At 39.0% G+C, this 144,179-nt stretch overlaps 3 protein-coding genes and 1 long non-coding RNA gene across 7 annotated transcripts; 1 reads left to right on the plus strand and 3 right to left on the minus strand.

The window, feature by feature from the left end:
* The first annotated feature begins 26,306 nt into the window (after window positions 1–26,306).
* LOC131235515 (large ribosomal subunit protein uL3) lies at window positions 26,307–42,461 on the plus strand. Its single transcript, XM_058232711.1, has 6 exons — window positions 26,307–26,426; window positions 28,789–28,893; window positions 34,462–34,572; window positions 35,238–35,542; window positions 40,126–40,535; window positions 41,889–42,461. Exons 2-6 carry the CDS (start codon window positions 28,809–28,811, stop codon window positions 42,145–42,147), a joined length of 1,170 nt encoding a protein of 389 aa, XP_058088694.1. The 5' UTR covers window positions 26,307–26,426; window positions 28,789–28,808; the 3' UTR covers window positions 42,148–42,461.
* A 20,909-nt stretch (window positions 42,462–63,370) lies between these two features.
* Window positions 63,371–81,026, minus strand: LOC131235019 (UDP-D-apiose/UDP-D-xylose synthase 2-like). Of its 2 annotated transcripts, none has more exons than XM_058232093.1 (9): window positions 80,630–81,026; window positions 80,397–80,489; window positions 80,198–80,305; window positions 65,344–65,458; window positions 65,117–65,250; window positions 64,922–65,023; window positions 64,724–64,816; window positions 64,504–64,639; window positions 63,371–63,766 (listed from the first exon to the last, which is right to left on the minus strand). In XM_058232093.1, exons 1-9 carry the CDS (start codon window positions 80,927–80,929, stop codon window positions 63,651–63,653), a joined length of 1,197 nt encoding a protein of 398 aa, XP_058088076.1. In that variant the 5' UTR covers window positions 80,930–81,026; the 3' UTR covers window positions 63,371–63,650. The 2 variants fall into 2 exon arrangements, with proteins under 2 accessions (XP_058088076.1, XP_058088078.1); XM_058232095.1 differs by having other exon boundaries at window positions 80,660–81,022.
* A 31,667-nt stretch (window positions 81,027–112,693) lies between these two features.
* LOC131235440 (uncharacterized) lies at window positions 112,694–114,918 on the minus strand. Of its 2 annotated transcripts, XR_009166128.1 has the most exons (6): window positions 114,425–114,918; window positions 113,854–114,334; window positions 113,625–113,729; window positions 113,333–113,536; window positions 113,055–113,196; window positions 112,694–112,915 (listed from the first exon to the last, which is right to left on the minus strand). It is a non-coding gene; the product is annotated as an uncharacterized LOC131235440 (long non-coding RNA). The 2 variants fall into 2 exon arrangements; XR_009166129.1 differs by lacking the exon at window positions 113,055–113,196 and having other exon boundaries at window positions 113,854–114,916.
* Window positions 114,919–115,442: 524 nt separating this feature from the next.
* Window positions 115,443–118,956, minus strand: LOC131234876 (probable starch synthase 4, chloroplastic/amyloplastic). 2 transcript variants are annotated; one of them, XM_058231864.1, is made up of 8 exons: window positions 118,836–118,956; window positions 118,536–118,635; window positions 117,700–117,778; window positions 117,138–117,203; window positions 116,873–117,057; window positions 116,706–116,777; window positions 115,930–115,973; window positions 115,443–115,834 (listed from the first exon to the last, which is right to left on the minus strand). In XM_058231864.1, exons 3-8 carry the CDS (start codon window positions 117,761–117,763, stop codon window positions 115,828–115,830), a joined length of 438 nt encoding a protein of 145 aa, XP_058087847.1. In that variant the 5' UTR covers window positions 117,764–117,778; window positions 118,536–118,635; window positions 118,836–118,956; the 3' UTR covers window positions 115,443–115,827. The 2 variants fall into 2 exon arrangements, 1 of the variants encoding a protein (XP_058087847.1); XR_009165817.1 differs by lacking the exons at window positions 115,443–115,834; window positions 115,930–115,973; window positions 118,536–118,635; window positions 118,836–118,956 and having other exon boundaries at window positions 116,752–116,777; window positions 117,138–117,265; window positions 117,700–118,104.
* Window positions 118,957–144,179: the final 25,223 nt, after the last annotated feature.

The raw sequence follows: 144,179 nt of genomic DNA on the forward strand, positions 1-144,179 counted from the left end.
GCAAATAAATGAACCAAGCCCTCATTTATCACCTAACCAATAGAAAAAGTCTAGAATTATACAGGAGGACCTTTTGTTTTAGCTCAAATGTTTTCTAAAGAATGTTCCAGTCATGGATCTTCTTCATCCTCTCCTTGTAAATTCTAGAACTCTCGTATGCATCGTTCTGAATCTCTTAAAGTTTACTGAGTTTTAATTTGCATAGCATGCAGGCGTTGTCCAAATTAAAATTGAAAATTTTTTATTACCCAGTAGGCATTATGCTCCAACTCTACAGGCAAGTGGCAAGCTTTCCCATAGACGACTTTAAAGGGAGACATTCTTATAGCGGTTTTATATGCGATACAGTATACCCATAATGCATCGATCAATCGAATTGACCAATCTTTACGAGCATGGTTTAATTTCAATGGGACAACTGTAAAACCCCGAACTTTTCAATATCCAAGTATTGAAAGTTCTCGAATGTTACTATGAAATTTAATTTAGTATATACATGTATTTGTCATCAATTTAGCCTATACTAACCTTATATCTATTCTCTAACCTGAATTTGACCATTGGGAATAATCTCCATCCATAGATCAAGTCATCTGACCGTTGATTTATAGGACAAGATCATCATATATCAAAGTATTTTCACTTGTTCATCATAACCAATCATTCAATCAACTATTTACTGCTAGGTAAAGATATCGGACTGTCCACTTTGAGTTTGGACCATACGATCATGGTAAACTAATTACATAATCTCTACATCCACTCGTACACGTATCGAATCGAGATGCTGATCCGTTCATCTTGTTTACCACCTATAAATATACTTAACCTACCATCAGGATTACAATTTGAGGAACTTACATATGTAAAGAAGTCACTTGAATCTAATGGTGTACATGTTCTAACTCTTGATCACTCCAAAAACTTACTTGTGTTCATCCGTTTACAAATCCGACCGTACAACCACCTACATACATGATCAGAGTACTAACCATCAAGTTTTCTTATTTTTTAACATGTCATTTGACCATCCATCATATTTAGATCCGCCAAATGGGCTGCCTAAATATCATAATGAACTGCTCGGTTTGAAGATCGTAAGGTATATGCCACAACTACTAGATGACTTCCCTATTATATATATGAAAGCATTGATTTAGACAATGGGGCGATATAACCCATTAAAAATGCATCTTGGTTATCTGTAAGCGATCAAGGCCCAAAATGGGGTGATGAAAAGAGAATGAAAAATAAAGAATGTCTGTCAAAATTTAATGCATTTGGATGGTGTAGTCCGAAATTACGGAGGGTGGAAGTTAGAGAAATGAAATATGGCAAAATTGTAAATACTTAATGCTATTAACCTGCATACCCTTGAATTCTATATCACATAGTTCGCATGATCCGTTTCATGTAAAATTTTATACCATGCCTACTTATCATAAATTAACCATAAACATCAAATTTCAGCCCTCATAAAAGTGGCCCAATTAACAAATCAGCCCCTTAATCGATGATTTTGGTGTCAATCGAGTGATGGAAGCTCGTAGGTAGTTGTAATATGATATTTCCCTCCATATGAACGACTTGGATTGCCCATCATATGGACCTAATGTAAAATGTGAGGATCCCACCTTGGTAGGCTTTTCCTTAGGAGTGAAGTAAGTCGTTTTAGGCTTACCAACTCTTCCTAAATCTAGAGCTTCTGATTGATACACGTTACACTATCAATTACAAATTAAATTTGGACCACACTTTGGCTTCATATGACTATAATATCATACAAAATTTGGACCTCGATCTATGATCCTACACCGTTGAATGATGACTGCCTTAACTCCAATTCCTTCATTTTAGTGCAAAAGGTAAAATTTCATATTTAGGCCTTTTCCACCCTTGATCAACCACCAAATTTTGTCTAATCGTTTATCTATCTTGACTATACTTTTTTTCTAAAATTAAACTTTGATCATTTTCGTTTTGGCGCTCGTTATGAGAACTTTCAAGATAAGCCTCCGATCAACCCCACATTCGCAACCATGGCCTAACACGACCCCTGCGAAATTGATGAAGGGAGTGGATTGTCTCAAAAATCGTCAAAGTGGACCCCACCTGCTTGGTACAACTGAACTGAGAGTTGGCAACTTTCGCACATGGTAACAGTGTCTGAAAAGCTCACGTTCGCAAGACACTCTTCCATCGAAACTCTCTTTATCTGCTTATGTAGCATATCTAAACTGTCCAAACCTCATCAGGAGGGATTCTGACTCCTAATAAGGGAATGAGTCGAGAAAAGCCAAGATAAACACGCTACCTCTGCCAAATTTCCTGGAACCGAGCTACGTTATGCGGAAGTTTCTTTTGTGAAACCCATCAACCAAAGCGTGTTGAAACTTTGATTTCTTGTGCCCACAAGTTCTAGTTAAATAATCTAAAATGTCCATTGAAATCAGTTAGAGGAATATATGGGCCGTAACAGAAGCTGTCATTAAAACAGCGATCGTCTTCCTTATTTGAACGTCGATCGTTGATCGCTGAGCTTCCACTCTTCCAAGATCTAATCCAATCACTGAGTGGCCCACTTAAACATGAAGTATCCCCTAGAATACTAGAGGAACAAGTCATCAACCTCGACCACTATTCGAATCAAACAACTACCGGTGTTGTCATGCGCAAACACACTGTGCACACACCTTTATTACAGCAAGTCATCAACCTTGACCACTATTCGAATTAAACAACTACTAGTGTTGTCATGAGCAAACACACTATGCGCACACCTTTGTTATAACAAGTCATGAGATAGGAACCTCACGTAGAATTGGCCGAAATCTCTAAAAAAGGCTACCCAGTCTAGAAAGAGTGATAGCTAGATAAAACGGGAGAAAAATCAAGGCAAAGTAGGAGAGAAAAAAAGGGAGGAGATTGTGAGAAAGAAAGGAGAGAAAGAAGGATCAAGTGTCGTGAACTACGCCTAGATCCGCTGAATCCATCAAAGGGTTGGGTTAGGTTGGAGTGATCCTAGCCAATCGTCCAACAACAAAGAGGGAGGGAGAGAGAAAGTGAGAGAGAGAGAGAGAGAAGTCGGGTCACAAGAACGCCTGAGTATGATCATTAATCCACCCAGCCATGAATTAGTAGCTAGAGTTGATCCTTTAAGCAACAAAGGTAACTCCCATATTTTAATCCTTATTTGCTGATGGGAATTTGTTATATGATTAATTTTTAATTTCACCTATAGATTTATGGTTCAAGTCGAACTGAGTTAACTCAGTAGGTGCATATGTTGGATCACGAGTTCGTTTGGATAGATAATAAACGTTGAAACAACAATTCAACCTTAAAGTACATACACAAAAAAATCCTAACAATACAAGAGGGTGATCCAACTTTAAGGTGATGATTTTTCCTTTAAATTTTGCGATGAGATTGATTTGATTGTCTTATTATTACATGTTTCAAGTTTATTGTTGGTCATATTTTCCTTATAAATTCTTATTACATAATTCTAATTACTACATTATTACCTCGCGCGCAAGTTTTATGTTGGAAATTCTACTTTTAGTGATTAATATAATATCATAGACGTAATGCATTTCGAATAGCAGCCCTCTTAGTCGGCACGTAATTCTGTGGGTTGGATAGTAGTGCATAATCGATGTAAGTAAATTGTCATGCATGTTACATCAGTTCTCAGGATTGGATATCGCAAATACTCGCTCCATGAACAAATCATGTCATGTAAATCTTTCAATTACATTGTTGTGTCCCCTTAAGATGTTCGCATAAATCCACGCTAATGTTGGACACGCCGACGAATCTCCATAGAACGAGAAAGCGGGGTGAGTCAGATATTTTGAACTCATTTTCACATTGTGACCATGATCGCTGAGTGTGATGGACCACACATACTTTGCTAGGCATGCATTTCATGTAGAATATTTGCGCATATCGATACCCCTTATATTTGTGGACTATGAGATGTATCGAGACCCTTCTGTTATTCTTATAAATCACTTGAATCATTATAAACTTTAAAGGACAACCACCACTATGAGTAAGGCATTGACCCTCTCCAACCATACAGATGTTGTAGGTGAATTACAGGTTAATGTAACGAATGATGACTGTTCTGTGGAAGATGGGTTCAAATAGAGAAAAGTAATAGTGCACGTTTAGTTTTATTTATTTTCCACTGCAAACTTTGATAATGTAATAAGCTCTCATTTAGAGGGCATTTGATGATTTGTTGAAGTCTTTTAATCTACTAGAATAATAAATAGAGTTGATTTTACTCTGGTAAATGGTCACATTCGTGAATGTAACTGGATGTGATATATATATATATATATATATATATATATATAACTAGGTGCAATTTTAAAGCATCTAATTTTTACATTATTAACACTCAGAGTTCTCGGCGCAAGTATGTACTCGGGCCACGAAAATTTAGGATGTTACAGTCCCTCCCAATTTTTTACAACTCTCACAAGCTTTGCAAAAATTGTTAGCATCCTTAAACAAAGTGAGCCAGTAAAAGTTACACTACATAGTTTTTTCTTCGATATTCTTAGCCGAAAAGTGGCCACCATAGGCATGTGAACGACAGAAGAAGATTACACTTTTATGTTCATTATCGGGAACACACTTCTTATGATCTGATATGGGCAATACTTGAATAAGTATGGATCATCCCAGATGTACTTGTGCACCTCATTGAAGAACTTCTATCTTTCTTTGTCCAATATGTCGGCGTGATACCTGTAGCAAGATAATTTGCAATGTCAGCAAACTAAGGAAGATGTCAGACTTTGAAAATTTGTTCATCAAGAAATATTCCATTAAAACAAGTTATCTCAATGGAATTGAATAGGACTAGCCTAGAAAGATGATCAACTACTACATTCTCCATTCCTTTCTTGTCACGAATTTCTATGTCAAATTTCCGAAGAAGGAGGATCCATCTCAACAAACGGGGTTTGACGTCCTTCTTAAAATAAAGTACTTTAACGCCAAGTAGTTTGTGAATACTATGATCTTGGATCTGATCAAGTAGGACTTAAACTTGTCCAATGCAAATACTAAGGCTAAGAATTCCTTCTCCATAGTGGAATAATTCATCTGGGCAGAGTTTAGAGTTATACTTGCGTGGTAGATCACATGAGGCCTTTTCTCTTTTCTTTGACCTTACACTGCCCCAATATCATAATCTCTGGCGCCGCGCATTATTTCAAAAGGCAAACTCCAGTCGAGTGGCTGCATAATCATAGTGTTAGTCAACATGCCCTTGAGCTTAGAGAAAGCTTTTTGACATTCTTCATACCACTTGAACGGAATATTCTTTTGAAGAAGATTGCACAAAGGACGAGATATATAACTGAAGTCCTTGATCAATAATCTATAAAAGCCGATGTGTCCTATAACGCTCTGAAAATTAGGGGTCGATCATAGACTCAACTCCTGAGTTCCAACGCATCAATGCAACATAAATAATGATGATTAAATGTTGTCCGTATTGGAGCCTTAAACATGAATGAGATTATACCAAAACAGCATATCATACTCCAGAGGTAATTAAAGTACGCTAGCAGAAGACTGTGATACGTATATAAACTATTCAAAAATAATAGCAAGCCCTCAGAGTATGAATGTCACTAGGTTAAATAATTACAAGTTCAGTTCCAAAATGTACAAAATAAGAAAGTGTAATGTTCTCTATCCCAAAACCTTGTAGTCCCATCAGCGCAACTCCAGGTCTACATGGACCTGCTAGAGAGTTGCATATAGGAGAACTCCTCCTCATCGTCATAATAGTCCGGCTCTGCTTCATAAGCATCGCCATCACCTGCAGCTAAGACAGAGTCTAGTTGGTGTGTAAACACCCTCCTAGAATGTGGGAGTGAGTGATCAACTCAGTAAAGCTATAGAGTAAAGGTTAACATGTTATCGATTCAATCAAACAGTAATAATAAAGCAATACAACCAAACATCCCTAAGTACTCTGGTTAATGCAAATATGATATGTATTAATGATGCATGCCCTCACCTGCACTCCATCTGCGAACTTCATCTAACGGTCGCGGCATACACCCCTTCCTCTGTGTTCAACACCAACGCCAAAGGCACATGCAGTGCGATGTTATGAGCGTGATTACCGAGTTCTTATTAGTCCTTTTCATCCAGCAAGATTAGGAAGATAAGGCACCTCTCTTTATATCATAACCCAAACATTGATCCATCTAGGGTCGTCAATCCTAGTAGCCACATACGATAGATGGTTTCACCGTCAGCGTAGGCCTGGTTTATACTCTAGTTTAGTACGAAAAGGCTCGTCACCTCAACGTAGTTTCTAGTGTATGCTTGAGGTCACTACGGGCTCGTCACCTAATCGTAGGCCAACAGCTCGAATTCAGTGTCCCATACGACCGTATTCGGCTCACGAGTTTGGGTTGCTGACTGGTCACTACGGGGAGGCTCGTCACCCCAGCGTAGGCCGACAGCATGACCACGGTGTCCTATATCACCATGCCCGGCTCATGAGTCTTAGTGGATCGAGGTACCAAGGTTAAACGGGTTTTGACACTGGTAAGTTGGTACCTTAAATTCGAATAGTGGCGTCCATACATGGTGAACATGCATCGGGTCAATCGGGTTGCTTGACAAGCTCGACTGGTACGAGCATACGTCGAGTCGATCGACATGGAGCGCGCAAGCACTCTGCATGGCCTAACCACTGTCGACTAGCAGCGTACGACTCGGATTCATCGGGCGTGTCTATCGTGGATAAGTAGTATGGCCACCTATCGTAAACCATTACCGATTGCCTGGACTACGTCGTAGCCCCAATCACATTCCAAAGATAGCATTCACGTATGGTATTCCAAAACAGTATGTGACAATAGAAATCAGGTATAAGTCGTACTTGAGTAATTTAATAAACACATACAACACAGTATCATGCATAGACATTTCATCCATACCACACATAGTAGTAAGATAGGTTTATATAAAGGATACTATAACCATAGTTAAAGCGATTGAGAATCCTATCCCAACACCCTCATTACATGCATTTAAACAAGTATTTTCACATTCAGGCATTTCATCAAACACTTAGACTACACATATAACATACATGTAATAACTTAGTTAAAACACATTATATCAAATCCTCTCACAAAGGAGATGCCACGTATACAACGATCATGCATTTACAATCAATAATCATGGTGAGCACGAATCATAATTCCATATTCATTCCAGCATATCAACAAACACATGGATTCACTATATTCAACATAATTCATATATATGTGTAAAGTGCGGGAAACATTGTTTCTAAGCATGTGATAGCAATCAAGTCAGGCATATACTATTAATTGATATTGAAAGCCTTGAAAACCATAACCTAAACACTTATAGTCCACACCTTTCACCGGTAAACTCGTAACGAATTCAGTTCGTTCTTTAATTTGTCGTCTACGGGACAACGGCAACCTAACATATGAAATAAGTTAGCTAATTCACCCTTCACTCTATTTGAAACCCTAAAACAGATTATGGTTAGGTTTTCTTACCTAAAAACGGGATCGAAATCGCCTGAATAGCGATATAAGAAGTGGTGGATAAGCACGTGGAGTAATGGGATCGAATCCCAGGAAGAAACAACGACTCTCTCTCTCACTTTCTCTCTCTTTCCTTCTCTTTTCTCTCTTCTCTCTCTTAGGGTTTTCCAAATTCGTATGGAATGAGAGAGAGAGAGGGTTTAAGACCCTTATATAGGCTCAAACGTGAGCTTAATGGCCCCATGGCCATGGTATACTTAGGTTATAGCCAAAACCCATCTGTTTCGGCTCAACGGAGCACTTTTGGAGGCCCTTTTTCTGCATGTGGTCGGACTTAAGCTCCCTGACATTGGATCTAGGTCGAGTTAAGTTTTTCGGTCCGATCGGGTTTATAGATTGACTGTGGTGGACCAATTTCAGTTCAACGATCACCGATACTCGATCAAGGCCACAAGTACACTGACATATGTTGAAAATTTTCCCTGATCCGAGGGTGTAATTAGGTCAGATTTTGATGGTCTGAATCCTTAAATTTGGCCTGCAAGCAAAACGATTCAATTCACTTAAGTCTCAGTTCATTTTCTAAAGATATTCACGTTTCTTACACACTTCGCTCCGGGCTCAAGTTGTGCGTTTTTGGATATTATTAGGACTTGATTTTCGACGTGGTTGTCAAGTCCAGGAATGCGGTCCTAACCGTATGGTTTCGTAGTAATCGGACTGTCGACGCGCGGTCCAGGCCCAATACGGAGTTTCAAGGTGCTCCCAAGAGCAAACGGGTTTAGAGATTGATTCTAGATTTCAGGGTAAAGTAGCGTTCATAATTCTACAAGTTTTGGGTCTTACTAATCGTATTTAACACGATTAGTGCTAATTTCACAAGAAATTTGGTTTAGCATTTAGCTATTTCTCGTCTAATTTCTAAAGGATTTGGTCCATAGTGATTTCTGCCTGAGGTGGTACTCGGGTCTTTGAACGGATTTTTCGAGACGTTACATGTCCCAAAAAGGAACATACGTCGCATATGCTTTTGGGTGGAGGTAGGTTAGAGATAAGGTCAATTTTTGCTTTGTCTACCTCGATTCCATTGGATGGTATGATATGCCTGAGCACTATTCCCTTGCGAACCATAAAGTGTATTCACAACCCCAAGTGCAAGACTGCGTTGTAGCAATAATCTTAGTGAGACCAAAGTCGAATCCACAGGGACTTACTACATGTATGCTTTTTGAAATAAACTAAAACTATAAACAGAATATAAACTAAACTATAATCTGGAATGAAAGACATCAATTATGAATAATTTATCAGATATAATGAGAAACTATAGCCCTAAGGATCTGCTTGTAGCTTTATTAATGCTACCTTACTTGATTCAATCATAATACAATTGGAATTGAAGTCCTATCCTATCCAGTTGGATGGTGGAGCAATTAACATAATGAAATTCTGAACTTTCATTGGATTGGTTCCCTCATATAGCACCAATGTAATGATCGCATTGAATTCAAAGCATCTACCATGCTCAGAGACGATGGTAGTCATGGGATTTTAAAGATCACATAATTGCAAAACATTTAAGAACATATCAAAAGCTTCATAAGTATCTACTGTGACTGGAGTCGACAATAAATCACAATAAACTGAAAATATTCCTTCATTCAAATCAAAAAATCAATGGAAGTTCAAAATAAACTTGAATCAAAGTAAAATAAGCATTAAAATAAACTACAAGCTTCACCTCTTAACTTTATCTAAGAGATTAGTTAACCATAGATATGATTAAACTAAAACTCTTAAAGAAAAACATAAAAAACTAACTAGAAAAGAAAGAAATAATTCATCGAAGAAACAACACCACTTGCTCTACTTTTCCTACCCTAATCCATGCTTAGAAGAACTTAGAGAACCACTTTATATATAGGCTTTATTCAAACCAACTTCAAAACCGGCTTCAATTTACGCATGTTACACAACTTCGATGGGAGCTTCGATGGGATCGAAGATCCATCTCCATGTTTGATTCAAATTCAAAGACTATCACAACTATCTGCATAAGTCCTTCGATGAGATTGTTTGACCTTTGATGACATCGAACTAGCTTCGATGTCATCAAACATGTGCTCGATAGGATCAAAAAGCGACCCAAACTGTCTAGCGATTTCACACCAAAATTTATGATAATTTCGATGTCATCGAATTGGCTTCAATGACATTGCACGTATCTTTGATGGGTTATTGGATTATGACCGAGGTTATCGGTCAACCGATAAAAAAAGTCAACTAAAGTCTCTTGCGGAAGCCTTCAAATGGAGTGTACGTCAGTAGATTCTTGTGTAGGTTCGAGGTTCGTGGTGAGCCTATGGAAAATCACATGAAGTCTCTTGCAATAGCCGGTCCTTATGTAAGATGATAAAGGTTAGAGGTGCACTTGATTTAAAACCTTCAATAGTGAAATTCAGTATACTCATGTGCTGAGTACATCCGCCAGTAGTAAAGTACAGAAACTGAACCACCATACATGCTTATGTTTAAGACTGTATTTGAGCACTTTTTTAATTATATTTATGTGGTGAATGTTTAATTATATGTGTCACGGTCCATACTCGGAGATCGGGCTCACAAAAATTTTCAATTGGCGAATCTGGTGCCGACAACCTCTATAGTACCCCATTCTCAGCTCCCAGCGTCCATACGCCAGATTCTGATCCTACGATCCTACAAGGAGGATTTTTTAATGTACATTTAACTCATAATAAGCATAACCACAAGTTTACCTAAATCACAAAGGCAACATCATCTTCACATATCCACTAATATAAACAGCTAAATACAGTGTTGAAAGGGAGATACATATATTGATAATCAAGCTCTAGAAATCCGCTGCATGCTCCAAGCTCCACGCTGCTGCTATCTAACACCACTTGCACACATCTATCGTGCATAAGCTTATAGAAAGCTTAGAGGGTGGTGAAAGTATGTGCAATGCACGTGCCAAGCATATAGATATCAGAGAAAGTAGAAATACTAGCAATACATAAATAGAGTAATGCGGAAACATACTGGTAAGTCCACGAGTCATATAGTATTAGAGTAGGCAATGTAGATCATAATGAGTCAAATATCATATACAGTGGATGCAATACAATGTGCAACTCCTGCTAAGTCCGTCTAGGCCATATAAGTACAGAAACGTAGCAGCCCAAAATGTCATATGCCGTGAATGTAATGCAATATGCGATGCGAATGAAATGACCAAGCTAAAGTGAAGTCGTTATGATAGTATGTAATATCGCAGGCTATGGGGTCCATCACAAGGGAATTATATCCAAAACAGCCCATACCTAAATTGGATAGTCAAACACAATGTGGTAAACTCCCGATCTAAGGTTAGTCACGCACCCCAACCAAAATCCTTGTCATTACGAAGGTACACAACAATTAGTTGCATACCATTAGCCCGAGTGGATAGTGAATGAATGAATGAGTAAAATGTTGAGTATATAACTCTTGCTCGATAAGTCCACATATCATACCATACATCTTTGGGATCATCACCGGAGTCTAATACACTCCAAACCAAATTGCCGCCACATCGCGCACAACAAGGTGAGTGAAAGAGACCTCACTATCTGCTTACCAATATCGGGCCCGGCTCGTCAATGGCGGACCCATTCCTCGAGCTGCTCAAACTCAGCCTAGCTTTGCCCCCTCTTCTCGGGCAGGTAAGGCCGCACTCCCTTCCAACCGACCATGACACAATGGGAGATGAGGCCTAATGGTATACGACCCTCATGCGCTCATGCATCCATTAGGACTAGACGTTGGAACAATCTCTGAAACCAAGAGGGTTTAGGGAATTTCACTCAGGGATATCTATAGCACCCCATGTAGAACAGATTTCTGGTGTCCCATCTGACCATCTACGATATGCCTGTAGAAGCTACGGCCCTGATGTCGCTAGGGCATATAGTGTTCATATCATAAAATGTGAGATGCATGAGTCACATAGTCTAATCATGCATCAATCACGCACATACCGTGCGCTCATGTAAGCCAACTTCGCCTACTATGGAGTCTCATGAACAACCTGCCATATGCAATGGCCAACCATATCTTATAATCGAACAAGCAGATGATGTGTATGGGCATGTATCATGATGCTATATTGTCAATTACTCATAAACGGTATCGATAATCAGCCTGCCTCGACAATAAGCCTCGATAATCGGCCTTGACAATCGGCCTACCTCGACAATCGGCCTCAACAATTGGCTTGCCTTGATATTCAGCCTCGATAATAGGCCTCGACAATCAGAATCGACAATCGGCCTCAATAATCGGAATCTGCCTCGATAATCAGAATCGGCCAAACAAATGGATTAAGGGTGAAAAGGCTAAGCTATATGTCCTAGAGGGGGGTGAATAGGACTATGCCAAATTAAAATGATAACAACGGAATTTAAACAATTAAAGCAAAGATAGCATTATGAACAATCCACAATACTAAAATTAAATAGAACCTCAAATGTATGAGTATTGAGAGATTGATACAGATGTTATTCTAAAGACAACCTTACACTAAAAACCAATGGTTTATGGTAGGACAACCTGATTCCTAGAATGGTCTATGTATCAAAAACTCAAACTTAATACAGAGAAATAAATAAATAGAAAGAAATGAAATCTACACTATTACAACATTCACCACAATGCTGAAAATGTAAAGATTACAACATTCACATCCACAAATACATCCCATAAACTTGAATAGTAAAAGATATAGAAAATAAACCACACATCCACAAAACACAAAAATATAGTGGTTCACCTATATGTACACCAACTGTTAAACAACAGCCACACAGCTACTCCACTCCTAATATCCTCACACAATGGATATTAACGTTCACTATGAAAATAGGTTTTTCCAGGTTCACCTAAAACCCTCACAATTGTATCTTTCAAGTGGGCTTACACAATTCAAAAAACCCTTCACACTCTGAGTTTTCTGAATCACCTCAGATAATAAAAATAATGAGATTTTCTGACTCAATCTCAAAAGAAACCAAAAACAGAAGATTTACACAAATGTAAAATACCTAGATATTCTCCTTTTGTTGCAGCCCGAAAGAACCAAGTCGGAGTAGAAGTTCAAATGTAGAAGTTCAATGTCCATACTCACTTATGAAATGGTTCTAGGTTCTAAATTGATTTTAGATTCAACGTAACTTGGGCTAACCCTATTTGATTTTGATTCCAAGAAGTGGGGATACCTCAATCCCTCCTTCAAATCAGAATGGAATGCAGAATATAAAATTAAATATAAAAAGCTAATAAAAGAGAATATTAAATATGCACAATATAGCTTAAGAAGTTTACAAACTTATCTCTCAGAGTGCTATCTTGACTATACTTGAATTGAATGAATTACTCTAAAAATCGTCGTCTATTTATAGTTGCAGAAGACATGATCACGACTGGTCCTGTGGACACTACGATTGGTCGTAGGACCAACGGATTTTTAAAATTTTAAGCGTGATCGGATAAGGTCGTTCCACGACTGGTCGTAGGCCATCCACGACTGGTCGTGGGACCTCCACGACTGGTCGTGTGGAGCCTGGAATAGTTGCTGGAGTTTGAGTCGTAGCTGCAGGACTGGTCGTGCACTGTTCGCACGACCCGTCGAGCAGTCTCCAGGACTAGTTGTGGCTTAACAAAAAATTCTGAAAATTTGCAACAAACTTAGGACTGGTCTTGAAATTTCTTGAACTAGTCGAGCCAGTGCTAGGACTAGTTAAACAGAGTCCAGGACTAGTCGAAGAACTGACCAAACACTTATAAAATGATTCAATTTGAATTATGTATTCAAAATGACCTACCCTAAGGTCAATCTAAGGTCTTTCATACCTTGGTCATAATGTATGAACATTGAACCTTCTTTTCTTCAGATGATAGACGATCTTTGAAGATCATGAAGCTTGAGATCTCAACACATAATGATGCTTGTACTTGAGATCTTTTGAATCTTGAATTTGTAGTACATGAGTTGTACTTCACCTTGAGTCTTGAGTATGAACAGTTGACTTGCCTTTCGATGTCGTTTTAAAACATTGAACTTTGAAGTTTAAAGTAGTGAACAATGTACTTGATCTTGCATTTCTTGAAGTAGATCTTTGTTCTTGACATGAAGCATTGTCCTTGTACATTTGATGCCTTGCCTTGAACAGATATATCAATGTGTTACACAAGACACAGATTGTGGTTTTGACGCTACAAAATTTGACAATCAAAGAAGCAAGAAACCATAGCACTTACAATCTCCCCCTTTGTCAAATTTGTGACAAAATACACTCCATTAAGAATGAGAGAAACATTACATACTCAATAAAGAATCATGCACCATATATACACAAGAAAGTATAACGCACCAGTTACAATAACTATAATGCACCAGTTACAATAACCAGAACATACTTACTCCCCCTGAGTAGCACACATAAAAAATAAATGCTACTACCCACAATCCATATCCATATCCATAAGTAAGCATAAATATTCTCCCCCCTTTTGTCACAATATGACAAAGGAAGCAACTAAGATACGGAAGATGAAAATAAATATAAGAGGAATAAGGGAGCAAACTAGGCAAGATAGAAATAAATAATGTTCACATATAAGTAACCAACATAAACCAAGTTCATCCAAAGTCAGTCTCACAAACTGAAAGAAATCAAAGTATCATAAGAGTTATTGCAGCCCATATGAGAAAATACTTAATCAGACCCAAAAGAGTGAGTAGGAATAGATGAATCAATTTGGTGTAAACCCTTATTAATGCGCCTCATATATTTGCGCATATAAGCAAATTGAGAATCCTGGGTTACACGTATTTGAGCCACCTGTTCCTCAAGAGAATGTAACCTCTCAACAAAATCTGAAGGCTGATAGTCAGGATCAACTTCAGAATCTGATTCAATCTTATTAAAGATATCATCCATGTTTATATCATCTGGAGCTAAATCGCCTTCTTCTTCATTCACTACTTCAGCTCCACCACCCACATCCACTTGGCCATCAGCCAACCTTAAATTCATCTTCTTAATATTGAAGTTGTTGAAAATAAGGTGACGAATAGGAGCCTCTCCAATAGGCATAGCTACTAACATATGAGTGGCTAACACAGTCATAAGATATGTAAAGGGGATATTACTGTATCCAGGATGGATATGGAATTGTATGATGGAGTGTCAAATTAAAGAAAGAAGACAGACATTTGTACCAAAGATGATGGAATGCAAAATTTGAACCATGAAGGAGGTGAGTTCGGTTTTATTCCCAGAATGTGGATATAGATTTAAAATGAATATCCTGTGAAGAACCCTGTATTTGGGTAACAAGTACTTTGAAGCGAACGCATTCCCATTTTGACTCCATTACGCATTTATGTTGTATAATGCTTGAGTAAGCATGCGTTTTTCTGATTCAGAAGGTTTTTCAACTAGAGAGCCAATAGGAATACCTTCATCATTGACAGGTATGTCCATTAAGCCAGAAATCAAATGACGATCAACTTCAAGGACCTTCTCTAGTTGCTATTATAAACATTAAATTTTCAGATGAAAAATCAGAAATGCAAGCAAACATAGCCTGCGCAATAGACCGGTATGCCGGACCACCCCAATGTAAGATGTTAGCCCAACCTACAGATTGGAGAAGAGGGAGGAGATCAAAAGGAGCAATATGATCAAGATGAACAAGTCGTTCAATTATCACACTACACAACCATAAATCCCGTACGTAGGAAGGATCATCTTTGGATGACCGAAGGTGGCGCCTTGTGATAGGTGATGATCTGGATGTTGAAGCACCACGGGATGTTTTCTTTTTACCTCTAGCATCCATTTGCAACTAAGAATATCAGAAATCAAGAGGTTGCAAAAGATGAAGAGTAGGTTTCTTCAAAAACAGATTATGGAAAAGAAAACTCCAAAAACTTCAAGGGAATAAGAAATAAACCACTCCAAGTAAGAAAATGGAGTAATATGCACTTGAATCTACAAGAGAAATGGAAATAACGAATTAACCTTAAAGAATCAAGAAGTTGGGTACGACCGGTCGAGGTTAGACTCGTTGGAGAGAGAGCAAATGAGGAAGAAAAGGTTTTTTCCCCAAATTAAAAAGCACCAGCGCGCTACACGATTGGTCGTGGGAAGTCCTCGACCGGTCGTGCTACGACTGGTCAATTACGTCCTCGACTGGTCGTGCACAGATAAAAATATGCATTTTTCACATAATTTTAAAATTTAAAATTATAATTTAATAATTATACATACTATGATACATACAAGCATGAATAATCAATTCAAATTGTACATACCAAGATCAAATTTTAATTTATTAAACCTACTTTTGTCGAGCGGTTTAGTGAAAATGTCAGCAAGTTGAGTCTCGGTCGGAATGTATTCCAATGAAATTATCTTTTCTTCCACTAATTCACGAATGTAGTAATATCTAATGTCAATGTGCTTGGTTCGTGAATGCTGGATTGGATTTTTAGATATATTTATTGCACTGAAATTATCACAATATAAAACCATTAAGTCCTGTATAATTCCATAATCGCTTAACATTGGTTTCATCCATACAAGCTGAGTACATGCATTTCGTGCTGTAATGTATTCGGCCTCAGCAATTGAGAGCGATACGGAACTTTGTTTCTTACTATGCCAAGAAACTAAACAATTCCCAACATAGAAACAACCACCACTGGTTGATTTCTTATCATCAACATTACCAGCCCAATCAGCATCAGTGTACCCAGCTAATTGAACATTAGTATCATGTGGATACCAAAGACCTAAATTAGCTGAACTTGCGACATATCGCATAATCCGCTTAACAGCAGTTAAATGAGATGCGTTAGGGTTATATTGATAACTAGCGCAAATCCCTACATTAAATGCAATATTACGTCGACTTGTAGTTAAATAAAGTAAACTGTCAATTATACTACGATATAATTTAGGATTCACACTTTTACCTGTAGAGTCTTTTGAGAGTCTTAATGTATTACTCATAGGAGTATCAAAATTTTTCTCATTCTCAAATCTGAACTTTTTAATTAAGCTCAGAGCATATTTGGTTTAAGAAATAAAGATACCATCAGGTTGTTGTTTCACTTACAACCCTAGGAAATAGTTCAATTCCCCAACCATGCTTATTTCAAATTTAGATTTCATAAGATCTGCAAACTCAACAGTCATATTAGCATAGGTAGATCTATAAATAATATCATTAACATAGATATGCACTAATAAGATATGATCGTTATGTTTATTAATAAAAAGAGTCTTATCAACACTTCCCATTAGAAAATTATGACTTAGTAGAAACTAAGTCAATTTTTCATATCATGCCCTGCGAGCTTTTTTTAAACCATAGAGAGCCTTTTTTAGGCGATAGACATGATCAACATTCTTAGGGTCTTCAAAACTCGTTGGTTGTTCAACACACACTTCTTCATGCAGATCGCCATTTAAGAAAGCACTTTTTACATCCATTTGATAAATTTTAAATTTTCTAAAGCAAGCAATGGATATAAATAGTCTGATTGATTCAAGATAAGCTACTGGGGCAAAGGTTTCTTCATAATCTATTCCTTCAATTTGAGTGTACCCTTGTACAACCAGTTCATCAGACTTATTTTTAAAAATCCACTTAGTTCCGATAATATGTTTGTCTTTAGGTCTCGGAACAAGATACCAAATATCATTTCTAATAAATTGATTAAGCTCTTCTTGCATCGCTACTATCCAGTTTTCGTCAGTAAGAGCTTCTTTTACGTTAGCCGGTTCAATCTGAGATGTAAAGCACACGTAATTACATATATCTTCTAGTTGTCTACGAGTGCGCACACCAGTGAGAGGGTTTCCAAGAATCTGAGTGGTTAGATGATCTTTAACAGTCCTTAGTTCAGAGTTATTTTGACTTGATGAAGTATCTAGTTTGTCAATAAGAAGAATTTCATCATTATCTAAACTTGAGGCAGGTGTATTCAAGTGATCGTCAATGACCACATTAATGGACTCTTGAATTACACCAATCTTCTTTTCAGTACTCGATACGCTCGACTGTTCAAAGCATATCCTAAAAAGATCCATTCATCACTTTTGGTGTCAAACTTACCCAGATTTTCACGGTCACGTAAAATATAGCACTTGCTGCTAAAAACTCGAAAGTATTTGATAGTAGGCTTCTTATCAAACCACATTTCATAAGTAGTTTTATTGTTTGACTTACTTGTATAAACCCGGTTGATTATATAGCAGGCAGTATTTACGGCTTCAGCCCAAAGATTTTTAGAGAGCTTCATACTATTCAATATTACATTTGCCATTTCTTAAAGTACTTTATTTTTTCTTTTAACAATTCCATTTTGTTGTGGTGTTTTGGGCGCAGAGAATTCATGTGATATTCCCTGATCGCTACAGAATTTCTCAAAACTGTTATTCTCAAATTCTGATCCATGATCACTACGTATCTTACAGACTTGAGAACCTTTTTCTGTTTGGATCCGTTTGAGAATCCTTTTTACTTCATTAAAGGTTTCTGATTTATCCCTTAAGAAGGCTACCCAAGTGAATCTGGTAAAATTATCCACGATTACCAGTATGTATTTTTTGCCACCTCGACTCTCCATCCTGGTTGGTCCTATAAGATCCATGTGGAGAAGTTCGAGTGGTTTGGATGTGACATTGAAGTCCACCCTTTTGTGAGCAATCCTAGTTTGCTTGCCAATCTGGCATTCGCCACATATTTTGTCTACTTTCTGTAATTTAAGTAGACCTCTTACCAGTTCTCTTTTGCTCAATCTATACAAATTGCGGTAGTGTACATGTCCAAGGCGTTTATGCCATAACGCAGTCTCATCAGTTTGGACCATGTAATACGATTGATTAAACGAGCTAGAGTCACTCATAATGTAGCAGTTTTCAGAAATTCTGCGACCAGTTAATATTACAGAACCATTTTTATTTAAAATTTCACACCCTAGGTTAGAAAATTTTACGCTATAATTTTTATCACATATTTGAGAAATGCTTAATAAGTTATGTTTTAAACCTTCTACATATTAGACATTCTCAAATAGAGGGAGGTTAGAAAGTTGAACCGTACCTTGGTCAAATATCCTGCAGTTGCTACCATCACCAAATGTGACTGATCCATCAGTCATGTCATTAAGAGTGGTGAACAGATCTTTGTCACCAGTCATGTGCCTGGAGCATCCACTGTCTAGGTACCACTTTGAATGGCTTAATGCTTTGAAAGTCATGTATGCAACCAAGAAAGTAACCTTAGGAACCCATTTCATTACAATTTTGGGTTTAGGAGTATAGTTGGTCTTCTTATGTTTGTAGTTATTGTAAGAATAACCTACCAAGTTAGATTTTAGGAGCTCCTTAAGTAAATCAACTATTTTCTCAACTAAAGGATTTCGGTTCTGATTTTTATAGTTGATATGGTTATATTTAGGTTTTAAAGATTGAAAAGTTTTAGCATTTTTAGAAAAAATTTGATTTGAACTATTCCCTTTTGAGTTTGAAGACTCCTTTCATAAACTTAGGAGAAGTATTCTTCTGTTTAGGAGGAATATTTCTGTCATAGCCTAAACCAGATCGGTTGGCACATTTTCTTAATCCAAATAAATGCTTTTCTAACTTTGGATCACCCTGGGCATACCTCCATGTATCCTTTAAACTCAAAAGTGAAGAGACTTCAAGTTTAAGTTTTTCATTTTCAGATTTAAGATTTTCAATAAGGGAGGTTTTGAAATCTAAATCGCATTTAGATTTTTCAAAACAATCTGAAATGTGAGATCTTTCTAAAATAAGAGAATCAAAATTTTCTTTAAGTTTCAAAAACTTTTCTTTTTAAAGTTTTAATTTAACAGCAATTTTACAACTTTCCGTGTAAAGGGCATTTATAAGCATCTTGAAGATCTTCTTCATTTTTATGATCACTATTCAAATTTTCTTCACTAGTTGAATCATCATGATCTGAAAAAGTGAACTTGGCTAGAGTCATAAGGGCTTTGACTTCATTACCCGACTCGGTTTCAGAATCTTCTGATTCAGAAGAAGCTTTGAGCCAAAAGATTCATCCTAAGTAGCCAACATTCATTTCTTTTTAGGTTTGTCCTTTTTAGGACACTTGTTTGCTAAATGCCCATATTCATGGCAGCTGTAACACTAACTGTCTTTTAAAGATTTTTGAGTTTTAGATTTAGATCTATTCTTATCATTTGATTTTTGAAAATCAACCCTCTTTTTACTTTTGAAAATTTTGTAAAACTTTTTAGCTAAATGGGCCATATCATCTTCGGAATTTTCTAAATCAGAATTACTACAGTTTTCTTGAGAAAAACATTTAGAAGATTTAAAGACAATTGATTTTCCTTTAAGAGCTGTAAAAGTTAACTCATAAGTCTGTAAAGAACCAACTAGTTCTTCTACCCTCATATTGTCCGTATCAGGAAGTTCCTGGATCGCGGTCACTTTTGAGTTGAACCGTTCAGGTAGTGAGCGTAGTATCTTTGTACACACTTTACTTTCTAGGATTTTATCACCAAGACCCCACATAGAGTTCACAATGTCATTTAAATTTTATATAGAAGTCCATGAACATTTCATTTTCTTCCATATGTATTTCCTTAAATTTGGTTGTGAGGATTTGGACTCTAGATTTCTTGATAATTAATGTTCCCTCGCGTGTCATTTCTAAATATCCCAGGCTTGCTTTGCAAAATCACGGGATATAATTCTTTTGAATTCATCCGGTGATAGTGCACAAGTGATTGCATTTAGTGCCTTTGCATTGGTACTACTCTCACTCTTATGAAGAGTGGTCCAAAAAAAATAAGGTGTTACTCTCATAGATTTGGATCCATCGATACCAGTTACTTCAGTGGTAGGAGGGGTCCATTCAGTTACTGTAACTTCCTACACACTCTCATCCATGGATTTTAGAAAAATCTTCATTCTGACTTTCCAATAGGCATAATTGGAGTCATCAAATGGTGGAGGCTTAGTGGCTGATAGACTATCAAAATTTGACATCTTATAAATAGCTTAGATCGATTAGCTCAGGAAATTAATTAAAAAGAAATAACAATTAAAATGAGCTATTAGGCTTTGATACCACTTAAAAAAGCTGAGCTATATGTCCTAGAGGGAGGGGGGGGGGGTGAATAGGATTATGCCAAATTAAAATGATAACAGCGAAATTTAAATAATTAAAGTAAAGATAGCATTATGAACAATCCACAATACTGAAATTAAATACAACCTCAAATGTATGAGTATTGAAAGATTGATACAAATGTTATTCTAAGGACAACCTTACACCAAAAATCAATGGTTTATGGTAAGACAACCTGATTCCTAGAATGGTCTGTGTATCAAAAACTCAAACTTGATACAGAAGAATAAATAAATAAATAAATAAATAAACAGCAAGAAATGAAATCTACACTATTACAACATTCACCACAATGCTGAAAATGTAAAGATTACAACATTCACATCCACAAATACATCTCACAAACTTGAATGATAAAAGACAAAATAAACCACACATCCACAAAACACAAAGAATTATAGTAGTTTGCCTGTGTGTACACCAACTGTTAAACAACAGCCACACAACTACTCCACTCCTAATATCCTCACACAGTGGATATTAGCATTCACTATGAAAATAGGTTTTTCCAGGTTCACCTAAAACCCTCACAACTATATCTTTCAAGTGGGTTTACACAATTCAAAAAACCCTTCACACTCTGAGTTTTTTGAATCACCTTAGATAACCAAAATAATGAGATTTTTATGTCTTAATCTCAAAAGAAACCAAAAACAGAAGATTTACACAAATATAAAATACCTAGATATTCTCCTTTTATTGCAGCCCGGAAGAACCAAGTCAGAGTAGAAGTTCGAATATAAAAGTTCAATGTCCACACTCACTTATGAAATGGTTGTAGGTTCTAAATTGATTTTAGATTCAACGTACCTTAGGCTAGCTTTATTTGATTTTGATTCCAAGAAGTAGAAATACCTCAATCCCTCTTTCAAATCAGAATGGAATGCAAAATACAAAATCAAATATAAAAAACTAATAAAAAAGAATATTAAATATGCACAATATAGCTTAAGAAGTTTACAAACTTATCTCTCAGAGTGATGTATTGATTATACTTGAATTGAATGAATTACTCTGAAAATCGTCGTCTATTTATAGTTGTAGAAGACACAATCACAACTGGTCCTGTGGACACTACAACTGGTCGTAGGACCAATGGATTATTGAAATTTTGAGCGCGATCGGATGAAGCTATTTCACGACTGGTCGTAGGCTATCCACGACTGGTCGTGGGACCTCCACGACTGGTCGTGACATATCCACAACTGGTCGTGTGGAGCTTGGAATAGTTGCTGGAGTTTGAGTCGTAGTTGCAAGACTAGTTATGAACGAGTCGTGTACTGTTCATACGACCGGTCGAGCAGTTTCCAGAATTGGTCGTGGCTTAACAAAAAATTCTGAAAATTTGCAACAAACTTAGGACTGGTCATGAAATTTCTTGGACTGGTCGAGCCAGTGCTAAGACTAGTTGAACAGAGTCCAGGACTAGTCGAAGAACTGACTAAACACTTATAAAATGATTCAATTTGAATTATGTATTCAAAATGACTTACCCTAAGGTCAATCTAAGGTCTTTCATACCTTGGACATGATGTATGAACATTGAACCTTCTTTTCTTTAGATGATAGACGATCTTTGAAGATCATGAAGCTTGAGATCTCGACACATAATGATGCTTGTACTTGAGATCTTTTGAAGCTTGAATTTATAGTACATGAGTTGTACTTCACATTTAGTCTTGAGTATGAACAGTTGACTTGTCTTTCGATGTCGCTTAAAAACATTGAACTTTGAAGTTTAAAGTAGTGAACAATGTACTTGATCTTGCATTTCTTAAAGTAGGTCTTTGTTCTTGACATGAAGCATTGTCCTTGTACATTTGATGCCTTGCCTTGAACAGATATATCAATGTGCAACACAAGATACAGATTATGGTTTTGGCACTATAAAATTTGACAATCAAAGGAGCAAGAAACCATAGCACTTACAAAGGGAAGGTCACAATATAGACAGTTAACCATCATTGCTCCTAAGGAGTGGCCCACATAGAGCCGAACATATCGTGGGCTTATAGCCTCACACAAGGGCCTAATATACATCGCCATGAACCTCACTTTTGGGCCTCATATATATCATAATGGGCCTCGGCATATGGGGTGCTATAAATACATCATATCGGGCCTCGCTCATGGGTCGCATATACATCACAATGGGCCTCCGCACATGGGCCATAAATATATCATATCGGGCCTCGTCATATGGGCCTCACATACATCACAATGGGCCACAATACATGAGTCTTATATACATCAAATGGGCCGCAGTATATGGGCCTCATATACATCAAATGGGCCGCATCACATGATCCCAACCAATGGGCCAATATACATTAAGTGGGCCGCATCATATGGGCCGCACCAATGGGCCAATATACATCAAGTAGGCCGCATCATATGGGCCGCACCAATGGTCAAATATTCATCAAGTGGGCCGCACAAATGGACGGCGTGAACATACATAACAGGGTGGGTCCCACTATGATGTGGGTCTAGGAGGTTTTGCATTTCACGGTGAGAGCTTGGATTACATCTAAAATTATTTCAATAGTTGCAGGTGTAACACGTGTATCATTGTACACTATCATTCTATGGGGCACATGGCTCATTAATGATGATCAACACTGTCAAACATTGTCTATGTAAATTAACATTGTCCAAACATTGGACAACACCATCTAAACACTGTCCATGTAAATCTGTACCATCCAAACATTGGACAGCACCGTCCAAACACTGTTCATGTAAATCTACACTATCCAAACATTATACATGTAAATCAGCACTGTCCAAATATTGGACATGTAAATCAGCACTGTCCAAACATTGTCGAGTACCGTCCAACACAATCTGGACGGTGTGGATGAAATAAATACATCATGGTGTGTATCCACGTCCCTCACCAGGGACGGTAATAAATAATACATAAATCAAGGTGGGTCCCACCTACTACACGTGTCACACATGTGGGGTGGGCCCAACCTCTTAAACAGATGGACGACATGGTGGGGATCCACCGTCCCAACCTGGGATGGTGTGGATGGAACCATACATCACGATGGTTACTCAAAGCTCCTGCTCATCCCAGTAAAATGGATGGACGGTGTAGATAAGATCATACATCACAGTGGGTATCCACCGTCCAAATAGTTGGACGGTGTGGATGAAATATGTATGCGGTGGAAAGATGGACGACAAGGATAAACGACATATGTATCAAGGTGGCCCACATCCGTGTAATGAACAGTGTGGATAAAACCCATACATCAGTGGGTCCCACATACACGTGGCCCCTAATGGACAACGTTGATAAAACACTTACATCAAGGTGCCCTAGAACTGTCCTCTGTTGGACGGTGTGGGAGCAACACGTCAACACAAGGTGGGCCCCACACGATGCCATGGTGGGGTCCATGTTCGATGGATGGATGGAGTTAATAAAACCCATACATCCGAGTCGGCCCTACCCAGCACATCCAGATGGACGGCTGGATGGCATGGATTTACTAATCAGGTGGGCCACATCATCACTAGAGAGAGAGAGAGAGAGAGAGAGAGAGAGAGAGAGACCTATGACCCTCCCTATACAATGCATACATCAAGATGGGTCCCACCACAAGTGGGCCCTCAAACCATCAAAACCAAATGCTATGAACACCCACCTTTGATCTCATCTTCCTTCTTCTGCCTATAACTTTTAGAGCTCCAAGGGAACGATTTCAACGGTCGAGATAATCTTTAGATGGTGGAGATGGGAGGTAGGAAGGTGGGTCACACTAACTTCTCTCATGGAAGCTTGGACGTGGGTTGTTTGGAAAATGAGGGAGAGAGATGAGAGAGAGAGAGAGAGAGAGAGAGAGAGAGAGAGAGAGATGGGCGAGTGATGGGTGTACTTGGTTGTAAGAGAGAGTGTTGACTTTGGGGAGGGTGATTGTACTTGGGGATGGGTGTTGTACTTTGACTAGTGATGTGATTGATTTGACATGTTTTCTTGGGTTTGCAAATGCACGGTGTTTTCTCGAACTGAACATGGGCCCACATCTCCTGGCCCGGGTATCGCCTCAGCGCGCGAGACGCGCGTCGAAACCGCGGCGACGGCATGGTCGCTAGGGTAAAAGTCACGAGTCGAGCCGACTCTGGAATACAGGATACAACTTAGGATCGCGCACAACTGCTATCCACGCATCGTGGGTCGCCAGAATTCGACCGAAAGGATCGCGGAAGCTTACGAAACAGTACTGGCTAGGATACGGGTCTCATAATATGCATGCATTATTAAATGAATGTTGAGAGTTGATAATTAGCACATTCCACACACACATGTACATTATCATGTTTATAAAGTAGTTGCATAATTGGCATATCATTTGTAATCTATATGACTGAACTATCTATTATTGGCTTGGAAGCCTTAGAATTAATTGACTTACTTAACTTAATATGCAGATTAGATTAAGTAGACAATTGTAGTTTAAAAGACCAAATTTTTATTTAGTCTTAATTACCCCCCTTCAAGACATAACCTTAATTCTTTAGCCTCGCATAGCTTCCATAGTGTAACTGTCATAATCCCATTACACCACGTGTGAATTTTCATGAGTTATCTACTCGATTCCATGAAGGACCCTTCGAGGTCCGTTTGATGGAATTGAGTAACATTCAAAATATGATGTTTTAGGCATATGATTTCATAGTAGCTTCGCACCTCTTATAGCCTTTCTGATCATGTTCTAATTAAATTTCTAAGGTTAATAGATGATCAACAAGTTTCATGTATTAAGTCAAGATCATTTAAAGGTTCAAAGGTTGTTTTGAGATAATGGTCAGACTCACCAAGATACCTTATTTACTCCTAAATATTCTTGTCCTCTTGTGTCTTCGTTCTTAAGCTTCTAAAGACTCAATCAACTACACGACACACAAAGTCGTGTGAATGGCAAAAAAAGATAGACAAATCAATTCAGCAATAAGTTCAAATGGACCACATTAATGAAAACAATGAGAATTAAATTCCTATAGTTGAAAACTTGGTAGGAGCTCCAAAACTTTTGAATTAATGTGATATTTGTATTTACCCTTCATCCATGTTTGGGTGACTTATATGCACAAATTTAATAACAAATAAACATCATGGGGTCATTCTCCTTACCTTTTTCTCAGGGTGTGGTCCACTTAAGTTTTAGATACCCTGATGCGTTAAAATAAGTTGATAAAATGGATGCACACGGGTGATAAGACACATACGGTTGGGCCCAATAGAGCTCAGGATGCAATCCGCGTCAAACACAGGTATGCCTTCCCGTTACTTAGCTCTTGAAGGAAAGTTCGAAATTGAAAATAGCCAATGGTCCATATTCACGAAATATGCATTGATGCCAGAGTCATCCAATCAATCCGATAATGAGAAAATGCTCCATCTACATTGGGTCCCGCGATATGGACGCTTCGGATTGTAGCGAATGTAGAGCCACGTGTCCAACGGCGGTGAGCAGGAGCATGAATGGTCTTACTCTGACAGCGCATCGAGTAACTCATCTCTATATAAACCCTAGGTAGGGTTTTTGGTCGAGGGGTGAGACGATAGGCAGGCAGACGGCGCAGGTGAGCTCCACTTTCCTCGTCCTAGGGTTATCATTTTCCTCATACACTCCTTCGCTGATTAGATATTAGCTTCTCGTAAATCATCTCTTTCCGTTTTCTGTCGTGAAAGCTAATACGAGATATAGGGTGTTTATGATGTTTTGTAGTTCTCGGTTCTTGGATGTGTTTGGATGCACCAATGAACCGAATCGCGAACCTTTCACTTTCTTCTTTATGCTTCCTATTATTCACCGTTCATAATGACGATATGTAAAGTGTATGCAAGGAAAATGCTTTTTTATTTTATTTAGTTTAGTTTTTTTTTTTTTTTTCTGTTTTCTTTCTCTCAATTTCATTACATTTCTAATAGAAATTCAACTTTACGGGCCATCTAAACGGGTCGCGAATTGCCTGTGCCCCAGCAACAGGAAGTTCCTGTAGGCATAAGATGTGGTGTCCACCGTGATGTCCGTGAGAAATCCACTCTGTTTGTCAGTTTCGCAAGCTCTGTATAGGACAGGAGTCCAAAATGAGGCAGATCCAAAACTGAGGTGGACCATGCGACACGAAACAGTTGGGATTGAAAGACATCATTGGAATATTCGTGAATCAGGATGATATTTGTGTTTTCAGTTCATCCAGAAGCAAGCAATAACTTTATGAATGATCTGGATGACATATAAACAACATGGTGGGTTCCAGGACCGTGGCCGTTTCCTGTCATGTGGCCCGCTTGAGTTTGTATCTACTCAATTTTTGACTCTTGTCCTATTTTGAGCTTGTGAAAGTGATGGATAGATTGGATTTTTCATAGGCATCACAGTGGGCCCCACAGCTTCTTCCTGCAGGAACTTCCTGTTGGCATGGGCAGGGGCAATTTGTGTCCAATACATCCGTAAAGGCTATTGCTCTTCTTTTTATTATTATTCATTTATTATGCAGTTGCTATGGATTTTCTTTAGATTCAGCTTGAGTTCTTGTACGTCTAAGTCTGATTTATTACAATCCTTGTATTGTCCGATATGTTTTATATCAATGTGTGGGCTTTATTGATATTGATATCAATTTCTGCATTGAAGAAATGTGTTCTTTGCTTCAATGCAAAATTGGTTTTTTAGTATATGTTGTTTCATAATGTTTATAAGCAATGTTGTTATGCTAAAGCACATGAAAATTGCAGAAAATTTCAGAATGTTGAAATTTGCAATGATGGGCCAAGTTGAAGGGCATTTTTTGTGGCCAGAAATGGTGTGGTGGTTCCAAGGCTTTCTTGTGATCCAGACTGCTTCTTTGGTGTGGGCCTGTTAAATGGTCTTGCTCCAAATGACTCCACCTTAAAATCCCCAGAATGGGAGATCCTAGCTGTGGAATGTTTGGCTTGTAATTGGTTGTGTGGGAGCCGTTGCTGTATTTATTGCTTAACATTTGCCTTGTTGCCACTGGTTGAAAGGTGTGGATTTTTCCATCAAAGAGATTTTAGTGTGTGGACCATTTACACTGGGTCCAATAATATCAATGGTTTGGATCATTGGGCAAAAGACACCACTTGTACAAACTGAAAAGTGGAACATACGGCACACAATCTCTTGGCCCGACCTTTGTGGAATACTTTTTGTTCTTGCTATGTAACTGATTTTGGAAGCAAAACAGATTCTTCAATACGGAATTGATTCTTTATTAACCGAACTGCAATTGATACTCTTGATGCCAAAGTATGCTCTTGTGAATTATTATCGTTGTCTTTATATCTTGATTTGTTTTTTCTGGAAGGTGCATTTCCTATGATTTCAATGTGTATTTTTTATTTTTTTTTACTATTTATTTACTGATAAGTGGGTCTGAATGACTGGGAAATTTGCCATGTTATGCTTGTAAACTTTGTTTGTTCATAGAGTTCTTTCTATGAGGAAATAATTTTACTTTTTTCCACATGCCTAATGATGTGCTATTTTGTTTAATCTTTTTTCTTATCTAGTTGTTGAAAATTTGTCCTACTTAATATATGGCCAGACAAGAATCTTTTTGGAATATTGATTATCAAGAATCAATATTTGGCAGGATGAATGCTTGCCACATCAACCAATACTCGCCCTGCTGTTTTGCAGGGAAACCTTGCAAAGCCCAAAAGTCTGAAATTTCCATGCAAAGCAAGAATCTTTGGCTAATGTGGTGAACCTTTGGTGCCAAATCTCTTGGAAATCAACTCCAAAATATTCTTAACCAAAGATAGAGACAGTCTTTCCATCGTTAGAGATTTATCCAAACTAGAAGTTTTTTCTTTTTAATTTCCATTTGAATGAATGGTGAAGGGTAATCTCCCATGTATTCGTTGCAAAAATGTATATGGACTCTTCTTTTTATTCCCTCATTTCTTATCATGCAGGACTGTGAGGAAGTGAAAGGATGTCTCACCGGAAGTTCGAGCACCCCAGGCATGGGTCTCTTGGCTTTCTCCCGAGAAAGCGAGCTTCTCGTCATAGAGGGAAAGGTAATTTGGATTTTATTTTAGCTTATTGTATTGGCATAGTGGTTTTGAGACCATCAAATTATTTGTTTTGTGATCTGTTGATGCTTTTGATGTCCTTTGTTAGTATCTTTTGTTTTGGTTGTAGGGTGGAACTTATGCAATCCATGGACCAACCTTGAGCTTAAATTCCTTATTATAATGACTGATCAGTGTATTTTTATTTTTATTTTCCTTGAGAGGGATGAGCACTCAAGGGTGGGGCCTACTTGGTCGATGTTATAGATCAATGATTAAAACAATTGTAGCATGGTCAATATCAATGTTTTGAATAGCATTCATATTGTAGTGTAGCTATTTGCTACATAGCGTTAGCAAATAGCGTAAATCCCTTGTGGTGTATGCTATAGGGTTGTTGCATACGTAGCACATGCGTAGCCTATGTAGCGTAAGCTACTTTAAAAAAAAATGATAGTTGTGTTTTGTATTTTGCACTTAATACTCTAATCCCATGTGATTTTAATTTCTTTTTATACTTGTGACTTGTGGTTTTGATTAGCGATTATTAATTAAAGCGGTTTGCTTAGAAAGTTGTTGATGTGATAATGATTTGATTTGGTTTATATGTGGATTGCCTTTTGATAAATGATAATTAAAAATTTGTTTGAACATGCTTGTACTTGAAAAGAATGAATCTTCTTTTAGGCATTTTTATATACTTATTTTTTGGTTTTTTCCTCTCACTACTTATCATTTTTTTCCTATTTTTAAATTAAGAACTAGAAGTATCATGTAGCTTATGTTGCACGCTATGCTACTTACACTACACGCTAGAGAGGGTTGAATGTTACGCAACATGCTACCGCTATTTAAAAACTAGTCAATATGGACTATCAATATTTCTAAGTATTGATAGGAAGATTAGGATCATTCAACCGAAGTGATCTTTTGAAAGAGGTGGTTAATCAAGGGTGGGATCCAAAATGATGGATGGTCTAGATCAATGATCGAACCTTTTTTAGTAGGATCAACACGGGCCATTCATTTTCCTAGGCATTGATTGGAGGTTTAGATTGTCCAACCAAAGTGATTTGTTGAGAAAGGTGGGTAATCAAGAGTGGGACCCACATGATGGATGCCATAGATCAATGAGTCAACTATTTGTGGCATGATCAATACGGACCATCAATATTCCTAGGCATGGAAGATTAGGATCATCCAATCAAAGTGAATTTTTAGAGGGATGGGCATTCGAGGGCGGGACCACATGATGGTTGTCATAAGGTCAATGATTGAAACATTTGTAACATGATCAATATGGATCGCCAATTTCCCTAGTCATTGATTGGAAGATTAGGATCATTCAAACAATGATTTTCTGAGAAGGGTTGACAATTGAGGGTGGGACCCAAATGATTGTTGGTCTAGACTCTAGATATGATTGGACCATTTTTTGTATTATCAACATGGACCATCCATTTCCTTAGGCATCCAGCGGAAGTGATTTTTTTTGGAAGGATGGGTGACTAAAGGTGAGACCCACATTGTGGATAATATAGGCCAACGATCAGACCATTTGTGATATGTTCAACATTGTTGACATTCCATTTCCATAATCCATCAAATGGACAGTTAAGATTATCAAACAAAATTGTTTTTTTTGATAGTGGTTGGCGATAAAGGGTGGGATCATATGGTGGATGTTGTTGATCAATTATTGGTCCATTTGTATTGTGGTAGATATAGGTGTACATTTCAGTAACCATTGAAAGGACGGTTAGGATTTTCCAATAGAAGTGATTTTTTATAGGATGTGCGATCAAGGGTGAGAACTCAAGGTGTGCCAAAACGGTTACGGTAACGGTGGGAACCGTTACGCGTTTCGGGGTCGTATCGGCCGATACCCGATTTTGTACCCGTATCGGCTGATACGGGCCCGTTACGGGGTGTAACGGGCCGTAACAGGCCCATAACGGGCCCGAAACGGTAACTTTTTTTTAAAGCTCTGTTTTTGCTGTTTTTTTGAAACCTCTTGCTTCCAAACTGTTTCTAACTCCTTCTATTACTAATTTCGACCAACCTTAGCTAGGTATTTGATAGAAAAACACATTATATTATAGATTTTTTTGAATCAAAGCACGGTGAGCCATTTTTCAGAAATTCGTCAAAAATAGGTATTTATACTTTTTTTAATATATTTTGATGTTTTAATCATGTCATATGATGTGTTAATCATAGTAGAATATGTTAATGTGCATTTTACAGATTTGGGGTGCCATTTAATAATTTTTTAATATTTTTTTCTATTTACGCATGAATTTTGGCCCCTTTTTTTAAAATTCGAAAAATCAGTTTTTAATGGTTGTTTTGCTGTTTTAATCATGCCATTTGATGTGTTAATCATAGTAGAACATGTTAATGTGCATTTTACAGATTTGGGGTGCCATTTTATATTTTTTTAATATTTTTTTCTATTTACACATTTATTTTGGCCCTTTTTTGAAAATTCGAAAAACCATTTTTAAATGATTCTTTTGCTGTTTTAATGATGTCATATGATGTGTTAATCATAGTAGAACATGTTAATGTGCATTTTACAGACTTGGGGTTCCATTTTATATATTTTTTATATTTTTTTCTATTTACGCATTTATTTTGGCCCTTTTTTTGAAAATTTGAAAAATCATTTTTTAATGATTCTTTTGCTGTTTTAATGATGCTATATGATGTGTTAATCATAGTAGAACATGTTAATATGCATTTTACAGATTTGGGGTGCCATTTTATATTTTTTTTATATTTTTTTCTATTTACGCATTTATTTCGGCCCTTTTTTTGAAAATTCGAAAAATCATTTTTTAATGATTCTTTTGCTGTTTTAATGATGCCATATGATGTGTTAATCATAGTAGAACATGTTAATGTGCATTTTACATATTTGGAGTGCCATTTTATATTTTTTTAATATTTTTTTCTATTTACCCATTTATTTCGGCCCTTTTTTTGAAAATTCAAAAAATCATTTTTTAATGATTCTTTTGCTGTTTTAATGATGCCATATGATGTGTTAATCATAGTAGAACATGTTAATGTGCATTTTACATATTTGGGGTGCCATTTTATATTTTTTTCTATTTACGCATGAATTTTGGCCCTCAAAAATAATTGCAAACACCTAAATGTAAGATATTTTCATATTACATTCATTCTAATATATCTATCATTGATAGTAGATAGTTAGAAAATTAAATATATGAATTTTGTAGTCAAATTCAGGTTATCTGGTTCATAAATTCATCAGACAGTCCGATACAACTTCTCACTAAAGAGTGGACCGTTACACCACCATAAACATGTTCCAATTTATAAATGAATGCATATTTGGAATGCTTAAAATATTCCGGATTTAATCCATATTTTTTCATATTTTTTTGGCAAAAAAAATTTTGCGCCGTTACGGGCCATTACGCCCCCGTATCACCATTACGCCCCCGTATCCGTATCGGTTTTGGAGGTCACCGTTACGCCAACCGATACCGATACAGGACACCCACATGATGGATAGTGTAGATCAACGACAGGAAGTGTGATCAATTTGGGGCATTCATTTCTTTAGCCATTGCGGAGCACACATGCAATTTTTGCTCTCATGAGCAACATCCAAACTACTGATTGATTTGATTGCATGATATACAATTGACATGGAGAGTTGTAGTTAATTATGTGATGCAGCAGGCTACACTTGTTCATTGAACTTGGCATTTCGTAAATAAATAATCAGTATAGCACGCATGATTCCTAACCAAACATGGGCATTATAATTTCTGGGAATTGCAATGCCTACAACAAGAAGTTGCCCAAACAAAGAAATTATAATTGACAACTGTTCCAATATCCAGGCATTGCAATACTTGGTAATTGAAATATCCATGGCATCCAAATGCCACCAGTTGAAATGTCCCCTCATTGGCAATTTTCGAGGGGCCGGTGTTCTTTGTTTCCAATATGGAAGTGTGTCTTCTACATGGACCATTACATGAATATTTTTTGCTCTACTGAGTGATATGTTGTAGCAGTTTTCTTATCCATATTTATATAGGCCCGCCTCTTAACTCACCACCATATGTGCTAAAATCCATCATGTTCATGGTGTGCATCTGGCCATATGGATGTTATGGCCCCAAAAAACAGGCATGTACTCATCAGTAGGGCTGTCAATGGGTACCCATACCTGCAGTACCTGATAGACCTGACCCAATTTTAACAGGTCCGGTTCCTTTTTTGTTTGGGACCCTGTAAAAGATTGGGTTGAGTTTGGGTCTCAGTTTTCCACCCATTTAAAAAGTTGTAGTTAGGTTTACGTCAGCAACATCTGATGGACCCTGTTAAAGTTGGGTCAGATCAGTTCTAGTCGGGTTTAACTTTGGGGTCCATGTCATGGACCTGGTTAAAGTTGGGTCGCATTGGGTCTAGTTGGTTTCAGGTCAGGTTCAGTTAGTTTTGGTACAGTTGTGTGTATTTAACGTGTTGATGATTTTGGCAACAAAATAAGGTTTGCTAAGCCACTTGCTTGAAAAAGAGCTTGTTTACTCACTGTGCTTGTGTCAAAGTGTCACACATTTGTGTGATTTAATCCATCCATTGAGTGTGCCAACCATGTAAATGCTCTTATTTGTCCCAAACCTGACTTGAAGCCTAGATCCAAAGACCTAATAGCTACCTGACAGGTGCCTTAACCCAATCAAATCCGGATCCAGGTGCCTGGGTCCGAATCTTCAGGGACTAGACCTGGACCCAAAGGGACTGAGCCTGGGTATAGTACTATAGAACCCGAACTGTCAACAGCCCTACTCATCAGGTTGTGCGGTGTACAAAATGAATGGATAGCTGAAAGACTTGGTTAGCTGTCTATTAGTTTAGTATGTCCTGGATCTGTGGTCTGGGACTTCAAGACCTAGACTTGGTCCCAAAGGGACCGGGCCTGGGTATGGTACTATAGAACCTGAACTGTCAACAGCCCTACTCATCAGGTTGTGCAGTGTACAAAATGAATGGATAGCTGGAAGACTTGGTTAGCTGTCCATTTGTTTAGAATGTCTTGGACCTGTGGTAACTGGACCGGCCTGATTCTTGGGACAACATTTAGATGTTGGGTTCCACCTGATGGGCAGCTCTGATGTTTGATGCATGTCCCATCATGGCAAGTTGATTGTGTTCTCAATGGGCTGGCCTATACATGCATATGGAATTAGCAAGCAAGCTTCGTTATTATAATTTTCTTTCCAAGCCATCTTATTTTGTTTTATTCTCATGACACCTTTTTCTCTCTGTCCTGTGTTGTGTAATCAGCCTTCACCAATGTTTTTGCCTTTTGTCTCTTCATCTTTTTGCAGTATAAGGGGGGGTTCTCTTTTTTATTTCTTATTGTTGTGTTCATGTTTTGTCAAAACATAAACATGATGGATTCTTTCTTTTCAGCTCAAGCTTACATTTGTTTTTTTAAATCTTAACCTCTCTTTGGTGGAGCATAGGTATATAATAAAATGTTGCCCTTTTATGCTTGGTCTTATGGAGCCTGGTTTGATGATGCAGTGAAGTCTTTCCCTAGGGATGACCCAAGCAAGCCCTGCAAGCTCACAGCCTTCCTTGGGTACAAGGCTGGAATGACGCACATTGTCAGAGAAGTTGAAAAGCCTGGATCGAGTAAGTTCCTTTTTTATTAGTTCTTCATTAGTTTTCTGCTGTGAAGTCATCGCTTCTGATTAGTTATTCATCTGTTGTTTGATTTCGTATGGATTCAGTGTAAAAGAAAATATTAACAGAAGCTTTAATGGTAACATGAACTTTTTACTAGAATAATAGGAATCCAAATGCAAATGCCAATTAAGGCCTGACTCACGAGGCAAGTGAGACATTATCATGAAAGCTACCATATCCCAACCTCCTACTAGTACTTATTGAAATGAAATGTTCAGGAAATTCTAATTTTTGTTGCATTATTCTCTGTTCAGAACTTTCAGGCAATAAAATTAGAAAGGCACTATTTATGAGTAGTGGTATAAGAAAAAAAAGAAAAAAAGAGATAGTGATACTCTTATATTCATAAAAGATAGTGGTACATATAACCCTTCATATCTGCTTTTCTTAATAGAAAGTACACCGCTACTATTTATTACCAAAAGGAAGAACAAAGTGTGCAGCTATGAATCAGGGGTGCAGATTAGTGTCGTGCATTTCAATTAAATGTCTTATGCTGTCTTCTATCTGTCCATGTCTAATGATGATGATAGGTTTGTATTCAATCTGGACTCTGGAGCATTTTATTGGAAAGTTTTTATATGCCGTCTTTTTTTTTTTTTTTGGTTCAGAGCTTCACAAGAAGGAGACATGTGAAGCTGTGACAATCGTAGAAACTCCACCGATGATTGTTGTTGGGGTGGTGGCTTATGTGAAAACGCCTCGTGGCCTTCGTTCTTTGAACACTGTTTGGGCTCAACATCTTAGTGAGGAGCTGAGGAGGAGATTCTATAAGAACTGGTGCAAATCCAAGAAGAAGGCCTTTACGAAGTATTCGAAGAAATATGAAAGTGAGGAAGGAAAGAAAGACATTCAGTCACAACTAGAGAAAATGAAGAAGTACGCATCTGTTATTCGTGTTTTGGCTCACACCCAGGTACTTCTACTTAAAGCTGGTACCCCTCATTTTATGTAAATCCAATCTCTTTCCTCATATAATCCTCAAACTTGTTTGCCAGAACATGGTGTTTTTTCCCTAAAAAAGTATTCTGTCACTCCATATATTTACCTTTAATATGCACCAACTTTACTAAATGATCATCGTTTCCATGTTGTAAATTTATTTGGTTGCTTTCCTTGTAGTTCTCTTAATATATTCGTCATTATGACAAAAGAAAAGGTTGTGCGTGACATCTTGAAAAAAATGGTGATATATTTGGACTCCATTGTTGAGAGTGCTATGAATACTGCTGCTTTCTTTACCATGAGATAGCAGCTCCCCCACAATATATCCGAATGTAGATTGGTCAATGCCCTTGTTGTGTCCGTATGTTGCATCAAGGAAATCATATTGTCCTTGAACTATGATCGATGCCTTGGTATGGCATTATGAAGTCTTTAGTCCCTGAAGTTAAGGGCGATCAATTCCACTCCCTGTGGATGCTGAGAACTTGGATTGGAAACAACTCAAAAGACCAACGTCACCATATATTGGGTCGAGTGCACAACGTCACATACATGAGAGTACCCAGGGCATTAGCATTAGCCTCTTCATCATTATGAAGACTGCCTAAATCCACACTATGGGCAAATTCATGACACCATAGGTGAGAGTGCAGTTGATACTGCTTCTTGCTTAACTAGAGCTCCTCTTCCTGGCCGCCTCTCCATTTGCAAATGTGTAATCACATCAATGCCTTGGTAATACAACGTTGGTGAGAGTGCAGTTGATACTGCTTGCTTGACCAGAACTCCTCTGCCTTGCAAGAAATATATTCAAATACAGATCTATTGCTATCTTCTTCCAGCCTCTATATTTGCAAATGTGTCACCACACCAATGCCTTGGTAATACAACATGAAGTCTCTGGTACCTGACAGGTTTTTAATGTCGGAAACTTGGGTTGGATACATATGACTCTAAAGATCAATGATGTAACATATTGGATCGAACACACATTAGTCGACCATTCATGACATTAGCATAAGGAACTTCATGCATCTTCTCTTTATCCTCATCATTCCGAAGACAAACTCCCACTCAACTGTAAACTCTTTCTATTGGTATATCCATGTGCGTGCAGCTAGACATTCTGCAATGGTCCTAAGATGCAATGTAGGCAATGATCAGTTGGATACTTCAGATTGTAGCTGTAGACATCGTTTAAACCTTTCAACTAATGGTCCTTGATTTAAGGTTAATCATTTGGTTCCCAACAGAGAACCACAATCGATGAATCATGTTGAGGGTGCAACAACCATTGTGAAATGTTGTTTCCAATGGAAAAACCCTGAAACCTATAGAAATGTATTGTATTATTTTGACTTCTAGAGTTGAAGCTTGCCTGTTTTTTTTTTTTTTTTTTTTTTTTTTTTTTTTTTTTCATTTTTTAGATCCTAAGATAAGTGATGGGTTGATGGTATTCATCTCTATACCTTTATAAGCTATTTGTATTCTCTGCCTGTAAAGAAAGACGTCTACTCTTTTTTTGCCAACTTTTTTAACCGTTAGTTTGGACAATGCTGATGCAACGGCTGGTATGGTTTTATTTTGAGAAATAACCCCATCATGTGGTAAGCCAGCAGGTGAACTATCTTAGTTGTTGCAATAGTGGCCTGCAAATGTACGGTGAGCAATGCAATTCCATTTTATTTTGTTTTGCCTTTTCTATGTATTTTATTTTCTCTTGAATAGAAGTTAACAATTATCCTTGCAAAAAGGGGTTACTGAGCAATGTTGTCAAAATCATTATCGTATCGCAAATCTGCAAATCGTAGAAGGGGTTGAATCGAATTGTAAATTGTAAGATTTAAAAAAAAATATAATATAAAAAACAAATGAAAATATAAGTAAATCAGAAAAGATTAAAAACTCATTAATCATCTATTTCCCATCAACATGTACCAAAAAAGTAATACATATCTTGATATTATCAATTGAGAAAATGTATATGGTATACATATCATGATATTAAAAGATTCTTGTCTTTTTCGTTTTTTTTCTTTGGTTGTCTTTCGAAAAATTTACCTTAAAAAACATACGAGAGTCCTTTAATAATTTTTTTTTTTTTCTTTTGTACCTTTCTTAAGTGTAGGAAAAAACATGATATTAAAGGATTCTTGTCTTTTTCGTTTTTTTCTTTGGTTGTCTTTCGAAAAATTTACCTTAAAAAACATACAAGAGTCCTTTAATAAATTTTTTTTTTTCTTTCTTTTGTACCTTTCTTAAGTGTAGAATCATGTTAGAAAAAATGGCATTCGAAACCATTGTGAATAGTATCTTGATTTTTTGTTTTGTTTTGGGTTTTTGAATATCAAAATCCCTAAATCTTCTCCTGCCTCTCCCTCTCAAAAGAAAAAAAGAGGATATATTTAATAGGGGAGGCATTTTTCATGATTTATGAGCAAAAGGGTGCATAGAAAGAAGAAAATTGAATAAAAAAATTTTAAAATCGATTTTAAGTAAATTTTGGCCCATTTATGTAAACTACGATTATCGTACGGTTTGATACCATTTTCGTATGGTTATTGTATGATTCATAAGATTATTTGGGATTTACGATTTGGGTGTATGATTGAAATTGTACACCCATACGATACGATATGAATCGGTGAATCGTACGATTCTGATAACACTGATACTGAGCTGTGAACCATGTTCCATGGGCGAAAGTGGCACCCATTCGACCAGGATTGTCAAATAACCAGTGATTTTGGGATGTCCTATCTGCATTTGATTTGATGAAATGTTCAGATTGCGGTAGAATTGTGCTGCTAGTACGGAGATGATGCTAGAGATGAGGGGGACTCCATCTCTAAAGAGGCTCCTGAGCTTTGAAGGGGTGGTCCCTGAAATGATTAATTGGGCTACAGGAGGGGAATAGCATCCCTCGGGGGTTTTTTTTTTTTTTGGTCAGTTACACCATGCTAAACAATTTGTTTACACTGGAGGATAGTGATGCTAACACCCATGTGGCTAATGTGTCTGTTGTGGGGAATGTGTCCTTTGTTTTCAGAACTCTTTTCCACTTTTAATTTAATGAATTTCTTTACCTTTTCAACAACCAAAAAAGAGAGAGAAATAAAGAAAAAAATAGAGAGGTACTGAGCCTCTCTAGCAAAACTTTTGTTACATATGCAATTTTTATTTATTTATGGTTTTCTTGAGGCAGGAATTTCTAACATTTTTTTTTATTTTCAATGCTTCTTCAATCATATCTTGATCTCCCCTTGTCCACTCATATATGTGCCTAACTTTAATGTGTTTGAGATTACTTTAACCATTACCAACTTGGCATTTTGAACATGCAATTAGTCTAGGAGCCATATCTAGGTGGTTTTTGTTTTCCAGCTGCCCACGAACATGTCAATTCCCCAATATCAACAACTCGGGGAAATAGTTGGTTGAATGTAAGTTGCTTGTTTTTTTTTTTTTTTTTTGATTGGCAGTTCACTAGGGTGTTGTTAGGTGACTTGAGTAACCTGGTTAGAACCTATTGATTTTTTTTTTGAAGACTAACACAGTAATTTATTAAGAGCGCCAAAAAAGCACCGAAAAACAGCCAAAGCAAAAAGAACTATAAATTTTCTTTCTTTGGTTAGAATCTATTGATAGCCAGCCCCATTAGACACTTTTTGGCTGGTTGATCGGATTCGATTGAAATATACTACTTCGGATATCATATGTTAAGTGAAGCATGCTTAGTACATTCTAAAAAATTTTGCATTTCAAATATATGCTGCCATGGCTGAACAGTGTTACATACCACTGACAGTTCGTGCATACTATATCTATTTTGATAAGTTGCATTACTAGGGTGTTGTAATTTTACATTTCATTTGATTTCTCATAGTTTGCTGCTGGGACCACTATAACAGGAAAGAAAAACATGGATACTCAGTTGTCAATATTGACTTTTAGGCTGCATTTGAATGTTGGAGTGAATTAAGAACATTCATGCATTTCAAAAAAAGAAAAAAGAAAAAAAAAGAACATTCAGTTTGATAAAAAAGTTAATGGGTTCTTCCAGGTCATTCCTGATGATGAAGTTGCATTGAAATTGCAGTGTGTTGCTTTTGAGTCCAACTTGGAAGTAACATAATTGCATTTCAGAGCAGAGGAACTGTAAATATGTGAATGCCATGGAAGGAAATCACAATTGGGCTTTTACTTGATTTTTAATGGTAATTCGATTTGATTTGTGCATAAAAATAAGTCATTCAATTTGATTTTCCACCCAAACTCACCTTGTATGGATTACTTTTTTCAAGGTGTACATATCTACAGTTTTGAAATTGAACTCATCGCAATTCTCACTATCATACATGACCGCTAGTTGCTTTTTCCCTTTTTCCTTTAATATGAATACCATAAAAGTGGTGATATTTCTTATTTTACATTTGAGAAGCGGTAACTTGTTATTTTTCCTCACAACATCTACCAAGGTCACTGTCATGCACCAGAACTAAATATGAGTGATGACCACAAACATCTGATTGATGATCTTTGCTTTTTTACCAGATAAAGAAGATGAAGGGTTTGAAACAGAAAAAGGCACACTTGATGGAGATTCAGGTAAATGGTGGGACGATTGCGCAGAAGGTGGACTTTGCTTATGGCTTCTTTGAGAAGCAAATCCCTATCGATGCTGTTTTCCAGAAAGATGAAATGATTGACATTATTGGGGTGACTAAGGGTAAAGGTTATGAAGGTGTGGTCACTCGTTGGGGTGTAACTCGCCTGCCTCGTAAGACCCACAGAGGTCTGAGGAAGGTGGCCTGTATTGGTGCCTGGCATCCTGCCAGGGTCTCCTTCACAGTTGCTAGGGCTGGCCAGAATGGGTATCACCATCGTACCGAAATGAACAAGAAGATCTACAAGCTTGGGAAGGCAGGGCAGGAGTCCCATACAGCTGTCACAGAATTTGACAGGTCAGCTTACAATCCTTTATTTACTTGTTCTAAATCTTCCTTTTTATTCTCTCTCTCTCTCTCTACACACACACACACACACACACACACACACACTGAATTTCATGTTTTCCTTCTATGGGCTTTATTTTATTTTTATTTGCAATTAAGTTTTTTGTGGTCTGTCCGGAAGGATGAGAAAATACAATTTTTTAGTAGTTTGCTCAGGCCAATGAATTGTACGTGTGGGCCCAATAAGTTTTTTTAGTAGTTTCCAAACCATACACATGGTGGGTCCTGTCACATATGAGAACCAGTCCGGCACTTTCAATCGGGTGACCCTGATTTGCTTGTTTGGCCCCTGTAAAATGCATTGTGCATCCAGGCAATATGATCATCCAGCCAAAGTCCAAAATCCAATGGTTGATTGAAGATCGGGGTCATCAATGCATCCTCTGATTATGTGTGGAGCAAACCAAGGGCTGTGATTGTTGATCTTGGTTAACCCCCCCCCCCCCCCCCCAAAAAAAAAAAGAAAAGAAAAGGATGCATTGGAATTCTCCTGTTTGTCAACTGGCACAATTTGGATCCACATGTCCTACCTAACAACACCTTTCAAAAATGAAAAAAAAAAGGTTAAATAGTTTGGATTTTATAATAACTTAGAGAATATCAAATCCACAATACTTAACTGCCTTTTGAAGGTCAAAAGTATGGCTTGAGGTTTTAGAGAATGAGCTGCTCTTTTTTCCCCACAACTTTTGTGGGAAAGAGAGCAAGTTGCTATCTTTGTGAAGATTCACCCAAACTCCAAATCTATGAAAGTTTGAATAACACTTTATGCTTTGTTCTCTGGCAGAAGACGGCCAATGCATTTTTATTTTTTTTGGGTTCAAAACATTGATTTTAAAAAACCGATATTTTTTAGTGGATTCAAGTGTTATTTTTCTCAAATAATAGGCAGGACTTGCTACCCTGAAATGTTCTCGTCTTTCCCCTAATGATAAGGAGGAAAAAAAAAGATTAGGTCAAGGGAAATTGCCATTTTGGAGTTATATCAACAATTTGCTTGTGTAGGCGGGATTCCGGTATCTTCTTAAGCCTTATGTAAGGAATTACAAAAGATATATTTTTTTTTCAACAAAGATGTGAATTAGGAAGAATTGGTCGACGAAATATGAACCGGGGACCCAAGTCGTCATATCCTTACCTGAAAAGGAATTACAAAAGAATTTCTTTCAACAAAGATGTGAACTAGGAAGAATTGGTTGACGAAATATGAACTGCAGACCAAGTCGTCATCTACTAGCCCTGAAATGTGTTTGTTTTCCTTGGTTGTATTGTTTTCTGATTTCAGTTCTTTTGATTGAATAGGACGGACAAGGATATAACTCCCATGGGAGGGTTCCCTCACTATGGTGTGGTGAAGGATGATTATCTTCTTATCAAGGGCTGCTGTGTGGGGCCCAAAAAGAGGGTGGTTACGCTTCGCCAGTCCCTGCTGAAGCAGACTTCCCGTGTTGCTCTTGAGGATATCAAGCTCAAATTCATTGACACATCCTCAAAATTCGGTCACGGCCGTTTCCAGACCACTCAGGAGAAGCAGAAGTTCTATGGACGCCTCAAGGCTTAGACTCTTTTCAAGAAATCTTCAATGCGTTTGGGAGGTAGGTAGTTATCTAATCTTGCGAGGAATTTTGGTGAATTGTTGCCCTTTTTTATGCTTTTTATTATTGAGACCAGTGCTTTAGTGGCACCAACAGTACCGTCGTATCGTTTTTTGAGAAACGTTATTATATGAGAAATCTGGAATGGAGGGTTGCGACTTTTGAATACCATTTTAGCCTCTGAAATGCCTACTTGGAGGCACAGTCTGTGATGGTTGTTTATTTGAGAAACCTACTTACTGGAATTTTGGAATGGACGGTTGAGAATGACTCCACCACTCTGAGAATCTAGTCTATCTGGATCATTGTTCTGTTTTGAGCTGATGACTGCAAAATTTCCAGACCACTGAAGCCCACAACAGCCCTATTGGTGGCCATGAAACCAATGGTCGTCATCAGAATGCTCAAGCACCACATACAAATAGGAATGTTTTGGTGCGCACATCATTGTAGTAGCATTCTTTTACATCTTTTCAGAATGTAACTATATTTTGTTGTTTCCATATATGCTAAATGCTGCAACATCCATTTACCACAATCTAATGGTGGAAGCTGCAGGCATTTGCAAACGATCTGGTTGTATGGATGCCAACCCGACCAAAGGTCCGACCAAAAGTCATAAACCCTTGGCAACATCGCGATATGCTTAGTTTTTCTGCAATGCAACTTTGCTTCTGCTAGTTTGCTCTTCTTCTTCTTCTTTCAAAATTAATCTGATTTTCTGCCCATCTTGATGTTTAGGCTGTTAGGATTGTCTATCCACCTTAAGAGGGTTCTTGCAGTCATGTTTCAGGCAAGGCATCATATGCTCATCATCAACATATGGTGCACGCCATAGTGCTGTCAGCATGAAAATAGTGCTATGCACGTTCACAATTAATTGTAGCCTAGCTAATAAAGGGATTTAGGCCAAAAACCCTCAACTTCGCAGACCTACTGTTCTTCCTTCAATTTTTGTTTCAGTCGTCCCTAGGTTCTTAGGGAGGGGGGCCCTTTTGTTTGAGAAAATGGATGTGGGATTTTTTCAATTATCTAAACAATTATTTTCTTATGAGCTATGGTGAACTTGGGGCGCCTGAAAAAAATATACAAGATTAGAAAGCCCAACATCCTCGTGTTGGTTCCGGACCTACTCCATAAGTCTACAAGAAGTTGCGCTAGTTTACAAACCATTTACCATGCAAGTAGAAGGGCCTGTTTGGAATTGAAAATAGGGCCTGAAATTCCTTTTCAAAATTGCAACATTTTCACCTTACTTTACTAGTCCTCTTGAGGAATTTGACCCGGGCCCTACTGTGTGACCAAGAAGGAATTGATATAATCATCACCATTCAGGCGTTTTTGATGATAATGTAAATGGATGAAAACTTGACCCTTAAAACATATGGTAGTCCACCATACGTACAATATAGATTTGGAGAGACTTTTGTCAACAACCTCGGTGTACAAAACAGCCAACTGTACCTTCACTTTGCGATTCCCTGATGGCACAGGAGATTACTGGGCCCCACTATAGTGTACGGTACTGATCACATGGTGGCTAGCATGATTGATTGGCTGTCTAGATTCTCAGGTGGACCAAACCATTAATAAAATCAGTAGTTGAAAGGTCAGATATAAAACAGCTGCACAGTGGTTCCACAAATTATTACTATTGAAGGGATTTTTGAATATTCAGGTTGCATGAAACGTGTTCAGAGACCTAATCATCAACTGATTGGATGATTACTTCCCCAACCAGTGATCATGACAAATTAATAGGTTAGATGGACTTTTATTCTTCACATAAAAACAACTAATGTAGATCAATAGAGATTAGAATCTACCTTACATCCAAGACTCATGCCCTAATCAATAATTGATAAAGAAACTATCATCCTATTACATGAATACATTGGTGAGAAAGTGCTTAATTACATCCGAGTATGTCATGAACACAACTATTACAAAACCATAATGTATAAGAAGAAAAAGTAACATAAAGGCCTGTCTGGTACACTTAATAAGTCCTTTATATATATATATATATATATATATATATATATATATATATATATATATATATATATATATATAAAAGGGGTTAACATATGGTTCCCAAAAAGCAGCAAGCAAATCCTTTGGCTCACCATCAAAGTATATGGGTAGTCTGCATCACCTGGGTAGTTGTGGTGGATAGACTGCTCGCAACGCATACCACCAGGGGGTGCTCATGAATGCAATCACTGACCTGAATGCTACTGTTGTTCGCCGAACAAATCAGGAATGGATTAGCAGCTATTTTGGGAGTGGCATTCGTTACAGTCAGTTTAGATGGAGTGGCATCCGTTAAGAGGCTAAATTGGTAATCGAAAGTCTCAACCCTCCACCTGAGCTCGACAGCCATACCAGCTGTGATATATACCAGGAATCCTCCCTATAATAAACAAGGTAGAAGCGTCCCATCACATCCTGCATAAGAGCAACGGCTTCATCATAACTCAAATATGAAGAGAGCCACAATGAAAACGGCCAATGATTGAACCAGAAATTTGGCATGGGCCTTAGCTAGGGCACATGCATTAAGGATGCTTCGTGACAAATAAATTTTGATATGCTAGGTGGACTTGCCTTTGATATATTTCTCTTTCATCCATTTGCACCAGAAGCTCTTATCCGGGTGAAATTTTCCAAAATTGTTTGACAAGGCATGAAAGGGTGGAATATTCTAAAGGGATGATACCCAAACCACGCTCACATTTCAGCTTACATATTTGGTCCCAGCTGATTGTGTGAACCTTGGATTTCTCACAAAGTAAACTCCTCATATGCCTTTCTAAAATGTGGAAGCAAGACTTGAGGAGGAAAGCATTGGACCAAGAGATTTTATCGTCTCTAGTCTCTTGGCAAAGGAAAATAGAACGAATTTTCACCCTCTATCCAAGCTTTCTATTAAGTTTATATATAAGGGCTTCACAGTCTCAGAGGTGGAGCCACATTAAGTATAGAGCACTATATAAATTAAGGGAAGCATTCCTACATTTATATTGAATATTGCAGTTATCTCTTCCTGACACTGGTAAGAACTAGAGAAGATAGTCGCATTTTATGCAAATCGATCTCTAGGCCCAGATGCAGGCTAAAGCTTGAGAATGAGCATAATGGGCATTTAAGGTTGTAGACCATTTCAGGGTCTGCCTTAGCTAAAACCATTAGATCATCGGCAAAAAAGAGGTGAGTGATAGTAAATGGAAACTCAATGAGGCAATTTTCACAGCACTTGGAAATTAGGGCTGAAAATATTTCATAACAATGGAGAAGAGGAAGCGGTACAAAGGATCTCCTTGACAAAGACCCACGTTAATTACTTCTAAAGAAACTGCATACCTTTCCATTGTTGATCATAGAGAAAGCTAGGCTAATCAACCAATTTTTTGGAATATTGAAGGCCTCGAGGGAATTAAGAATTCTCAATTAAATGAATCAAAAGCTTTTCGCTGGTCCACTTTCACACACATCTTTGCTAGCACTAAGTTATGATAGATGCTTCGAAGCAAGTCATGGCTGAGCAAAATGTTATTGGAAATGCCCCTCTAGGAATAAAAATAGATTGGGCATGACTAATAATCAATGACGTAATATTTCTCATCTTATTAACCATAATTCAAGTGATTATCTTACATATCTCATTGGTAAGGTAGAACGGCCTAAGATCATTAGGGATGGAGACTCTAACTTGGACACTTAGAGTGATAAATTTTATTAATTTGCTTCAAATAATTGGAAGAATTGAAAAAGTTAAGACTTGCTTTGCATACATCCGCAGTACTTTGGGCTGACGGACTTTCTAGAAATGAGTATTGATGATGCAAAAATCTGGTCTACCCTTTTTAAACCTTCGAGTACCTGCACAGGAAGAAGACAAATGAGACCTTAGCTCAAGGGACCCTCTGATGCCAAATTCAGGCTAGGAATTTGGATCTGGTAGTATCGAGGGGTTTTGTGTGAGAGATTTTGCATACCTTTCACTATTAGAAATGTTCATATTTATAGTTGAGGAGATGCAGTGATGTTGAGTGTGAAATATTACATATTTCTCCCTATTTATACCTTGGTTTTATAAACAGGATAGTGCTTAATTGATCTAATTATGCATGTTTTCATATGCGAGATGATTTTGAGAGCTTAAGATGAAATTGATGCCAAAAGGAAGATTTATTTTTAAAAGATTACTAAATGAAGATTTGGAGATTTAGAAGTCATTAATGAAAAATTTACATGCCAAAGATTTAAGGAAATCAAGTGAGGAATGAAGAGAATCGAAGATTTGAAGTGAAGAAAATGAATCCTGAAAATCGTCCAAAAAAAAATATTCATGAAAATTATCCTGAAAAATATATTATGAAACTCCGAGTCTCAAAAATGAAAGTTCTGAAAGTCTATTTTGAGAATTGCGCAGAGTGCGTAAATTTGAGGCGGTTTGTGGATTTTTTCAACTCGGTGTGAAAGTTGGAGTTCCCTAACTATAAATAGGAATCCCTAGGATGCTCCAAAGCATCTTCTAGGGTTTGGAAAGGAAGAGAAGGCCTAGGCGGATCGCTAACAATGTTCTTCCACTTTGATTTCTTCATAGATTCTAGTATATCTTTTGTTTTTCTTTTGTTTTTGAGTTAGCTATGACTAGCTAATCTCTTAGCTAGGGCTAACAGGTGAAGCTGTAGTTTATTTTGATGTTTCCTTTGCTTTGATTCTTGTTTATGTTGAACGTCATTGATTTCTAGTTTGAATTTAAGGAATATTTTCAATTTTGTATGATTTATTGTGACTCAAATTACAATAGATGCTGTAATAGCTTTGAATATCTTCTTTTCCTGTTTCGAGATTGTAAGATTTGTAAAACTCGTGATTCATCATCGTCTCTGGGCATGGTGGATGCATGAATTCCCTTCCAATCATCACAACACTCATTCATTGAGGACTATATCAATGAAAAGTGAAGAGATTTAATTTAATTGCTTCATCTTCCAATTGGATAGGATATGACTCTGATTCCAGTTTTGTTTATTGAATCAAGTAAGGTAACATCCTGATAGCTATAAGTAGATCCTTGGCGCTCTAGTTTTCTTTTGATTATTGATACTTTATTTACAATTCCTCTCAACTGTTACAGAATTCAATTTAGATAATTTTCTAGTTCTAGTTCTAGTTATTTCTAGATTACGTACAAGTTTAGTCCCTATGAGTTTGACCTCGGTCTCATCGAGTTATTACTACATCGCGACCCTACACTTTGGGTTGTGAACAGGTGACATAGAGGAGATCTTCCTATTTAGTAGGGATGTACTAAAGAGGGAATCGAGTCCTGAATATGTCGGGATGATCTCCTGAGATCCTCGGTAAAGATATGGGGAGATCTGTATTTCGAACGTGTCAGTGTTGTCCTTGAGACCTTCGGTGGAGATCTCGGGCTGGTCTTTCGGATAAGACCTGATTAATAGGAACCGAGGGCTGTAAGACCCGTATCCTAGACCGTACCGCTTCCCGCAATCTTCCCGGTCGAATTCCGGCAACCTTCGACCCTTAACTGGCATTTGCGCGTGACCCTGATTCACACACCGTTAACCCGAGACTTGTACCCTAGCGACTGCACCGTCGCTGCGGTTCTGATGCTGCGTCTCGCGCGCCGAGGCGATACCCAGGCTAGGAGATGTGGGGCCGCGTTCAGTTTGAGAAAAACGCCGTGCGTTGCAAAATCCAAGAGAATCTCTACAACATGTCACCTCAATCCATCAATCAATCCCATCAAGGGTCAAGTACACATCACCTCTCACCCTTCCCCAAGCAACCCCTAAAGTCAAAAGTTTCTTACAAGCCCATACCCCTTCTTACACAATCTACCCCAAAGTAAAAAAACAAAGGCTCTTACACCCATCACTCACCACACCCATCACTCACCACACCCATCACACCCATCTCTCTCTCTCTCACACCTCTCTCTCTTATCTCTCTCATTCTCCAAGCAAGCATCCCACGTCCAAGAAAGCTTCCATGGGAGAGCTTGTGTGGCCCACTTTCCTACCTCCCACCTCCACCATCCAAAGATCATCTCAACCGTTGAAGTTGAACCTTTGGAGCTCTATTATGCATTGACAGAAGAAGGAAGAAGAGATCTAAGGTGGGTGTTTATCCGTCGATTTTTTTTAGTTTGATGGCCCACTTATGGTGGGACCTATCTTGATGTATGCATTGTGATGAGGGGCCCATAGTGGTGGAGTCCCTCCACCATCCGATTTTTTTTTCTCTCTCTCTCTCTCTCTCTCTCTCTTGATGCGTGGCCCACCAATGATGCATGTGTTTCACCCATGCTATGGGGCCAATCGTGATGTTTCTGTTGATCCACACCATCCATTGGTAGGGACAGTGGGTCCCGCGCCAGCAGCACCTGACTGCAAAGATGCCAGCAAGTTCCGTGCCCACCCCAATGTATGTGGGATAACATCCACACCGTCTATCTCGTTGGAGAGGCCTCCTAGACATAGGCCTGATCGGCCAGGTGCACTAGACTTGCTGTCCAGCAGCAGGCGCTGGTGGAAGGAAAGACACAAATACCAGCTTGCTCTTTAGTTGGTGGGCCACACTCACGTGGCACCTTGATTTATGTGCTTTAAATCTGCACCGTTCATCCAGTTTTTTAGGTCATTTTTGGGCTAGACAGACCCAACGGCCAGCAACCCTCTATGCTGCATTGTTTTATCCACCTTGTCCAGCCGTTTTGGGTGGAAATAAGGGATTGGCCCACCTCTTAGGTGGCCCACATCCATGGGACCCACCTTGCATATGTGGTGTCCACGTTGTCCAGCATCTGGAACGTGGACCCTTCATGATTTATGTGTGCGTCCATACTGTCCGTCCATGGGACCGGATGTATTTGTCCACACCATCCACCGTCCAGTGCCTGGACGGTGGAACCCCTGGGTAAGAGGTGTTGTATTCACACCGTTCATCTGTTTTCCTTGACATGGGACCCACCTTGATATATGCATTTCATCTCTGCCATCCATCAGATTTCAGGACTGTGGGCCCACTACAGCGATGTCAGCGATTTATGTGTATGTGGCCCACATGATGTACGATGTATGTGTTTTAAATCTACACCGTTAGCAGCTGTGGGCTGGCCTTGATGGTATGCGTGGTCCACACATACGTGGGACCCACCTTAATGGCACGTGTGGCCAGCACATACGTGGGACCCACCTTGAATGTATGTGTCTTGCATCCACCGTCAGTCCAGCACATCCAGAAGATCTGGACGCGGGACTGGATGGTGTAATATTATATTAAAAATATTATATATATAATATATTATAAATATTATATATGCAATATATATATATATATATATATATATATAATATAATATATATTTATGTGGGCCACTTCCACGTGGACCCACCATGATTTATGTATTTCATCCACCGTCCATTCCAAGACGGTGGGACCTACCCTGATGTATCTGTTCTGTACTCGCCGTCCATACACCGTCCATTGTATGGACGTGGGACCCACCATTATGTAAGTGTTTTATTCATGCCATCCGGTCCACGTGTGTGGGCCCCACATCATTGTGGGATGCATCCACACCGCTCATCCAGTTTTCCAAATCATTTTAGGGCCGGGACCAACGGCCAGCGTGCGGGTCAGCAGACAACAGGCCCACCACTGATGTATGTTTCATCCACGACCATCTATTTGTGCATGCTGTTGGAGTGATGTCCAACAGCTGCAGGGCCACCTTACGTGTGCTTTGATCCACCACCGTTCAGTGGAAGGTCTGTGGGATCTACCATGATTTATGTATTTTATCTGGGTCATCCAGATTGTATGGGACCCACCTTGACGTACGTGTTTTATATCCAGCGTCCGTCCATCTACCCCAGAATGGCGGGACATCTCCCACTTTGACGTGTGTGTTGTATACACACCGTCCATCCTTTTTGTTGGTGGGTCACATCTGTGGGCCCCACCCTAATGTATCTGTTGTATCTGCACCGTCCAAAATGCTAGACGGTGAGATCCACCTTGGTTGAATACGTGAGATCCACACCGTCGATCTATCAGGTGGACCACACTGTAGAAAACCGCGGAGATTGAATGACTACCATTGGAATCCTTTTTGGGTCACAGGAGTTTTAGATCAATATAATATTTGTTTTCCTCTTGAATTTAGGTCTTTGTGACTGTATGAATAGATTGAATAGAAAATAAACATTATGGTGGGCCCTACCTTGATGTATTTCGGCCCATCCATGGGGCCCACCCGAATATATTTGAGGCCCTTTTGGTGCAGCCCGTGAGTGCGGCTCACTTGATGTATGAGGCCCTTTGGTGCGGCTCGTGAATGTAGCCCACTTGATATGTATGAGGCCCAGGTGTAGGGCCCATCTATTGTGTATTTGAAGCCCATGGGTTGTGGTCCATTGTGATGTATTCGAGGCCCATGGGCGATGCCCAATACGATGTATATGTGGCCCATTTAGTGAGGTCCATGTAATGTATTTGAGGCCCATGTGCAGGGTCCACCTATTGTGTGTTTATGGCCCATGAGCAGGGCCCACCTGTTGTGTATATGAGGCCCGTTAGTGCGACTCATTGATACGGCTCATGGTAGTTGTATGAGGCCCTTCTATGAGGCCTATTGCGATGTACATTAGGCCTTTGTGTGAGGCCATGGGCCCACTTTATGTTTGGCTCTATGTGAGCCACTCCTTGGGAGCGATGTTGGTTTAATGGCCACATTCATAGGCAATGATGGTTTAATGCCCACATTATGACTTTCCCTTAGGCCTTGTTCAGCTGATTCTGATTATCGTGGCCGATTGCCGATTCTGATTGTCATGGCCGATTGACCGATTAGCGATCGAGGCCGATTATCATGACCGAGTATCGATTCCGATTGACGTGACCGATTTGCCGAGACTGATTATCGATCGATTTCGATTGACGTGACCGATTTGTCGATTCTGACTATCGATCGATCTCGATTGTTGTGACCGATTGCTGATTCTGATTGACATGATCGATTTGCCGATTCTGATTATCGATCGATTTCGATTGACTGATTGCCGATCCCGATTGACGTGACCGATTTGCCGATTCCGATTATTGATCGATTCCGATTGTCATGATCGATTGCCGATTCCGATTGACAAGACCGATTTACCGATTTTGATTATCGATTGATTTCGATTGTCGTGACCGATTGCCAATTAATGTGACTGATTTGTCGATTCTGACTATCGATCGATCCCGATTGTCGTGACCGATTGCTGATTCTGATTGACATGACCGATTTGTCGATTCTGATTATCGATCGATTCCGATTGACCAATTGCCAATCCCGATTGACGTGACTGATTTGTCGATTCTGATTATCGATCGATTCCGATTATCGTGACCGATTGCCTATTCCGATTGATGAGATCGATTTGTCGATTCTAATTATCGATCGATTTCGATTGTCATGACCAATTGCCGATTAACGTGACTGATTTGTCGATTCTGACTATCGATCGATCCCGATTGTCGTGATCGATTGCTGATTCTGATTGACATGATCGATTTACCGATTCTGATTATCGATCGATTTCGATTGTCGTGACTAATTGCCGATTGACGTGACCGATTTGCCGATTCCGATTATCAATCGATTCCGATTGTCGAGGCCAAGTATTGAGGCCGATTCCGATTGTATAGGTCGATTCCGATTTATCGAGGCCGATTGTATAAGTCGATTCCGATTGTCGAGGCCTATGCGATGAGGCCCATTATGATGCATTTGAGGGCCAGGCGATGGAGCCCATTATGATCTATGTTAGGCCCACGTGAAAGGCCCATCGTGATGTGTATTAAACCCTTGAGTAAGGCCCATCATGTTGTATATTAGGCCTTTGTGTGAGGCCGTGGGCCCATTATATGTTTGGCTCTATGTGGTCATTCCTTGGGGGCAATGTTGTTGAATGTCTACATTGTCGAGGCCAATTGTTGATGCCGGTTATTGATACCGATTATGAGTATGTGCCAGCATAGCATCATAATACATGCCCATACGCATCATCTGCATGTTTATTATGACATGTGATTGACCACTACATATGTCATAGGGCAGGTTGTTCATAGGGCTCCCTGATAGGCGGAGTTGCCTCACATGAGAGCATGACATGCACAAAATTGATGCATGATTGGACTGTGTGACTCATGCATCTCGCATTTGTGTGACATGACCACCATATGCCCTAGCGACATCAGGGCCGTAGCCTCCACAAGTATTTCGTGGATGGCCAGATGGGACACTAAAAATCTGTTCTACATGGGGTGCTATAAATATCCTTGGGTGAAAGTCCCAGAACCCTCTTGGTTCCAGAGGTTGTTCCAACGTTTATACCGAGTGGATGCATGAGTGCATGAGGGCCGTATACTGTTAGGCCACGTCTCCCACTGTGTCGTGGTCAGTTGAAAGGGGGTACAGCCTTACCTGCCTGAGAGGAGAGGGCAATGCTAGGCTGAGTTTGACCAGCTCAATGAATGGGTCCGCTATCGATGAGCCGGGCCCGATATTGGCAGGTGGATAGTGAGGTCTCTTCCACTCACCTTGTTGCGCGTAATGGGGCGACAATCTGGTTTGAAGTGTAATAGACCTCGATGATTTCCCAGAGAGAGGAACCGTACTGATATGTGGACTTATTACGAGTAGGAGTTGCATGCTCATTCATTCATTCATTCACTATCCACTCGGGCTGGTGGTGCGCAACTAATTGTTGTGTACCTTCGTTATGGCAAGGATTTCGGTTGGGCGTGCGACTAACATGAGATTAGGAGTCTACTACATTGAGTCAGGCTATCCAAATTTAGGTATGAGACTGGTGTGGATAGAAGCCCCTTGTGATGGACCCCATAGCCTGCGATACTACGTACCATCATCCCGACTTCACTCCAACTTAGTCATTTCATTCGCATCGCATATTGCATTGCATCATCGGCATCTGATATTTGGCTTACTGTCTCCACATTTCATAACTGACCTACATTGCTTCATCAGTACATGATATTATTTTTATTATATTGTTACATCGCATCATTTGGATAAGGCTGGTGGTATTTATGGGCCTATCAGTATGTTTTCACATTTCTCTGATATTGTATGATTTATGGGCTTGTCGGTATTTTCGTTTACTCTGATCACTCTAATATTGCTTACTTGGCACTTACCTTGTACACACACTTTCACCACCCTATAAGCTTTCTATAAGCTTATGCACGATAGATGCGTGCAGGTGGCGTTAGGTTGCAACAACAGCGTTGAGCTTGGAGCGTGCAGCGGACTTCTGGAGCTTTGAATTTTTATATATGTATTTCCCTTTCAGCATTGTATTCAAATGATTATATTAGTGGATATGTGATGATGATGTTGCCTTTATGATTTGGGTAAACTTATGGTTATGCTTCTTACGAGATAAATGTACGTTGAAAAATCCTCCTTGTAAGATCCCAGGATCGAAATCTGGCGTATGGGCGCTGGGAGCAGAGAATGGGGTACTATGGAGGCTGTCGGCACCGGATTCGGCGATCGGGATTCTTGTTAGTCTAATCTCCGGATTTGGGGCGTGACAGGGGCAGCTTGCAATAGGAGGCCGAGGCCGACCTGACCAGGGAGGTATTATGCCGACCTAAAGTCTCTGGCAAGCCTTGACCATTTTCCTTGTGCCATGTAGATTGCTGACCTTTCGACCTGCCCTCATATATTGTGTTAAGCAGTGAGGCTGAGCTACTTTCCTTAGTAGAATTGGGATGAAATATGTTGTGCGGGGTCGAGCTCAAGAGTCTGAGGTGATCTTGGTCGACCTCGATACTTGGATGAGGTTTGAGCCTCCCCTTATCATTGGGTAGATGGCCGACCTACCGACCTGGCTTCATATGTAGTATGTGACAGATCTCTCTTCGGCGGGGGAGATCTTCTTTGGCCATTAAGGAGCTCATTGGTCATGACCGGCGTTGACCGGTTTCGTGTCCCACAGAGATGTCTGAGTTGACCTCTTCTCTTTAGCCAGCCATTTTTACCTATAACAGTAAGCCCCCTACTTTCAAGCTTGCGCAACAGGCTTGGGAAGTAAGTTGGTTTTGGTGAGGTCGGACATTTTAGTCGAGTATGAGTGTTGGGGTGAGCTCTTGATCTCTTCCTTTTATTAGGAGAATTCTGCTCTTGTCAAACAGATGGGTTAGCTGCAATGACCCTTTCATGAGGGGCCAGGCAGTTTACTTAGGAAGATTATTTTCCCTTTAACTAAGAGATCCTCATTATAGATCGTACGATCCAAGTGACGTTACCTATTAGTAGTCTGACATTTTCTTTAAGGGTCGGGCGACTTGTGAGGATTATTTTTTCCTTGCATTAAGGAAGTCCTCTGTAGGCCATGTAGTAGAATCGAATAATGGTTCGATGATTGGTGAGAGGATTGTTTTCCCTCGCACTAAGGGAAGTACTCAGTAGTGTGTGCAACTAAGATTGTAGAAAAGAGATTTTCTTTCCAATATGGGGAAGCTCTTCCATAGCAAAATTTATGGTAGATGACTTTTTTCCCTTTGCACTAAGGGAAGTCCTCATAGTCGATTTTATAGCTCAGATAGTCGAAATTTGAAAGAAGTTCTATTCCCTTGACCCGGGGAAGTTCTTTTATTGTATAAATCGTCAAACAGTAGAAAGCATGGCGGTAATGTCGCAAGCACCTTTTTTTCCTTTTAGAAAAGGAGGTCACCATTGGCTAGTAGGTCGGTCAGTCGACGCGCTCCTGGTCGGAGGACTTTTTGAGTCCTCAGGAGTAGTAGATCTTCAAGTGGTCAGCATTCCATGGGTGAGGTAAGAGCCCCTATGTCTTCTAGTCGATACGTCCTTCAGTATTTGATTTTGAGGTCGGAGTTGGCCAATGAGCCTTATTACCGAGCTTGGTTAATTGTTTCAGCTCGGTCATCGGGTTTCCTTGCTCAACTCATCTTCTTTCAGTACCTGCTCTAGCTTGGTGTTCAAGGGATTGTAACGATGGAAGTGACTTTCCGGATGATGATTGGTATGCTGGCCTTGGTCTTGGTCGTCCCCCATTTTTTTTGTTAACGACAGAGTGCTCCCCCTTTTTCCCTTTGTTTCATATTCTCAGTCGAGTTATTTCCTCTTCGAGCAACTCTTCGTGAACTAAAGAGCTCATCGGCATTGAAAATTTTTTGAGCTCGGTTAAGTAGGTCGACGATGGTAGTAGGGGGGTTCTTACCAATACAGAAGATGAACTTTCCTTGTTTGAGGCTGGCTATCATAGTGGTTAGAGCTATCTGGTGGGAATAATTGTCGACCTGGACAGCTTCGATGTTGAAACAGATGAGGTAGTCTCTTAACAGCTCGTCCTCCCTTTGCTTGATCGTGAGAAGATGAGCTGATGGCTTTCTTCTGTCTCTCCCACTGATAAACTGTGTGAGGAAGGCTTTGTTGAGTTGCGAGAAGGAACTGATGGACCTAGGTTTCAGCTACTTGAACCACTACCGAGCAGCTCTTGATAAGGTCAGGGAGAATGCTTGGCATATTATGAGCCTGAGGCACCTTGAAGCTCCATCCAGGCTTTGAAGGACTAGAGGTGCTCGACCAGATTGACGGTTCCAGAGTAGAGGGTCATTTGCAGTATCCGGAACCTGGGCAGAAGGGGAGATGCTATAATGTCGTCGGTGAATGGTGGTTCAGTTTCTCCTAACATGGCCTCTATTGAGGTCAGCACTTGGGCACGGTAAGCTTATCTGATGTCGCTCATCTGCCCTCAAATTTTCTTGAGCTCTGCTTCCCAAGGGCACTCGTTCTCGATGACTGCTTCAGGGATTTTTTCATAGCTCTTCCTCTCTAGCGTGGGGCGTAGGTCGGAGTCTGCGAGCGTGACTGCTCCCGAAGTGCGGGAAAGAGCTTGGGCTGACAATTCATGAGGTTGCTTGTTTCTCTGCTAGTTGAACGGTGCTTGAAGTGGTGCAATGTAACATCTTAGAAAAATCCGTACAAAGACCCGAGTACCACCTCAGGCAGAAATCATTAGGGATCAAATTCTTTAGAAATTAGATGAAAATTAATTAAGTACTAAACTGAATTGATCGGCAAATTAGCTCGAATCATTTTCTATACAAACTGCAAGACCCAAAACCATTAAAATCGCTAATCCAACATTACCTAAAAACTTAGGATCAATTTCAAAACCCAGTTGCTCTCGGAGTATTTTGAAACTCCGTATCGGACCTGGACCGCGCGTCGAAAATCCGATTACCACGAAACTATACGGTTACGATCGCCTTACTGGGCTTGACAACCATCTCGGTAATGAAGTTCAAATAGTATCCAAAAACGTACAACTTGAGCCCGGAGCGAAGTGTGTGAGAAACATGAATATCTTTAGAAAATAGACTCAAACTTAAGTGAATTGGGCCGTTCGCTTGCAGGCCAAATTTAAGGTTTCAGACCGTCAGATTCTGACCCAACTACACCTTTAGATTAGGAAAATTTCCCTACACATGTCAGTGTACTTGTGGCCCTGATCGAGTGACGATGACCGTTGAACTAAAACTGGTCCTCCGCGGTCGATCCACTAATCCGATCGGACCGAAACTTTAACCTAGCATATGTCTATTGTCAGAGAACTTTCTTCAGACCGTAGGCGAGCAACTAACCTCCAGATGAGCTCTATTGGACCGAAACAGACGTCTTTTGGCTATAACTTAAGTATACCATGGCCCTGGGGCCATTGACATCAGTTCTGGGCCTATATAAGGGCCTTAACCCACCCCTCTCTCATTCCATACGAATTTTCTAAACCCTATGAGAGAGAAGAGAGAAAAGAGAAGGAAAAAGTGAGGAGAAGTGGGAGAGAGTTGTGGTCTGTTGCTGGGATTCAATCCCGCCACTCTACGTGCTGAATCCCCTCTTCCGTGTCGTTATACCGGGGATTTCGACTCCACTTTTGGGTAAGGAATCCTAACCCTAATCTGCTTTAGGTATCCAAATAGGTAGATCGGTGAAATAGCTAACTTATTTCATTGATTCAGGTAGCCGTTGTGCCGTAGACAAAGGCATAGTGTTCGAACTGAGTTCGATACGAGTTTATCGAGGGAAGGTGCGGACTATAAACATTTAGGTTATAGTTTTCAAGGCTTTCAATGTCAATTAATAATTTATGACTGACTTGATTGCTGTCACATATGCCTATACACGATGTTTTCCGTACATTACACATATACATGAACTATGTTGAATATAATACATTCTATCTGTTTGTTGAAATGTTTGAATGAACATGAAATGATGATTTGTGCTTGGCATGATAATTTATTAAGAATACATGATTGTTGTATGTGTGACAATTCCCTTGTGAAAGGAATTGCTATAATATACGTTATAACTAATTTATTACATGTATTTCGGTATGTGTAGTCTAAGTGTTTGATAAAATGCCTAAATGAGAAAATGCTTGTTGAAATGTATTTAATGGGGGTGTTGAGATAGGATTCTCAATTACCTTATTTGTAGTTATAGTTTCCTTCATGTAACCTATCTTACGACTACGTGATTTATGGGTAAGATACTTATGTATGAAACATGTACACTATGTGTTTGTTAAAGTGCTCGAATGAGATTTATATTTGAATTGATTGTCACATACTGTTTTGACCATCATATATGAACACCTATTGTGTTTGATTGGGACTGATTCGTAGTTCAGGCAATCGGTAACTGTTTACGATCAGTGGCCGAACCAGTTTCGCCACGACAGATACGTTCGATGAATCCAAGTCGTACGGTGATTATCGACAATGGCTAGGCCACGAGGAGTGCGTATGCGCTCCATGACGATTAATGTAACGTGCGCTCATACTAGTCGAGCTTGTCAAGTAATCCGATTGGCCTAATGTATGTTCAACATGTATGGACGCTACTGTTTGAATCTAAGGTACCACTTACCAGTGAAAAACCCATTTAACCTTGGTACCACGATCCGCTAAGACTCATAAGCGGGGCATGGTGGTATGGGATACCGTGGTCGAGCTGTCGACCTACGTTGGGTGACGAGTCTCCCCGTAGTGTCCAGTGAGCAAACCAAACTCATGAGCCGAATATGGTGGTATGAGACACTGTATTCGAGTTGTCGGCTTACGCTAAGGTGACAAGCCTTTCCTGTAGTGACATCGGGTATAAACTAGGCTTACACCAAGGTGACGAGCCTCCCATAACGACCTGAACTTGCCTCTCCATTGTTTTTAAATTAGGGGTGATGTTGCCTTATAACTTGCCTATCGTATGTGATTTATTAGGATTGACGACCCTATATGGATCATTGTTTGGGTATTTGATATAAAGGGAGGTACCTTAGCTTTCCGAATCTGCTGTATGAATAAACCTAATTAAATATTGGCTAACATGATCATGCACCGCATTGCATGTGCTTTGGCGAGGAAGCGCACGTTTAGGGAGTTTACCATGCACGATCGTGAGATGATGTCGCTAAGAGAGTGTGGGCGAGGGCATGCATCATTACAACATATCATTCCTGCATTAACAAGAGTACTTAGGACATGATTGTTGTACTACTTTATCATTACTGCTTGACTGAATTGATAATATGTTAACCTTTGCCTTATAGCTCCACTAAGTTGATCACTCACTCTCACTCTAGGACGGTGTTTTAAAACACCCACTAGACTCTGTTGTAGCTTCAGGTGACGGCGATGCTTATGAGGTGGAGCCTGACTTCTATGATGATGAGGAGTTCTCCTTCATGCAACTCTCTGGCCGGTCTATGTAGACCTAGAGTTGCGTTGCAGGGATCACAGGGATACGGACTAGTTGAACATTACACCTTATCATTTCGTAAATTTTGGAGTTATACATATAATTATTTAACCTGGTGACGTTCATACTCTGTGGACTTACAATCACATATATGCTTTATATATTTATCACAGTCTTCCGCTTGCGTAATTTAACTGTCTCTGTAGTATGATATGCTGATTTGGTATAATACCACTCGTGTTAAATGTACTAATACGAACAATATTTAATCATCATTATTTATGTTGCATAAGTGATACGTTGGAACTTGGGAGTTGAGCTTCTGCTTGACTCCCGATTTTTGGGGCGTTACATGCAATGATACCACTCTCCTCTGCATCGCGACCGAGGGGTGGATTCTGTCTCTCTAAGAATTGCATGAGTCGATCCATGTTTTTATTCAGGGCTTTGACTCGGTTCTCCAAGGAGACTAATCGACTGCCCCGGGTGCGCGATCGAGGAGTGGGCGTTGCGGGAGTAGAGTCATCCTGCTCCTGGTAGGGTTGGGTACCTTGCTCGGTTGATGATTTAGGAAGAGTTAGGATGGTTGCAGCAATGGCAGCTAGGGTTTTTTTCTTTCCTTTTGCCATCATTATTTTTTGGTAAAGCAGGAATGACTTTATGTCGTTCTCACAGACGACGCGAAACTGTTGATATAAAAATCTAGTCCACCTTTTTTAGACCTTCGAGTACTTGCATAGGAAGAAGACAAAGGAGACCCTGGCTAGAGCAGGGGACCCTTCGATACCAAAGTCAGGCTAAGAATCTGAGTCTGGTAGTATCGAGGGATTTTGGTTGAGAGATTCTGCATACCTTTCACCATTAGAGATGCTCCTATTTATAGTTGAGTAGGCGGTGGCGTAGAGGAGATCTCCCTATTTAGTAGGGACGTATTGTAGAGGGAATTGAATCCCGAATATGTCAAGATGATCTCTCGAGATCCTCGGTGAAGATCTGGGGAGATCAGTATTCCAACGCATCAGTGTTGTCCTCGAGATCTTCGACGGAGATCTCGGGCTGGTGTTTCGGATAAGACCTAATTAATTAGAACCAGGGGCAGCACACAATAGGAGGCCGAGGCCAACTTGACCAAGGGGGTAATATGCTGACCTGGACTCTTTGGCAAACCCTAACCCTTCTCTCTGTGCTGTGTAGATTGCTGACCTGGGTTCATACTTTGTGTTAGGGTAGTGAGGCCGAGCTCCTTTCCTTAGTAGAATTCGGATGAAATATATTGTGGGGGGTCAAGCTCAAGAGGCCGAGGTGGTCTTGGCCGACTTGGATACTTGGATGAGCTTTGAACCTCCCCTTATCATTGGATAGATGGCCGACCTACCGACCTGCTTTCATACGTAGTAGGTGACTGACCTCTTTTTGGCAGGGGAGATCTTCTTTGGCCATTGCGGAGTTCATTGGTCATGACCGGTGTTGGCCAACCTCATGTCCCGCAGAGATGTCCGAGCTGACATATTCTCTTTAGACAAGCTATTTTTACCCATAACAAGTATTAAATCCATTGGGCACAGGGCCTGTTGGGATTTTCAATCTCCGAAATGGTAATTGGCTTGCAAAGCTCATCAACATGATCTTGGTTTAGCTTTCTCACATTGTTAATCAAGCTTAAATCAACTTGGGCCGAATCCGAGATAGAATATCACAACAATGGTTATAAGAATCTCTTCTTGATTATTGGAAAGATCACCATTTTGATGCGTGATTTCCCAAAATTCGTAGAAGGCTTGTTTAGTCTTAATTGAGACATACAAGAATTTAGAGTTAGAATGATCAATATTAAGACTAGCTTGCTAGTTTTTGCCTCAGCATGGCTATATCAAGGTTCTAGAGGCGATCTAGCTAAGATCTAACACTGTTTTTCCAATTCAATATTTTGGCCGGAGGGTTGGATTGGATAAATGACCGAACAATATCCAACTTTCTCTTGGCATCAGATATTTTAGTCGAAATTCTAGGTTTGTTGTTTATCTAGTTTCTTAGAGCCATTTTGACATTTTTTATAGTTAAGAGAATATATATGGACAATCCACTAATTGGATTATTCCACACTACCGCAACCATGTGAAAAAAACCCTACATTTTGCACCAATGGTTAAAAGTATCATAACGGGGTTTTACGTGGAAAAGACCCAACATCTAAAAAGAATGGTGCATGGTCTGATAGACCCGGATTCAGGTACGGGACTTTATAACTAGCAAAGTTCAAATTTGCTAACACTCTATCAAACTAGCACTCAATTCTTTTCAACTAGGAGCTTGAGTTAGACCATGGAAAGATGTTTTCCAAAACTGAAATGTCATCGAGAGCGTAGTGACGGGTAAGATTTTTGCTGAGATATTTAGTTTGCCTCCAAGTTGGGGTAGCTTACCGTTATTTTTGTTAAGGAAGCTTATAAAATTGAAGTCTCCCACAAGCAACATGGTTTGACCAGCAAAAGAGCTCGATTATATATTAAAGTTTATGAATTATTTAGATTGGCTAAGGACTCAACAAGAAGAGATCAATTCCAGGCTATGATTATCCTGCAATTAGCACAACAATCAACGTTAGAGATATGAGTCCTAGAATTAGGAAAGCATTGCAAATTGAGGGCAAGTTGGAGTTCCAAATACCGGATTCCAAAACACAAATGAAGGAGAGATAGAGATTAAGGAAGGAGAGACTTAAAAAAATAAAATAAAATTACATGGAGGATTTGTTTAGATCCCTCACATTCCAAATCAAAGCTTTCATCATGGCGGAGGAGATTTGCATAACCAAACTAATTTGATCACTAAGGATTGTTAAACGGCTACATGCTGCTAATCTTGAAGGGCTATAAGAAGTTACATTGAGAATAAGAAGAAAGATGGACCGGAGAAACAATGTGCGTGTGTCTCTGAGAGAGAGAGAGAGAGAGTGAGAGAGAGATGCTTCTTAGGGTGTATTGAAATCCTAGCCCTATGCTCTTATTTATGGTAAAAACACGAATGTACCCTATGAGCCTTATCACATGGACGTGTGAATGAGCCTTATTACATGGACTTGGGCTCCATGAGCTTTATTCAACTATCAACATTTGAACATTCTCCCTCAAGCTGAAACATTCTAATGAGGCCCAACTTGAAACAAGGGCTAAGATAACCAAACCTAAGAAATAAAATTTTTATTTTCTAACACCCCCCTCAAACTTAAGGTGTTATAAAAAGAACTTAGTTTGGAAATGCAAATAAATGGTTTTTTAAAAGTACAAAAAAAAAAAGAAAAAAAAGAAGGTTGTAGCATGGCTGCTAAGATGAATAGCGCTGGCTGTGACATGAGGCGAGCGAGCGGATGAGAAGTGGAGGCGATGAGACAACCAATAATATCAAGCGAACATGACTTTATGCAACTTTAGTGATGTGATCCACCGGAATAACCATCCAGTACAAACTACTTTGGATCAACTATACAACTAAACCAAAGTTGAGCTAACTGCCCAACACAATCATAAATCTCCACAACTATTTGGAACAAATAAGAATGGACCAATTGTCCAATATAAATAAATGAGTCTGGATTAACTATCCAACTCAACTCAGGTTGGGCCAACTACCTAACACAAAAGTTCAGAAAACTATCCGGAACAAATAAGAATGTACCAACTGTTCAATATTAAACAATAAGTCTGAGCCAACCACTCAAAGTAAACAAGCCTAGTACAATCATAAGTCTGAATCAAGGTTGGTGCAACCACCCAGTCCAAACAAGCCTGAACCAACTGCCTGATACATAAACAGGTCCAGGCCAACTGATTGCTATAAATATCGGTCATATGACACATCTTGGTAAGGACATCCTGCATTGAAGAACTTGCAAATCGTCGACGGATGCAGTGAAGAAGAGGCGAGCACATGTCCAAGGTGAGAGACAATCCAGTCGAATACCTCTAGGATTGTTCTTGGTTCCCTTGTAAGCTTGGACTTGCTGCTAGATTTGAGCTTAGATTTCTGCTGATCCAAGCAGTCCAAATAATTGGCTGCATCAACAACCATTTTTCTTCTATTGTCTTGTTCACTAGGACCCACCAGATGATTCGTGTGGATCATCAGATAATGGCATCACATAGCAACTGTTGTGATATCCAACAAACTATCAACTTCAAACATTAGGTCGTCTTCGAAGATATGTTAAAAAGAAAAGGTCAATTTTGTAGGATGATGACACACCATCGAGAACAGTAAACAGACTAGTACACTGGCTCACTCAAGATGTTTAAAAAAAAAAAAAAAAAAAAAAAAAAACCAAGTGCACAAAAGAGAGACTGGGAAAAAAGAAAGAAAAGGAAAACGCAAACCACCATGCAGCACGACGAGGGTTCTGTGTGATTCGCTCAGCATCACATGATGGAGTACGTAATATAGGATATTCATGATAAGGTCCTGCCTTGTCCATACATTTTCTATATAAAGAACACAATACAAAGAGATGACTCTGCTATAGCTACTGGCACCAGAAAGAAAAAATAAATAAAATAAATACATATATGTATTAATTGCTATGACATGTATGATTTCCTCAAAAGAATTAGGCCTCCGAATCTTAACATTGCCACATTTTTAGCTGGACGCCATGGGTTTCGCAATTGCCTGCTTGATAGCGTCAGCATAAGTCCTGTGCTGATAAGTCAATGTTGATTCCAACAAGTCCCACAAAGATGTCTTAGGATTCCAACCTGCATCCCACAGCATAATAACATTGGTTTTTGTTGTTTTTCATTCATGGTTCTGGAGATCAAAAGCTACTCAGCTATCGGAAGACTGATGTCCCTCAGACATTCCAGAAAGAAGAAGAAGAAGAAGAGAATGAAAAAGAAATCACTAAACTCAGTCACTCCAATTTGTTTGAAGTTGCACCCTCAACGAATGCCAAATTTTAGGTAAGGGGTGGTGCTCAGTGTTTGGGTGTGGTAGGGGACTTGACAAAAATATCAGGTTTTCACTTTTTTCATTAAAGAGGGAGGTGAGAAGTTTTGGGGGCAATGGCAAAACAAAGACTCCAGGAAAGCCCTAAAATCCAGAAAAGCGAAATGTAAAGAAGGAAAACTTGGTTTTCCACTTCTGCAAACTTAGCCAAGTTTGTGAAAAAATCAGCCCAAATAAGTACATGACTCATCTGGTATTCTCCATAGAGCAATAAGTATCAGCTGGTATGTACCGGTATATCCCATGAACGATCCGGCTGTATTGGCACAATACAGTGGTGATACAGGGTCATATCTGTCCTGAACAATACGATACACAATACACCAATTTAAAACCTTTCCATACAGCCCCTTTACATGAGCAATGGTACTCAGACATTGGCCAAAACAATCAACTTGGCCAAAGTTAAGATTTGAGGGTTGGTGACTTTGGCAGAATACATACAACTATGCTACAGGTGGTGGAGAATGCAGAGTTTGGAATTTACCAAGCTGTTTGTTAATAATGGTCATGTCAGGAATTCTTTTATCACTGTCATCATAACCTTCACCATAGAACTCCTTGGAGCTTACATCAATGGTTGGTACCTCCAAAGCAGGTTTGCCACTCACCTTTCTGTACACCTGCAAAGAAATGTATCACTAATCTGTAAAGAGTGGCGAGCAGAATATACACAAACAGACTCCACTGCTGCTTTGCGCATATACCTCTGTCATCATCTCTGCGAGTTGCTTCACTGTAACTTCATTATTAGGATTCCCAACGTTGAAAATATGACCATTGGCCCTGGCTGGATTTTCCTGAGGAATAGGTTCATTAGTCAATTAAACCGAAAGCTGTAGGCAACACAGAAATATAAGACAGTAAATAAACAAATAATAAGAAAGAAGAAAACTTTCACATACAATCATCAATAAAACAGCTTCAATGGCATCCTTGATGTAAACAAAGGTTCTTTGGGACTGGCCACCATCTACAAGCTTCAGTGGCTCACCACGTAGGAGATTCTACATAGCAAAAAGGTTAGAATGTTCAGGAAAAGAATGCCACTGTTATTTATTAATGTCTTTAAACTGTAAGATGCCAGAAATACAACTTACGTTACTGAAGCATGCCAGAACTCTCGGAACACCCTCACTTGGACCATCAATTCCAGGGATGAAGTCCATCCTTGGTCCAATCCAATTAAAAGGTCTCACAATGGTAAACTCAAGGCCATTTTCAGCACCCTCAGCTATGATCAGTTCCAAAATAACAAGAACCTGTCAGTAGCAGGACACGGCAGTTGCAAGTCTACAAACATAAGGAGGTTGGTGAATATGCCTACCGTATATTAGCCTTTCGATCAGTTGTTTTGCGCATGCATAGGACCACCGTTGTTTCTCAATGGGACCAAATATGCAGGGAGAGGCATCTTCTTTCAGAACGTAGAAAGCCGGGTCCTATAATCAGAAGACACCAACAACATGGAGCTCAACACAAACATCAAACAATACAGAAGTTCCGCGCGTGTGTGCACACAGAGGGAGGTATATAATGCAAGTTTAGCTGCTCAATTTACATGGAAAAACCAATCTGAATGACAAAGAAACAGTTTGCCCTTTTTCATTTTCTTTTTTCCTTTTATTTTTTGATACTAACCTCTTAAAGTTTCATAGCTAAAGCACGAGACTCTAAAATATTTAGAAGCTTGCATGTGACCGATTTTCATTATGAAATGGAAGTTGAGGACTGTTACAATGTTATATTTGATCAATTGATTGGCAATTGGAATTTCATCTTTCATTGCCAACCATTAGAAAGCCAAAGCCTTAGGAGTTTATAACAGATTGAGATTTCAGAATTTGGAGAAGGCTCTAGAGACCCCATCTTATATATAGAACTATCCAGTTGATTGAATAGAGATGCGCCTTCCTCTTCTTCTCGTATGGATAGCACCTCCCCTGTTAGTCCACCCGGGAGAACCGTACAAACGACTAACCTGCTGAATCAATAAATACTCCCCTGCCTCTGCTTAAGAAGCCGGCCGTCGAACCAGAGACTACTCTGAATGAGGGGTGTTCCTGATTGAGGAAGAGCTACCACTGGAAATCAGATCCATTAAATCCTTCTTCTGCTCCAGCATCATTTATGGATGAAGCTGAATCAGAGGAAGCTGCCACCCTTTTGGTTCTTGAGATTTCTTTCCATGCAATAGGAAAGATTTGTCAGATCCTCTACTTCGTTTGTCACGGATGAAGGACCTTCCCACTAAAGAAGCGGAGCATCTTGGCTTCCTCCACCTTTCGGAACCAGGCGACTGCAGTAGTATACTACGGAAGGAGCCCAGAAGGCATATTTGAGTATTTACATGCTTATGCACATGAAAAATAATTTAGATTCTTTGGATTGATTTGCAGGATGGCCAAACGGCTTTGAAAGCAAGAAATCAGCAGTTTTTGAAATGATGCTGCCAGACAGATGATTAGATGTGAACGAAAGCATGCGTTATGCAAGGAGAAACTTCATCTAGAAAGATGATTGGATGAATCCTTCTTAAGCTTTGGGAGTTCACTGCCTGACCATGAATCGATTGTTTGAAGTCCATCTGCTCAACTTTCATTGAAGCCGTTGGTCGCTTAGCTTGGACTCTCCATGGTCACTTAGGTCGATGCTTCCCACATGCTCCCATCCAGGAAGGAAACTCATCGTTTGTTGTAGGCGCGCTTTTGTTCGGCCTCCAATTAGCCAGATTTGTAATGTTTGGCATTGCTTTTTGCAGGCGGAAAATTGAAAGCGAATCTCATCTAACTACTAAAGTAGGCCCTTCAGTGACTCACCCCAAAGTTGGATGGGGATTTGGAGAGGACAGAAGTGAAACTGCTCAACTTATGAGGAGAGGCAGGCCATATCCCGTCGGTTGAACAAAATGATAGGCCTGGAAGGGACTTTTAGGGAAGGCAACAAGGACAATATGTATCAATAGGAGGAGGTGGAAGTTCACCAGCAAGGCCGAGGAAGCGCTCATGTGCAAAATCCACAGAGAAAACAAAGAAAAACTGAAGAGCGACAAAATGGCATATGACCAAAAATATAAACTCATAACCACCACCACCATCATCTAAGCCTTGTCCAATTAATTGGGGCTGGCTACATAAATCTGGTTCTACCATTCCACTCTATCAAGGGTCGTACCTTTAGTTAGACCATAGGTCATCATGTCTTTTCTTACTATCTCCATCCATGTCCTTTTGGGCTTTTCCCTTTCTATTTTAGAGCCTTCAAGCTATACAAACTCACTCCTACCCGTTGCAATTCGTGGTCTTGTTGCACATGATTGAACCATCAAAGTCTACTTTCCCTCATCTTATTACCTATTGGTGCTACCCCTAAGTTCCCCTGCATTCATTTCTAATTCTATCCTTCCTCGTCTTACCACTTATTCATCTCCGAAGCGGATTGCCTGGTGACACTATCACCAGGGATAACCCTGGTGACCCGCGTGGCCAGATTTGATTAGGCCACATGCCGTTGTCAAATATAAGAGCCCATGCAAAGCATGTTTGAAAGTTGTTTGGTCCAGTACATACTCGACCGGGTCCCATCTCTGACAATGTCACGTGGCCCAATCAAATCTTGCCATGTCGGGTCACTAGGGATATCCTGGTGATTCAATCACCAAGCAATCCGCTTCCATGCATCTCAACATCTTCATTCAGCGACACTCATCCTATGAACATGTTGTTCCTTAATTACCCAACATTTTGTCCCATAGAGAATGGTCAGTCATATATCTATCCTATAAAATCTCCCCTTTAGTTTGAGTGCTACAAGATGATCACATAAACATCTTGAGTCACATCCTTTTTTCATCCGACTTTTTCTATGGGCAACATCCTTCTCAATCTCTCCACTCATGAATTACTGAGCCAAGATACTGAAAGTAGTCATTTTGGGAAACTTCTTGGTAAGCAATCTTAACTAATTCCTCATTTTCACTCCTATTGTCACTAATGAATTACACTCCATATACTTTGTTTTAGTACGACTAATTTTAAATCTTTTAGATTCTAAAGCACCCCTCCATAAATCTAGCTTCACGTTTATGACCTCCCTTGTCTTGTCAGTCAAAACTATGTCATTTGCAAACAACATGCAACATAGGATCTCTTCCTGCAAATGCCTTGTTAACTCACCCATAAATGGGAACTCGTCTCTCCACTAGTGTCCTCACATTGTTACTACTCCATACACATCCTTAATCATACCATTATATCCACTTGAAACTCCTTTCTTTGCCAACACCACCAAATTAATTCTCCCTATCGTATAGTTAAATCCCACGATAGTTACTGCAGTTCTGCATGTCGCCTTTATTCGTATAAATAGGTTTATTCTTACCAAAAATAAAAACTATGAAGTTTAATGAATTCAGAATGATTGAGTTGTTTTATTTGAAATCCATCATTACTTTTAACCAGCAGGAACCATCACCTTTTATCATGGCCACATTACATTTCTGTTCTACTGACCTGGCAAAAAATATTACATTTCCATTCAAGCTGGAGCAGATTCTATTTTGCAAATTTTCTAATGTGATTATGGGGCACAAGAAATGACCATGGCAAGTGCATTTAATCTACAGTTTTGTTTTCTTCTGAGAAGGTCACAGTAAAATAATTAAGGAATTCCCAATACAAAAGGGGTGGGATGCACCCAACTTGGCCAACAAAGATACATCAGAACTACAACCATTCACAGAGCCAAGGCAAACAAAGTATTGAGCCCAAGCAGCAATGGTGTTTGTCTCTTGGAAAATTGAAAACAGAGACCAAGCTGTAATATATCTTCCTCTTTAGCCTGGATTATGTTATCTGGAGAGGAGCATCCTACTCCAATCTCCTTGTCACAATGATGGGGAAGGATGAGATGAACAGCCTCTCAGAGGCAATCCCTCTGTACTGCTGACTTGAACCATTTAATCTACAAACAGATGCCCAATATAACAACATATCAGTACCGCGGTGATCAAAACGCCTAGAATAGCCCACTGAACCAAACCCCCTAGAAGTCCAGGTGGTCATCCAAGGGACAACCAAACAATGCTATGCAATGACATCCACACTGCATAGTACTTCTACAACCATCATCATCATTATTTCCGTCCCAGTTACTTGGACTCAGCTCTAGAATCTTTTATTATAGTTTCACAAAGCTAAAAGCAAAGCCGCAACTGATTTGGGTGACAGAGTGGGAAGCACCTGTTTCAAAATTTTAGCAAGCACACACACCTAGGAAGCAGTAGAGGAAGCGCGAGTCTAAAGCATGATTTAAAAGTAGGAGCAACACCTTGGCAGAAGGATCCTGCAACTACGCTCTTGATTGCTGGCAAAAAACATTAAACAACCGGAGCCTACCTAACACTCTCGGGCTTGGGCATGGTTACTCAAGGTCAAAGAAAGAAATCGATCTGATTGCCTGCAAGGTACTGTAATTGATACAGATTACATCTGTTCATCTTGTACGAGGAAAGAAAACTTGAAACAAATTTTCCCTCCTACAAAGGGAGAACCAAGTTTCATATCGGTTAGGGGTGGTGATTCCTACCTCAAGTAATGGGCAATCACAGTGGCATTAGGCAAGACTAATCAATTGACTAAAACTCGAACCAATTTCTCCTTTCTACAAAGAGAGAACCAAGTTTCATAATGGTTATGGGTGGTGAGTCCGGCCTCAAGTAATGGGCAATCACTGGGGCCTTAGACTAATCAATTGCCTAAAACATTGGAAATAGCCTAGCATCAGAATCATGGACTACCATGGCCATTACATAGCTGTCATACTCCACTTTGAACAACCACTTGGCTGGATTGATTGATCTAATTGGAAGTCAAACAATCGAAGGTCATGTTTAAGATTAAAAAAGCACTAAGGGAATGTATGGAATGGGGCCACGGGGGTTTGGGGTAGGGATTTGTGAAATCCAAGGATTTTCAAATCTTTCTGTTTGTCTTTTGTTAGGATTTGCCAAATCTGTTGATTCTCCAAATCCATGCCTCCATAAAGCCATGGATTTGGGGCAAATCCAAATCCCACCAAAACTAAAGACTTGGCAAAACCTCAAAATGAGACTCTTTTAAAAGCAAAAGAAGTAATTCCGTTGTAACAAATCCTCCACCATTGCAATAAATGCTCCCCAAATCTGTGGATTTGTAGTTTGATTCCCAAACAGTGGACTCTAGAATTTGCCAAATCCAAGTCTAATGCAAATCCATTAATTTGACAACTTTTACCAAATTCACATTCTCATTTCCTTTATCTCAAACATGGCCTAAAGCAAAACCTCAATTTCCAACAAATTAGAGAGGATTTTGCAAAATTTCCCATCATGAGGAACCCAAAAAACAATAGAATCCTGCTAAAACCAACCATGATGTCTTGGGCCAAACCTAACCCACAAAAGCTTGGCCTAATCAATTTCCAAGCTATATACCCATAAATAAAAAACTAAGATCATGCACTTATCATTTGAACAACCCAATTACTTTCCTCGACAAAGCATGAAAACTATACAAGCTATCACTGTCTTTAAGCTATGAAACCAAAATTTCAAAGAAGAATAAAATAAATAAATAAAAAGAAGAAAGAAGAAACCATATCCTCCATTAGAGTAACACATCCACCACCAAACTATAGCATCTGTAAACTTAGATTCCAACTCCAATCCCTCATCTAAAACCTGCAACTAGATGTCATGAGTTCAACGTATTATTTAATGGTATCAGTCAGCTTGTTGACTGATAAGGCCCTTGATGTAAGACAATTAACCACTTGCTCTAAAAGCTCGAATTGTTAGAGCATGGCGAATCGATCCCTTTATCTCATAGCCCAGGCTCCACATTTCATGGGTTAGGAACTTGGCCGAACCCCCCTCGTGGGCCCCAAATCACATGGGTACCATCTCACACAAGCCACCCGAATCACACTGGTGGGGCCCACCTCTCATGAGCCAACCGCCTCACATAGGCCGCCCACCCTGATTGTGTCCCTGCATCCCACAAGTTGCCCCACTCGAGCCTGGTGTGAAAATGCCCCTGCATTAATCACTCCCGGTGACGAGTCTCAAACCCGAGACCTCCCGCTCTAATACCAATTTGATGCAAGACAATTAACCACTTGTTCTAAAAGCTCGAACCGTTAGAGCATGGCGAATCGATCCCTTTATCTCATAGCCTAGGCCCCACATCTGATGGGTTAGGGCCTCGGCCGAACCCCCCTCGTGGGCCCCAAATCACATGGGTACCGTCTCACACGAGCCACTCGAATCACACAGGCGGGGCTTGCCTCACACGAGCCGCCCGCCCTGAGTGTGTCCCTGCATCCCACGGGCTACCCCACTCGAGCCCGGTGTGAAAATGCCCATACATTATATATATATATATATATATATATATATATATATTTCTTCTTTTGTGGGGTGGGGGGAATTGGTCAAATACCAAAAATGTTTTTTGTTTTTTTTTGGGCATGTATTTGATAGTGTAATCGAGGTAAGAATTTTGTATGTTGGGCAATGTCAGCTTGACCTGCTGAAAAGTCGACCGAATATGCCCCAATCAAATACCAATCAAGCGTGATTTGGTGGCTTAGGGCCTGTTTCATACAAATGTAATAGAAAAGGTTGATTTTTTTTTATTTTTTTTCTTCTAGTGATGGTATACCGTATACCCCTTCTTCCAATATTTCCCAAAATGGTCCACTTTGCTTTGGTTTCCCACTCAAATTTTGTGTTTAATGCTCAAAATAGGCCTATTTCTAGTTTAAAATTAGTCTCTAGCTTGCTTCATGGTTGAAATGAATAAAGAAGTGGGAGAACGAGAAGAAATTTGAAAATAGAAACTTCTACAATAGACCCTTTATGGGTGCACCAACAAAGATGACTATTTCCTTTATATAAATATAATAGCCGATAAAGCCATAACGTAACCGCTTTTTTATACCATGCCTCAGTTCCAACTTCCAAGGGTTTTGACTTGTGGGCCTTAGTCCTTCACCTTTAAGCTCTCATTTCAAACCTCTCTCCAAATGCTTCGAAAGAGCAAAATGTTTCTAAAAATGAAAGAAAATATGAACGATGGGCATTGTGAGAGAAGGGAAAAGCTACCTTGAGAGCTCTACACATGCTAGGAGTGAGCCTATGTACAAGTCGGGCGTTGACGCATATGGTTATTAGTGCTCTACAGTTTGATTGTTGCAAGCAGCCACTAAAGGTTAAGACCCCTTACAATCATCAAGCGAATTCACAACATCCAGCAATGATCATGATACATTTACATTCTTCTCACCCCCTTCCTTAATTTCCTTCGGTTATGCATTAGTTAAAAGTCTTACCTTGAGAAACTTCCCTTTCCTTTTTTGCACATGCTACTAAAGAGCATAGGTCAAGCCCCATAGCATACAATGGGTTAATGATCTTAGCAGTTTCAGAAGAACAATATATTAGGAACCTATCCTTCTTTGCTAAAGAATCAATATCCACTATGTGATGAAACTCTATAGAACTTTTGATTGAGGATATTGCCTTGATTTGTTGAAATATATACTTCTATGGAAATAGAGACAACATTACAAAAGTGAGAATGGGGCCTAAGACTTCTTATTAGACAATTAATCAGTGTCCCCAAGTGTGGACTCATTATGGCGGAGTGTTCAAAATTCAATTTCAAGTTGTAAAGCTTGGAAGGCTCTCTTGAATATGGCTTTAGGACAGGGGATAAACAAAGCACATCTGACTTTTGATTCCCATAGGGCTACGAAAAACAGCTAATTACCCTAAATCTCCAAATACAATTGAATCCCCGTCAATGAATTACAGTGCCATGGATAACACCCCCTCGACTCTAGCTTTTGAACAATCCATCCAAAGAACATAGAGGAAATCAATTAAATTACAGAGCCACCCTATAAAGCCTTTCCCCAACGATTTTAGAATTCTTCTAAAAAAAAACCCTCACATTATACCATGGTCAAATAATTGAGTCTTGGGATTGGAAAGGATGCAATGTCCATCTAGCAATGACATGGAAAATAGACAAATTTAAGACTTCAAAACAGCTTACAACCCATGAAGGCAATCCCAACCCCATTTAAGACGCTCACCATGGATTTGGATTTGGCAAAAAATTCCCCACCACAAACTATGGAGTTTGTTTCTCCAAAGAAGGTATTATTTGGCAAATCAACCAAACTACTAAACTCTGGCTTTTGATCAATGAGGAAATCAATTGAATTACAGGGCCAATCTATAAAGTCTTTCCCTCAAGGATTCTAGAATTTCTCTCCATAGCCCCCACATTATACCATAAGGAAGCATTTGCCAAATAATTGAGACTTCGGATTGGAAAGGACTGCGCGTCCATACAACAAAATGACATGGAAAAAGAACCACTTTAAGATCCACAAACCCTTTACATGGACAACCCCAACCCCATTTAAGAACCTCTCCATGGATTTGGCAAATTCCCAACCCCACAAATCCATGGATTTGAAGCCAAAATTTTTCCTCCAGAAGAGGTATTATTTGGAAGAAAGAAGAAGAAGCTCATTACACTAATTCTCCATATGCAATTGAATCCCAAGCACTGAATGCCAACAAAATGGATAAACCCCTCAACTCTAGCTTTTGAACAACCCACCAAAAGATCATAGATTTTTAAAAAAAAAAGGTAAATGCACTTTTATTGAAGAAGTGCCAAAAGGCAAAACATTACCACAAAAGCCCAGCCACCTCAAAACCAAACACTATAGTTGGAAGTGACAATGCAATTGACCCAATTTAAGACATCTACCATCCCCTTCTTGAAGACATATGCTATCGACCTGCAACTACCAGGGAAGAACTAATTGTTCCTCTCCCCCCACACTGCCCATAAGATCATTAATAAAACTAACCTCCACACCACCTCTTCTTTCCTCCCACTCCCTCAGGCCATGCAAACAAAAGATCGTTGACAAACCTCAACATCACCCATGAGACATTGAAAAGCACAAGAAATCTCCCCCACAACATGTAAGCAAACATGCAATGAATGAACAAGTGGCTCACTGACTCTGCATCCTGCATTCACATAACACAACAATTGGGGATCACCTCACTCTTTTTTGCAAATTGTTGGTAGAACCCTATACTTCCCATAAGCCAAGCAAAAGTCGCGACCTTGGGAGGAGCCAAGTAATGGTAATCGTAGGAGGTATGATCACACTTCCCATTAGAAGAGCACCTAGTCAACATCCTGTAGCAAGACCGAACTGAGAATCACCCAAATTAGACCATGGACCAAAGCGTTGAATACCTTTTGCCAAACATCGGCCTAAGACAATGGAGCCTCACCAAAAGCTGAATGAGTTCCTCGCCTCCTTTGCTTCCTCATCCGATAAATCCTCTTACAAGGAACAACAAGGAATTTTTTACATTCCGATCCAAAGCAACACTAGCTAACCTTAGAAACTCCTCCTAAAGAGCTCTATCCCCAACCCAATGATTTACCCAAAACCTAATTCTTCGCCCATCACCACAAGAGAACCAAACCCCCTCCTTAAACAAATTTGCTCCCCTACACTCCGCCTTCCACAATTCTAAGGCTCTATTAAAGTGACAATTCTTTTCACCAACCAGCCCCCATCTTGCGTTCCATATTTGCAAGTGATCATCTCCCTCCACAACCTCTCTTCTTCCGCCTCCAAGCTCCACAACTGTTTGTCAAGCAATGTCAAATTCATTCGCTCCATTCTCCTAATCCCCACACCCCCTTCCTAGATCGGCTCGCACACTTCATCCCACTTTAAGAAGTGAAATTTCCACTTCTATTCCGCTCCTTGCCATAAAAAATCCCGCGCAATCTGTCTAACCTTTCAATCATTGCCGACAAGCACCTACAGAGGCACATGTAGTAGATCGGAAGATTAAAAAAGGCCACCTATGATCCTAACCCCCAACAAAAGGTGAAGACTCGTCCAATTAGACAATTTCCTCTTCACCCTTTCAATAATGCTATCTAATAATTTTTTAACAAGCTTGCCAATGCACAATGGTAGAACAAGGTACGTTGATGGAAGAGACCCCACCCGACAACCAAACATCTTAGCCAATCTCTCTACCTACTCTATGGGAGTGTGAATGCCTAACATCTCACTCTTGAGAATATTTATCGTTAAACCGGATACCACCTCGAAACATCTAAAAATCTTCCTTAAGTTGTCCATCATGCTAGCATCTACACCACAAAAGAGAAGCGTATTGTCGATGAACCGAAGGTGCAAAGTATGAAGAATGACGTTCCACATTGAAACCACTTTTCAACCAGGCAACTTGACCTTTGTCCATCATCTTACTCAAAGCTTCTACGACAACAACAAAAAGTAATGGAGAAAGCGTGTCGCCCTGCCTAAGACCCCTTAATGCCTAAAAGAATCCTTTGGGAGATAGCTCGTTTTTACAGTTCCAGAGTGAAAATACAGAGATTCTGAATGGGTGACTTAGTCCTCCGCAAGACCTTCCAGAATACCAAGGAACTCGGGTCAGGAACTCTAAGCCTGAACTAGGAAGGCCCTTACACGGTGATGAGCACGAGCCGTCCCGGAACCTATCGACTCGAGGACATGGAGGGATGACCCCTACCGCACCCTTGGCACGTCGAGCACCTGAAAATCTACCACGCGTGACCAACTGAGCTCAAAATTAGAGTTTATTGTTTTATACTTCGTTGAATCTACAATGTTGAAATTGACTTCTTTGAGAAATTGCGATAAAAATCCCAAGTCAAGGGAATGTTTTTCTACTTTCCAATCTACTAAATGCTTGGCCTACAGACATCTACTGAAGGCTTTCCCTTGAATAGGGAAAAATGCCTTCACCCATGAACCGCCCCTCAAAAAGGTTGGGCATTCAACTCTCAACATAACTTGGGCAAGCAGCCCATAAATGGTAGTCCAAACCAACGAGCATACTTAGAAAAATCACGCGGCCAACCATCGTAACAAAAAGTTCACTTTTCATTAATTAAAAAAAAAAAAAAAAACAACTATTACAAGTATATATATATATATATATAGAGAGAGAGAGAGAGAGAGAGAGAGAGAGAGAGAGAGAGAGAGAAGGGAAGAGATAAGTTGGGCTCAAAGAGTATCCCCAGTTCTAAGCTTTGTGGGAGCAAGAACTTCAGCGGGAGCAGGAGCAACGACATGCGCAGGAGCCTCAGCAGGATCAGGGACTTCGGCAGGAGCCATGGGAGCAGCCTCGGCCAAGCCGTCCAAATCTATGCTCGGATGCCTCAGCCTGACTAACTCCTTGCACCGAGCGAAGCCCAGACTAAAGTAGTCTTCGAGCTCATTAGTGCACTCTTCAAAAGCCTTAAAGGTTTCCATTGCCTCTGACTTGATGCCGAGGATAGAGGCTTCGACTTGGCCAGTCGAGCAGAGGCCTCCACTGATTTAGAGATCTCCTCTGCAAGGGCAGCCTCCAACTTCAACCTCTCGGCCTCCCGAGCTGCGTCCGATAGCAGCTTCTCAGCCTTAAATCCTCCAAAGCAGACTACCTCGAGGTGCTCTCCAGAAGGGCATCGTCAAGCTCCTCAAGACCCGTCGGTCATCCCCAAGCACGCGAAGGGCCCCCTGCAGGACCTCCACTTGGGCCAGGGTAGCATCCCTATCACCTGCCACAGTCTGTAGCTCGGCGGTCTTCGCCCGAAGATCGACCTCCAACTTCTCATAATCAAAGCCGACCTCTTTAAAGATCAGTTGAGCCCTTAAGAGAGTTGGAGTAATTTGAAAATAGAGACGAAGTCAGAAAAGAGAGAAAAATGCATAGATAGAGCTTGGCTAGCAGTCCTGAAACATACCTTTAGGAGGGAGACCACCGCCTCCCATAGAATGTCCATCGGGTGAAGAGCAGAAGCTGCGAGGATCTCTTGCTCGTTAACATGGCGAGAAGCCCACCCGGCCAACTTCGCCAAGGGACCTAGCTCGGAGGTCGAGCCACTGCCCTTCGCCTCGTGGGCTGGAACCCCTGCACCAGTGGCAGACCGGGCCCCCTCCTCTGCCTCGAGGGTTGGAGCTCCAACAGCGGGAGCAGATCGAGCTCCTTCCCAAGAGGCAATCGGGATCGCCCCCTCAGGCCCCTCCCCTGAGTAGGGGCTTCCTCCACAGGCATGCGCTCCAACGCTGGAGCAGTAGGGGCAACTTCTTCCTCGGGCCGGTCAGCAAGCACTGAACTACCGCTTGAGCGGGCCCCTTGGTCTTACGAGAGACTAAGCCCTCCTTCATCCTCTTCTTGAGGCGATTTACCTTGACGGGAGGAGGAAACTTCATCTTCTTGGCAGGGCGAGGATTGGCCGACATGCCTGCAAAGATGAAAGCGTCAACAAACAAGTAAACAAGAGCTCGACACAAAAAAAGGAGGGGTGAAGACGTAACAACATACTTTGTGGCTTGGGAGCGACTTAGGCAATCCTAGCTCGAAACAAAGTTAGAGGGGTGATCAACACCTTCCAACTCCGTTTAGTAGCCTTCACAAGCCGTGCCCGAGCAACGTGTTGAAGCTGAGAAGGGAGCTTGGGTTGAACATGAGAAGAACCCACTGCACAAAGGAGAAAAATTAGTAACAAATCCGAACTCCACTCAAACTTAAGTACAAGTCGACAGCCCCCCGACCTGGAGTCATGAACTCGACAAGAACCCCGATCGCCGAGTCTGCCCATTCCCCGAACACAAATAACCACTTGTCATTCCACCTCTTGTTAGACGAAGGGTTGCCGGTGATGAGCCCCTTTCCTTGATTGGCCTAGGCGGAAAAGTAATACCACCCTAGGTTGACATGATTGACCTTAACTTTATACAAATACAAAAACTCGGCTACAAACAACTTAGGAAAGCCGAGCTATTGCCAAAGAATGCAGGTCCCGACGAAGGCCCTCCAGGCATTCGGGATCAACTGGCCAGGAGCCCACCTCACATGAGCAAGAAGCCTCTGGATCGTGGGATGCAGGGGCAAGCAAAGGCCACATTGCAGAGCCACGACGTAAACGGCCAACTCGCCCGCGTGAGGCTGACCAGGCACCTCTCCCAACTCCGGAGCTCGAAGTGCGATCGACTGAGGGATCTGATAATCCCCCCGGACCCGAATCAGGTCAGCCTCAGTCATAGTGGAGCCAAAAGTGCCGACCTCCACTACTTTGGCATCAGGTCCCCCTGGTCCCGGCCAGACTCCCTCATCGCACAGACCTTTGAAACCCAACTTCTTCATCCCCCATGTCTTAAGAAGATGGGACGACTCTATTTGGACGAGTATCCTCGGGAGAGTAGTACGAACTGTTGTGGAAGGCAACCGACAACGACCTAACTCTATGCCAGTCTGACATCCCGGAAGGAAAAGCTAGTTGGAAAGAGAAAAATAGAAGCCGGAGAAGGGAAAACTGATGAAAAGAGGGAAATAAGGAGGATTTCCGACTTATCGGAAATCGCCTGGTTCAGTGAAGAGCAAAGAAAAAAGAAAAACACGAAGGAGAAGTGAAAGGCCCTGGGCATCTTACCTCCTCTTATACACATCCAACCCAACGCATTAATGGGACTTAAATCAATGCCTGAGCACGGGGAACTGTAACGTCATATGGAAATGCCCTCCCTGCAAGGCACGTGGTGCATAGCCACCTAGGGCGCTGAGCCGCAAACAGCTGGCGCTCGACTACACACCCGAAGACCAAACGACACCGTCATCTTGAGATACAACATCATCATTACCCTCACCTCGGGCTCCACAACCACCGCCCCTTATTATCCATGGCAGTATAGCTCGATCCAATTTCAATATTGTCTGACCGGGCTAAATTCATACTTATCTAGTCCACTACGCGAACTAGTAAGTAGGGGGGACTTATTGTTATGGAGAAAATAGACCGACTTGCCATCGACAGACCAAGTCAACAATTTAAACAACAACTGGTGAGATCCAGTGACCAGAACCCCGTCTACTTGACCAAGTATGGAGAGAGGTCGAGCTCGACCCCCTTAACTAAATACGAGGAAAGGCCGAGCTCGATCTCCTCGGTCAAGCGTGGAAGGAGGTCGAGCTCGACCTCTAAGCGCAAGATCGAGACATTTACTAATCAAATGCAATACAAGGTGAGCTCATCTCTGGACGGTGAGACCCATCCTTAGGCGAACACAGCATCGACTTTGGCGGTGACCTAGCCCGGACTACTTCAGGGCAGCTGAACCCGTTGTCTGTGAGATCTGACCTGATCTCAATTAGGTCGGTCTGCATTCTCGGCTGAAGATCATGGAAACCAACTTCCACACGGACCACCCCGAGATTCCAGCCAAGTATCTAGAAAGATCCGCCACTCAAGGAGTCCGAATCCGACTATAATCGGTTCCTACCAAACAGGGATATGTGCCCTTTACGACACCACCTCTCCTCGCTTATAAATAAGAAGGCCCCCAATGATGAAAGGTACGCACAATCTATAGCCCTAAACCCTCGACACTCAACTAGACCCAAATTCCTGACTTTGGCATCGGAGGGTCCCCGGCACGAGCCAGTGTCTTCCTTGTTTGTTCTTTGTGCAGGTTCACGAGCCTAGGGGGGGCTAACCAGATTTCTGCATCAACCAAGTCCATGACTGGAAGTGATCCAAGCAAACAAGCTCAAAATTTACTCATTCTAGACAACTAAAAAAAGAAAAAGAAAGAAAGAAAGAAAAACACATTCGCAGACAACGGGTTGAATCGAATGCTTGATGAATCCAAACAACACAATAGGCAACAACGGTAAAGCAAGTTTCTACAAGAACAAAATCTAAGGCATGTAAAAACAAAATCATGCATAGAGATGCACAATCAAGCGGCCCACAAAATGTGAGTACTAACAATTTATAGCAAAAGTTCACCAACAAGAGAACAAGTATTTCGGTAAGCAACGGAGGATCAAGGTATACCACATTCCAATTCAAGATCCCTTGGCAGACAGGCATATGGACAGGTTTACATGAATCATACAGAAAGAGGTCCCAATGATCCATAACCAAGAGTATATAGATCAAGAATCACAAATCCAGAAACTTATTTGGAATATCCATAAGAAGATGAAAAACAAGTAGGAGAAGAAGAAGAAGAAGAGCATTGGAGAGATGAGAAAAGACTAGCGCTACCTGGCGTAGAGGGTGATCCTTGGGAAGAAAGCTTCCGATTGTCTTCCCATAAATTTCACAAGTGGAGAAGTGAATGAGACGCTTGTTGTTTTCCGAGCAATACTTGACCTGGATTACCACATCCGCCCATCAGAACATCCAATTGAAAGAAAACAGGGCAAAAAGGGCAAAGAGTAAGCACAAATAAAAGAATGCTCACCACTGGAATGGCGTCAATGAAATTGCTATAAATGGTGTCGAGGGGACGGGTGTTGTAATCGGCAGGAGTGCAGATCGCCGCAAGGTTGATGGTCTGTCATAGCCAATAAAAACGAGTGAGAAATGAGAATGAGAGGTACTATGTCCAGACCTGCATTATGGATGAAAGATGCAAGGGGAGGGATCGAGAAATACTGATCATGCCAATGAAAAAAAAAAAGATAAAAGAATTACAGAGAGAAATTTTAATAGAGAGGATGAAACCAGATCGGCCATCTTGATGAGGCCCTCGAGGCGGGAATCGTGCTTGATGTTGATGCGATGGAAGTGGATACGGCCGGTCCAGGGGAGGGTCGATGGCTCAAGGAGGTGCTGGATCTTGTCGTTGTAGACATCGACGGCCAGGACTGTGTGTGGCGTCTCGGCCATCAGCTTCTCGCACAAATGCGACCCTATGAAGCCTCCCGCTCCTATCATGCATATTGTTATTGCCTTTATAGGACGTCCGTCCAGATCTACCCTCCCTGATGCCATTCGTTTCTTCCTCTTTTCTTCTCTCTCTCTCTCTCTCTCAACAACTGAGAATAGATGTTGTTTGGCTGGTTGCAGATATATAAATGTAGATAGAAGAATCAAGAAAGAGATCTTTGAGGCGGATGTCGACGGGGGTTATTTAAAAAAGAGAGCCACTTTAAGAATGCCTGTGCGTGATTAACGATAAACAGGAAGCGGTTTGGCTAGTGACTCCAACACGAGCCAGCTATCCGGTGTCAAGGCTTCGTCGGCCCCACCATGATGTATATGTTTTATCCGCACCATTTATCCATTTTTTTCGGATCATTTTATTAAATATGAGAAAAAAATTAGGTCGATCCAAAGGCTCAAGTGGACCACACTACATGAAACAGCAAAATTAAATGCCTGTCATTGAAAACTTCTTAAAAGAAGTTTTGAATCAATATAATATTTGCTTTTTCCTCAAAGGTTACCTAAATTTATAAACAGGGTGGATGGCAAATAAATATTACCATACCATTCCATCCCCATTATTTCTTTTGGTGTGATCTGCATAATTTTTAACTCATGCCTAGGGGTGTACACGAGGACCGAGCTAGCTCGGTTAGCTCACTCGACTCAACTCGAAAAAGCTCAATTTGACTCGGTTCGAAGCGGAGTTCGAGCCGAGTTGAGCTGATTTTTTTAGCTCGAAAATAAGTTCGAGCCGAGTTCGAGTTGGCCTTAGCTCGACTTGACTCGGATCAATCCCAACTCAAATCGAACTCGGATCGAACCAGTTCGGTGACTCGGTTACTTTGATATTGATGTTGCTCACCAAGTGTTTGATGAAATGACTCAAAGAAGTGTGGATAGTGGCAAAGAAGGTATGTATATGAAACCTACACCATTTTTTTCTTGATTTTTATGTTGCTTAGAAGGTGTTTGATAAAATACTTGTAAAACCATTGCTTCTGTCTCAATACAGTGAGATTTTGAAGGTGCAGTCTAGGTGTTTGTGAAAATGCTGCAATGGCGAACTTGGCTTGATCTCGGCTCAAACTGGCCCGAGCTGCTGACCGAACCGAGCTGAGCTAGCTAGTCAGGCTCGAGGATCAAGCCGAGCCGAGTTCGAGCTGAGGTCAGCTAGTGTTCCAGCCAAGTTGAGCTGAGGCGCCAGCTCGACTCGGTTCGACTTGATGTACACCCCTGCTCATGCCTTAAAATAAGGTAGCAAAATAGATGGACAGTGACTCCAACTAACTGGAAGCCACGTCCAATGAACAATGCTCAGAAATCATACATGTAGTATGTATAAATTAAATTCAATTGTCCAAATTGTGAGTCCTACCTTAGATGGTTTAAAACTGTATATATACAGCGCAAGGATCCTTGAATGGGTTGAGCCACTGGTATGAGATGGATATATATATATATATATATATATATATATAATCTTTTTTAAAGGCCGATAGTTAATATAATCAACTCAACAATCTGTTTGTCATAAATTGGATATTACAACTATACAATTGATATGTCGTAGACACTCTACTCAAAACAAGGCTAATCTACTCTTCAAACTTAGACTATGCTTCAATAAAATCATTCCTAGATAACTGGAGAACATTTGAAAATCTAATCAATCAAAATGGCAGGATCCTCAGCACACCTCGAGAACAATGTAATATTTTATACGGAATAGCCAAAGGATCTTCTGTGCGTGGATATGGAGATCTAGAAATATGAATACATGGCGTACCTGATTGAGACGCCATCGCTGTAGATAGGATACCGAAGTCTTCCTCTCCTTACACCCTTAGAGAAGGTATGATGGGGCTGAAACTTCTATCGGTGATGTTGGATTGGGGACCCAGCTCTGATTTATACACGTGAGGGTAGAGGAGTTTGAAACCCATTAAAACTCCTCTCCCTGAAAGGCTCCACATGAATTAGGAATCCCAGTTCTTCTAAGATAATGTGCGCGTATCACAATAGTAGCACACCGCCCCTTACACGAATTTCTGGATGTATCACAACTTCGTGGGGCCCATTGGTATACCCGATCACATTATCTAACCCTTAAGACAATCTAGACCGTTGATCAATAAGGCCCACCTTATACAATTCTTATATTCTCCCACTTGGGCAACATTTGATCAATGTCAATGATTAATCTTTTGAAAATATTTTGAAAAACATGCTTTTGATTTGAAGAAACATCCAAATAGTTAACCAATTACATTGTTGGATAATACGGGTAGTGCTATGACAATCTGGTCCATCAAGACTATCAACATCGAATTGCGGTAGTCATCACAACATTTAATCTAGGCGAAGTGAGGCTAAGTGCGGTCACAAATATTAAGAGTCTTGATGACATAGATCTAGAACTGGGAAGTGTGGTATAAGGATTACACATATAATGTGATGATGTGTGTCTATTCAGCTTTCAAATGTCTCCAATGAAACATGACTATAGTTCTACTTACTCAAATTATGTTGCACATACTTAGAGAGAAGCAGAAGTTAACTTTATATCAGAATCATCAAATAACTTTATTAAATGAGATCTCTTTAATGTTTGTAAAAATAAAACACACTCAACTCTCACTGACGGAAAACATCTGTGGGATCAATGACTCCTAAGGATGTAACATGCTCCTGAAATGGTGTGATAGGGAGCCTTTTAGTGAGCAGATCTGCAATCATCTGCTTAGTGTCGATGAATTCCATAGACACTTGATGATTCTGAACTATTTCCTTTACAACAAGATACTTGATGTCGCTATACCTCAACCTTGATAAGTGCTTGTTGTTAGCAGATAAGGAAATCGTAACTGAATTATCACAAAATATTCTTAATGGTTTCGGGATATGCTTTAGTACCCGCAAACCAGAGAAGAAATGTTGTAATCTCAATACTTGATTAGATGCCTCATGACATGTAATTATTTTAGCATCTATGGTGGATGAGGTTGGTTGATCGTTTCACGCTTTTATAAGATGCAACCCCACAACCATCATGAAGATGTAGCCTGAAGTGGACTTCTTAATATCAACGCAGCTAGCATAATCTGCGTTTGAGTATCTAACCAACTCTAAATGGTTAGATCTCATATAGGTAAGTCCGAAGTCCTTTGTTCTATGTAAGTAGTGTAATACTATCTTTGCATATATGCAATGCTGCATTCCTGGATTAGATAGATACATGCCCAACATTCCAACAACAAAGGCAATATCCGGCCACGTGCAGACTTGAGCATGCATGATGCTCCCTACTACTGACGCGTATGAAAATTCTTTCATTTAATTCTTTTCTAAATCATTCTTGGGACACTGGAATTGACTGAACTGAATTTATCACCCTTTACAGTGAGTGACTGTCTAGGAGCACAATTTTGCATGCCATACCTTTTGAGCATCCTAGTTATGTAGGCCCTCTGTGACAAGCTGAGCAGTCCATGAGATCTGTCACGACAAATCTCAATGCCAATGATATTAGAAGCTTCACCAAGGTCATTCATTTCAAATATTTAAGATAAGAATTTCTTAGTGTCACTCAACATCCTGATGTCATCAACATACAAAATCATCAACATACAAAATCATCATAACAGAATGTCATCAACATGCAAAATCATCATAATGAACTTACTCCCACTGATTTTAATGTAGATACATTCATTTGCAGTATTTTCTACAAAGTCATATGAGAAAATTAGTTCATGAAACTTTAGGTACCACTATCGTGATGCCTGTTTCAACCCATAGATGGATTTCTTTAGTTTACAAACTAAATATTCTGAGTCATGAGCTACAAAACCTTTGAGTTGTAACATATATACATTCTCATTCAGATTCCTATTGAGAAATATTGTCTTTACATCCATCTGATGTAACTCTAAATCCATATGAGCTACAAGGGCCATTATGATCCTGAATAAGTTTTTCTTAAATACTGGTGAGAAAGTCTCTTTAAAGTTAATGTCCTTACACTGGTTAAAACCCTTGGCAACAACAAGTCTGGCTTTGTATCTTTCGACATTACCCTTGGAGTCCCGCTTGGTTTTAAATATCCATTAACAACAATCGACCTAATTCCAGTGGGTAACTCTACTAGATCTCATACTTTATTGTCCCTCATGGATTTCAACTCATCTTTCATGGCATCAAACCAACGAAAAAGATCAGCACTTTGTTTGACTTATGTAAAGGATTCAGGATCCTTTTCCACCCTTATGTCAAAGTCGTGCTCCTGTATGTATCCGATGTAATCATCTTGATTTACAGATCTTCTCTCTCTTTCAAATTTTCTTAATGGTTCAGCTTGTTGGGTGTGATTTTGGTTTTTCTCATCAATGGGTTGTATGCTGCAGTGACTGCAGGGTCGACTGCAACATTTATATCTACGTGATCTTGAGTGACTATAACCAGAGTCACGGTCCTTTCTTCCTCAAATACAAGGTTTCTAATGTTCGTGCTCCCACTGTTTTCAGTGTCCTCAATAAGTTTGGTATTCTCAGTCTCAATAATTCTGATAGAGTGGGAATGACAGTATAATCGATAGCCCTTTTGACCTTTCTGGATATGTAATAAAGAAACAGCTTATGGTTCTAAGATCGAGCTTCCTTTCATGTGGGTTATAAATTTTGGCCACAGTAGGACATCCCCAAACATGTAGATATCGGAGATTTGATTTTCTCCCATTCCACAACTAAAAGGGGTTTTACTTACAGCCTTGCTCGGAACCTTGTTAAGGATATGAACTGCGGTTTTAATCACATCACCTCATAGAGATTATGACAATGTCAAATTGCTAACTATGCTTTACACCATATCCATAAGGGTACGATTACGCCTTTCAGCCACACCATTCTATTATGGAGTACCAGACATAGTGTACTAGGCGACAATGTTACAATCTTATAGGTATCTAGCGAATAGTCTTGGATTGCGACTTAATTCGTAGTATTCGCTACCATGGTCAAATCTGACAACTTTAATCCTTTTATCGAGTTGATTTTCAACTTCGGCCTTATAGATTTTAAAAGTATCCTGGGTATTTGATTTCTCACTGATAAGGTAGAGGTACCCGAAACGAGAGTAGTAATCTATGAAGGTAATAAAATATCTGTGTCCACTCTAGGATGCTGTAGGGAATGGTCCACAAATGTCCGTATATATCACCTTTAAGAGTCCTACACTCCTTGTTACACCTTTCTTTCTGGTTCTAGTTTGTTTTCCTTTTATGAAATCAATGGACACTTTATAGTCGAAGAAGTCTAGAGAATGAAGAATTCCTTCTCGCATAAGCCTGTCCAATCTCTCAGGAGATATATGAAATAATTGCCTGTGCCACAACATGAAGGAATTCTCATAGTCTAGTTTACGTTTAGATTTTGTTTTATTTCCATACAAGTCATTAATAATATAGACGTGTGAGGCAATCAAGTCTAGTGGTATAGGTTGTTCACTATAGAGCCAGTGCCAACTTTAATCAAATTAAGGTAAATACTGAATCATTTATTCTCAAATTGGAATAAATATCCCAATTTATCCAAATGAGAATTAAAGACTAGGTTGTGCCTTATAAAAGGCACACAAAATGTAGTTACCAAATCCAATGAATAACCAAACTTTAACCCAATCCTATAGACTCCAATTGCCTCCACGTCGACTTTAACACCATTGCCTACCTATACTGAGCATTCTGCATCAGTTGGTGGCCTGGTCTGTAGTAAGTCCTGCATAGAAGTACATATGTGAATAGTGGTTCCCGAATCTATCCACCAAGAATTCACTGACACATCAGTTAGATTAGATTCAAAACAGACTAGAACAGAATTATTACCCTTCTTTATGAGTCATTTCTTATACTTTACGCAGTCTTTCTTTCAATTTCCTCGTTTGTTGCAAAAAAAGCAATTATTACCTTTAGCCCGCTTGCGGCTCGATCCATTCCTAGGTCAATTTTCAACTGGTGAACTTGGAGGACCGTGAGGTCCTGAGGATTGTTTCCTTTTCTATTTACATTATGTCCAGGTATATGTCCTGAGGTTACAAGATCAATATTTTGATGGTTTTTAAAGGATTTTAATGGTTCAGAATTTTCTGAAGTGATCTCTAAATGTAAGCATCCTAGGACTGTCTCTAAGGCCTCTATCCATTGAACATAATCAGACTCGTTTAGGATGAGAACTTAATGCGTTTGAGTTGAAATTTTAACTGGTTACAAAATATACTCTTATTAGCAGATTGTTTTACATAGAACAATTTATAAATAAAACTAATATCAGGCAAACTTATCAATTCAATTGATTGGGGCTTTCAACTGAATTGTCTAGGATGAAGATGTGCCCAAAAATTCGATCTTAGCGAGAATCGGTTATATCATCATCACTCCTCCTGTGGAAGGTAATGATAATATGTAAGTGGCTCTCTTGAGCATGAAGCTAAACGATGCCAATTATGTAAATCTAAGACATTCAACACCTGCGGGTAGGATGAGTCTTTCAACTTTACATCATAAGCATCATTTACTTCACCCGTTCATGTCCCTGCCAGAAGGTGATCGTTTGTGTTTTCGTCACCATTTACATGGTATGTGAATGCAAATTCATGCAATCCTCCATATCCCAAAGCCTGTACTTATAAAATTTTCACCGATCGAGTTCCCTATTGTGGCTAACACAATCGGATCTAATCTCATGAATACATACTTAAGATTGCAATTATAATCCTTCCCTCAATGGATTAACAATATACAAATTAGTCTGATTTAGCCCACAAGGCGGTTGATATTGATCGTTGGGAAAATGAGGAGCCTTAAAGAGAAACGGATGAGTAGGTTTCACCTTACTCATTCCTACGGTCTATATCAATTTCCAAAGGATGGGTAATGGGCTCACAATAGGGCTGAATCATGACTCTGTATAATTTAATCATCATCAATGAGCATTACAAGTCTAGCCTTTAACATTCACATGATAGACAGTTGGCATGTAACAATTCAAATTGATGGTTAGATCGTTACATTAGTGTCCGTAATAAGGACATATTAGATTGAATTCATATGTCCACATGAAAAAAGGTCCATATTCTTTATTGCCCATCAAGTGAATGATGTAGATTACACACTCATTTTAAGCTAAATAGATGGCTCAGATCTAAGCAACAGATCCCAAAATTAGCCCCAAAGGGAAGGCTCAAACATTAAACGTGCATTCAACATTCCCTGAGTTGGGCTGAATTAAAATGGTATGGGCTTAGAATAGTAGTTTCACCTGGTCAACCACTAGGCCTTAACCGGGCCCATAATTAACTAGAGTGGGCCCATGATGTGGTCTCTAAGATGAGTTGCTAGATAAACCCAATTTAAGTCCAAGTCTAAATTAAGGATCAGCCCAAGAGGCCAAAATGGACCCAAAATGAATCTTAAGTGGGTATAGACGTAAACAGGAGACCACATATATAGAGCCCACAAGACTTCATGGCCCATGGATTTGGCCCAACTCTTAAACCAAAGTGAGACCAAGCACACTCGATGGGTCAAGATAATTGTACATAGTTGTGAGCGCAGGCTGATGGCCCATACAAGGCCTATCGGATCACCTGATCCATAATTATGGTCCACCTACAGGATCGAAAGAATCTACAGTTGTGGGGCCCGGTGTAATCGGATACAAGCGTAAGGCAAGTGAGCCCAACGGGCCCATGTAATGTAAAGGGAGTTGCCCTATTCATGAACGTGGCCCACTACAGGGGCGAGGGGTGATCCTAATTGGCCCAAACCCATCTATAATGGGCCCCACTGACTGGTTAGACCTAATATCACAAGGTCATGATATATATGGGTCTCGGTCCAGTCGCAAGTCTAGAAGGTGGACTCAAATCGGGTCCACGGACCTGTCAAAATCTTCCAATAGGCTTATGCCTATGTCTCTGGAACTGACATCAAGAGAGAGAGAGAGAGAGCATGAGAGAGATGAGCGAGAGAGAGATCCTCTCTCTGTCTGCCCGACGAGCCGAGAAGAGTCCTTGAATCTCCCTTCTATCTAGTTTTTCGGTAGTCCCGATGATACGGGGTTGTCCGTGACAATGTTGAAGCCACGAAAATGGCAGTGGCGGTTGCCAGCAATGAAGGCGTTAAAAAATAATGATTCTGCAAGTCATCTCCATTGATGCAAGGCTGAAGGTTGGTGATGGCCACTGCCCTAGATGATGGCAAGTAAGGGTTCGACGAGATCTATGCTAAGACCCTATGATCCTCAATGTCTGTCGGATTAGGGGATACAAAATCCCTAATTGTGCAATTTAAATCCCTAATCCATGTACGAATATTGTGGATTAATATCTGAAATCCTCAATTGCTTAATGGATTTGGGGATTTAGGATATGAAATCCTAACTATAACCGGATTAGGGATCTGGGTTCCGAAATCCCTAATCAGAATCTGGAACTGGGGATGGGGATATGAAATTCCCCAATTTTGGGATTCGAGATTCGAATTCTCAAATCAGGTAAATAGGGATTTCAAAAACCCTAGCATATTATGAGAATTAAAATCCTAGATTCTTGAATTGAGAATAAGAATTCCTAATGATATAATCGATCCTCCATACCTGATGCACAGTGGCTTTGATACCAACTATAATATTTTATACGGAATAGCCAAAGGATCTTCTGTGCATGGATATGGAGATCTAGAAATATGAATACATGGCATACTTGATTGAGACGCCATCACTATAGATAGGATCCTGAAGTCTTCCTCTCCTTACACCCTTAGAGAAGCTGTGATGGGGCTGAAACTTCTATCGGTCGTGTTGGATTGGGGACCCAGCTCTGATTTATACACGAGAGGGTAGAGGAGTTTGAAACCCATCAAAACTCCTCTCCCTAAAAGGCTTCACACGAATTAGGAATCCCAGTTCTTCTAAGACATTGTGCGCGTATCACAGTAGTATATAGCACACCACCCCTTACACGAATTTCTGGATGTACACAACTTAGTAGGGCCCACTGGTATACCTGATCACATTATCCAACCCTTAGGACAATCCATACCATTGATCAATAAGGCCCACCTTATAGAATTCTTACAAACAACTGATGGACTTGATCCATGGATCTAAAACTTGACAAATCAAATCCTGACCGAGCATCTAAACCATTCAGAAATCCTATTTTACATCGTAAAGTTGTCTTTATTCGTCTTGTAAAGTATCAATACTTCACACTCTTCATCTCTATATTTTTTGGGCTTTAAAACTCTATAAATAGCTTGAATTCTCTTGAGCTTCCAAAATTCTTTTGCCAGTTTACCATTCAAATGTAAGGAAAATTGATGTAAAATTGAGGATAAATATACAATATTAAGCAATTACCATCTAACCCTAAGATCTGACCTTAAACGACGAGAGACCAACGATTTGACTCACTGAGTTGACTCAGGGGATCGATCGTCCTTCCTTTTTCCTTTCTCTCTCTTTTCCTTCTTTCTTTTTCATTCTCTCTTTATGGAAAGTCCAACAGAGATTATCGATTAACCAGAACTCAACTCGACCTAGTTGACTTGGTACAACTAATATCGACTCTCTCTCTTTCACTCATTCTTTCTTTCTTTTTCATCTCTCTCTCTCTCTCTCTCTCTCTCTCTCTCTCTGTCTTCCCCATAATGTGTTCGCAACTCTTAAGGACAAAGAGGTTATATAAGCCGTTCAGACAGAATTTACATAAGGAGAGAATAAAACTCAACATATGCGTTATATGGCAAGTCGCGCATGACTCGTGTGGCCACTATTTGATGTGAATTGATGGCCAAATCATTGACCAAATGAGATTGGATGGTGTTAGTTTTTTGGCGATGAAGAAGCTTGGCTTTAATGGGAAATTCTCTTAGGGGTAGATTTCTTAGATCTAAAGCTGATGAACAGTCCAGATACGTCCACGTGAGGTTGTGAGGCCCATAAATCAAATGTTAGGGGTGTTTGGTTGGTGGGTTCTAAAGAAAACTTAATCGGGCGATATGTAATGTCCTAAAATTCAGAGATTAAATATATCTGCAATCTCTGAATTTCAGGTGTCACTTTTAATGCAAAAGCTTAATTTAATGATGAGAATTAAAAGATATCAAATCAATAGCAAAGAAACTCAACCTCAATGGGGTGTGTGTGTGTTGAAAGAAAACTATATAGAACATACAACCAACTATATATAACAACAGAGTCTACTCAACCCGGGGACTCAATATATACATGTCAAACAATCTGAACTCTAAATCTAACATCTATTATCTTCTCTCAAAAGACAAAACAAAAGCGATGGAATAACGACCTATAACTGCTCATCTGCAAACTGAAAGTATGACCCGCTGGAAATAAGGTTCACAAACCTATCATTACTCACTATTGCCTCATCGATACCTATGCCACAATCATCTGATTGGTGTTTTAAAACACCCTCCTATAAGGGAATAAGTGATCAACTCAGTGTTATCATTCCTTAAGTTAAACATAATATCAATATAATCAAATTTAGGTAATGAAACATAGCATCACAAGTAGTTCCTAAACTTATTAATGCATTTATGCAATGATATGTATGCATGTTCTATAACTTTTAACGTGGGGCTTGCTTACCTTCCACACTATGTTAGGGGTCGAGTAATATCCTGGGGTTCTTAGCGAAAACCTAGGTTCTCAATAACACCCGTAAGTACCCATGCAGATGGATGCATGTTTGTCAAGCCTTTATTAATCCATATTCAATCACTAGCATTGGTAAAGCCATATAACCATAAATTTAGTATGAGTCAAGTACACATTAACTACGTTTGTAGCTCGTCACCAGGGTCCTTAATCCATTCAGGGTCATCGCCTAGTGTCTGTAATCATCACTTACATAGGTTTTGGCAAATTTCCCAAGACATAAATCAATAAGGTAATGGGTCGTCACCTAAAATCAAGGTTGGCAGGCTCATCACCTCCATCGGTGCTTAAGACTCACTGTAGGCTCACCCACCTACATAGGTCAAAGAGAGCACATACAATGTCCCATACCACCGTGCTTGCCCCATGAGCTGTAACAAGTAGCTCGCTAAAACACGGATACAATAGCTATCAATGGTGACTATATATCAATGGTAATCGTGGTATTATGGATTCTATAAGATATTTGGCAACATTCACAGAATAATAATTGTCTCTGAATTGGACTAATTCGATGGATTGAGTGAACATCGTCTAGATTGACCTTAGGTGCAAAACAACTCATGAGTAGCCCATGCTAGAGTCGATCAACCGTGTTCCACCTCAATCAATCAAACAAGTCTGTGACAATCAAACCTAAAGAAGAGAGTTCATATTTTCAACTATTTCCAGAGACTAATCCAAAGCAATGCAAATTCACAACATCCTAAACATGATTACAAATTTAAATACATAATTTCCTAAAAAATCACACCTAAACATATAACCAAACACTTGGTATGCCAAATGGACAATTTCTTATTTTCACAAAATCAAGCCTAGAAGCACACCGAATTCATACAACCTATCAAGCATATTATTAATTTAACACATATAGCATGTGAATCATAACCATGAAATGATTCTTTTATTCTAATATGAATAATCTTGTCAAAAACTAAAAAATTCATTAACCGAAACTCTCAAGGGTTGATAAATGCTAACTTAGGAGAATAGTCCTTGCCTGCAAACTTGATTCCACGTTCTAACTACAAGTAGGTTCTAAAATCAGGAAAAAAGCCTTAAAACCATACACGAAATTCAAACAAATTTTGATTAGGATGAGAAATACATGGTTTCAAGTCTTAATTCAAAGTACAAGGAGTAGACTTACCTTCAATTACTACTAGGCTATAGGCAGACATAAGAAACAACTGCTAAATTTGAGTTTTCTAGTAAAATCCCAAAGAAAAACCTTAAAACTCCAAAATTCTGATTTTTCCAACCCTAATTACAATTGAATCTCATTTATATAGTTGTTCTTAAAAAACTAAGGTGAGTCGCATAACTCACACTCCAATGTTCTGATCTAAATTGTGCAATCTAGGGCATTATTTCGAATATCTGATCCATGTCGATGGTCAAGCCCACCAAGGCGATCGTATTCCTATAATTTTATGATTAATATCCTATGAATGAATGATCGAGAGCTCTTCAAAACATTTTGGCTAATATTACGACATTTATGAAATAAAATTTCGTTGATCACATTACTAGATTTGTAGTAGACATTTCAGGCATAAGATACAACTTACTAGGTGTATTTATTTGCTATCTAACGTCGTCTAATCGTACTCATATGGTTCTACTACAATAATACTCGCATATTTATTCATGTCAAATATGGTTAAAGATGCAAGTCGTTATAAGCTTCTCCCCAAAAATTAATTTCATCCTCAAAATTTTATTTGTTTGTAGTCCTCAAACAACTGAGGGTAGTTTTTACAAACCTTTGCTTTTGTTTCCTATGTAGCTTCTTCTTTCGTATAGTGTCTATAATATTTTTACTAGTGGAATAACATTATTGCAAAGAACTTGCTCCTTTCTATCGAGTATTCCAGTAGGTTGTAGAATGTATGTAGTATCATCACAGAGTTGTACATATTCCCATTTAATGATATGTGACAAATCAGGAACATAAACCTTCAACATTGAAACATGAAAAGCATGATGCACACCTGAGATGGATGTAGGTAGTGCAAGACGATAAGCGACTACACCAACACATTTCAATATCTGAAAAGGACCTATATAACGTGGATTTAACGTCTTTTTCTTGCCAAATCATAACATTTCTTTTATGGGAGAAACCTTTAAAAAACATGATTTCCTACCTTAAATTCCAAATGTCTTCTTTTGGCATCTGTATAGCTTTTCTGTCTACTTTGGGTTACTAATAATCATCGCTTAATTATATTAATCTTATTAGTGTACTTATTTATACACCTTGTTTGTTAATCACATATGTTAGTGTGTTAGGGAGTCAGCTAAGCCCTTGGAAGATGAAGATCGAAAACATATGAAGACTAAAGCATTAATGAAGTGAAAAACATATATATAAGGTACCTTAATGATCCTAACCCTAAACCCAAAACAATCCTTAGCTTCTAGATGATCTTAACCCTTATAAGTAAACCTTATTTGATCATCTACACTGTGAAAACATACTGTCCAAAACAATAGTTTTCAAGTAGTTCTCGATCCCATCGAGCAGTCTTTAAGGGGACTTTGATGGCATCAAAGACTACTCGATGGCATCGAGTAGTCATCTCAGATCTGTCCAATAAGTTGTGATCATTTTATCTGAGTTTCTCAATGGCATCAAGTGGAAGAGTGCAAACTATCTAACAACTTCTCTATTAGAATCTTTATTTTCTCAATGGCATCAATAGAGTCATTTTTTGCGCCCCCCCCCCCTTTTACTGTTAGAGCTTAAGCTTTTTAAAAAGGGCATTCGATTCTTCGACATTTGCATTTTTTTTTTTTTGCAATATAAGCTTAAGAGATTTGATGTTCATATCCCTCATTCCTAGTCTCAATCCCATGAGTTTCAAGTCATCTTCATAAGCTTTAACACTCTAATGACGATTCCAACCTCTAATGAGAAGATGAACTTGAACTCCACCATATTTTAGAGATTAGACTTGAACCAATAGTCAAATCCTTTATCTAAACCCCCTATAATACCTATCTAGGTGAATTACCCAGGATTACAACCTTCCTAAGTGTTTTCAGAGATTCCACCACCCTCCTATCACCTTTATCACCTGAAATGGAGCATTGTATGTAAGGTGTTTGTTCATGGATCTGAACCATCATCATTAATGAACATGGGAGCATTTGAGGAGCGAATTCAAGGAGGGGAGAGCTTTGAAGAAGCAACTCAAGAACGACACCACAAAGGGGCTCAATTCGGAAAGTAAGTTATCAAGTATGAGTCAATACTCTCTTTCCTTAGATATAATTGAGGGTAAGAGTTTGTGACCTAAACTTTATAGGTCCTTGTGTAAGGTTGAATTCACTAGACATGGGTATGTACATGTTATTTTCAGTGGGAGCCTCTAATAGAAGTAAACATAGGTCCTTGAACTAGGACCGAGGCTATTGGTTAACCAATAGAAAAAGGACCAAGATAGTTGGTTAGCCAATAGAAAACTATGTCTCCGAGGGAGCCTCCGGTTGGAGTGCACATTAGGTTTTTGTGTAGGACCTAGGTCCTTGTGTAGGGCTGTAAAGGTTAGAGGTGAACCTGTTGAAAACCTCCGATAGTGAATACCAGTACACTCAAGGAGAGTGCATTCGCAGAGAGTGGAGTAGGAAAACTAAACCACTATATCTCTTTGTGTTTGCGATTGTGAATTACGTACATTTCTAATTAAGCTTATGTGATTGATTAGTTGAATTATTTGAATGCATGAGTTAGATTGCATGTTAGGCACTTAACTTGTTAAGCACATACAAGTTCACTATCGATTATATACTAGTTGCTTGAATTGGAATATCTATTGTAGTTTTTATGATTGGACTTACTATTGGCTTATAAGCTTTAGTGTTAATTTTCTTAATTAGTTTAATTGGTAAGTTGATATAATTAGGTAATTAGTTTTAATTAGAAAAATTTTAGGTGGTCCTATTCATCCCCCTCTGAGACTCGGCCATTTATTCCTTAGCTCCACCAAGCTTTCGTACGCGTAGCCCGCACGCTCACCGTAATAAGCAATTTCAAATATTCCCATATGTAATTTGAATCATATCAGGTCCGATCAAGCTCTTTGCTCTAACTTTGGTCCAACAATGTGGAGCTCGACATGGACCCTCATATAAAGCTTCATAAGGTGCCATACTGATACTAACTTGAAAACTATTGTTATATGCAAATTCTGCATAAGGGAGACAATCATCCAAACTATCCTTGAAATCAAGCGTACATGCTCGAAGCATATCTTCCAAAATTTGATTGACTCGTTCCATCTGTCCATCCATTTGTGGATGGAAAGCAGTGTTATACTTAAAAGATGCACCCATATATAGCTTCTTGAATATGAGTCCAGAACATTAATGCGAACATGAAATCTCTATCCGATACTATTTTTAACGGTACTCGTGCAAGTATATAATTTCTTTAATGTACAACTTAGCTAAATCATCCGTTGTGTTTGTCATGCGAATAGGCAGGAAATGAGCCGTCTTAGTTAGTATATCCAAATCACCCATATTGAATCGTGGCCCTTTCTCATCGTCGATAGCCTAGAAATAAAGTCCATAGAAATAAAATCCCATTTCCATTCAGCTATCGGAATAGGTTGCAGGAGTCCTCGTGGCCTACGATGTTCGACCTTAACCTACTAACAAGTAAGGCACCTCGAGCCGTATTTTGCTATTTCATTTTTCATGTTATCTCACCAATATGTACATTTTATGTCCTGATACATCTTGGTGCTTCCATGATGGATTGCTAGTTTAGATCGATGAGCTGCATCGAGAACTTCCTATTTTAACTTATGGTTACTCAGAACACACAATGGATCATAGTAACACAAACCACCATTGGTACCAATTTTTCATTCTGAATCTTCTCCTTGAGTTGCCTTTGCTTTCAACTTAATCAAAAGTCCATCTTGATCCTGTGCAATGATAATTTGGCTATCGATTGTAGGCTGAAGGTGAATATGATCTATGCTCACATAAGGTTCTTCTATTTGCATTTTAATTCAAAATATTTCCACAAACTCTAACATATTTCACTCTGCTAACATAAGTGGCGTTGTGAACTTGTGTACATTATTTCGACTTAAAGCGTCAACCACCAAATTTGCTTTTCCTAGGTGATAAGACACCTTAAAATTAAAATCTTTTAACGTCTCCATACAATGACATTGATGTATGTTCAAGTCTTATTAAGTGAAAATATATTTAAGGCTTTTATGATCACAGAAAAGCTCAAAATTTTCTCCATACAAATAATGCCTTCATAGCTTAAGTGTAAAAATTACTGCTGCTAATTCGAGATCATAAGTGGGCTAGTTTTCTTTGTGCTTTCTCAATTATCGGGAGGCATATGTAATCACTTTGTCTTTCTACGTAAGAGCACAACCCAAGCCAACATGTGATGCATTAGTATAAATTGCGTATCTAAATTCCTGTTCTAGTAACACAAGCACAAGCGTAGTTATCAACATTGTCTTTAATTTATGAAATGCTTCCTTAGCTTCTTCGCTCCATACAAACTTAATGTATTTACAGGTTAACTAAGAGAGCAATCAGGCTAGCATTGAAATTTTTTTAATGAATCACCAATAATAACAGCCAATCTAAGAAAACTTCTAACTTCAATAATTGAAGTGGGCTGTTCCTAATTTAGTACAATGGTGACCTTGGCAAGATCTATTGAAATGCCCTGTTGAGTAACTACATGTCCAAGGGACTTCACTTCCTTTTTCCAGAATTCACATCTTTGAAATTTAGCATAAAGTTGGTGATATTTGAGTGTATCAAGAATTGAAAAGGGTGAGCTCTCAGTCCTAGAGGTGAATATGACTATGCTGAAATAAAAAACGCTGAATAAAAATATTAAATATAACTGAATCAATCAGAGATCTCAATTGTAATAGTATTGAGAAATTGTTTCAAACCTTGTTCAAAGGACAACCTTACACCAAAAACAAATATTTATGGTAGGACAACCTGATTTCTTGAATGCAGTAAGGATCAAGATCACAAACTAAAATAAGAGGAAAATAAAAGAAGCTATCTATTACAAGCATTCACCACATGTACATGAATGAAAAGATTACAAATATTCAACACACATCTATCACATACATCATCATCCACCACAAACACCAGGAGTTATAGTGGTTCGGTGTGTACACCAACTATTCTCAAACAGCCATACCTACTCCACTCCTAATAATCACAACCCACGTGATATTAGCATTTACTATAAAACAAGGTTTTCTCAGGTTCACCTTAAAACCTATACAGTTGTGTTTTCAATTGGGCTATCACAATCAAAACCCCGTGCTGAGATTTTCTAGCTGATCTCAATCAAAACAATACAAAGATTTTCTGGCCAATCTCAAAAACTAAAAAGTAAATAAATAAAAGTACTTATCTTCTTCTCGAAGACACAGCTTGATGTAGTCCATAGAACTGCTTCGCTTGATGTGTAGATGTTCAATGCCTAACAAACATAATCAAGGGTTCTAGGTTCTAAATAGATTTTAAATTATCTCAAACCTTGAGCTACTTGTTTGAATTCCTTGGATCTTAAAGGGTAGAGTAAAAACTCCTTTTAAAAGAAAATCAAATTCACAATACAGAGATCAAGGAATTACAAAAATAAATAAGCTATTAAAGGATCTAAAATTACCGGACTATAACTTGATAATGATGAGAAATTTTCTCTCAAAGTGGAGGCTTTCTGTGGCTTTTCTGAATGATTTGGAATGAGAAAAGACCTCTATTTATAGGTTGAAAAATGGTTCCTTCGACTGGTCTAAGATTCAACCAAATTTCAAATTTTTCGGCGTCAACGGATAAAACTAACCTTCGACTGCTCGAGTGGCTTGCTCGACTGGTCTAGTGGCCTGCTCGACTGGTCGTGGGAGCCACAAATATGTTGCTAGATATTGAGTCAAGCTCCCCATGATTGGTCAAGCAGATCTTTATGACTAGTCGAGCAGGGTGCTCGACTGGTCGAGGATCTACCAGAAAATTTTCGAATTTAAGTTTGAAATTTGGGCTAGTCGAAGCAATTCTTGGACTGGTCAAACCAGGGCCTGGACTAGTTGAATATAAGCTAGGACTAGTCAAATTTTAGCATATACAAAGTATAAATACCTGTAGATAATAAGCATAAGAAAGGACCTAAACCTAGGGTCTTTCTAGGGTCACTTATACCTGAAACATTAGACATTGAAATCAAATATTCAATAGCTTCAGATCTTTTACGTGAAGTAGATTTGCATTAGTAGCTAGATCTTTGAACTTGAAGTAGATCTCAACCTTGTAGAACTATCTTCATGTCTTACACTTTCAATCTTCATATGATGATGATCTTGAAGGTGAACTTTCCATCTTGCTTCACTTGAAGGTAAACTTTCCATCATATGAACAAGTCATAGTCTAAATTGTTTTGTTTCATTGAAATTTGACAACAAAGGGTGCTTTATATACATCACAACACTTACAATCTCCCCCTTTGTCAAATTTGTGACAAAACAAACTTAGAAGATTATTGTACACAAACTTCACAACTTCACATTCATTCACAACACACTTTCACAATATCCACTCCCCCTCAGTCTGAGCTTTGACTTGTGTAGATTACTTGTATTAAGAAATATACATATATCTAAAATATATAGTCCACACAATCTAATTCACTTGCGCATATGTTACCATAATCATAACAAGCAAATGAGCCAAATAAACTCCAAAAACTCATAACCATAATAAAAGTCTCTCCCCCTTTTTGTCACAACTTGACAAAGGAAGAAAAAAATCTAAATAAAGCACAAATATGATTATGAGAAAATAATGAGAGTAGAATCAAGAGAGTGTCATAAAGATATTAATCATAAAGAGAGTGTCATCCATGATAAATCCATACAAACCAAGTGAAGGTGAAAGTAAAGTTATACAGTTCCAATATAGATAAACTCAAATGCTAATCAGAACCTGAGGAAGAAGGAGGTGGAATGGACCGGTCAATCTGATGAAGTCCCCTAGTAATGCGATGGAAGTATTTGTGCATATATTTCATTGACGATTTATGACTTTCAGTCAGATTGTCCTGAGACATTTTTAACTCACCCACCTCCTCTGGAGAGAGAAGACACTCATCAAAGTGAAATGGTTGAAAATCAGATTTGCCTCATCATCGGTTTCCAAATCATCAAAAATATCATCCATTGTAATGTCAGTAGGTAGAGTGTCTTCTTCTTCAACTTCTACGTCCTCCTCATCATGTTGGCCAGGCAAATACTCTAAGTTCATCTTGTTGCTGTTGGAGTTATTGAATGGTAGAACCACTATCAGTGCCTCAGCAGGCGGCATGACCACATTACAATGAAGTGCTAATGTAGTCATCAGATAGGCAAAAGGTACGTAACCATGGCCAGGATAGAGATGAAATTGAATGATAATATAACAGATCAAGGAAGGAAGACAAATGGGTATGCTAGAAACGATAGAATGGAGAATGCGACACATGAAAGAGGTCAGTTTGGCCTTGTTCCCAAATATAGGATACACATTGGCAATAAAGATGCGGTGAAGAACCCTGTATTTGGGCAACATCTGATTCGCATAGAGGGCATTTCCAGAGCTCCATTCGGCATCAAACTGACATAATTTGCAGGTACATTTACACCATTCAGATTCAGACATTCTCTCAGCAAGTGTTGGTATAGGAATATTGTCATCATTAACATTGATGTCTAATAAACCTAAAATGAGATGTTTATCTACTTGAAACGTCCCTTCTCTAAAATTGATAGAGAAAGTATTATCAAGGGACGCTTCACTAATAGATGCATATATCCCTTGCGCAATACAGCGGTATGCCGGTTCGCCCCAATTGAGGATGATTTCCTAACCTACAACGTTAAGAATGGGAAGAAGATGAAAAAGAGCCAAATGATCAACATTTATGGTACGTTCGACAAAGATTTCCTTATTGCGGAGATCCCGCACATATTCCGGGTCTTCCTTGGGTGGCCTTAGAGTTCGCACCCTAAGAGAAGTTGCCCTTGAAGAAGAAGCACGAGTTGCTTTCTTCTTAGATCGAATGTTCATTGGATGATAGCAATAGAGAAAATCAACAAATGAAGGATGGGTTTCAAGGAGGTCATATTTTTTAGTCAAAACCCTAAAAAATAGAATGGAAAACCCAAATCGACTACAAAATGTTGCAAAATAAGCATACAATAACCCAAATCTACAAGAAAAATGAAAATGGAGCACTTACAATGATCCTAAGATGATGGGTTCGACGAGTCGAGAAGAGGGTTGGATGTGGAAGATGAAAAAATGAAGAAAAATAAGGTGTTTCCCCCTTTTTAAGACACCCACATGCACTCCACGATTGGTCGAGTACGTGCTCGACCGGTTGTGATACACTGAAAAATTAAATTTTATTTAAAAATTTTTAAAAATATTTGCATAAAAAAATATAAAATTAATGCATGTAAACATAATATAATCCAATAAATTTGAATTACACATACCAATATCAAGTTTCAATTTGAAAAATCTATTCCTGTCAAGCGGTTTAATTAAAATGTTAGCAAGCTAATTTTTCGTCTGAATATATTCTAACGAAATGCTTTTATCCTCAACTAATTCCCAAACGTAGTGATAACGAATGTCAATATGCTTTGTACGAGAATACTAGATGAGATGTTTTGAGATATTAATTGCGCTAGAGTTATCGCAATACAAGATCATTGTATCTTGCACAATTCCATAATCGTTTAGCATTCTTTTCATCTAAATAAGCTGGGTATAAGCATTACCAGCTGCAATGTATTCAGCCTCAGCTGTGGATAATGATACCGAACTCTGTTTCTTACTGTGCTAGGAAATTAAACAATTCCCAACATAGAAACATCCACCACTGGTAGACTTTTCTATCATTAATGTTTCCTGCCCAGTTAACATCTGTATATTCAGCTAATTGAACATTTGTATCATGTAGATACCAGAGGCCTAAATTAGTAGTACTTGTGACAAATCTAATAATGCATTTGATAGCAATGAGATGTGATTCTTTTGGATCTGATTGATATCTAGCACATATACCTACACTAAAAGCAATATCTGGTCTACTTGCAGTTGAGTATAAGAAACTACGACTCATGCTGCGATATAACTGAGAGTCTATACTTTTACCTGTTTCATCCTTTGATAGCTTGAGAGTTATACTCATAGGGTATCAAATTTCTTACCATTTTCGAATCCAAATTTCTTAACCAGATTTAAAGTGTACTTGGTTTGAGAAATGAAGATACCATCTTCTAGCTGTTTAACCTATAAACCTAGAAAGTAGTTCAATTCTCCCACCATACTCATCTCGAACTTGGATTTCATAAGCTCTTCAAACTCAATAGACAGGTTAGTGCATGTAGAACCATAGATAATATCATCAATATATATCTGTACAATTAGTATGTGTTCATTATATTTTTTAACAAATAGAATTTTGTCAACACTTCCCATAACAAAATTGTGACTGAGTAAGAACTTAGTCAGTTTCTCATACCATGCCCTGGGAGCTTGCTTCAGATTGTAAAGTACTTTTTTAAGGCGATATACATGATTAGAGTGTTTAGGGGCCTCAAAGTCCTTAGGTTGTTCAACATAGACTTCTTCATATAGATCACCATTTAAGAAAACATTTTTAACATCCATTTGATATATCTTGAATTTTTTAAAGCAAGCAAGGGATATAAATAATCTAATGGATTCAACACGAGCTACTGGAGTAAAGGTGTCATCATAATCAACTCCTTTTATTTGAGTGTACCCTTGTATAACCAGTCTAACCTTGTTTCTGATTATATTTCCCAATTCATCAGACTTGTTTTTGAAAATCCATTTGGTTCCAATTACGTGTTTATCAAATGGTCTTGGAACCAAATACCAAGCATCATTTCTTACAAACTAATTTAATTCATCTTGCATGACAACAATCCAATTTTCATCAATAAGTGCTTCTTTTATGTTGGCTGGTTCAACTTGAGAAGTAAAGCAAATGTTGTTGCAAATATTCTCTAATTGTCTTTTAGTATGCACACCAATGAGAGGATTGCCTAGTATTAGATTAGTAGGATGGTCTTTGATTGATCTTAGTTCAGTATTGACTGGACTAGATGAGGAGTTAGTTTTCTCAATTATATTGACTTCATCATCTTCTGAACTAGATGAGGGTGTGTTCAGGTGATCGTCAATTACAACATTTATAGATTCCTGAATTACACTTGTTCTCTTTTTAAGAACACGATATGCTCTACTATTCAGAGCATAACCTAAGAATATCCCTTTATCACTTTTGGCTTCAAACTTCCCTAAAATTTCACGGTCACATAAGATGAAGCACTTACTTCCAAAAATTTGAAAGTACTTAATAGTAGATTTCTTATTAAACTATAATTCATAAGATTTTTATCTTTAGATTTTCTAATGTACACATGGTTTATAATATAACATGCAGTATTTATAGTTTCAGCCCACAAATTTTTGGGTAACTTAATACTATTTAACATAACATTGGCCATCTCTTGTAGCACTCTATTTTTTCTTTCAACAACCCCATTTTGTTGAGGTGTTTTAGGAGCTGAAAACTCATGCCATATGCCATGATCGTTACAGAACTTCTCAAAATTACTATTTTCGAATTCCATCCCATGACCACTTCTGATCTTGATAATATTAATTTCTTTTTCAGTTTGAATTCATTTTAGTATCTTTTTAACTTCATCGAGAGTCTTAGATTTTTCTCTCATAAATGCTACCCAAGTAAATCTGGTAAAGTCATCAACAATCACCAGAAAGTACTTCTTACCACCTCTACTCTCCATTCTGGTTGGTCTAACAAGATCCATATGGAGAAGTTCAAGGGGTTTAGATGTGGCAGAGGAGTTCACTTTCTTGTGACTACTCCTTATTTATTTGTCAATTCGGCATGTGCCACATATTTTATCCACTTTCTTTAGTTTGGGTAGACCTCTAATAAGATTGATTTTGCTTAGTTTATAGAGATTTCGGCAGTTAACATGTCCAAGGCGTTTATGCCATAATTCAGTTTGGACCATGTAACATGAGAATGTAGACAAACAAGACTCATTAATGATATAGAAATTTTCAGATGTTTTACGACCATTTAATATCACACAACCTTTCTCATTTGGAAATCTCGCATCCTTGATTAGTAAATTTAACACTATGTTTGTTATTGCAGATTTGAGATATACTTAGAAGATTGTGCTTAAGACCTTCAACATATAAGACGTTTTCAAAAGGAGTAAGGTTAGAAATTTATACAGTACCTTGACCAATAATCTTATAGTTGCTTCCATCACCAAAAGTAACTGAGCCATCAATCATTTCTTTGTAGTTGGTGAACATATCTTTGTTACCTGTCATGTGTCTTGAACAACCACTATCTAGACACCACTTTGAATGGCTAGAAGCCTTGAAGGCGGTGTGGGCAACAAGACAAGTAACTTTAGGAACCCATTTCATTGTTGTTCTGGGTTTTGGAGTACTATTGGCTTTCCTTGCCTTAGTAGAATTGAAATTTCTCTGTTTATCAACTCTGATATTAGACTTAGATTTGAGAAGCTCTTTGAGTAAGTCCACTATCTTTTTAGCTAGGGGGTTATAACTTTGTTTTCTAAAGCTGATGTTATTTGGATTGACTTTAGAAGCTTGAAAAGGTTTTGCATTTTTAAAGTTGTTTTGGTTATTATTTTTCAAGCTCTTAGCTTTTGAGTTCGAGGATTCTCCTTTAACAAATGTAGGAGATGCATTCTTATTTTTTAGAGGTGTGTCTTTGATATAGCCTAAACCCGTTTTATCGCCACATTTTCTGGATATGGTCAATAGTTTTTCAAGCTTAAGGTCTCCATGGGCATACCTCCAAGTATCCTTAGAACTTAATAGAGAAGAAACTTTAAGTTTTAGTTTCTCATTTTCTGTTCGGAGTTTTTCAAGTTCAGAAGTTTTGAAACTTAAATCACATTTAGCTTTTTCATAATAATAAAAAAGATGAGATTTTTCCAAAATAGTATTTTCAAGTTCTTTTAATTTAAGAAAATTTTCTTTTTGAAGCTTTAGTTTGACAACAATTTTGCAACTTTCCCTGCATAAGGCATTATAGGCATCCTGAAGATCATCTTCATTTTCATTTTTAGGGTCACTCCTGAGATTCTCATAATCAAGTGAATTACAACTATTTGAGGAAGTGACTCTAGCTATAGTTATTAGAGCCTTTACTTCATTTGAAGTTTCTTGTTCTGATTCATCCAACTCAGAAAAAACTTTAGAGCTGGATGATTCATTCCAAGTAGCTAGCATGCCTTTTCTTTTTTGCTTTGCCCCTTTTTGGATACTTATTTGCCAAATGCCTATATTCATGGCAGTTGAAACACTAACAGTCTTTTAGAGATTTCTAATTTTTAGATTTTTCATTTCTCTTCTTAGAGGGTTTTTGAAAATCTACTCTTTTCTTACTTTTAAAAATCCTATAAAACTTTTTAACAAGTAAAGCCATATCATCCTCTGAGTTTTCAAAATCTGAATTAACATCACTATCTTTCGAAATAGATTTGGATGATTTAAGAGCTATGGACTTATCTTTGGGAGCTTTAAAATTTAACTCATAGGTTTGAAGGGAACCAACTAACTCCTCAACCTTCATTTGATCTGCGTCTCTTAGTTCCTAAATGGCAGTAACTTTGGAATTAAACCTCTCAGGAAGATATCGCAGTTTTTTAGCACAGAATTTGCTTTCTAGGATACCATCTCCTAGACCCCACATAGAATTGACTATGTCATTTAGTTTCGTATAGAAGTCCATGAAAGACTCATTTTCTTCCATATGAATTTTCTCAAACTTAGTAGTGAGGATTTGAACTTTAGACCTTTTGACAATAGTCGTTCCTTCGTGTGTCATTTAAAGAATGTCCCAGGCTTGTTTAGCTATATCACAAGAAATGATTCTTTTGAATTCATCAGGTGATAGAGCACATGTAATTGCATTTAAAGCCTTAGCATTAGCAATGCTTTCATTTTTCTGAGGTATAGTCCATAAATAAAAAAGGTGTTTATTTAACGGACTTGGTTCCATCACTACCTAGAACCTCAGACATTGGTGGTTTCCATTTGGTTACAGTGGCTTGTTACACGCTTTCATCAATGAATTTCAAGAAAATCCTTATTCTGGCTTTCTAATAAGTATAATTTGAGCCATCAAAAGATGGAGGCCTAGTAATAGACAAGTTATCGAAATTTGACATAATGAAAGAGCTAGATCGATAAGCTTAAGAAAATTAATCCAAGTAAATGAACAATTTAGATCTGATACCACTTGAAAAAGGTGAGCCCTCAGTCCTAGAGAAGGGGGAGGGGTGTGGGATAGGACTATGCTGAAATAAAAAATGCTAAATAGAAATATTAAATATAACTGAATCAATCAAAGATATCAATTGTACTAGTATTGAAAAATTGATTTAAACTTTATTCAAAGGATAACCTTACACAAAAAATAAATATTTATGGTAGGACAACCTGATTTCTTGAACGCAGTAAGGATCAAGATCGCAAACTAAAACAAGAGGCACATAAAGGACGCTATCTATTACATGCATTCACCACATGTACATGAATGAAAAGATTATAAACATTCAACACACATCCATCACATACATCATTATCCACCAAAATACCAAGAGTAATAATGGTTCGGTGTGTACACTAACTATTCTCAAATAGCCACACCTACTCCACTCCCAATAATCACAACCCACGTGATGTAAGACTTGTATCCTACTCCGTACTGTTCCATAGACTCCCGCGATTCTCCTTGAATTCCAGCAACCCTCGACCTATAATCGACGTTTGCACGCGACCCGAAGTTGCATCCTGTTGGTCTATGTGACTCGACTCAAAACTTGTACCCTAAAGGCCGCGTCGTCGCCATGGTTCCAATGCTGCATCTCACGTGCCGATGCGATACCCAGGCTAGGAGTTGTAGGCCTGCATATTTTCTAAAGAAACGTTGTGTATTAAGGATTTCAAGAGAATTTCTACAACCTATCACATCAATCAATCAATCACAAGTCAAGTACACAAGCCATCCCTCTCTCACCAACAAGGCATGACCCCCATCTCTCTCCCATCCCCAAAGTCAACCCTTTCTTATAACACCCATCCCTCTTTCTCATACATCACTCCATCCCATCCCATTCTCTACCAAATCCCAAGCAACTATGAGAGAAAAATTCTAAGGAGAGGAGTAGCTAGGTGTGGCCCATTCCCTACTACCCAATCCCTCATCTCAACCCTTCAAGCATCATCTACTATCAAAGAAGGAGCCAAGGAGCTTAACTTGCCATAGATCCAAGAAGAAGAGTAAACGGTGGGTGATTTAGAAGATCTAACCATTGATTTTCATTGAGGGCCCACTTGTGATGAGACCCATCTTGATATATGAACATGGAGGAGCTCATAGTGGCGGAGCTCCTCCCATATCTGCCGTTTCCTTCTCTCTCTCTCTCTTTTCCTTTTTGTATGGTGTTGATTATGAGGTGTGGCCCACTTGATGTGTGTGTGTGTGGGCCCCACCTATGAAGTATGTATCATGTCCATGCCGTCCATGCATTGGGCCCACCTTGCTGGACTGTCCAGCGGACGGGATTGCTGCCCATCCATCTAGATAGGCCCAGATGAAAGAAAACACAAATATCAGCTGTCCATGTGTGGGACCCACCTCAATATATATGTGCATCCAGCCGTCCATCTACTGGATGCTGGGCTGCTGGTCCAGTAGTCCAGCGGCTGGAAACTGCCGTGAGGCTCCACCGTGATGTTTCTGTTGATCCAAGCCATCCATCTGGTTGGACGGTGGTGGATGAAGCCACCATGATTTATGTATTTTATCCCTGCCATCCAGATGGGCTGGACGGTGGGGCCCGCTGGAATGTATGTGTGGCACCCACACGTGGGGCCAGCAACGATCTAGACCATCCATCTATGTAGACCCCACCGTGGTATATGTGTTTCATCAATGCCGTTTACCTGTTTTCCTGGTGGGTAGGACCCACCCACACGTGCTGCACGTGTGGGATGGGCCCACCTTGATGAATGTATTCGCTATCCCCACCATCCATTTGATTGAGACCGTGGGATGGCACCATGATGTATCTGCTTTAATCCAAGCCGTTCATCTGTCTTGGACATGGGACCCACCCACACGTGTCACACGTGTGGGGTGGGGCCCACCTTGCTGATGCATGTGTCCTACATCCAGTCGTCCATCAGGTTGGATGTGTGGTCCACCTCGATATATGTGTTATATAGCTACGCCGTCCATCTGCTATGGACAGTGGGCCCCTTGCTGCATGTGTTGTATATGCCATGCCGTCCATCCATTCGTTGGACTGGTGGGCCACACGTGTGGACCCACGTGATGTATGTGTTGCTCCCACGTCGTTTAACGGCTGTGGGGCCCATGTGATATATGTGTTGTACATCCACACTAATCAGTTGTTTGGGATGATGCTGGACGCACCCTGATGCATGTTTTAATCCACGCCATCCATTGCATAGATGGTGGGCCCCACATTGACGTATTTGTGGCCTTTGACGATGCCCGATGTGATGTATGAGAGGCTCATATGCGTGGCCTAATGTGATATATTTGTGACCCATTTGGCGAGGCCCATTATGATGTATATGTGGCCCATGAGTGAGGCCCGATGTATTGTATATGAAGCTCATGTGATGCGGCCCATGATGATACATAAGCGCCTAGGTGTCGAATACCAGTAGGCGGCGTCTCCCATTGTGTCGTGGTCGGTTGGAAAGGGGTGTGGCCTTATCCGCCCGAGTGAGGGGGCTGCAAGCTAGGCTGAGTTTGACCAACTCCCAAATGGGTCCGCTTTGACGAGCCAGGTAGGCATTAGTATACTGCTAGTAAGTGGATAGTGTGGTCTCTTCCACTTGTTGGGCTGTGTAGCTAGGGAGGGGATAGTCAGTGTGGAGTATACTAGACCGTGGTGATGATCCCAGAGATGTACAGTGCTGATATGTGGACTTATTGAGCAAGAGTTGCATACTCAACATTTTTCTCATTCATTCATTCATTCACCATCCACTTGGGCTGGTGGTGCGCAACTAATTCTTGTGTACCTTTGTAATGACCAGGATTTCGGTTGGGGCGTGCAACTAACCTGAGATCAGGAGTTTACCACATTGAGTCTGACTATCCAAATTTAGGTATGAGACTGGTTTGGATAGAAGTCTCTTGTGATGGACCCTATAGCTTGTGATATCATGTACTATCATCCCGACTTCACACTCTAGCTTGGTCATTTCATTCGTACCACATAGTGCATTGCATCCTTAGCACATAGTATTTGGTTTACTATGCTTCTGTATTGTATAGCCTAGATGAGGTTGATGGTATTCGTGGATTCGTCAGGATTTATATAGTGCATTGCTTCCTCATTATATGATATTGGCTTATTATATTTTTACATCGCATAGCCTGGATAAGGCTGATGGTATTACGGATTTGCTACGATCTGTATTGCATACTCTGATATTGTATGACTTATGAATTTTTCAGTATTTCTTTTTACTCTGATATTGCTTACTTAACGCTTACCTTGTGCACACACTTACACCACCCTCCAAGCTTTCTATAAGCTTATACACGATAGATGCGTGCAGGTGGCATTAAGTCGCAGCAACGTTGAGCTTGGAGCATGCAGCTATTTTCTAGAGCTTTGATTTTCAATATATGTATTTTCCTTTTAGTACTGTATTCAATTATTTATATTAGTGGATATGTGATGATGATATTACCTTTGTGATTTGTGTAAACTTGTGGTTATGCTTCTTACGAGGTAAATGTACATTGAAAAATCTTCCTTGTAGGATCCCAAGATTGGAATCTGGCGTATGAGCGCTGAGAGTTGAGAATGGGGTACTACGGAGGCAGTCGGCACCGGATTGGTTGATCGAGAATTTTGTGAACCCGGTTTCTGAATTTGGGGCGTGACACGTGATATTGGCGTTCACTATAAAATAAGGTTTTCTCAAGTTCACCTTAAAACTTATACAGTTATGTTTTTAATTGGGCTATCACAATCAAAACCCCGCGCTGAGATTTTTTGGCTGATCTCAGTCAAAACCAATACAGAGATTTTCTGGCTAATCTCAAAAACCAAAATGCTAATAAACAAAAGTACTTATCTTCTTCTTGAAGACGCAACTTGATGTAGCTCGTAGAACCGCTTCGATTGATGTGTAGATGTTCAATGTCCAACAAACATAATCAAGGGTTCTAATATCTAAATAGATTTTAAATTATCTCAAACATTGGGCTACTTGTTTAAATTCCTTAGATCTCAAAGGGTAGAATAAAACCTCTCTTTAAAAGAAAATCAAATTCACAATATAGAGATCAAGGAATTACAAAAACAAATAAGCTATTAAAGGATCTAAAATTACCGGACTATAACTTGATAATGACGGGGACTTTTCTCTTAAAGTGGAGGCTTTCTGTGGCTTTTCTGAATGATTTGGAATAAGAAAAGAACTCTATTTATAGGTTGAAAAACGGTTCCTTCGACTGGTCGAGTGGCTTGCTTGACTAGTCGAGTGGCCTGCTTGACTGGTCGTGGGAGCCACAAATATGTTACTGGAGATCGAGTTGAGCTCCCCATGACTGGTTGAGCAGATCTCTACGATTGGTCGAGCAGGGTGCTCAACTGGTCGAGGATCTACCAGAAAATTTTCAAATTTGAGTTTGAAACTTGGACTGATCGAAGCAATTTTTGGACTAGTCGAACTAGAGCCTGGAGTAGTCGAACATAGGCTAGGACTAGTTGAATTTTAGGCTATACAAAGTATAAATATCTGTAAATAATAAGCATAAGAAAGGACCTAAACGTAGGGTCTTTCTAGGGTCACTTATACCTGGAACATTGGACATTGAACTCAAATCTTCAGTAGCTTCATATCTTCTACATGAAGTAGATTTGCATTAGTAGCTTGATCTTGAAGTAGACTTATTAGTAGCTAGATCTTTGAACTTGAAGTAGATCTCAACCTTGTAGAAGTATCTTCATGTCTTGCACTTTCAATCTTCATATGATGATGATGATCTTGAAGGTGAACTTGCCATCTTGCTTCACTTGAAGGTGAACTTTCCATCATATGAACGAGTCACAGTCTAAATTGTTTTGTCTCATCGAAATTTGACAACAAAGGGTGCTTTATATACATCACAGCACTTACAAGAATGGCTTGCAAATGTTCTTTATGATCCTCACAACTCATGGAGTATATCAAAATGTCATCAATGAATACGATGACAAATCTATATAAAATGGGTCTAAACACTTTGTTAATAAGATCTATAAACATGGCAGGAACATTGGTAAGTCTAAAGGGCATTATCAGAAATTCATAGTACCCAAAAATTGTTTTGAATGCTATTTTTTTATATATCTTCTTTCCTAACCCGCAATTAATGGTACCTTAATTGTACATCTATCTTAGAAAAGCACTAGGCATCTTATAATTGGTCAAACAAATTATCGATCCTAGGAAGAGGGTATTTTTTTTTTATTATCGTAAGCTAGTTTAATTTACGATGATCAATATAAAGTCGCGTCATTCCATCCTTCTTTCTAACAAACAAAACTAGAGCACCCCATGGTGATACACTTGGCTAAATAAAACCATTACGTACAAGTTCGTCTAGCTAGTGCCTCAACTCCTTCATGTCAAATGGAGGCATATGATAAGGCACAAGTGCAATTGGTGATACACCAGCCATAAGATCGATAATGAAATCAATCTCATGCTGCGGGGTTAGTCTAGTTAATGACTTAATTAACACATCATAGTTTTCACACACTAATGGAGTTCCTAATATTACTGGTTCATCATAACCTTGTCAACAACACATAACTGGACACAGTATAAATAACTAACTTTTATATGAAAAAAAAGAAATCCCATCAGATTCTTGAAACATAATAGTCCTGGTCTCACAGTCTATCGGGGTCAGCTAGTCCATGCCGACAATAAAGTCGTGATGATATATACTTGCTACTAATAGATTGAGTTGTACTTCTTTACTTCCCAAATCAACACGACATTAGGGACAGAGTTTAGTAGATTCAGAGTAATCTCCTATGGCGGTTACTACGGATACATTAGGTATAGGCAAAGTATTTATCTTCAATTGATTTACGATGGCACAAGAAATAAATGACGTCATATATCTAGTATTAATAAGGATAAATATAGGAGTGTTGTGTATATAAGCAGTACCTTTACAAGTTTGAGGTACATAATGGTTTGTTTCTTCTACCTTGGTCGATAAGGCGTGAACTTGGGCTTGCTACAACAGATTAGGAATATGAGCAGTTTGCATCAAAGGAGGACGACCTATTCGTACTGGAGGAGTAGCGTTTGTCACTACAAGAAAAGGGGGTTTTAGCCTCGGTTCAAAACTGTGGCTAAAAAGGTTAAAAACTGAGGCTAAAGCCTTTAGCCTCAGTTTTGCCTCAGTTATCCAAACCAAGGTTGAAACCCCTGTGGCTAAAGGCTTTAGCCTCAGTTTTAACAATCGAGGCTAAAATGACTTTTATAGCCTCGGTTCTTCAAGTGAGGTTAAAAACCTTTTTAGCTTCAATTTTCTCGAAATGAGGCTAAATCAAAATTTTAGCCTCCATTGTTTTCAACTGAGACTAAATCCAAATTTTAGCCTCAATTGCCTCCAACCGAAGCTAAATCTATTTTTAACCTCGGTTCTCAACAACCGAGAGTAAAGTCTTTAGCCACGGGAATTTCAGCCTTGGTTATCAACAACCGAGGCTAAATTCAAGCTTCAGTTACAAATTGAGGCTAAAAATGTTTTTTTTTTTTTAAATATTTATTCAATCCACTCATGAAACAATCAATCATGAAAGCCACAATACCAAGAAAACAATTAACAACCGTCTATTTAAAGTTTAACTACTTTAAATCAATCAAAATGTTACATAACATTAGGTTCCACAAATAATACAAAGTCATGGTCGCGCCCGTCATCACCAGTGCCGTCGTGCTTGGCAGACCCTGAGATAACACTGCCCGTCCATCTTTTGCTGCTTTCAGGCCAATGTCATCATTGCATTTACCAGCATTCTCCATTTGAATTATGCGTAGCAGGCCCCTGCAACCTCAACAGGTAGCTCTGGCCTGCTGGCTGCAAGACATGAAATGAAACTCTCAAACAAGAAAGGAAATGCAGATGGATGTGTATGGATGCATAGCAGGCCCTGCAACCTAGCTCATTCATTTGTCAAGGACTGAGCAAGACAACAAATGATTGACCAACCACTTACCTACAAGATGGGACTAATCCAATTTTGTATTAGTTTCAGTTTGGAGTTTCTTCATGATAAGAGGATTGAAGTCAGGTTTGAGATGATTAGAGAGCGATGCCCCCAAGAAAGCTGTGTCCTTAACCATTGCATTCGATTTCACCTGCAAATTGATGTAGTAGTCATAACAAGAAATAGAAAGTGTAGCTATATTAATAATGCAATTGAAAAAAGTAAAGAACTATTTATAAAACATATCTTGGTTAGTCACATTTTGACCTAGGTATGATTCACAATACCTTTCTCCCAGATTTCTTCTGCTCCTGAATAAAAGACTCTGCCGACTTAGCTGGAATGACCTTGTCAGCTGTGCTGTACAGATACAGCTGAGGGTAGGGAGGCTGGTTGCTTGAGAGGATGGAGATGATCTTCCTCAACCTCCTATTTACATCAGGCAAGTTCAGAAACTTAGAGAAGAACTTCTCTAAAATTGATAGGAGCACCTTCTCAATCAACAGGGGTTTGTTATTAGTATCGAGTTTAGGAGTTGGTAAATATTGAAAGATATTTACAAACAGGGCCATCATATACCTTCCATCTGGTGATCGATGAACATTGAGAAATTGAAACAGATGCTTGCACTGAGGTTAGGAAGGATTTTGATTATACGTGGCCCATATTAGGATGCAAGTCACACTACACAAAGTAGACAATGCAAACACAGCAACATACTGTTCGAAAAACTATACACAAAAGCTTTAATTCGTGATTGAGTAAGCTGCATTAACTGAGATCATCAAAAGATACAATGGTTGCTCACCTGAAGCTTTGTTAATATGTGTGCAATTGTATTGTCTCTGGCTCAACCAATCAGGACTAGGCATGCTAGAGCGCGTAGGCAGTCGAGAGAAGCTGGAGGTGTAAATATCTTAGGATGGAGAAGATGCAAAAGAACCTTTATACCATTGTTGGCACACACAACATCCCTTGCTTGGCGATATCCTAGTTCTAGCTGTGCAGCAAGGCCGGCACAACCTGCTCCAGGACCTAAAAATATCCTCCGATCTCCAACTACTGCAGGAGTAATAGTAGGCACAACAGTCTGTGAACTATTGCAAGTGTCCTAAATAAACAAATCAACATCAAAACCACACAACCATGGGATTTAAATGATTATGGAGGATCTTTTGTTCACTTGGTAAAATACCTTGAAAAGCATATACGGTGTTCCAGTTTCTATCTGTGATTTCAGAATTTCAAACCATAGGGTCTGTGCCTGAACAACTTTTTTTTGCCTTGCCCTGAGTCCAACAAATACAAAGACAATTTGTAACATTTTCATTGAATGAAAGTACCAAAATTTTCAAACTTCAAGCTCCAGTCAAGCTTACCTCTCTTTCATATCTAGTGTACAGTTCTTCAAATTCCTCACCCCAACAATCAGATAAACTTGGAGCCTCATTTGGGCAAAACAATGACCACTCCCCATTGCTGTTCACCCTTTTCATGAAAAGGTCAGGAACCCAAATGGCATAAAATAGATCCCTAGCTCTGTGTTCTTCTTGTAAGAATGCAGCAAAACAAACATTGATAAGGCAGCTCAGACCACCATAATAAGCCTCCCAACAGTTAAAAAAAGAAAACTCCAAAAAACATTCATCAAAGCCTAGAGCAGCATGTGTAAAAGAGAGGGCTCTACCACAGCAGACTATCCAACTATGCAGCCATACAGATCAACATAAATTAGGTAGACAAAAATGCAGAATAAGTATTTCAAAATGAATAAATGTACTTCTTGTTGAAACACAAAATCAGGCATTCTAATGAAGCACTTTGAACTGATATATCCATGCTTGTGCCATACACATTACAGGTGTCATCCAAAGTCAAAAAAACAACCCAGGCCACATGCAATTTAAGTGCTGAAGTATTAAGGGCCCGACACCTACAAATTGAGTTTTCACAACAAACATACAATAAATTCATTATATTTGACTAACTAAATCATACAAACATTCAGCTCAAAAAATGTCCATCAAAGTAAATGGATTACATAACCAATATCTATATATATATTGCACTACAGAACAAAAATGAGAACAATGTAGGAACAAGGTGAGTTCGACAAAGAACTGAGATGTCAATGATTGATAAATTTCTACATACAATAACATGAGCTGACTCCTCGTTCACAACACTCCCATCTTTCTTCCGATGGGTCGTTATGAACAACGTTGCTCGATCAGGAGACTCTCCACCAAGATTCTTTGCCTGCTTTTTCCATGTAAAAACAAATGAGTTGGTAACACAGAAAATGTTTTTTCTTCCCACTTTCACCATTGGGGAAAAAAATGATTGCAGGTGAATCAGTAATGCGTACAAATATAAATGTATAAAGCACACAAGAACTTAATTCAAAATCTTTTTTTTGCATAGAATAGTTGTAAGCAATCCTTATTTTTCATCATATGAACTGCTAGAACCTAGTGTGTTAAAGCAAAAGAAAAAGTATAGAAAGATCCCTCTACACCACTTTATTTATAATGTTGCAGGTGAAAGAACCACTCTAATAATACAACCCAGGCCCACTTAATCCAGTCAAAAAAAGATCCACAAATATATAATAAATAAATAAATTTATTTGCAGCAAATAACAACAATGATGTTCTTTATGTTCAGAACTTAAAGAGTGGAAATAATATTGATAATAAAACTTGCAACAGAGTCTATCTTCTGTACTAGTTGGCTGGGTGATGTTGGTAGTCGGAGTTGGTTCTTCTGAGGCTTCTATACTTCAGTTGCTGGATCATTTGACAATAAAAGGAGATGGAAACCTGAACATCAAGTGACTCATTTAATTAAATTAGAGTATGGTTGACATTCTCAATTCACTTACCCTAATATTGGCATCGTCATAACTTCTTGTAAGAGAAATTCAGCATTTCTATCCGACAATTTTAAAATAGCCATATCACAGCATTGTCTAGTGTGTATGTGAATCTTTTTGGTATCACATAGTTTTTTTTTAAAATAAAAATAAAAAATAAAAAATTGGCATTTACAGATATTTATTTGGTTTGTTATGACAAAGGAAACCATGGCCTCACCTGACGAATCCACCAATATACATAAGTTGAAATTTTATACCCTTTTGAAGAATCAAATTTCTCTATCCCACGCAGTAATCTAATCAAACCTCCTAACATTCAGAAAGGAAGTTAGCTGTGAGATGGACCCAGGAACAAAAATCCGTGTGGCATGTTAACAGTCTAGAAAGAGGAGCAAGTTCAAAATGCAATGGAGATGGAGTTAGTGGTAAGAAGTATCACCTGAACAAGGACAGCCATTTCAGCCCCCATGTTATCATATTTTTGAGTAAAATCAGGGTAGAGACATAGAGAGAGAGAGTCGGGGCAGGGAGAGAAAGATGGAGATACTATTGTTACAATGTTGGAGAACACAATCACACCCTAAAGAATGGGAACATGTAAAACACGTCGCACCTTGATGCCTTTTTCTTAATTCAAATGAACCATTGAAATCAATTACCTTAATTGGATTGACTCTATCATGTGATGCATTTTCTTGCATCCTATCATGTCTACTCAGCTGGTGAACATCAATGCCACAGGATGCCAACTCTGAAGTAGGTGTTGTCCCCTGATACTCAAAATTGTGGCATGTAAAGAAAATTCTAGTTGTATTCAAACCTCTAGGAGCATACAAATCCCAATAGAGTGGTGCCTGAGAAGCCAAGTTTACTTATTAGAGGGGGGAAAAACATCAGAAATTATTTATGAAAAGGAACTAGTGAAATTCTAACTGTTGCTAGTACATACAACAAACGCTGTCTGCTGGTCATGGTGATGGATTATATCTGGTTTCTTGCCAGCTCGAAGAAGCAATTCAGGTGCTGCATGACTAAAGAATGAAAAATGCTTGAAATCATCATTCTCTCCATTAAACTGTCCTCTCCAGAAGAATTTAGCCAGATGATGAGGCTCAATGAAATAGACAGGAAGACCTGTTAACAATTTTACTAAACATGAATCATAACATCATTTGCAAATGGAAGCTAAGAATTAATAAGGAACTAACGCTGACCTTCGACTGTTCCAACCCAAATTTTATTTCGGAATAGCTTATCAGCTGTTGGAAATGAATCTGTTTCTAGAAGACGAAGACAGTGAAGAACATGGAATCAAAAAGCTAATGATGCGCCAATTTGGTCCCTTGCAAAGGCATAAGTAAAAGCATAGTGATGAAATTCTAAAGACAAGATGGCAATATATTCTATATGAAAAGTAAAGCAGGCCTACATAAGCAAACGCTAATACTAAACAATGTTGTATATTGGAGGCATTTCATTGTACCATTATTGTGAAAACCCAACATCATTACAAGAGGACCGTTTTTTACAAGTATATTCAAAGATGATAGATCAATTGACACTTGATGTAAACTTGATTGATGATCACTTTACAAAAACATTATTATGAAAATTGCACAAAGCGGATGGGAAGAACACTTAGTATCTGGACATCTTAAATGTAATGAAGCACATCAAAATGCAATGAAGTTCAAATTCAAAATGCAATGGAGCACATAATGATCATTTAAATGAATGCTTGATACATAGAAAATTTTTAGAGGGAATGCTGCAAACTTGAAATAAATTTGAGTCCTTTACATCTGGCCACAGCTCCTTCAAGAAAACAATCATCATGCATACTGGGTCTTGATACCTGTCCAAAGATAAAATAAGTAGGATAAGAAGAAGAAGTGAATGATTTGAGTCCTAGCTCATCTATTTTAGACTGAAGCATTCCTTTATAAATGAATAGGAAAGCTGAACAAGGAAAATCATGGAGCATGCAAGAGGTAAAGACAGGCTGCAAAAGGCTCATGGATATTTCCTAAGCCGACATTCAAGTTAAAGTATTAAGAGAAGAAATTCAAAGGTTTTATAACAATGTTTTGACAGAATAACAAAACTATCAGGCTACAAGTTGAGCCCATAGACAATTACATGAGCAGAGAAATCATTTTACCCCATATTTGCATAGTTTCATGTTATTTCCTCCTTACGATAGACAATTCTTCAAAAAACTTATTTCTTTAATATTTAAATTGGGTTCAAAGGTGACTATTACATGATATGATTGATGCACCATGGTTCACGCTGTTTCCAGTTCCAGCACACTACCGGAGAACGTTTTTTTTTTTGTGCACATAGGCAGGAGGATCTTCAAGTGCTTGGGTTTCATCTCTTTCATTGTTTCACTGTTTACCATAGTAATGCATGCCAAGAATATTTTACTAACATCTATAAGCTAAGAAGATATCGATTTAAAAAGTTCTAAAACATGAGATGGAGGATACAAGACTTGAAGGCACACAAGAGGGTTTGTCTGTAACAATCATAACTGTGACAAAAAAAAAAAAAAAACACAACACGAGCTGTCAGTATATTAAAGGGAAGACTCAAAATGCATGAGTTACCTAATAAAAGAAGACACTCTGCCTTCTAACAGCACTACCTTCTGAGAAAGTAATGTTGAAAGCAAGCTCATATGTCTCTTCTGGATATAGACTGCTCCAGCTATGTTTAACAATATGCAACAACAAAACTACGGTGCATACATGAATATTTCGAGATGTTGAGGTAAAAAGATTGGTCCTGCTTTTGGTGAATTTGGTGTGATAAGAACAAATAACAGAGAGAATTCAGATCAGATGCCATAGCCAGTTACTATTTGTGATATGGGTGTTAAGAATTTTGATGGTGAGGATTTAACTTACAAAGAGATCTGGATAGACTTCATTGCTGATGCTCCTGTCCTCATAGCATCTATAGTTTCTGTTGTTGCCTTTGCACCTTCAAGCATAATCATCTACATACAGGATGGTTATAAACATTATTTCTGGCATAGAAGAAGCCCTTCGTTGAGATTATGACATGCACCAATATGATTGCATTATCAGTAGTAGACATAAGATGACGAGGAAGAAGAAATTAACAAAATAAATGAATGAATGAAATTTCAAGGAAAAAAGAAACAACACAATTGCTATCTTCAGAGAGTGCATAAAAAATTGGCAGAAGCATCATGATATAACTTACAAGTCAGTCACAATAAGTTTTTCTTTTCTTTCTTTCTATAATATGCCTGTATAAAAGCTAAAATGATGGAGTTCCTTTTTTTCTCTTTACTCATAGCTAACAAGAGTTAAATGATTAGGCAACAAAATCACAAATGTTGAACATGGAATCCAGTAACAATGTATCATGAATATAAAAGACATCCTATGCAAATGAAATGACTAAATGTCAGCTTGCCAAGTTTGAACTGCATGACCCATACATGTATGTAAAAATGCAGTATATCTGATTAATGTGTCGGGATTTTCCCTTAAGAACAACTATGTCAAATGATCACATTAAGGTCTGGATTGTTGAGAGCCTTTAGGTTCAAACCTGGGAATGATTTTCCTACCTCGAGTTTGTTCTGTTCTTCTGTTACTTTATGCTCCAAAGAATTATCTGCTCAATCGAAAGAGAAACAAAGACTGTGATGAGGATTTCATATGAAGAAAAAGAAGAAGATGAAGAAGAAAACACCATGAAAAACTCTCTTTGCATGTTTTTTTTAGGCTTAAAATGTTGTTCTGAAGTTGTAGAAAGAAACCCATGAAGATTGCTTCTTTTGTATGTTTAAATGCAGTTATAAAATAATTGAAAGAAACCAACAAAGAATTTTCTTTGCATGCCATTTTCAGTTTTGAAATCCTAGGAAATAGGAAAGTTCCATCATCCATCTGTTTTGGACTTAAAATGCAGTTTTGAAATTGGTAAAGAACCCACAGGATTTTTTTTTCATGCATGTTGCTTGTGGGTTTAAAATGCAGTTTTGACATCATAGAAAGAGACTAGTTCTTTCTTCTTTTTTTTCTTTTTTCTTTTTGGTCTGTTTATTGGGATGTTGAAATGCAGTATTGAGTCATAGACAAAAACCATGAAGATTTTTCTTTGTTGGTTTTGAGCTTGAAATACATTTTTGAAACTATAAATGTTTGTTTGAGCTTACTTAAGCAATCAAAACAGTCAGCTGCTCTAGATTTAAAACGAATTCCTATGTCTATAATCCGCACTCAAATTCGAATTCAACAGCATGTATGAACCCCCATAAACAATCACAAACCTTCAGAAACGCTAAATCTACAATCATCTCAAAGCAGAAACCCTATCACCAACTAAAGAAATGAAAATTCATACCGATCATGCAAGCTTTCAAGTTCGTCTCCCTTGGATAGTTTCTGCATTATGCTCGAGAGGGTCCGAGCTCCAGTATCGCCATCTGCTGAACATCTGGATGGGAGAACCCGACCCCGGGGCTTTTTCGACGGAGTCTCCGTCCCAAAGACCTCCGGCGAGAGGTCTCTTGCAGTCGGAGCAACGGATTCCGCTGCCATGGAAGGGTTCTGCTTTAGATGCTTCGGCGAAAACTGCGCCACGCGGTGGCATTGGAGAATCTCAGTATAGAAAGAGGAGCCGGAGCTAGGGTTTTCTATGCAAAAAAAAGGAGGGACGATCGAGGTGTGAAAATCCCAGGGGAAAACCCTAGAAAGAGAACGAAAATCTCTCTCACTCGCTCGCATAGCGAGTGAGAAAAGGAGTTGGGGGGAAAAAGCGACGTGCCTGCGAATTTATATTTCGGAATTAGACTTTAGGCCTCGGTTCCTATGCTACCAAGGCTAAAAAGTAGACGTTTGGCCGCCGTTCCTATGCAACCGAGACTGAAAAGTCCAATTTCATTTCTACTTATTTATTTATTTTTTTCAAAATTTTCAATTATTTGAAATTTGTCAATTTAAAAAAAAATTCCAATTTTTTTCAAGATTCTCAAGTTCAACATTCTTATTTTTTTTTTTCAAAAATTTTCAAAATTCTTATTTTTTTTAAAATTCTCAATTTTTTTTTTTAAAATTCATACTTTTTCATAATTATCATTTTTTTATTCTTAAATTTTCAAAAAAAATTCTTAATTTTTTAAAAGTTCTCAAAATTTTAAAAAATTCTTAGTTCTTAAAAAAATTCAAAATTCAAATCTTTTTCAAAACACTCAATTTTTTTTTTTTTTTTAAAATTCTCAATTTTTTCCCAATTGTCTCCATTTTTTTTCCAAAATTCTCCATTTTTTCACAATTGTCAAAAATTTTAAAAATTATTAATTCTTTCAATATTCTCGATTTTTTTTAATATTCTTAAATGTAGACTTTTGGCCTCGGTTCTTATGCAACAGAGGCTAAAAAGTAGACTTTTGGCCTCGGCTACTATGCAACTGAGGCTAAAATGTAGACTTTTCGCCTCAGTTCTTATGCAACTGAGGCTAAAAGGTAGACTTTTCGCCTCGGTTTCTATGTAACTGAGGCTAAAAAATAGACTTTTTGCCTTGGTTTCTATGCAACTGAGGTTAAAAAGTAGACCTTTCGCCTCGGTTCCTATGCAACTGAGGCTAAAAAGTAGACCTTTCGCCTCGGTTCCTATGCAACTGAGGCTAAAAATTAGACCTTTCGCCTCGGTTCCTATGGAACTGAGGTTAAAAAGACCTTTCGCCTTGGTTCCTATGCAACTAAGGTTAAAAAGTAGACCTTTCACCTTGGTTCCTATGCAACTGAGGCTAAAAAGTAGACTTTTTGCCTCGTTTCCTATGTAATTGAGGCTAAAGAGTAGATTTTTTACCTCGGTTCCTATGCAACTGAGGCTACAAATTTGACCTTTCACCTCGGTTCCTATGCAACTGAGGCTAAAAAGTAGATTTTTTACCTCGGTTCCTATGCAACTGAGGCTACAAATTAGACCTTTCGCCTCGGTTCCTATGCAACTAAGGTTAAAAAGTAGATTTTTCACCTTGGTTCCTATGCAAATGAGGCTACAAATTATACCTTTCACCACGGTTCCTATGCAACTGAGGCTAAAAAGTAGATTTTTCACCTCGGTTCCTATGCAACTGAGGCTACAAATTAGACCTTTCGCCTCAGTTCCTATGCAACTGAGGCTAAAAAGTAAACTTTTCGCCTCGGTTCCTATGCAACTGAGGGTAACAATTAGACCTTTCGCCTCGGTTCTTATGCAATTGAGGCTAAAAAGTAGACCTTTCGCCTCGATTCCTATGCAACTGAGGCTAAAATGTAGACCTTTCACCTCGGTTCCTATGCAACTGAGGCTAAAAAGTAGACTTTTTACCTCGGTTACTATGCAACTGAGGCTAAAAACTAGACTATTAGCCTCAGTTCCATAGCAACTGAGGCAAAAAATGAACTTTTAGCCTCAATTCCATAACAACTGAGGCTAAAAAACACATTTAGCCTCCATTTTTTCAACCGAGGCTAAAAAATTGAGGCAAAAGGCCTACTTTCTTGTAGTGTGTACTGCTTATATACACGACACTCTTTTAAGAAATAACTAGGCTTCCTACAATAGTTACAGGCTAGGATAGGAGTACTATAACATCTTGGCATAGGTGCTTGCTGTCGAGTGAAATGAGGCTTTTTTATCAACTGGATAAATAAGACTTGACCTATTCCTATTGACCATATGTATACAAGCCTTTGTTAGACGTTCTGAGCATCAAAGAGGTTTGATCATTTTAAAAATCCCTTAGAGCCAATGCTCGACTTCTATAGGTTCATGTGTACTAGGAAAAGTAGGTGGTTGCAACCTCTGAAATTTGTCGAATATATAATCATCATGGGCGGGAACGGGATGAGAAGTAGGCACAACTGACATGATTGATTCAACTGGCAGAGTTGGCTCAATCGACAGTGTTAGCTCAACAGGTGGAGTTGGCATTCTCTAAGTAATAATTTCTACAAGAGTCACTAGAGTCTGATGTTGTTGTTGCATAAGGAAAAACATTTGATTAAGCATATCCCTAGCCGGTGTTGTCTAAGTAGCAGAAGGCGTGGTCGGAGGAACATGATTTTGACTTGAGGTAGGTACCTCAGATATACCAGGTAAGTTAGGATGATCCTAATGTGTTTCATTTTGTCGGGATTGTATAACGGAAGATCAATTTCTTTTAGGTGCCATGTCTTGAATTTGTTGATATTTGCTTATTAGAAATAGGATAATGTATTTTACTGCAATTCAGTGTACCTACACTCAAACATATAAGCAAACAAAGAAGGAAACACTCGTATTTATTAACACCATTCAAAAGTTGTATAGTTTCCAGTACAAAAATTCTTAATTACTTGAAGATTATACCAGGAAAACACTACACAGTCCATATTCTATACCAATACACTAAGCTTCATGGGTCTATTAACTTGAGAATTAAAAGAGGAGATAAATGCTAGAAAATAAGTGGTAGAAGTGAAAAGGATCTTAAAATCCCTTTTTAGAACATCCCACACATGTAACATTTTGAGTTAGGCTTGATTGACTGTGATCCCCTGCCTCAAATCTTAAAAAACTAAGATAGGGATCCAAGGTTAACCATGAAATACAACGGTCGACCGTGAGCCTCTGTACACGATTGACATAAAAAAAATTATGGTCGACCACAACTCCCTCGATATATCTTCCTAGAGCACACCCAGTGCTCTACGGTTGACCACAACTCTCTGGACCTAAATCACTAAGGCACATCTAGCAATGCACGGTTGACTGTGAATATTAGGCCTAAAATTTCTAGAGCACATCCAGTACTCCACGGTTGACCGTAGCTCTCTGGTCTAAACTCTCTCCAAACTTGTGATGAATTTCCTACCTCTACTTTCTTCTTTGGGATTTACTACCACTATTTAAACTATTCTAGACTAGACTTATTATACACACAAATTTTCATACTAAATGCTACAGACCAAGGCTATCCTAGTGTTCAAAATTATAGATTTAAGTTTAAAATTATTATACAAAAGAGAAATTTAATTCTAAGGTTTATTGTCACTAATTTCAGAGTCTAAGTCAACGTATAGCTTATGGTGAGCTCCCAGCTCACTACCTCAATTTATTTCTTAATTCATTCTCTGATACTAACTTGTAATGCCATGAAATTAAGGGATCAAATATATCTATATTCTCTGAATTTTTGGGTATCACTTTTAATGCAAAAGCTTAATTTAATGACACGATTTAAGAGGTATCAAATCAATAGTAAAGAAACTCAACCTCAATAGTGTATATATATCAGTTGAAAAAAAAAAAAAAACTATACAGAACATACGACCAACCATATATAACAACAAAGACCAATCAACCTGGGGACTCAAAATATACATGTCAAAAAATATGAAGTCTAAATCTAATACATCTGATATGCTCTCAAAAGACAAAAATAAAATAAAATGATGAAATAACAACCTATAACTGCTCATCTGTGAATTGAAAGTATGACCCACTGGAAATAGGGTCCACAAACCCATCATTACTCACTATCGCCTCATTGGTACCTACGCCACAAGCATCTGATTGGTGTTTCAAAACACCTTCTCATAAGAGAGTGAGTGATCAACTCAGTGTTACCATTTTCTAAGCTAAGCATAATATCAAAATAATCAAGTTCAGGTAATGAAACATAGCATTAAAAGCAGTTCCTAAACTCGTTTATTAATGCATGTATGTAATGTGATATGTATATATATTCCAGAACCTTTAATGTGGGGCCCACTAGCCTACCACGACGTGGGGCTCCCTCGCCTTCCACACTATGCTAGGGGTCGAATAATATCCTGGGGTTCTTAACAAAAACCTATGCTCTTGATAACACTCATAAGTACCCATGCATGTGGATGCATATTTGTCAAGCCTTTATTAATCCATATTCAATTAGTAGTATTGGTAAAGTTAGATTACCATAATTTTAGTATGAGTCAAGTACACAGAAACCACATGGCTCATCACCAGGGTCCTTAATCCATTCAGGGTCATCACCCAGTGTCTGAAATCGTCAATTACATAGGTATTGGCAATTTGCTCAAGACATAAATCAATAAGGTAATGGGTTGTCACTCAAAATCACGGATGGCAGACTTTTCACTTCCATTGGTGCTCAAGACTCATCGTAAGGCTTGCCCACCTACACAGGTCAGAGACATCATAGACACAATGTCCCATACCACTGTGGCCCATGAGCTGTTATAAGTAGTTCGTTGAAACACAGATACAACGGCTATCAATGGTGATGATATATCAATGGTAATCATGGTATTCTAGATTTCATAGGATATTCAACAACATTCACAGAATAATGATTATCCCTGAATTGGACTAATTCGATGGATTGAGTGAACATCGTTTAGACTGGCCTTTGGTGTAAAGAAACCCACAAGTATCCCATGCTAGAGTCGGTCAGTCGTTTTCAACCTCAATCGATTGAACAAGTTTGTGATAGCCAAACCTAATAAAGGTAGTCCATATTTTTAACTGTTTTCAGAGACTAATCTAAAGCAATGCAAATTCACAACATCCTAAACATGATTACAAATTTAAATACATAATTTCCTAAAAATTTCTCACTTAAACATATAACCAAACACTTGATATGCCAAACGAGCAATTTCTTATTTTCACAAAATCAAGCCTAAAAGAACACCAAATTCATACAACCCATCAAGCATATTATCAACTTAACACATAGTATTTGAATCATAACCATGAAATAATTCTAATATTCTAATATGAATAATTTCAACAAAATACCAAAAAATTCACTAACTGAAACTGTCAGGGATTAATAAAGCCTAACTTAGGAGAATAGTCCTTGCCTACAGATTTGATTCCACATTCTAATTACAAGTAGGACCTAAAATATAAAGAAAGCCCTAAAACCCCACATGAATTTCGAACAAATTTTTATTAAGATGAGAAATATATGGTTTCAAGTCTTAATTCGAAGCACACGGAGTAGACTGACCTTCGATTATTGCTAGGATACAATTAGGTGGAAGAAAAAACTGCTAAATCCAAGTTTTCTAGCATAATCCCCAAGAAAAATCCTAAAACCCCCAAATTCCAAAATTTTTAGCCTTAATAAATTAAATCTCATATATATAGTTGTTCTTGAAAAATTGAGGTAAGCCGCGCAACTCACACTCTTAGGTTCCGATCTAAATTGTGCGATCTGGGGCCCTATTTTGAACATATGATCCATGTCGAAGGTCAAGCCCACCAAGGTGATCTTATCCTTATAATTTATGATTAATGGCCCGCCAATGAATGATTGAGAGATCTTATAGACATTTTGGCAACTATTACAACACTTAGGGAATAAAATTCTATTGATCACATGTAACGCCCTGAGTTTTTGGAACCCGAGTATATGACTCATTCTTCGAAAACCCGAGTGTTAACCTTTAAAGATAGTTAAATTCAGGTATTTTTTTCTTTTCAGAGTAAATAGTTTTACGAAAGATGGAAAAATCAAACATAAATGAAGATTTTATTTACATTTAGAATATACGAGCGGTTGCCCATAATGACTTATACAAACCACTATCTCCACATAACAAATTCAAGAATACGTAATTTATACATGAGAAATAATAAAATGCATATAAATTTGAGCTGTAAGATCGCGCAACTTCTCTTAGCAAATACAACCATGCGTCCCTGACACTTGTATCCTGCTCCTCATCAAGTCTGAACATGTATATCATTTATGCCACTTGTACTACCTGTACGGTTATATATTTGATGAATGAGTGACCAACTCAGTGTGAATTTCCCTCAAGATTACACACCGCCGCATTAGTCAAGCATAGTTTTAAAGAATAAATCACCCAAAATAATACTTGATGTAGTCTTATTAAATGCATTGATGCGTGAATGCACATCGACCTGTGGATGCTCACCCAGTCGAACTTGGGATTGTCACCCATGCATATGACTGGTCATCAGCATAGCACATCACGTGCGTATATCATGTACAACATAATGACCAAGCCATCGTACATCACGTATGTACGTCGATAGTCGATGATCTAGGAGCTAGTGAAACGATACCCCACTAAGCCTAAGGGTACGTGCTATCTGCAACATCTAGAATTATCCATCCGTCATCCCTAGAATGCTATGATGCATGATTAATCCATCCATTATTATTCCAATTATAACCAACCAATTTAAGAAAGCTCAAAGGTCACTACAGGGGGCTCGTCACCCAGTGTAGGCCGACAGCTAGGGCATATTGTCCCATTCCACCATCCATGGCTCATGAGACTCTAACATTAAGATGTTTAATGGTAACCTCCACGATTAGTGGCCAATCGTAGTGCCACAAGTGGATCTTACCATTGCATAAATATACATAAGTAATCCATCAAGCCACTTAGGGCAAATGAAAGCCACATAAGGCAAACAGGCATATATCACATCAAATGCCACAAATGGAAGAAATCACATCAAAGGTGCAAAGGACAGATATCACATCAAAGCCACAGTGGGCACAAGGATCCGTAAGATGATAAGTCCACATAAGCGTAAGTAAAATGACCACTAGGTCGGGGCCCATTATATCCGCAATCAGTCAAGTTACATCCCAATGATGGGTGTACATATACAAGTGGGGTTTCCCACTGATAGAGGTACCGGTTTAAGATCCATAAGCAATCCACAAGTAATCCACAAGCATGAGAAGGTATACAAGTGTAACATACATATGTTTATACAAGATAAACGTTGAGCATATAAGTTAGAGATCAAATTCAACAACCAACGCAAGTAATGAAGATATCCATTATCAGTTGTAATTAAAGCAGAAAATATCACTTAAACTAATAGGAAAGTGGAAAGCTCAAGGGGAAGAAATCATCACTTGATGAATCGAATCACCCACTAGTGTCGCTAGGTGAGTGCCCCCTTAGAACTGAATCCAACCATGAATTATAAATTTTGCATGGTCGGATTCAAGTTTCGTACACTATCTACGGTTAGGATCATAAGTTATGGTTTGGGTTTTATCCACTAATCTATTTTTAGGCTTTGGTTTAGAGTTTGAAATCTAATTCATATAATTAATTTATAATAATATTAGAAATGAACTAATAATAAGTAATAATTGTCAGTTAATACTAACAACACTAATCTTATAATCAATAATCTACTAATGACAAAATAAGAATATCATTAATAATGATAAATGTTAATATTTAATACTAATAATCAAGTAGTGGAATTAATAGTGTCGAATGATAATTTCTAACAATAGTAAAATAGCGATAATTTGATTTTGACAATTCAAATGTATAAGCCCAGTTGAGTATGGAGTGGTGAGGACTGAGTCGACTCAATTGGAAACTCGGCAACCTCTAATTGCCCTCATCTTCTCTTTCTCTTCCTTAGCTTTTCATTCTCTCTTTGCCACTCTACCTGACTAGACGAGCCTGGACTCAGCCAACCTCACACCCAACTTGGACCGAACTCGATGAATTGGCAGCCGAGTTGATTCGACTCAACACAACTATCAACCTTTCTCTCTCTCATTCGCTTCCTTCTTGTTTCCCTCAATACAACCACAACCAGTAACTAGCTGGACCCAACCGACTCAAAGAATTAATGAGTTAAGGCCCAGTTGACTCGACAGCGAGTCAAGTTCCCAACTCAAGTTCAGCGTGTCGAGTCCACTTGACCCAACTCTGGCCACCCTTCTCTATCCACCTTCCACTTTCTCTCTTTTCTTCCCAACTCAACCAGGACTCCCTCGACTCAGACTCCAAGTTGAGGAAGTGAGGGTTAACACCTCAGCGAGTTTTAGTCGAGTTAACTCGACCCAACTCAACGTGGTGCAACACCACCACTCGAACACCCTCTCTCTCTTCTCCTTCTTCATGTTCTTTTCTTCTTTCTATCTTTCCTGTGGTGACCTAGACCAAACTAGGCCCAAGCCTAACTTGACCTAAATGGACTCGGTCCTAGACCCGACAGCCATTTCCATGGTAGCGAGTCAACTCGACAACATCCCATGAATTGGGCAGAGTCGATGTTGCACACGCACATGCTCCCTGTCCTATTTCCTTCTTCCTGTCACTCTTTCTCTTTATCTCTCTTCTCTGTTGAAAGTCTATCCGCACTGTGTGGATGCGATTTAGCTCGCCCATCACAGCAAATCAGCCCTAAACTCCACTGCTAGCATGCCCATTCAGCTAAGGCGGACCCGGTCAGAACTTGACTCGGTTTGCCCAGGAACCTGGCCCACAACTCTCTCTTTTTCCCTCACTCTCTCTCAGGATTTTTGGTGGAAATCCCGAGATATGAGGGCCCCTTTTAAAGGGCTAGGGGCGGACCTTTGGGTCGGCTTTGATGGTCGTTACTCCACGACATTTTGATGGGTCCTACATGTTGATCCCACCTGCATGGTGCTAATCCCACACGTGGTATGGATTTATGCTAATGTGGCCCACCGAAGGAACCTCATTAATCAGAAAATGGGGCCCACTGCATCCCGGTGGGTTTTCCAGTTTAATGGGGAAGATGACTCCACCTCCAATGGCGAATTTTCATCCATGGCCTATCAAGGCGATCCGCACCCTATGGACGGACTGGATGGGGTCACTGATCGGCGTGGGGGCCACCAATCCCACCAATCATCACAGTTTCCCCCTCCACTTGCGAGATTTTCAGCCGCAACCATTATATCCCGTGAAGGACGTTATTTTCGAGAGGCTGGTCGCCCTAAGTGAGGCTGCCCTAGCTCGGACGTGTGAGATAGGTCGGACAAGCTAGAACTAGGGCTCAGATCCCGCCAGCGCCTATTTTCCAAAGGAGAAAAAAACTCCCCACACCAGCTCGCCTAGCAGACCGTTGCCTGCCCTTATTTGGCGTCGAAAGAAGCGCTGAGATAATACCACATGGATGGCTGGGATTTATAGAGAAGAGCTAACATGGATTCCCAACCTAGCAGCAGCGAGATGTGTTTTTCATTTTTGGAAAAATTGGTTGCACGTAGTCCAGGTGCGTCTGGATTTGTGCCCACACACGTGTCTCCCTCCATGCAAGAAACTTGGGTTTCAGATGAAGCTTGATGCCACACCAGATGGACGGTCTGGATCATCCGATCAGCTGACGGTGGTGGGCCTGATTTCAAACAAACGGCTCCCATTTATCGTTGGCGGGAAAACGAAAGAAGAAGATGAGATTTCCCCTTTCTCAAAATCCGTCGGGTCAACACGGTTTGACCGTGTTGACGGATCTGGTGCACATCGGGTGCACATGTTCTATGTATGCACGCTGCCCTCGAGTGGGGCCCACAGAGGTGTTTGGACAAATCAGCACCGTCCATTCCATCTGGAGGTTCCCAACCTAGGCCCTTGATGAAAGATTAGGTAGATCTAGAGCCTAGGTGGGACCCATAACTTGATTTGGGTCCTATTGGTGGATTTCCATCAATCCGACAGTCAGATCATCTTTGGATCCGACCTTTACGGTTCCTAAGAGTCCTTATTCACTTCTACGATAAATTTTAATGCTGGTTACCATTACCCAGATGGTTGGATTATTTGATTATGTGATAGATTTTGACATTAATTGACATAGCCTAATAAAGGATGGACTGAGTGGCCCACGACACAAATTTATGGATAGATGACCAGCTACATTCCTTCCAGGGGCCACATTGGTTGAAGTTTAGGTTTTAAATGGTAACGTTGTACAGTCTACTACAAAGATCTGACGGTCAGGTCAATTCTAAATATGATCATTGGTGATTTTCAAGGTCTCTAGCCTAGTCTATAGGTGAAAACCATCAGTAATTTTAGTGATCAAAGGGACTGATTGTAATTATTAAGTGATGTCTCATCTTATGGAGTTTCGAAGACTAGATGAATAATAGATTTCTTAATTCAGGTCTCGAGATTCATGTTGGATAGTTGGATTAGGTTATACACATTAGCTTAAAACAAAATTTGAGGCTTAATTTATTCTTGCGATAAGATGAATACCGCAAGTCTAAATTGCCAGTTTAGATCATGGGTTAGAGACACAACCTTACCATAAATGATCAAGAGTCAATCTGAGGTGAATTGACTTTAGACTCTACAGATGCATTGTGGATTGTCCTGGCTTAAATTCAGAAGGTTAAAAGCCATTAGGGTCTATGGTGGATTGAACTAAACTCTTACGGGTCCATCATCACTACAGTCCACATCAAATGGTTAAGATGGACAAATCGTGAATTGCTGACTAATGATGTGTAATATAAACTACGTGTGTTCCCACACATGTTCATGCTAAATTTGATTTAAATCGTAACACCCGAGTATTGAAAAATACAGGGTGTTACATCACATTACTAGATTTATGACGGGCAATTTCAGGTACAAATACAACTTACTAGGTACATTTGTTTGCTATCTAACATCATCTAATATTACTCGTACGTTTCTACTACGATAATACTAGTGTATTTATTGAGGCCAAATACGGTTAATGATACAAGTAGATACACGATTGCTGCATGCATCTGAGTTTCTCGACCGAACATGCTCAACGCATTCTCCTTTCATTTTCTTATACAGAAAGGAATGTGCATGAATGGATGGGATCAAATCTCACTCGTTGTGGAAGGAGATCAAGAGGATCCAAGATTTTCGTCGTAAATAATTAGCAGGGAAGAGAATCTGCATGCGGTTTTTCTTAGTTAGATCATAATCTGTGTGAGCAATTTTCAATGGCTGAAAATTTCCCAGTAAACGGTTAGGATTATTCAGAGAAGAATCTCTTGGATTAACAAGGAATTCAGTTGTAACAGAATCAGAAAGTTTCCAATTTCAAATGGAATTTGTGCGCAATTTTCTTTCTTGTTTATGGTTCTAGACATGTGCAGAGTATGAATATTTAGGATCAGTTATGATCGGTCTTATGGATGGTTTGGATCCATCTGAGATTGCTGTCATGGATCGTAGTTGCTTCAGATTGTTAGAGGAAGAAACAAAAACAGTTTCTGTTTGAAACTATTTCATGTTCGGGAAGGTCTCTTGGGTTTCTATGCACGCATGTGTGGAATTGGATGGCTGAGATCCACTATGTGGATGGTTGGAGTTAACCTACAATGATTCACATAGATTGTGGTTCCAATTCATAGAAGATGGAGAGATTTTCTCTTACCCTACAGATCACACGTGTGAGAGGGGGTAAACAACAGAGTTTCTAAGCTTGTGTTCACATGCTGTAGCTCCCCTACATGGGTGGAAACTGAATGGCCATGATCGATCTGATGAGTGCCACAATGTTGATGGTGTAGATAAAATGCCGAAGGTGCATCCTGAATTATAAACCGATAGCTGTAGGATGCTGTTAAATCGTGTGCTCAAACACTGACACTGTTAACAAGAAATGAAAAATGTCTCTTTCTACTGCACACAATCGTGCACTCATGTCTTGTATTTTGATTTGAATCCACTTGTGGAAAATGGTCTATGGTGACGTGTATATTAATTAAAGGTCATGGTGTCTATTGTCCCACCTAATATAAGTTTTTGATTCGTTGGGATTTGATTTGGTGTCTATTGTCCCACCTAATGTAAGTTTTTGATTCGTTCGGACTTGATTTCAATAATCTATTCTAATTAAGTTAGCAGCTACAAAGCGTTATCGTTTTAAAACAATGGTAAGGTTACCTCAAAATCATATCTTATGTGTCCACAGGCTTCATTAGGGTGTGAAGGAGTAGGTATGCGGATGATTTCTTAGATCAATGGTCGAATCGTGATTTGTTGAGTGGAGGTGCGTGGTGTAAGATGTAAATGTGATTACCAACACATTTTTGTGTTTGGAAACAGTATGATTCCTAGATTGTTGGAATTCTTTGAATGGTCATTGATCTCTGGAAATAAATCTAAACGTGTCCTAATATAAAATGTAAGCCGTTAGATTCATCGGGGGTTGCCTGTGGATCGTAAAGATGGTCATTGCTCAATATTCAGGCATGTCATCTAGTGGATATAATGTGAAATTCGATGGATGGTGGATCTTTTGACTTTGGTCCTGAAATTGATAGTGTGTTGCTCAATTAAACTGATTAGAATTGTCCGTGATCGATTTTCTAGAAATATGTTTTTCTGAGATTCAGTGTCAAGTATGGAGCATTTACATTGTAGAAAATTATAGACGATTAATGGTGTATTTCTACCCATTAGAATTTGATTTTAATAGTATAGAACATTTATTTAGGTATCGGGTTCATGATTTAAAGTTTGGACTTATTGATGATCGGGTCCAAAGGCTTAGATTGCATCTAAGGTCGATTCACGATGATGCGATGGTTCATCTTAAAAATTAATGTTTACATAAGTTGTGTCAAAGCTCTATGGACCCCACCATGATGTTTGTGTTTTATGCATTCCTTTCATCCATTTTGCTGGATCATTTTTGGGCATGAGTGTAAAATGGCGGCATATCAAAAGCTCAAGTGGACCACACCACAAGTGGAGAAAATAATGCCCATTGTTAAATGTAATGTATTGGATTTTCGCTATTTTGGATTTCTAAAAAATCCTTGAATTTTTTTATATATAACTAGCCTATGTTGTCACTTACTGACCTTTGATGCTCGAGGTGAGCTTATACGCAGGTGATACCGGTAAAGAATTGTGTAAATCCGATTAATCAATCGTAGGAAGCTAACGAATCCGACCAATCACTTAAATATCGAGTTTAGCCTCAGGATTTGTTCACATAAGATCCAAATATAGCTGACCTATCACTGATTAATTGAGACAACCGTAACTAAATAAAGACCTACCTAAAGCCGATACAACTATGGGTCGGATCTTAATTAACAAACCAAGTCAACCTACTTACTTATTTAGCCTAAGAGCCAATGGTTTATAGTGATCATGATTGAATCACCATTTTTGCTAATTTCGAATATGTCATACTATGAACATAGTTAATCCAAACCCTAATTATTACACATAAAAAATTTTCCTACTCAATTCATTCTACAAATGCCCTGATTATCTGAAGAAGTTCTAAACCGCTCATTAGTGGAGCCATTAAATCCAAGGCTATAAAAGACACTCGTCTTAGTGGGCTTGACGTCCATCATGGGTGGCAAACTGAGAAAGTGCATAGAATTGCTCAACTTGGGCCAGAGGCCAAGTGCTTGGAATACGCGAATGCCCTAGGATGAAATTTGAAACTTAAGTAAAATATAACCCCGCTCTTTCGCGAAGTTGTGACTTTCTGACCGTTAGATCGCAACCAAACTCGAGTAAGAGTTAAAGATATTTCCCTGCTCAAATCCGTATAGTCGTAGCCCCAATCGAGCACCGACGACCGTCAATAATAAGTGGAGCCCCCATGACTAATTAAAGCGTCTGATTGCCACCTGATTGTGATGAAACATAGATCCCATAGAGGGGCACCTACTGCCTGACGTAGATAAGCCAGTAGGCCCTAAAAAGACCTTGTAAGTTGACAACAACCTCCCCCAGGGTAAGTTTACTAGAAAAAGGGGCACCAGGGCTATTTATACACATGTTGGTACTATAAATAGCTACATATTCTCACCATTTCACTCCCATACGAATTTTTCTATTGCAACTAGAGAGAGAGAGAGAGAGAGAGAGAGAGAGAGAGAGAGAGAGGTTGATTGGAGGAGACATGCCTCGTCCCTACTAGTCGACAGTGTAGCCGTGACTGCACCGCACCGCCGGTGTTGCCTCGATGACGAATAAAGGTAAATTCAAGAGTCCCTTTATGAAAATTTGAGTATTAAAAGGTCATGTATGTGAAAAAGGCAAGTTTAACAGCCCTCAAAGGAAGGAGAGGGGGGGGGGGGGGGGGGGGGGGGGTGGTGAATAGGACTATGACAAATAAAAAATTAACTTACTGAAATAATAAATAAATTAAAAATCTTAATAACACTAGTATTAAAAAATTGATTCAAACTTAGTTTGTAAGACAACCTTCACCAAAAATAAAGTTTTAGGTAGGACAACCTTATTTCACGAATGTTTGTAAGGATTAAGATTTCAAAACAAGTAAGAAATAATAAAGATATTTATTACAAACATTCATCACATTTGTATAAATAAAATTATAACCATTTTTCACATATGCAAAAAGTAAACATTCACCACAACACTAAGAATTATAGTGGTTCCGTGTGTATACCAACTGTTATCAAACAACCACACCTACTCCACTCCCAAGAATCACAATCCATGTGATATTGGCTTTCACTAAAAACAAGGTTTTCACAGGGTCACCTTAAAACCTGATACACTTGTGATTTTAAAGGGCTATCATAAACAAAAACCCTACACTGAGATTTTCTAACTATCTCAGAAAAACCAATAAATGAGATTTTCTGACTTTCTCATAAAAAATCAAATACAAAAAGTAAAATGATACTTATCTTCACCAAAGAAGAAACTGTAGCTGTAGATCGCTTTTTTTGAATGATGAATGTTCGATTTTCAGTCCAATAGAAAAGGTCTAGGGTTCTAATTGATTTTAATTAATTTTAAACCCAAAGGCTACTTGCATAATTCCCTCAAATCTCAATAAGTGTAAACACTCTTTTTGATAAATCGGAATGATAGAGTTTTGAGACAAAAGAATTAATAAAAAAGCTATAAAATAAAATTATAAATACTGCTTGATAGCTTGACAATAAATGAGGCTTCTCTCTTTCTCTATCTTGAATTAGGGCTTTGATAAGCTTAGGTTGTATTTTTGGATTGAGAAAGGACCTCAATTTATAGTCACAAAATCCATTCCTTCGATTGGTTGAAGGCAGTCTTCGACTGGTTGAAGCACCAGATTCAGTTCCAACAAATTTTCAAATTGAGCGGATAAGTTCCAACAAATCTTCGACTGGTCGAACAACCTGTTTGAATGGTCGAAGGTGACCTTCGACTAGTTGAACAGTCTGCTCAATTGGTCGAGCAAGCTGAATCTAATTAGATTATAGTTGCTGGACTTTGAGTCGAGGAACCTTCGACTAGTCGAAGACTCCACTCGATTGGTCGAAGATACAATAGAAATTCTATTATACTTCAGCTGTTTCTTGGACTACTCGAGGAATTTCTTAGACTGGTCGAAGCAGAATTTTGACAAGTCAAAATTCAATCAATTATAAATATAAAAATCCAAATTAAATATGTTTTAAAAGCCCCTAAACCTAAGGTCTTTTTAGGGTATAAATTACCTATATGGACTGAACTTCGTAGAAACTTGAAGTTCTCAAAGGAGCTTGATCTTCTACTTAGAAGATTCATTAGTAGGAGTTGAACTTATACTTGGAGCTTGATCTTCTACTAGCATTTTTAGTAGAACTTGAACTTGAACCTGAAGCTTGATCTTGTACTCAGAACTTGATCTTCTACTAGCAATTTTCGTAGAACTTGAACTTGAAGGTGAACTTTCCATCTTGATCTACGTGGCTTGAACTTTAGCTTGACTTCAATTTAAACATAAGCTAGACTTTAACTTGAACATGAGCTTGTCTTTAACTTGAATAACATTATGCTAAGTTATTTTGACAAGATGAAATTTGATAAATCAGGTGTAACATGTGCGTTAAACATAATAGCAATTACAGCATGAATCCTTATAATCTAATCATACTAATGTAGGGCATTGGTGGGAGTGTTGGGAGTTGTGGTCGCATGTTGAGGGAGTGTTGACATTTGTGAATGTGGAGTCAGAGTCGCTTATGAGGGAGTGTGAAAAGGCCGAGCTATATGTCTTGGGGGGATGAATAGTACTATGCCAAATTAAAAAAATAATAGTCGAATTTAAATAAATTAAATACAAATAGCAATAGACAATTCCACAATGCTGAATTTAAAGATAACCTCAAATGAACGAGTATTGAGAGGTTGATATATTTTGGGTAGGCCTCTTACTAACTCTTTTTTGCTCAATCCATACAAGTTATGGTAGTGTACATGTCCAAGGCGTTTATGCCATAATTCGGTCTCATCGGTATAAACCATGTAACAAGATAAATTAGATGAGCTAGAGTCACTTACAATATAACAGTTTTCAGAAGTTCTGTGACCAGTTAAAATTACAGAACTGTTTTTATTTAAAATTTCACACCCTAGGTTAGAAATTTTTATGCTATGATTTTTATCGCATATTTAAGAAATGCTTAATAAGTTATGTTTTAAACCTTCTACATATAAAATATTCTCAAGTAAAGGGAGGTTAGAAAATTGAACCGTACCTTGGCTAATAATCCTGCAGTTGCTACCATCACCAAATGTGACTGAACTGTCAGTCATGTCTTTAAGATTAGTGAACAGACCTTTATCACCAGTTATGTGCCTGGAGCATCCACTGTCTAGGTACCTCTTTGAATGGCTTAAAGCTTTGAAAGCCATGTGGGCAACTAAGTAACCTTAGGATCCCATTTCATTACAGTTTTGGGTTTAGAAGTATAGTTGGTCTTCTTGTGTTTATAGTTGATATAAGACTGACCATTTGAGTTAGATTTTAAGAGCTCCTTAAGTAAATCAACAATTTTCTCAGCTAAAGGATTACGATTCTGATTTTTATAGTTGATATGGTTGCTTTTAGGATTTAAGGATTGAAAAGTTTTAGCATTTTTAGAAAAATTCTGATTTGAACTTTTTCCTTTTGAGTTTGAAGACTCTCTTTCACAAACTTAGGAGTATTCTTATGTTTGGGAGGAATATTTTTGTCATAGACCAAACCGGATCGGTCGCCACATTTTCAGGATCCGGATAATAGTTTTTCTAAGTTAGGATCACCTTGGGCATACCTCCATGTATCCTTTAAACTCAAAAGAGAAGAGACTTCAAGTTTTAGTTTTTCATTTTCAGATTTAAATTTTCAATAAGGGATGTTTTGAAATCTAAATCGCATTTAGTTTTTTCAAAAGAATCAGAAATGTGGGATTTTTTTAAAACAAGAGTATCAAAAATTTCTTTAAGTTTCGAAAACTTTTCTTTCTGAAGTTTTAGTTTTACTGCAATTTTATAACTCCCCTTGTAAAGGGCATTATACGCATCTTAAAGATCTTCTTCATTTTCATGATCACTATTTAGATTTTCTTCACTAGTTGTATCATCATGATTTGAAAAAGTGAACTTGGCTAGAGTCATAAGGGCTTTAACTTCATTACCCAACTCGGTTTCAGAATCTTTTGATTTAAAGGAGGCTTCAGAGCCAGAAGATTCATCCTAAGTAGCCAACATACCTTTCTTTTTAGGTTTGTCTTTTTTAGGACACTTATTCGTTAAATGCCCATATTCATGACAGTTGTAACATTTACTATCTTTTAAAAATTTCCAAGTTTTAGATTTAGATATTTTTTTATCATTAGATTTTTGAAAATCAACCTTTTTTTACTTTTGAAAATCTTATAAAATTTTTTAGCTAAAAGGGCCATATCATCTTTAGAATTTTCTAAATTAGAATTACTATTTTCTTGAGAAATACATTTAGAAGATTTAAGGGTGATGGATTTACCTTTAGGAGCTTTAAAGTTTAACTCATAGTTCTGTAATGACCCAACTAATTCTTTTACCCTCATATTGTCTGTATTACAAAGTTCCTGGATCGCAATCACCTTTGAATTGAACCGTTTAGGTAGTGAGCGTAGTATCTTTGCACAGACTTTTCTTTCTGGGATTTTATCACCGAGATCCCACATAGAGTTAAGAATGTCATTCAATCTAGTATAAAAGTCCATGAACGTTTCACTTTCTTCCATACGTATTTTCTCAAATTTGGTTGTGAGGATTTGTACTTTAGATTTCTTGACGATTGTTGTTCCCTCATGTGTCATTTCTAAAATATCCCAGGCTTGCTTTGCAGTATCACAGGATATAATTCTTTTGAATTCATCCGGTAAAAGTGCGTAAGTTATGACATTTAAAGCCTTTGCATTGACACTACTCTCATTTTTTTGAAGAGTGGTCCAAGTAAAATAAGGTGTGACTTTCATTGATTTGGATCCATCGATACAAGTTACTTCAGTGGTAGGAGGGGTCCATTCAGTCACTATGGCTTGCCACACGCTCTCATACATGGATTTTAGAAAAATCATCATTCTGCCTTTCCAATAGGCATAATTGGAGCCATCAAATGGTGGAGGCCTAATGACTGAGAGACTATCAAAATTCGACATCTCAAATAGCTCAGATCGATTAGCTCAGGAAATAAATCCAATAAGAATAATTAAAAGCGAGTTATTAGGCTTTGATACCACTTGAAAAGGCCGGGCTATATGCCCTAGAGGGGGGGTGAATAGGACTATGCCAAATTAAAAAAATAACAACGGAATTTAAATAAATTAAATATAAATAGCAATAGACAATCCCACAATGCTAAATTTAAAGACAACCTTAAATGAATGAGTATTAAGAGGTTGACACAGATGTTGTTCTAAGGACAACCTTACACCATAAAAACCAAGGGTTTATGGCAGGATAACCTTACTAGAACGGTTTGTGTATCAAAAACTCAAACTGATACAGAGGAATAAAGAAATAAATAACAAGGAATGAAATTTATGCTATTACAACATTCCCACACTTGCATAAAAGAAATTACAACATTCTCCACAATGCAAAAAGGAAAATTACAATCATCCACAAAAAGAAATAAATAATCAATCCACAAGACCAGAAATTATAATGGTTCGCTTGTGTGTACACCAAATATTTAGAAAACTAGCCACACAACTACTCCACTCTTAATATCCTCACACAGTGGCTATTAGCGTTCATTATGAAAATAGGTTTTTCCAGGTTCACCTAAAACCCTCACAATTGTGTCTTTCAAGTGGGCTTACACAATTCAAAAACTCCACACTCTGAGTTTTCTGGATCACCTCAGACAAACTAAAACAGAGAGATTTTTCTGGCACAATCTCAATGAAACCAAAATACAGAAGTTTATAATAATGTAAAATACCTGAATATTTTCTTTTTGACGAAGCCCGGAAGAACCAAATCGGAGTAGAATTTCAACGTAGAAGTTCAATGTCCAAACTCACTTATGAAATGGTTGTAAGTTCTAAATTGATTTTAAATTAAATCAAATTGGGCTATCTCTATTTGATTTTGATTCCAAGAAAAGGGTAAGACTCAATCCCTTCTTCAAATGTGATTGAAATAAAGAATACAAAATTAAATATAATAAAGCTAAATTAAGAGGATATTAAATGAGCACAATATAAGTTAAAAAGATGACTAACTTATCTCTCAGAGTAGCCTATTGATTTAGCTTGAATTGACTTACCAAACTCTGAAATTTGTGCTTTATTTATAGGTGAAGAAATCACGTTCACGACTGGTTTTGAGGACACTACGACTGGTCATAGGACCAACAGATTTTTGAAATTTTGAGCGCGATAAGAGAAAGCCGTTTTACGACTGGTTGTGACCTATCCATGACTGGTTGTGTTGAACCAGATTTAGTTGCAGGACTTAGAGTTGAGGCTGCAGGACTGGTCGAGAATGAGTCAAGCACTGTTCACACGACCAGTCGAGCAGTCTCCAGGACCGGTCGAGGTTTAACAAAAAATTCTAAAAATTTGTAACAAACTTAGGACCGGTTGAGAAATCTCTTGGACTGGTCGAGCCAGTGCTAGCTCTAGTCGAACAGAGTCCAAGACTAGTCGAGAAACAGTCTATTCACTTATAAAATGAGCTAATTAAATTATGTATTCAAAATGACCTACCTTATGGTCAATCTAGGGTCATTCATACCTTATACATGATGTATGAACATTGAAACTTCTTTTTCTTCAGTTGATAGTCGTTATTTGAAGTTCGCGAAGCTTGAGATCTTATTATAAGATGATCTTGAACTTGAGTCTCTTGAAGCTTGAAATTGACTAACGTTGAAGCTTGAACTTGAGTATCAAAATCTAGGACCGTTGTCTTGACTTGTATGAAGCTCTAAAAATCTTGAACTCTTGAAGTTTGAAAGCTTGTGTCATGCCCCAAACTCAGAAAATGGGCTCACAAAATTCTCAATCGCTGAATCCAGCGCCGACAGCCTCCGTAGTGCCCCATTCTCGGATCCCGACACTCACATACCAGATTTTGATCCTGGGATCCTACAAGGAGGATTTTCAGTATGATTTTTTTTTTGTAATGGAGCATAACCACAAGCATAACCAAGTCACAAAACAACATCACTACATATCCACTATATCAAAAACTTTAAGTACAATGCGGAAAGGGAAATACAGGGTGATCAAAAACTCTAAAATAATCTGATGTGCGCTCCTGCCTCAGCACTGCTGCGAACCAATGCTACCTGCACGCAATGGTCGTGCATAAGCTTACAAAATCTTAGAGGGTGGTGTAAGTGTGTGCGCAAGGTAAGCACCAAGTGTACAATATCAGAGTAATGCGAAAATATGTGGTAAGTCCATGAATGCTATCAGCTGTACCAAAACTGTATGATGCAAGACATGAATGCTATTGCCCATACCACGGCCATACGATGCGAGGCCTATACAACCAAATGTCATATACGAGATACAAAGCAAATATCTTAGTCCTCATCAAGTACACATATCAGTACAGTTCTCTCTGGATATCATCGGGGTCTAATACACTTCACAGTAACTACCTCCTCCCTAGCTGCATAGCCAAGCAAGTAGAAGAGACCACACTATCCACCTGACCAGTAGTCTGCCAATACCTACCCGGCTCGTCGATAGCGGACTCATTTGCAAGTTGGTCAAACTCAGCCTAGCTTATAGCTCCCTCACTAGGGCGGATAAGGCCACACCTCCTTCCAACTGACCACGACACAGTGGGAGACACGACCTACTGGTATTCGGCACACGAGCGCTCGTGTATCCACTCAGTCTAGACGTTGGAGCATCTCCTGGTACCAAAAAGGTTCTGAGATTTTCACCCAAGGATATCCTAAGTGCCTACAATGCTAAAATCAAGTATTTTCGGTATCCGATACGGCCATCCACGATGTACCTGTGGAGCCACGATCCTGATGTCGCTAGGGTGTACAATGATCAAGTCACACATATGTGAGATGCATGAATCACACCGTCAAATCATGCAACAATCCTGCACGTATCGCGCGCTCATATGGGGGCACTCCGTCTTATAAGGAGTCCTGTAAATGTCTCAGCCTAACGGCTTATGCTATGATCAAACATTCCTCATATCAAGCATACATATGATGCGTATGGGCATGAATCATGGAGCTATACTAAGCATGTTATGAACTGTCCTTACAATGAAGATGGGCCTAAATGGCATACACACAATAAGTATGGGCTTATCAATGGGCCCTAGGGAGAGTTATAATGCAAACATTTAACTAACATTATTCTTACAATGTAGACGTCAAACCAACATTGCTCCCAAGGCATGGCTCGCCATAAATATCATTTCACAAACCATGGTGGAATCACACATACAATGGACCTTATGTACATCCCATTGGGCCTCGACCCATGGGCCTCAAATATATCAAGGTGGGCCTCAAGAATGGGCCTCGTTTAACCCATCAAGCCTAATCAAATGGGCCGAATGGATGGGCCGAGTTGAATGGGCCAATTCAAATGGGCCGAGTCCAACTCATCTATTATAGAAATCAATGTAGAGTACTATAAAAACGAATCATATCAAAAGATCGACTGGACCACACTCCAAATTACAGTGGTGAGAATGATTTTCGCCGTTAAAATCCTACAGGGCCCACCGTTATGTATTTGTTTGGGATCCGACCTATTCATAAGTTAACATGGAGATAGATGGAGTGAGAGCAAAAACATCAGCTCGATCGGAACTACTATGGCCCTTAAGAAGTTTTGAACGGTGAATGTCACTGTCTGTACTATTTTTCAGCGGTGGGGATCTACTTGAACCATGGATCTGACTCATTCTTTAGCTCATGCCAAAAAAATGAGCTTTCAAAATGGTTGAACGGTTGGATGCAACACATGTATCATGGTGGGTCCCATAAGGATGGACGGTGTGGAGAGAACACCTACATCATTGGGGTCCGACGTGGGGCCCACCATAGTGTTTATCTGACATCCAATTTGTTGATAAGGTCACGCTGACCTAGATGAAAGGAAACACAAATTTCAGATTGACCCAAAACTTCTGTCATACCCAATGAGGGTTTCAATGGCTGACGTTCAATCACCGTTGTTTCCTATGATGTGGGCCACTTGAGCTATGGCTGGATGGCGTGGATAGAACACGTACATCACAGTGGGTCCCACCGTCTAGTATCGTGGACGGTGTCGACAAAACACAGACACCATGGTGGGTTCCACCGTCCACTACCGTGGACGGCAGGAACAAAACACATACATCATTGGGTGGGTTCCACGTGGGGCCCACCATAATGTTTATTTGTCATCCAAACCATTGGTAAGGTCACACAGACCAGTATGAAGAGGAAAAACAAATTTCATGTCAATCCAAAACTTCTGTAACACCTAAAAAGGGTTTCAATGGCAGCCATTCAATCCCACTATTTCCTGTGATGTGGGCCACTTGAGTCCTAAATAGGGCTGATTCTTGGAGGGGGCTTACTTCAAGAAGGGGCCCACTAAATGAACGGTGTGGATGATAAACACACATCATGGTGGGGCCCATGGCTGGGGCCGTGGTCCCTGACCCGTCTGCCTGACGCAACAGCGTCCTGCTACAGACGCAACAGCGTCCTGCTACAGACACAACAGCGTCCTGTTGCAGCATCAGCAGCAGCAGGCGCTACACCTATTTTTTTTGAAAAAGTGTTTTTCTGTGGTTTTCCACAGGTGGGGTCTGCATCAGTAAAATCCAACCCAACTATTGGGTTCTATGTCCCAAGACAGACCTATAAAGCCCAACATCTGGTACTTTTTGGCGCATAGAAATGTCAAGGTGGGTTTTAATGGTAAAAACTGCTGTTTTCAATTCCATGGCTCGCCAGAAAAATTGGATTGGCTTCATTTTTCGGCTCAATGCCTAAAATGATCTAGAGAATGGGATGGACGAAGTGGATTAGACCAATGCATCAAGGTGGGGCCTGCATGGGCAGCCAACCCCAAAGCTTGAACCAGGCTGGTATTTTTGTTCTCATTGCACGTCCAGCGTCCCTGGACGCTGGACAGTTTGGGCGCACACATGCTTAAGGTAGGCCCTGCTTAGGTGGGCCACCAAATGATGAATGGTGTGGATACA

Source organism: Magnolia sinica, chromosome 19, assembly GCF_029962835.1.
Source record: "Magnolia sinica isolate HGM2019 chromosome 19, MsV1, whole genome shotgun sequence".
NCBI classification, from domain to species: Eukaryota; Viridiplantae; Streptophyta; class Magnoliopsida; order Magnoliales; family Magnoliaceae; genus Magnolia; species Magnolia sinica.

Coding starts and splice junctions, on each gene's coding strand:
- LOC131235515 (XM_058232711.1), top strand. CDS start 28,809: ATGTCTCACCGGAAGTTCGAGCACCCCAGGCATGGGTCTCTTGGCTTT. Junction 28,894..34,461: donor TTCTCGTCATAGAGGGAAAG/GTAATTTGGATT, acceptor TTGATGATGCAG/TGAAGTCTTTCCCTAGGGAT. Junction 35,543..40,125: donor GTGTTTTGGCTCACACCCAG/GTACTTCTACTT, acceptor CTTTTTTACCAG/ATAAAGAAGATGAAGGGTTT.
- LOC131235019 (XM_058232093.1), bottom strand. CDS start 80,929: ATGGCATCAGGGAGGGTAGATCTGGACGGACGTCCTATAAAGGCAATA. Junction 65,251..65,343: donor GATCGAAAGGCTAATATACG/GTAGGCATATTC, acceptor AACTGATCATAG/CTGAGGGTGCTGAAAATGGC. Junction 63,767..64,503: donor CATTATTAACAAACAGCTTG/GTAAATTCCAAA, acceptor TGTGGGATGCAG/GTTGGAATCCTAAGACATCT.
- LOC131234876 (XM_058231864.1), bottom strand. CDS start 117,763: ATGCATGATGATTGTTTTCTTGAAGGAGCTGTGGCCAGATGTAAAGGA. Junction 117,058..117,137: donor TTGGGTTGGAACAGTCGAAG/GTCAGCGTTAGT, acceptor AATTGTTAACAG/GTCTTCCTGTCTATTTCATT. Junction 116,778..116,872: donor ACCAGCAGACAGCGTTTGTT/GTATGTACTAGC, acceptor TTGGCTTCTCAG/GCACCACTCTATTGGGATTT.